Source organism: Ambystoma mexicanum, chromosome 10, assembly GCF_040938575.1.
Source record: "Ambystoma mexicanum isolate Mex_15411 chromosome 10, UKY_AmexF1_1, whole genome shotgun sequence".
Lineage (NCBI taxonomy): Eukaryota > Metazoa > Chordata > Amphibia > Caudata > Ambystomatidae > Ambystoma > Ambystoma mexicanum.
The window spans coordinates 1,429,055,714-1,429,199,892 of NC_090932.1; positions in this window are offsets into that span (position 1 = coordinate 1,429,055,714).

Genomic DNA, 144,179 nt, shown 5'->3' on the forward strand with positions numbered 1-144,179 from the left:
ACCTAATCTTCTATTTGCCAAAACCTCACACTTCCTCCATTTGATTTGAATCTAGGGGCTATTCCTGAAGGGCAGAGTCTGCGTGTCCTCAGCTTAACCAAGGTTAAACTGGTTGACTCTACTGTACAAACTGATCGCTGTAAAACACATAAAACACTCAGGTCCCTAGTACGCTGGCAAGAAGTCCACTACAAAAACCCTCGGCCACCCCAAAAATGGCTGGCCAGTGGCCTTACTACCCTCCTTATGTCTGAATCCATGTCCCACATCTGTCTTACACCAGGGATGCGGTACCGGCAAGTTTAGGACTTGGGAAGAAGTCCCAGTGCCATCCATTCTGCTCCAGGCTAAAAACCCGATAAATGGCCAAGGATTTATGGATGCAAGGACCGATCAACTTTCTTCCATCTGGGGGCCTATCCAATCACAGACCCCATGAATAAACATCCCAATCAGCCCTTGATCCCTGTACTCCTGTTGGATTTGGGAGAGGAGTGGGGGTTGCTCTAGGTGGACAACATCCCGGCAGTGTCTACACATCCATCAATCTCGGCAGGTATACGAGACTTGGTGGCAGGTTTTCATAAAGAAATTGCTAGGCCTCAGTACTCAGACGCTGTCAAAATGCAAGGCACTAACTCAAAAGGGCTTTTAACTTTACCCGAGGGCTCCCTATGCCGACAAGAAGGCATTAGTGCCCCTAAACCAAAACCGTTGCACTTGGTAAAAATTCAGAGTCTGCTAGACCTGGAAGTCCCAATTTGTTTGAACAGTTGTAATGTCTTGACAATTTTCTCATAAATTCCAGCACTCTCCTTAATATCCTCTAAGGACATTGCTAGAGTGGCTTTCCCGGACAGAAACTTGCAAGATACCAGCTTGATTCTCCTTTCCTCTCCATTGGTAAAGGAACTGATCCTCACTCAAACAGATTCTCTGCGGGAACTGGGTTTCAAAGTTGAATCTGTTCTAGAGTGGGAAATGTTGCCTCGAGGGCCCTCCACTATCCAGCCACCAATTAAACCATTGGTGGCTAATTTAGGTGGCCCTGAAGCTATGGTTAACTGAATAATTCCACCTAAACAGCAGAATAAGGACGTTGATTGGGCCACCATCATCTCCACCTTGTGGCAAAAACTTGTGCCTCAGGTCAACAACCTTAAGGACAGATCTAAGTCCCTTTTCGGACCTATGTCTCAAATCCTGGAACTCAAAAGGCAACCAGCACCTATTTACAAACTTGGAATGTTTACAGCTGCTGAGAGATGCCAACATTATCTGTATCCAGGAGACTCCTTTTTTAGATGGGTACCAAATCTTTGACCAGCCTGCCCGACATAATTTGGGAGGTTGACCATCAGCGGGTCTATTTGTCGCAGTGGACACTTGCCCTGGTATACATGGCAGCTCTTTTGGCCCTGCCATGTGGGGCACTGGGTGTCGATCTTACTTCTAACAATGGTCAACTGAAATGATTAATTATCAATATCCATTGGCAGAACAGGGTGGGAGAGGTCGAATCGTTTGTGTCTACTACCACTCAGTTTATACTTGATTGGATGCTTGCTAACGATTCAGGGCATGTCTTATTAGCAGGGAATTTAAACTGTGATTGCACATTTGACCATTCACCCTGGGAAATTTGTGTGATGAATACGTCGAATTTGTGTCACACAAGGAAAAAACAGGACGGCTATACTTGGTATACTGGGCTGGGTAACATTGACCTACAACCCCTGGTAGGCCTCTCTCAATCGCTACTTGAAACTCCCACTTGGCATACCTGGCAGCGTGGCCACTCCTCCTCTCTGCTTGGTCACATCTTTGTGGATGAATACTTATGTATACGCTGCTCACTGTTTGAAATTCATATGAACACCTGGAGTGATCATGGCATTCTAATGGCAATATTAAAGATTTGTCATCTCCAGGGGTCCTATCAGTCCCAATTTATGGTTACACCCTATTCATCTGGTTCTGCGGTTCAGTGGTCACCTAAAAACATTGACACCCTGAACCTTAACCTGAGGGCTAGGCTCATCAAGACTACAAATGATTGGAAAATAGCAACCTTTAACACTGCAACGGTTACTTCTCTTGTACGAGTAGCGATAGGCTATCTGGGTAATCGCACTGGATGTCCAACTCCAGCTAGTAGGCATACCCACTGCTATAATACTGACTTGGCATTAGCAAAATACACCAAGAACAAAAACCTTAGGAGACTTCAATTAGCAAATCTTGATATGACTGTACGCCTAGGTCTCATTAGAAAGGTCAAACAAGACTATAAAAATGCTTGCAAAACAATCAAACATCAGTTACTGCAACAGGATTCTGAACTAATGATTCAGGTTATTATGAAGGCGAATGTGGGAGCCTACTGGTCTATTGTCAACAGACAAGATAGTAATCTAGCTACTGCCCTATTAAATCCAATTGCGGAACAAGACTGGTTGGATTTCTACTCTATAGATTTGCTCGTAACCCATTGCAGGAACTTAACTCTGCGGTCTGCGATACTTTAGGCCCTTTTCCTGAATGGGAACCCCGCATTGAGATTGAAACGGTGCATGATTTAATCCTGAAGGGCAAAAGATCTAGAGCCCCTGGCCCAAACGGGCTAACTAACAACACCTTCAAAGCTGACCCCAACCTTTGGCCCAGTCTCTTGTGTCTAGAGTTCCGAGACTTACTCCAATCTGGGGTATGCCCAATCTCCTGGTCCTCAGCACATGTGATTCCAATTTTCAAATGTGGAGGTAGGTCTGATCCAAAAAATGATCAGCCTTTTTCGTTGATTGACGCAGACTGCAAAATCTTTTCTGCCTTACTCCTTTTGCACTTAAAGGACTCGGAAAATATCAGCCACCCCTTGAGCCCTTTCAAAAAGCCCTTTCCAAAAGGGCTTTCGCAAATTCCACCTCACAAATATCAATGGCATTGTGGTCAAGTGCATTCATGAGGCTGCTTAGACTTCTGCTAGAGGCCCTACTTTTATGACCTCTATGGATCTCTCAGCAGCCTTTGACTGCGTTGACCGAAACAGGTTGTGGTGTAAACTCGCATCCTGGGGCTTACCAAGGGGACTATTGTCCCTTCTGGAGGGGGTCTATAACAATTCGGGTGTAATAATACGCCTAAATCAAAAGGGGGACATGTCAGCTGAGGTCCGCTCATTTCGTGGGGTTAGACAGGGGTGCGTTTTAGCCCCATGGGTATTTAATCAATATGTCTCTGACGCAGCAGAACACCTATTTAAGGAGGGCCTCCTAGCACCAAGACTTGGCTCTGTGAAGATTATTTGGTTGGCCTACACGGATGATTTTTTATTATTCGATCTATCTAAGTTGGGGCTACAGCATCTGCTAGATGTCTTCGCCAACTATGCTAAGTTAAATGGCTTGAACATCAACCCCGCTAAAGCTAAAATCTTAGTCCTATCAAAAGGTTCTTGCAGGAAGAAAACCAACTCTTGGAATTTGAAGGGAGTAAGAGTAACTAACTCCACCTGCTTTTCCTATCTTGGCTATTACGTCGGGGCTAGTAGAGGCTCGAAAGGGCAGTTTATTCTACTCCAGAATAAAGCCAAGGTACTTGCCATGCAGATTCTTAAAATCGATCGTAAATATGGCTTCTTCTCTATTAGACCTGCTCTTCTCTTTTTCAAAGGCAAAATAGCCCCGAAATTGACATATGGTTTGGAGCTATGTACGGGACTAACTATCTCTAAACTCGATGCAATTGAAGGTGATATCTGGAGACGGGTACCACTTCTCCCTAACGCGGTCCCTTTGGCTGCGATTCGTTATGAGCTAGGCTATATTTCTTTAAAATCTCGAGTCCATTGGAGGATGCTTATGCTTTACGCTAAACTCAAGGTACCCATACCCAACACCTTATATGAACTTGTTGGGAGTAATATCTGTCGATCTGGCTTCTTATCCAAATTCTCTAAACTTTGTGAAACTATACTTTGTAACATCGGCTCAGATTTAGAACAGCTAACAACTACTCCTACAAAAACTGAAAAGAAACTGTGGGATTTTGATTGGTGCCTTAAAATGGACTCTTTCCACCCATACAGATCTATGTTTCATTTAGCACATGAACAAAAGAGGAGAGGTATCCCTTCTCCTGTCCTTACAATTTTTCCTAATCGGAATCATTGACATGTTCTACTTAGATTGCGCTGGAATATCCTTCCAACGCTGGACACTAAACTGAGGTGGAAACAAATTCTGGTGACTGACTGTCTCTGCAGATTTTGCCATTTATTGCCCGAAACGTCTAAACACCTTATCCTGTTTTGCACGCAACTGAAGGCCCTCAGAGATTCTTGTCTGAGTGTATTAAAATCTCTATACTTGGGTTTCCCAACTGAACTGGTATAGCAACGCTGTCTGTGCATTCAAACTGTGCGTGAAGGTTGCTAATTATTAATTGCTAATTACTCTTAACTCCAGTCTTTGATTGTCCCATGGCTGTGATTTTTTTTAAATGCTTATACTGTTTGCCAATACATTAATTGCACATGAATTATTCCTATGTATTGTAAATGTTTCTCTTTTTGTTCTTATCGTCTTTTGTAAAGGTTTAATAAAACCATATACAATTGGTAGTCATCTGTGCCTTTAGGAAATGGGTTGAAGCTTTTCCTCTAAGAGATGCCACAGCAATGTCATTGGCAAAAGTCATGCTTGAGGAATATTTTTCTAGGTTTGGCTTGCCCAAAGTCATTTGGTCGGATAATGGTCCACATTTTATCGCTGCTGTCATCCTGCAAGTATACGCAGGATTACAGATCGATAAACGGTTCCATTCAGCCAGGCATGCTCAGAGTGCTGGACTTGTAGAACGCCATAATGGCATCTTCAAGAATAAGATAGCCAAGGTCTGTGCAAATAGTAATTTGAAATGGCCGGATGCCTTACCAGTAGCTTTATTATCAATGCGAATGACCGCACAAACAGGGCTCTCTCCTTATGAGATTGTCATGGGGAGACCAGCCAACATCTGGAACTTACCAAAACCCAAGTTGTTAGAACATTTTGAGAATTTGCTTCTTTCCGACTACTGTGGCCAGTTAACTCAAAACCTGTGTTTGATTCATCAATAGGTGCGGGAATCCCTGCCAGTAAAATACGAGGGTCCAGGTCATCGACTTCTACCTGGTGACTGGGTTCTATTAAAAGCCTTTGAAAGAGCTCCTGTCTCGCACCTCACTGGAGAGGACCACATCAAGTCCTCTTGGCCACACAGACTGCTGTTCGAGTCACTGACAAGAAGAACTGGAACGTGAAGAGGATTCCTTTTCCTCTGGCCTACGAAAAAGGCCAGGAGAAGGGAATTGGTGATCCTGATGCTCACAATGATCCTGCTCTGATCGACACCGAAGGTGTCCAAGGAATCCTTCCTGAGCCCGTGGGGCCTTGGGAGACCGCTGCTTTGTCTACGGAAAACCTCCCTAGGCCCGTGGGGCCTGGGGAGATTGGTGCTTCTTCTTTGAATTTTTCTTCACCATCAAGCAAACTTACTTCTCCTTCCTCATTGTCTTCATTGCCTCCAGGAAAAGCTGACACTCTGGTTGCAGATCACACCGTATCTGGAGTCTTAAGGTACGATCTGCGACCATGAAATCGAACTTACAGTACAGCATCGGCTGTGCCTACAAGAGGCCATCTTTGAGCCAGTCCCTCATCACTGTTCTGCTGGATCAAATAAGAGGCAGGGATCAGCAAAGTTTTCTTCAATCAACATAGGCCACATGGAATAACAGCGTCATGCTTCCTCAATATCTGGTCATGGTTGTATTCACTGTTACTAACATCACGTAACCAAACAATGCATATGAATTAGATCTGCATTTGGCAGAGAAACAGCTATAAGTGTGGACTGTATCCCGCTTTTTTGTCCTCTGTGTTACTTTTGGAATCACTATTGCATCTATTGTTTGTTTTATATAGTTTTTATATTTGATAAAATATGTGTATGATATGTAAATTAAAATATGCTTTGTTAATACTATGGACTGGCTGCACATGTAATTGGATGATATAAACGACCTCCTTCTTTTGCATAATATCGCCTAATAATGAACATTGGCCTAAGCACATTTTGCATTTATACTGAAAATCACGTTTATACAGACCTGAATAGAGTGGACTTCGCCGTAATCTTAGAACCATCCGCCATTTTAATTCTAACTCCTGTTTACTGTCCTAAAATGGTAAACTGTGTTTTTGGCTGCAGCAGAGCAAAGTGAAATATGAGATATGTCAACATTGAAGCTGCTGAGAGCAGAATGTTTGTCTTGTGCTAAGAAACCTTGGAGCTAAAATTAACTGCAATTTAGGTGTTGTCTGCACCAATAGCTTCATCCTTATTCAAACATTGGCACTGAATGCTGAACAACTAAAACCGTGTGCCTTTGCAGAAACCCATTGTGTTCGTTTCTTGAAACTGGACTCACTCTAAGCTTGAAAACAAGGAAAAATCAACATGACCAGAAGAACAAAGTTTGTCACCATTGTATTTGATGGATAGGAAAACATGTTAAATGTTTAGAAACAATATTGCTGTATTTGCCATGTGAACTGGGCATGAACCCTTTTGTAACTTGTTAGTTTGGAGAAGGGCTGGACTAAGGGACCGGGACTGTATAAATAATGCATGCTTTGTGATGTCCATCACTCTCTTCCCTCCCGGTGTCTGCTGGTACACTCTGCGAGGCGCTTGAGAGCCAGATAGCTATCTGTACTTTGATTAAAAAGTATACTTGTAACTCTGAACTCGTGATTGGCGTATTTCATTTTGGTGGTACTAAGCCTCGATATTTTCCTTTGATCTTTCAAGTTCATACAATTCAGGGACTAACAACAATGAAATAGAGTACAAATGATCCAGAAAAGACCAATTCTGCTTGTATAAACTTGACACATTTCGCTCTGGACTGAACCTACAAGAAGAATGGCAGCCTCCTGGCATATACATTGGCAACAAACACCCATGCCTGGGGAAGTGGGGTCTTTTTTGTATCCATGGGGTCTTGTGTGGTAGAACCAGTCCACCCTTACAGCAGGTTCAGTGGTAGCCCACCAGCTTGATCCCTGACTTAGGCTTCCACCTGTGCAACACACTGGGTGTAGGCAATTCGGCCATTGGCCATTACCCCCCTCTTGTGACCCTCTGTAATTTGGGTTTGCCACGAGCATTCATATGTGGGTGTGGCCACATCCTGTGTGGGCATTTCAGTACGGGTACACATAGGTACCTGTGGGGTCCCTCCCATATAGGGACTTCCAGGGCCCGCTCTCTGGCGCATTGGATTTTATCCTTTCAAACTTCCTACTTCGTTCACCACAGCATTAACTTCACCCCCCTAATTACATCATCAATTCTGGAATCTCTACGAAACTTTATGATTGCATGATATTCCTCTTTACTACTGCTTTCCCTACATAACGGGTTGGCAATTCCAGGGCAGCTTCTGTTTTCTTCTCTGGTTGGTCTTTTCCTTTTGAGAGTTATCTGATGCCATTGGGCCATCGCATTAGCGATGGTCTGACGGCGTCGACCTTGTGTTCCTATTACGTGGTTGCCACAGTGCCACCTCGGTGAGCACCACAACACATGACCCTGGTGGCCTCTCTTTTTTTAAACTTTTAGAACTCATGACCATGGGGGACAGACAGAATGTGATGAACTTCATGCTTCAGCGGAGTTCGGTGCCGCATTTCCAGGCATCCATTTAAGGTACTAACATGTGCCTTCCTGCACTGTGCTTGCACGCTTACGATGTGCCTTTAATTCCAGGTGCCACATGCACCACCTAATTATTCTGCAATACTAAAGATTGCACTAACAGCTTTAGTTGAACATTGAGCGCTACTATCCTTTCTTATGCACTTGTGTTTTCTTTTTCTTTTTAATGTTCCCTTTATTGTCACGCAGCATTGGCAACAGTAGGTGGTTTCAGCTTTAAACAGGACCTCTGTGTCCTCTCAGCTTGTGAGTAGTGTTTTAACCATTTTTTATACATACAGCTAGGCTAAGAAATTAAAATAATGCCTGATTTCTAACCCGCAGGGGTGTTTCTCTGGTATATTTTTTGTATAGGTTGCTGCTGGTGATCCGCCTTGGACGCCAACAGCACACTGTGCACACCCGCTATTTAGTTGAAGTAAGTGCACCTTCTGGTGAATGTGTTATTTATGTTGACACTACTGTTATTTAGCTTATGATTTCTTATACATGTTTGTCACCCATGTAACACATCCTGCATGTCTAACCACATGTATGTGCAAATATAACTTAGCCGATTCCTTGGAACAGCGTCACGATGCCTCTGGGCTGTTTGCATGCTTTATAAAGGCAAATAAATAAATAAACACATTTGTTTCAATTTGTTGTAGAAACGGGAAACCAGTCCTGATGCAAACTAGCCCATATTGGGGTTATAGTTGAAACTAGGAATAAAGGGAAGTGCTCCACCTCTTTACTTAGAGCTCAAGACAATAATTGATGGAAAACAATCATCTGGATTAAGATTGTCTTGCCTAGTAGACTGGACAATAGTTGTATTTCTGTTAGTCCACCTCTTCCTTTCCATTATATCTTCCAATGTGATACCATGGTTGACAGTAATGTGATATGGTCTTTTTTTATGTGGAATCCGTTACATCAAATTAGATTGTGATTCAAGAGGGTTATCTTCTTCGGACCCCGATTGAACAGGAAAGGAATCTGCTGTTAGAGTTTTGTATTTTTGATTTTTTCTCCCTGTCCTTCACACATATCTAAATTTTTGTCCTGTAGTTTTGTGATATATTGGTTCATGTATTTAATTTGGTTTATTAACCTCTGTGTCAAAGCCAGCATCATGCGGCTACATTGAATTATTATAAATTATATAAATTGATCATTTTGTTGGACTTTATTTGACCCTCATTTGCCCTTTCCTGTTGTATTGATAGGTATTTGGCCCAGGAAATTAGGGTTTATGTGCTTGCCTACCTTGTGTGTTTGTGTTTATTCCATGTGAGGCCATTGCTTAGAATTACAGCATTGTCTAGCACTTTGTCCACTCTCAATGTCCTCTCTCCCTTGAGTACACCTGCAGGTCGTCGAACCCAGACCTGGTCTCCATGTTCTACTCCTGTGACCCTAACAATAAATTATTTTGTCATACATTTTCTTTATGATGTCACTTTTTTCCCTTCACTCTTTCTCTCAATTCATTTTCGTCCCATCCTATGAACCTCCTCCTCCCCAACCATTGATGACAAACACGTGTGGCTGCTTCCCTTCTTCTTAGTGCTTGGAATCAGCTTTTCTGTGTCCTCTTCCCAGCTTCTCCCAGCATGAATGTCCACACCCACATTTCCCATGACATTCTTCATTAATCTGGAGGGGAATGGGACCCCATTATCCATCAGTATCAGTATTTTTCTTGGGATGTCTTCTCTCTGGAAAATATCATCAGAAAATTGTACTACCACCTGGGATTATGCCTCCCGGACCAACTTTACCTCTACCCATTTGGAATATAAGTCCACTCGAACTAAGCCATATTTCGTCTGTGCCTCGTTGGATGTTAATGGACCACACATATTTAGGGCAATGTATTCCCAAGAGAAATTCTATGGTTTTGAGAAGTTTGACATGTTTCCTAAGTATTTTGTCAATGAAGAACATACGGTACACCTTTTAATCACGTCCTCTACCTCAGAATCCAACCCTGGCAACCAGTAAACTTTTGTTTTAGAGATACCCTGGTGACTCTTGTGAGCTAACTCTTGTAGTTTTTCTCTTACCCCCTTGTGGGGAATGATTCAAAAAGCTCTAACCATATGAGAGCCTTTTATCCCCAGTTCTTCTCTTTGCAAAAGGATCCTAAGCCCATGTTGGAAACCTTCCTGACCAATTATTAAGTATCACATCTCTGATTTGACTGAGTTCATGATCATTCCTCAAAGTGGTATCCCCTGCTTCCTGTGAAATAGATTCTCTCCACACCAAGAATACATCCAGAAGTGGCTCTTCTATGTCTTCATCACATGTGTTTACTGCATTTCTGTAAAGGTACTCAGCTATGACATTATCTTTTCCAGCAATATGCCTGACCACAAAGTCATGTCCTTGTATAGATGTCACCCAATTGATTATGCGTCTGGAAAAACCGGCTGACCCTTTAGATGCTAAATCTGCCACTAAGGGCTTATGATCAAACACAATGGAAAACATTCTGCCCATAAGAACGTTTTAAACTACTTTACTGCCCATGTTGTGGTTAATGCTTCTTTTTCAACAACTGAATACCTACATTCAGCCTCCTTTTTTGACCTTGAAGCTAAAGCAACCACCTAGTCACCATATTTGTCTGATTGCATTAGATCTGCACACTGACATTTGTCATTATACAGGTACCTTTCGACGAATCACACAATTCTGTGTCACATTCACTGGTATATACAAAGGGTTGTCCCTTTTTGCAAAAAATCCTAATGTTTATGAATTTATCTGAACAGTTACTCAAACATTTAGAGTAGTATGCAAACACCTCTAGAAATGACATCACCTCATGCTTATCTTTGGGTGGTAAAGTCTAGTATGGCAGTAACTAATCCTTCCCTGGGAGACATTCCTTCACCTGACAAGCGATGTCCTAGATAGTCCATTTGTGATGTTGTGAAACAGCAGTACTTTTGTAAAGTTAAACCAGCTTCACTAGCTTTGTCATCACTATCTTCAATTTAGCATCATCATGGTCTTTGGTAGAGGAACCCATTACTGAGATGTCATCCTGATAATAGAACACTCCAGCAATGTCACCAACAACACCCTCCATGACTCTTTGGAAGAAAGTGGCAGCCGATACAAGTTCAAAAGGCATCTCTGTAAATCTGAATGTGCCACCCTGAGTGATGAACATGGTGAGAGCTGGGGATTCAGGATGTAGTTTGATCTAGTGATATGCTGATGTTAGGTCAAGGGTGGAGAAAACCCTAGCACTAGCATTCAGGGTGACCATCTCCCCAATATTTGGAAAGGGAACGCAATCTACAACCACACATGTATTTAATGGCCTTATGTCAACACCGAGGCGGGCACTTCCATTAGGGTCTTCTAACAACTACCAATTGGGAGCACCATTCTAAAACCTCAACCGGTATACATAATGTTTTCTTCAATCAACCTGTTGATCTCCTTGGACATCTTGTCTCTAAGGGCAAGGGGAACACACCTCAATTTGGTCGTCACAGGGATAGAGCCTGTCTTTAATCTAATGTTGTGGCACCTCCCTTTTAAGCAACCTACCTTAACACTGAACACATCAGATACATTGTTTTCAGGGGATGATGTGATAGTGGCAACATACCCAGGAATTTTGGGGTTGATTGTCAAGTCAATGTCCCAATGCTGGTACCACCCTATAAGGCATCACCCTTTGTCAGAAACACTGACCTTGTCTTTAGTGATTTTGTTCTTGCACTCCAAAGTTGCCAGAAAACACCCCAGCATGGTGATATTTGAGCCACCGGAGGCACTAGCCCTGACATGAGAGGGTTGTAGGCTAATATTAGAGAGTTTTGATTGCCATGTGTCCCTATTAATGAGGGTTTAGTCTGACCCTAATCAATAAGCATTTTTACTGCTATCCCATCAATTAGAACTATGGAGTGGGGCTTCTCATCCACATTTTTATAGGGCCCCCCTTCAAATACAGACAAGCTGATGCCAGAACCTTCGTCATCAGAAAGAGGTTCCTTTGGAGATTCATTCTCAACATTCTGATAGATTTCTTTCACAACCTTACAGGGCGCGTTTTGACAGCATTTAGTGAAATTAACGCGTTTTCTGCATTAACCAGACTGAAACTTGTGTGCTGTGCATGCCCGGGTAATAGCTAGATGAGAGTAACTCCCACATCTGAAACATTTTCTGGGAACCAGAGAAGGCAACGTTTTCTTGCTGCAACCTCTTTCATCGATCTTCGCCTCCTGCTCATTCCTTTTCAATTGGAGTTTCTTTTTTACAGGTTTCCTAGGCTTGTTTGATGTTAAAACGCTAAAATTCTCATTAGCCTACTTAGACTCTAGTTTTGTGACACATGCTAACATATGCTCTGCTCTTTTTGCAATTTCTAAGACATCATCAAGACTTGGGTGAACCCCTGGCCCAGATCGCCTCTCTTATGTTAACCTCTTTCACCTTTAACATAAACTGGTCATGATGACACTCATTATAAGACAAATCAAAGTTACATTTGTTAGCAATCGCTCAAAGAGCTGTAATGAAAGCTTCAACAAACTCATCTTTGGAATGGTCCCTGGTATTGAAGTGGTACCTCTTTGAGGTAATACATACTTTTCTTTCATAATGGTTGTATAATGGTTTTAAGATCACATCATATGCAGATCAGAGGTCTACACCCACACCAGCTGCTTGAGGGTTTGTAGCCAAATCAGGGAGACTTTTTAAAAAGCTGCCTGTCCTCATAGCCCAAACAGTGCTTCAAGATAGCTATGGATCTCCATATTGAAATTTGGGCCCTGGATTGGCAGGCGCATAGTCAATAAAATCATCTCTCCATGTCTCCCATGGAACTATGGGATCACCAGGTGTTTGGAGAAAGTGCTGAGGTGCATTCGACATGCTAGAGTTGTGGAGATTGGATTCTAATAGCTTAATGGGCACAGATCAACAAGATGCCAGGCATAGGAATAACATATATGCACTAAAGGTTGGCAAACATGGTAATGTGATAACACATTGGTAATGAAGTACAATAATGTGTTAGGCAACCAAGAAGAAGAAATCACATGAAGTAGTTAACTAGAAAGACTGTCCACGTGAAATGCGGACAACTCGCACAGTATGCAGTGCAGACCTATGACAAATAGTGTGGATACTTGACAACCACAATAAGGGAAGATTCAATGGGAGTGATGCTCATGGAGCGGACAAAGACACATGTAAATAAATGAAGCAGATCTAAATTAAAAAATACAAAGTCACAACTGACAATAATAAGAATTGCGAAGGAAAAGCACAAGCAGTGCAGGCAGAGTCACTGTGAGGAAGTCCAGATCCCCATGCGTATTCTTGAGCTGCAGTGGGCATGGGACCACCTTACCTGCAGTGAGGAACTGTTAGAGATACTCGCCATCCCGTGTAGCTCCCAGTCGTCCAGAGTAGAGCGCAGAGTCAGCAGGTGGCAGAGGCATCCGGAAGGCAGCGCCGGCCACCAAAACAAAATGAAGGAAATCAGGGCTACGGTGCTCCACAGTATGTGAATAGTGTCGTTGCCGGGACAACGAGTAGAGGAGGACATTGTCCCAAAGCTGCGCCAGCAATGTTGGAAAGTGCAACAATGGAGCTGAGGCACTTACAAAGGGAGTGCATGTTGTCACAATGCTGTGCAGGTGCCATTGAAGGATGTAGCGGCTTGCGCAAGTTGCACAATGGAGACTCAGGAGACCGGTAACAAGCACAATGATGCCAGTAGAGTCGCGCAGCTGCCGTAAGAGCCTGTTACTAGTTGAGGAAGGAGCGTATGATTCTGGTAAAGTAACAGGTCACGTGACAAAGGTAGTACGTTGACTCCAGCAAACCAGGTGACCAGCTTGGCAACGGTAGAGGGAACTGCTTATCTCTGCAGATCCAAGCAGCCAAGGAGAGGTAAAGGGCTGGAGGTAGCAGGAAAATGAAGAAACTGGAGCTGCAGGAAAGAAATGATCAGGAGGGCCTCCAGGATTTCAGCTCATCACCATCCTGAAGTGAAGACTATCCATAGACTCAGGTACGTTTTCTGTAAGTAATTACTCTCATGAAAGAAGGCCTCCTGTCCAAGATGAATCTGCTGGTCTGTAACAGGTTGTGCTCGTGTATACATGCCGCTTGAGAACCTCTGTAAGTTCTAGGATAACCAGGTAACCCAATAACATGTTGTTCTTACTTGGGCACCTGTGTGGCAACAATGTAAACATGTACAAGCTTGAATATGGCAATTTACCAAAACATGTTTACTAATGCTGTTAACTGCCCCTTAACATGTTTGTTTATTACAGTTGTCTTCTATATTCTCTGAAGATGAACATCCTATAACCGATATACATACCCTTATAAGGTAAACACAACTATAACCTATGATATATGAATGATGATCAATTAATGCAGAAATGAGCAGCATCTATGTAATGATTCTAACTTAAGGCTGTAACATTATCTCTCCAACAGACAAGTGTTTGTCCTGCTCATCACAATCAGTGAACGATGTTTACATGGAAAATTCTAAACAGAACCCCGTTCTGCAGCAGAATTCTTACACGGCCTGCCGGGTCCAGTGGCACTACTGGCAGACTCTTTGTAAGTACATGTGACAGGGAACTAGAGGGACAGGAGAAGGTGTCGAGCACATCTTTGCACAGAATGATATGCCATATTCCCTCGCAGAGCCTCAAGTGTTTGCAAATATTCGAGATTCAGCTAAAACCAGGCTGCCTTTATATGCAGGGGTCAGCCCTTCAAACAACTAGCAAGCGATTTGCAAGCCACTGATTGCCCGGATGCGGCCAATCATGTCAAGAGTTAACTTGAAATGGAAAGACTGTAATCCCAAAGTGATGAAGTGATGGCTTTCAAGATGCTGCGCCCCGTCTAAAGCTCGCCCGGGCAAGTGCACTGGGATGGAAATGAAGACATCGCATCGCCATAGCAGCTTCACTTTGCTGCTTAATAATTAAAGGACAAGTGAAGACAGAGAAACCCGTCGAGGATTCAGCGACGATGTGTATGGCACGCAGCGTCTTCCAATCTCGCAGCATTTCTGATTGCCTCCAGTCGTGCGTTCAAAATACCTTAAAAATAAAAAAAATTAAAAGTGGTTTGTTTTTGGGTCAGGTCCATACACCTTTTAGATTCAGCGTACTACGATCAGGATTTAAAGACATGCGAAGTACACACAGCTATTTAAAATCAAACATTATTCAAAAATGTAAACATTATGCACAATAAGCAAATATGTTCTCTTTGAAATGGACATCACCACAGCGACCTCATCTATCAAGGCAGTTGTCCAATACACGTGACACTGGGTTGTATCTTTTCAAGTGCCCACTACCCTTAGTAGGTTCTGCCTGGCATCACCATCACTACCTGCATTTCTCTCAATGTGTTTGGTTCACGGGCATCCCAGTGTACAGTCCAAGCCCCCAACCACTTCACCTGTCAGTCACTGCCATTACTAGCACAGCAGGATATGTGTGGTCTACAAAAATGCCCTTGCATACATCGGCTGTAGTTTAGTAAACTGAGCACGTGCTGCAGTGATACCTATCACCTGCAGTGGAGTACAGTCCCAAATAGCTTTATCAGCAGGTTAATGTACCTGTTGCAGAGATACTTTTTTGCAGTAGGACATATGTATCTATGCAGGGACGTCATTTCACAGAAATGCCAGGGGTAGCGGAAGTGACATCGCACGACCCTTGCCCCCTTATGACATCACAGGAAGTGATGTAATTTGACCCCACCCCAAAGTGATATCGTGGGAAGCGATGGAACACGACCTTTCACCCGTTGACAAAACGGGAAGTGGCATCACATAGTATTGCACACTACGAAAAATATGGTTACAATATCACTATAATGTGATGTACATTTCATACCTGCATGGATCGCCATATGTATGTTAAGATCATTGTGTATAGGGCCATATTACCAAAATACTGTGATTGCAAGCAGACGTCCATGACCAAATGATAATGATGTGTTATTATGTAGCACTTAAGCTTAAGCGCTTTACATGGAAGAAATATACACCCAATATCACCCAACCTGTGTTGGTACCCATTTATCGACCTCAGAAGGATGAAAGGCTGAGTTGAGGCGTTTGAGAGCAGACTAAATCACTGACTCACCCCCTGAAGTGTGCCTGAAATAAACCTTTAATGAGTCTAGCAATTATTGTATAGAATTCCAGAAAGACACATTTTTTGGCATTCCTATTCTTTCTTATTTAGGTTCAGTGCTGAATGTGATAGACTTGTGGCCCACACGTTCTAAGGGGCCTAAACAAGAAAGCGCTAGCCACTCCATAATGAAAGCGCCACATGGTGCTGGCCACAGCCCAGGAGCTTGCATTGCAAAAAATAAAAAATAAATATAATTTTATTCTGTTTAAAAATATTTTTAGAGGTCGCAAGGGAGACCACAGAGGTCGCAAGGGAGACCTCAGAGGTCGCACTTCCGACCTCTGGCGATCCCCAAATGACGTCCCTGTATCTACGCCACTGACCTGCATAGATGGTATGGACGCCAGCTGAGGAGATGTGTGTTTTCACCTGCTGTTTTCAGGATCCAGTACCTGTGTGATGGTCAAGGGGTTGATTCACTCAGTACTGTGTTTATGACTGGAAGGTCAAAGATTCCAATCCTGAACATATAACACATGGGTTTAGTTTAGTTTAGTTTAATATTTGTAGTGCGCACCGGACCCAGGGGCATCAGGGCACAAAAGGCAAAAAAGAATATTCTCAGCTTGGTTACATTGCTGTACGTTCATATAAAATAAAGAAAATAAAGTAAATAAAATGCATATAAAATAAAGAAAATACAGTAAATAAAATACAGTAGTTAAAATAGGTGAGCTTAATATACAGTAAGTAATATACATACAGGTAAGGAAGGAGATATAAACAGTAGATAGTAAATGTGTGTAATATGTACAATAGTATCGGTCATATGTGCAGGATGTATACAATGTGCAGAGATTAGCTGGGAGAGGTAGGGAGGTTAAGGAGAGTTAGATGTCATTTTCCTTGATCCATTGGATCCATTGGATGTATTTGCGCCTGAAGAGTGGGTAGGATTGGGGAGCTCTTACGGATGAGGGGAGTGAGTTCCAATGTTGTGCAGCTTGTACTTGGAAGCTGGTGCCTCCGGTTTTAGAGCGTTTGTATCTGGGCACTGCGAGGGTATTGGAATTGGATGATCTAGTGTGTCTGGTAAGTCTGTCTATGAGGTAACGCGGCATTATTAAGGCATTTGTGGGTATGAGATGCAACTTTTAAAGCAATTTTGTCTTTGGTTGATAGCCAGTTGTGAGCTCTTCTTAAATTGGATGTATGCTCTTTTTTAGGGAGACTCAGTGCTGCTCTGAGCGCGTTATTTTGTAAGATCTGGATTTTGTCTATGATGTATTTGTTGGCTCCTAGATATAAATCGTTACAATAATCAAGCTTAGATAGAATAAGGGCTCTGGCAAGTGTGGTGCAGCTTTTGGGGGAGAGGAAAGGTTTCGCTGCTCTGATTAATTTGCATGTGTAAGAAGTGGAAGAGGCCAAGAAGTTCACCTGTTTTTTAAAGGAGAGGGTGACATCTAAGTAGAAGCCTAGCGTTTTTACTTCCTTCGCTACCTCGATGGTGTTTCCGTCAATCAAGAAGCTGGAATAGAAGTGGCCTAGCTTGTTAATGTTGTGGGTAGTACCAAGGATGATGAGCTCTGTCTTGTCATCATTCAGGCATAGCCCATGTGAGGCCATCCATGCCTGAATGACGAGGTACACCCTGTTCACCAAGGCCAAATCCTTGTCGTAATCTCCTGGTTGGATGCATCTGGGGAAGACATCCATCATAATCCTGTGGAAAGCTGGTTTGAATCCTAGCAAGTGATGCAAGTGATCTCAGGAGTCATGTGTCTGCTGCAGAGATGTGCATATTAAAGAGCACAGTTTACAATCCTGCAGGACCAACTCAAACGCTCAGTCCTTAACGATAATAACATGTGTGTGTTTTATATGGTATAATAGCAGCATCTGTTAGTATAAGAGTTGGACGCACAAGCGATTGAGAAGTTTATGTATATTTTTGTACTGAAAAATATCTTTGTAACTTTATGGAATTGTGAAGCAGCTGTGTGTCTTTAGCGGCCGAAAATAATGCTGTTGAAAGGATATTCATTTTGGAGTAATACCAAGGTGACATTTCCAATTCAGAAGTATAAGGCACTGATCATAATATGAAAAGGGATAAAGAAATAACATGCTCACATTATTAATCCGAAAATCAGAACTGTCCATGAAACAGAGAGATAGGTGGGTATCATGAAGGTCGTAATTACTATCCCTGCCTCTTTCTCAATTCGCTTCATCTTCAAGTCCTACATTGCATTTCAAAATATTTGAGGGCACACTTTTTCTCTTGGAGATTTGATTGCACAGTGTTCAGTGACCCTGTAACTTTTCAGAAGCTCAGAATGGGCCCGCAAGCCATGTCCTCAACATGATACCGAACCCCATGTGTTGTGCCCATGTCATGTCAGTCTTCTGGGATACTTGGGGTTCTTTCTCTGCCTGGTGTACCCTTCTCTGAAACACCCAGGAAGAGCTGCACCTCTCTCTACATCAGAATATTGAACCCGCACTATTTACAACACTCTCTTCTTAAATACTCTCCTTCTAGAGCCCTCCACTCGTCCTCCTGCAACTCCCTCTGGGTGAGCAATTTTTCCAAGCAGAGATTTGGAGGTAGATCTTTATCCTCTGCATGTGCCTCCCTCTGGAACAGCCTCACCACCTCTCTCCACCTTGAGCCAGAGTTCCTTGAGTTCCAGAAACTCCTCAAGACCTTCCTCTTCCTCTCTCCCTCTCCCCTGCAAACCTCCTCTATCCTCCTCTCCTGCCTTACTCCTCCATCCCTCCCCTAACTATGTTCAGCTTTTGCTAACTGGTTGTCTGGCTCACCTCCAGAGCCTCACAGGTCCCAGGCTCCCCTGCCAGTCTTTGCACTAGCTTCAGAGCCTCTGCACTATGCTCAACACTACTACACTTTCAGCATATGTTTCATGAGAGGGGTAACCTCTCTGCACTTAACCCCGGACCCGCTCGACTGGGCGCACTTGTTCCCCATCCCTTGCACTCCATCTGTACACTTGCTTGACCTGAATTTACTAGGCCTAGTAAGTTCTGTCTGTCCCCCTTTGGTCTCCCCTTATAATCTGGATGCACCTGAAACACTTCATGCACTTGCAGAGATGCGGTCAATAAATAAACCCAGTCTCAGTCGGATAAAGCAAGCAATATTGTGTTAACACATGGAGATCTGAACACAAAGCAGTGGCACGTGGACATCTCTGGCATTTCCCAAAAAGATTTAGGTTACATCTCTTGTGTGGATTGCTGGGATGCATCATTCCTCATCTCATTCTGAAGCTGTCTCATTCAGTCCACAGTCCCTCCATGGATGACCGGTCATTATATAGCTCTCAAGTTCCCTATTTAATGGGCACAGCATGGGTATGGCTCTGCCAGCATTTTCTGCAATGAAATAAGGGGGGTATATCTTTATGTCCCATAAATATTATACTTTTATAATCTCAAAATCTACAAACTGTATCTCTACAAAGTTCACACTGCTGCCCTTTTGCTGTCTTACATCTAGAAAAGTCAGGGATTTTTTGGTGCTCTCAGTCAGTGGCCTTGCTTAGGACACCTGTCTGGAATTGTTCCAGCGACCTTTTGGTTATTGTGTTTGCTCAGCAAACACTCTTGCATTAAGGGCCCTTTTCATAGAATTGTGCGCATAATAAGCGCAAGCACCGTGCGCCGAGAAGGATCCGTGGCGCAGAGAAATGATTGCGCGGTAAGTGTATTCATGGATTTCCCAAGGCATCAGTAGCCGTGACACAAGGAACATCGAGCTGTGCCAGTAACGCCCGCAACACGCCTCCACGAGCAGTAAAAAGCAAGTGAAATGCCTAACACAGCACAAGCCCCTGCATCATCCCCATACCAGCATACAGCCCACCTAGCACAATCACTTGACAACTCTGTCCGATCCCCACCCGCAACCCAGCGTAATCGCGTGCAAACACCATGTGATCCCTGGCCGCACCCAGCCTAATCACGTGAAAACACCCTGCGATCCCCATCTGCACCTCATAGAAAACACATGCCCTCCCACGCAAGTCGTGCCCCTCCACCAGCCTAATTGGGCGAAAACACCGTGTGATCCCCACCGGCACCCCATAGAAAATGCGTGCCCTCCCACGCAAGTCCTGCCCCTCCACCAGCCTAATCGCGCAAAAACACCCTCCGATCCCCGCCCGCACCTCATAGAAAAGGCATGCCCTCCCACGCAGGATTCAAATTCAACAACGTATCCATACCTGAGGTACAAAAAATTATAGCATCATTAAAACCCTCTAACTGTAAAGGTGACAGTTGCCCAGCCCAGATCATAAAAGATGCAACCAGAGATTTATCTCCTTTTATTACCAAATTAATAAATGCTTCATTCGCCAGCAACTCAGTCCCAAGTAATCTGAAACAATCTTGGGTTCTCCCATTACTCAAGAAACAAACACTTGATCCATCTATACCGACTAATTATAGACCGATTACCACAGTCCCTTTTTTACTGAAAATCTTAGATAGAGTTGCATACTTGCAAATTCAAGTCTTTCTAGAGAATAATTAATTACTAGGAACCCGTCAATCTGGCTTTAGACCCCGACATGGAACAGAAACTGCCCTTTTGACCTCAAAAGCCAGATCGATGAAATAAAAGACAAAGGTAGAGTTGCCATCCTACTTCTCTTAGACTTATTGGCAGCCTTTGATCTGGTTGACCATAAAATCTTATGCGACCACCTGTCATTGGCAGCACACTTCTCCAAATCGGCTGTCACGTGGATTCAATCTTTCCTCGCGAACAGAACCATGTGGGTCTTTTCACCCACAGCTGCAGCCAATCCGGTCCCGATCACCTGTGGTGTCCCACAAGGCTCCTGCGTATCGCCCACTTTGTACAATATCTTTACAAAGCCCCTAGTCGACAAATTGGACCATCTGGGTGTCGCCTACACTAACTATGCAGATGACACCCAGATACTCCTAACATTATCAGGCACCTACAACATAGATGTCTGCCGGATTAACAAAGTCTAGTCCATCATTCAGGCATGGATGGCCACACACGGCCTCTGCCTGAATGATGATAAGACTGAGTTGCTCCTAGTCGGCTCACCCAATAACCTTCAGAAACTCAGTCCTAATTACAATAGCATCCTCATCGATGGGAACAACATTTTCATCGCCAAAGATGTAAAAAATCTGGGTTTCTACCTCGATGCCAACACCAATCTAACCAAACGGGTTAATATGACTGCCTCAAGCCACCGCCTACAGGGACAAGCTGATCAGGGCTTGTAGACCCCTACTGTCTCCTAACAGCTGCCTCATACTGGCCAGAGCACTTATACAGTCCAAACTGGACTACTGCAATGGCCTATACTTGGGCGCTAACAAATCCATAATTAACAAGTTACAGGTTCTGCAAAATAATGCGCTAAGAGCTGCACTAAACATACCTAGAAAAGAGCACATATCAGCAAAAAGAAAAAAATTGACTTAAAAACCATCTGCCTTACCCACAAAGCCTTGAACCACCAAGCCCTACCATATCTCAGAGACAAATTCACTAAGAAAATATCAACCAGAATCACAAGATCTACTAACACATCTTGCCTGGTTGTGCCCAGGTACAACCTAAAAAGAGCCGGCGGAACCTGTTTCCCGGTTTTAGCCGCCCGAATATGGAACACTCTTCCACAGGACATCAAAACTATTCAAACCTTTGAAAAATTCAGAAGTCACGTCATCACATGGTTACTGAATAATAACTAACACTACTTACCTTACACCTGGAAATACTCTTTACTCCTCTTACCTCATGTATACATCCTTCCCTATTTCGTATCACATACCTTCCTAGGCTCCCTACTTACCCTCAGTTTCTAACTTGTTATTTGAACTCATTGGGCCTCATTCCGAGTATGGCGGTAAGGGATAGCGGCCACCGGTAACGAGACCGGTGGCGGTAATCCCTTACCGCCATACTCCGAGTTCCCTTTGCGCCCTCGCCCTTAACGCCTGCTTTGAGCAGGTGTTAAAGTCGAGGGCGCAAAGGGGCCTCCAAGCCAATAACGGTGACCGTAATGAACGGTCACCGTTATTTGCATCTTCCCCATTCCCATTGAGCCCTATGGGGGCTCATTTGGGAATGGGGAAGAGCCTTGGTGAATGGGGAATTACCGCCCCGCCAACCTTGGAATGGGGCGGTAATTCCGCCATCCACCAAGGTGCTGCCGGTCCGGGTATGGCGTCAACCAAGGCGTTAATAGCGCCATTGCTTAGCGCCGTACTCGGAATGAGGCCCATTATCTGTAATCTGTCTTTATAACTGTATCATACAACCACTGTATAATTGTATCATGTAACCACTTCCTTTACCTAAAGCGCCCAGATACCTCTGGTACAGGCACGCTATATAAATAAAATAAACAAACAAATAAACAAACAAGTACTGCCCCTTCACCAGCCTATTCACGTGAAAACACCCCATGATCCCAGGCAGCACCCCATCAAAAACGAGGGCCCTCCAATGCAAGTCCTGCCCCTCCACCAGCCTAATCATGCAGAAAGGACCCAGCAATCCAGCCATCATCCCATAGAAAACGTGTGACCTCCCATGCAAGGCCTGGGCCACCACCAGCCAAATGGCCCTCCAGGCGGGACACCCCCATCACCCGTGACCCCTCCCTGCAGGCAGCCCCCTCCACATGGTACAATCCAGCCCCCATCACCTGTCACTCCACCCTGCAGGCAGCCCCCTCCACATGGGACACCCCATCACCCGTCACCCCACCCTGCAGGCAGCCACCTCCACATGGGACAACCCAGCCCCTTATCACCTGTCACCCCACCCTGCAGGTGGCCCCCCTCCACATGGGACACCCCAGCCCCCATCACCCCACCTTGCAGGTGGCCCCCCTCCACATGTGACACCCCAGCCCCCATCACCCCACCCTGCAGGCAGCCCCCTCCACATGGGACACCCTAGGCAAAATCACTTGTGACCCCACCCTGCAGGCAGCCCCTCCACATGGGACACCCCAGGACCAATCACCCATGACCCCACCCTGCAGGCAGCCCCCTCCACATGGGACAACCCAGCCCCCATCATCCACGACCCCACCCTGCATGCAGCCCCTCCACATGCGACAATCCAGCCCCCATCACCATCACCCCACCCTGCAGGCAGCCCCTCCACATGGGAAAACCCAGCCCCCATCACCCATGACTCCACTCTGCAGGTAGCCCCCTCCACATGGGACACCCCAGCTCCCATTGCCCGTGACCCCACCCTGCAGGCAGCCCCCTCCACATAGGACAACCCAGCCCCCATCACCCGTGACCCCACCCTACAGGCAGCCCCCTCCGCATGGGACACCCCATCAACCCACCCTGTAAACAGCCCCCTCGACATGGCACAACCCAGTCCCCATCCCCTGTGACCCCAGGCTGCAGGCAGCCCCCTCCACATGGGACAACCTAGCCCCCATCACCCCACCCTGCAGACAGCCCCCTCCACATGGGACACCCCAGCCCCTATCACCCATGACCCCACCCTGCAGGCAGCCCCCTCCACATGGAAACCCCAGCCCCCATCACCCATGAGCCCACCCTGAAGGCAGCCCCCTCCCCATGGGACAACCCAGCCCCCATCACCCGTGACCCCACCATGCAGGCAGCGCCCTCTACATGGGACAACCCAGCCCCCATCACCCGTGACACCCCCTGCAGGCAGCCACCTCCACATGGGACAACCCATCCCCCATCACCTGTTACCCCACCCTGCAGGCAGCCCCCTCCACATGGGACATCACCTTCATGATGAAGCCTGACATAGTGACAAATCAGGACTCCATCAAATGTGTGTCGTCCACCTTCACTGCCGTGTATTGACACCAGCCAGAATATCTACAGGAACATGTATCCTGAAAGCATAAATCAGTGCATTCACCCGGACCACATTGTAAGAGGATTCAAATCAACACTACAGCTAAGTCAATGCCTAGTCTGGGATACTGAATGGAAACCCTTATTGATATATCTTTATGTCCAGTTCATGCGTTCTGGATGACTACCCCTATATAAAACCCCTCTCTTGGAATCGCCCTGACCCCACTGAGCCAAGAAGTAGTTCTGTTTTGCAAGTTTAAAAGGTTTATTTGAGAATTTAAACAATATATATATATATATCACACTTTATAATAAATTAATAATTGAATATCACACTTAATCTGAGCAGTAATCAATAATGGATAGTCTGGCACTAGCACACTTGTGAATAGGAACAGAAGAATAAGGTGGTAGAGAATACTTTATATAAGTTCAGATGGATGCAATGTTGAATGAAAATGCAATACAGAAAATACTCAATATGATTTCAACAAAACAATGTAATCACTTTTCTCTGGCAATCCCCTCCCCCCTTTATGCAATGCAAGGAAATGGAAGAAAAGCACACAGTTCTCAGAAATGCAATCAAATGTAATTCAGTTCACCCCAGCAAGCTTAGACTACAGAAGTTGGAAACACAGGCCCAAAATGCTTTTATATGTGCTGGCAATGAAGTGAAAAATATGCTAAAATGCTTTTAATTCCCTCTAGAGGTTCAGGGTGAGTGAAATATACTTGGGATGAGTTCAGGCTCACTTTAGCAAGGATCTAGGAGTAACTAGCAGGTTAAACGAATTTTTGGCAAATGAAAGCAAGAAAACTGCTGTTTCCACACGTGGAGAAATTTGCAAATCGCGGTAAAATTCGCGAGTGCGTTTTTCGCTATTGCAGCAAAAGTATAGAGAATCAGAATGCGGTTCTAGGTTCGTTGAAAAGCCAAGATTCCCGGCTTTCAGAGGAAAGTTACTGCAAGTCTCTAAGACAAACGGTCACGGAGATAAGAGCGATATGGTAAAGGTCGTTTTTCAGATTTGAAATTTTAAAAGTTCAAAGTGACAAGTGACAGCTAGCAGCTAGAAAATGACAGGTGACAGCTTTTAGGCAGTTCTACTTAGTTAAAATAATATAATTCAATCTATTTTAATCTAAGAGATTGGTTCTGCACAGTTCTGCTAGGTACTCACAATATATTTTTGAATTAGGCCTCGCCACGGATCTGGTCAGGTTTTGGACTGGACTCCGGTCTGGTCTGGGTCTCTTCACAGTGATCTGGGTCAGCTCTCTGGTTCTGCTAACAGCGGTCTGGCTCAGCTCTGCTCTGCTGGTCTAGCCTCTCTGGATTCTGGAGATTGATGGATTTGAAGTCTGGATCTCTGGATGTTGTATGGTCCGGCAGCATGCTCCGCAGCAAATGGAATTGAATGTCCCTATCTGTCCTGACTGTCTGCTTTTATGTGTTTTGAAAATGGGTGGAAAGGCTAGCTTCCTAGGCCCTACCCCTCTCCACTTGTCATTGGCCACTTCCTCCTCTTCCCCTTGATTGGGGGAATGAAATGAAGTGTCATCATGATGAGGTCTGTTTTTGGTGCAGAGAACCCACCCCTGTCAAATTACACACAATCTATATTTTGACCCAAAAGACATATTTGCACAGGTACACATTTGTTTAAAATTACATGCACCCATCACATATCACAGGAGGTATACCCTGTCCAAATCTGCTCTTCCTGGGAGCTTGCATTGAGAAATGGCAACATATTTCACTTTTTGGTCAAGTTACCAATATCAGATTCTTACTCAGATTTACCCAAATGTGTGCAAGGAATGCAGGCATTGATTGATGAAGTATCAGACTTTTCACATGCAGACATTTTAAGTAATACCCTCTTAACTGCTAGTTTGCCCCCAGAACATCACACAAATTGGAGTTTGGGCTTGAATTGAAGGTACATTTTTTAAATTAAGGCTCTCAAAGTTATACATTTCTGTCATTTGATTACAAAGAGTTATCAGTGTTTCTGTAAAATATATATTTTGCTTTCAATTCAGTTCTCAGAGTGTTGGAGTCCGCCTCCAAGACTTGGGTGGGTCAGTCACATGTGTCTTCTGGCAGGCAGGCCTTTGTTGACAGGAAACAGTCAAAATCAACATATCCTATTCAATTGCAAGAGCCTATTGTGTGGTCTCCAGGAGGCTCCCAGCCAGTCTGCCTTCTATCAATCAAGAGGTCATGTGAGATTCTAACTCCTGGTGTGAATCTCCGGAGGTGAGAGGGTTTCCCAGGCTTCAGGCCTCTGGGAACAGCATGTGGCTAATTTCTAATTAAAATGCAGCCTTTGAAGTCAGCTGAGTCAAATCCCTTTGTCAGCAACTGCACTCAGTTCTCCTGTCAGAGTTTAGACCGCTAGCGCCGCCTTGAGGATTTTGTTGGTACTGCATGCAATTTTGGGATCTTTCTTGGATTAATGCATTCTAAACAGGAATGGTTCTTCCATGGTAGTAAATCCTTGCTTAACATTGTTTTGATGGGGCTCCTTACAGTAAGATGGTTATGTGGAACCCCACAAAAGGGTTGAATCTTTAAAGTGGTCCAATGAGTCACGATTTCAGCAACTTTTTGACATCAGTAACAGTGGATTTTGTTAACAAAGATCTTTCTTTACACTAGTGGGTGGCAAGTTAGGTAACCATTTTGGGTGTGCGCACAAACTGCGTGGTTCTCCTGGATTCTGGTGCACTTGTGGGCTTTTTGGCCATCTTGGATTTTCTAAGCCCACAGCACCAAATGTTGCAGCATGATAGCTCAAACGTGGGTCAGGACACCCAACAGATCCCCCCACGTGACTGCCCTTTGAATTTGAGTCGATGGGGAGTCGGGTGCACAAGGGTTTTGACCCACGCACTGGTCTGTCCGCATAATCTTCTTCCAATTCTGCAAATGGCACAGTTCAGCATCTTTTCCTCCACCCGGTACTGATCGATCGGTTCTCCTCGCCGGTCCTGATGGGAATATTGGGCGGTACCCTGAGCCCCTTGCGTCTCTGCTCCCGGTCTCCGGATCGTCCTCCTTGGCCCGTCTCCAGGTTTTCTTTCTCCTAGGACGACAAAGGAAGAGCGGCAATACCTATTCATAGACATTTTTCCCCCACCATTGATATAGTGGGGTGGCATATAAATGTATAGTCAAAACATATGGACATGCACATTTCTTTTTGCATTCAAAAACGAAAACACCCACATTGAGAAACTCAGAATTTGATAGGCGATATGTAGGATATTTTAAGTTAGAACTGAATTAATCTGAGACAGTACCCCCTAGGATTCCAGAGGATTCCTCCGGTTGTTGCAGAGTGTGCCTGGGATGGCAACACTTCAACTGGTTAATGTGCACCCACTTGTCTTCCCCCTCTGCCAAACCGCCTTTGGGGATGCGGATCTTGTAGGCCACAGGGGAGATTTTGTCTATAATCTCAAAGGGTCCCTTCCATGTAGGCAACAATTTTCGCTGTTTGGCCTGGTTCCTTTGGAAATTGTATAGATAGACCCGGTCCCCCACCTGATATTCCTTCCTGGAAGTCTTCAGGTCATAGTGGGTCTTAATGCTATCAGCTGATCTTTCTAGATTCCGTTGAGCATAAGCAAAAGCATGTTGAAGGTGTTTCCTTAAATTCTCCACATACTCATGAGTTGTGGAGGCATTTATCAGTGTCTGCTCTTGGGTCCTGTAGAGCAAATGCTGAGGAAGCACCATCTTGCGTCCAGTCATCAACTCAAATGGTGACATTTTGGTTGCAGATGAAGGGGTAGATCTGATGGCCATTAGGACCAGAGGTAATCGGATATCCCAACTTGGCCTAGAATCTGCCACAAACTTCTTTAATATGCTCACAATGGTTAGGTTATATCTCTCTACTGCCCCAGAAGAAGCTGGCCGGTAAGCAATATGCAACTTCCTTTTGACCCCCAGTATCTCCCACATCTTTGTCATTACTTCACTGGTGAAGTGGCTACCTCTGTCTGACTCAATCCTTTGAGGTAGACCAAAACGGGAAAAGATGTGGTTAATCATCATGGCAGCTGCAGTTTCTGCCTTGCAATTTGGGGCTGGGAGACATTCCACCCACTTGGTAAACAAGCATGTCACAGTCAACATGTACTTATTCCCCCTAGCAGAGCGAATCACGGGGCCTACAAAGTCGATTTGTAAATCTGACCATGGCAGTGTCATCCCCCTCTTATGGAGAGGCGCACGGTGCGTGAGGGATGATGGCTGAAATTGTGCACACACAAGACAACCCTTACATTACTCACATTTCCGGCCCGGATTCTATCACTTTGGAGATATTGCAGAGGCTGGTGTGGAGTCTCCACTATGATGTGTTCCCCCTGGATAAACGGGCGGTAATTCTTCAATGCCCACACCGTCGCCAGGAGTGCCTTCTCACAATCGTTGAATTTTTCCTCCACAGAGGATAAAGTTTTGCTCGCATAGGAGATTACTTTATTGACCTTGTCATGCTTTTGGTATAATACTGCTGTCAAGCACGTATTAGAGAACCCCGTCTCCAGGAAGAACTCCTTGTTTCTGACAGGGTAAGCTAGGCAAGGCGCTTGTGAGAGGCTTCTTTTGAGTTGTTTTACTGCCTCGGCTTGTTCTGGACCCCATTCCCACTTGACCCCCCCCTTCAGGAGATGAATCAGGGGTCTGGTGATCTCTGCGTAGCCCTCAATGAACTTTCTGCTGTAATTAGTCAGTCCAAGGAGGCTCCTTAGTTCCCGCAGAGTTGTGGGGTCTTTCAGTTTCTGAAGTGCTTCCACTTTCTTTTCCTGGGGACAGAGACCCTGAGGAGTAATCTCATGCCCCAAGAAATTAACACGGGTTCTACACCACTGTGCTTTCTGAAAGGAAAGTTTTGCTCCGGCGGCCCTCAACTGGGTCAGAACATAACGGATCTCCGCTATGTGTTCCTCCACAGATGAACCTTTGATGAGGACATCATCTACATAAGCCAGGTTACCCCTCGCACCCAGGTCGGGCATGGCCTTATGTAGGAAAATGTTGAACTCATTACCGGAGTTAAGGTATCCGAAGGGAGTCCGGGTCCATGTGTACTGCTGGCCCCCAAAGGTAAAAGCCAGCTTGTATTGGTCCTCCCTACTGACAGGCACAGTCCAGTATCCATTGGTCAGGTCTATTGCAGTGAATACCTGTGACCCCTGGATCTGGGCCAGCCCTTGGTCAATGTAGGGCAGAGGCCATCGGGAAGTGTGGACCCATTTGTTGAGCTCCCTGAGGTCGGCGCAGAGTCTCCACTGGCCGTTTGGCTTTAATATTCCCAGCACCGGATTATTGAAGGTGCTGTGGACTGGACGGATTATTCCCCGGGACTCAAGGTTCTTAATTATTTCAGTAAGGGACTCCATTGATGCGAGAGGCAAGCGATATTGCTTCACAAACACAGGAGTCATGCCAGGGTCCGTGGGGATTGTTGTTGTGTGGATGTCAGTGCGACCACAGTCATATGAGTCTACCGCAAAGAGATCTTGGAAATCCAAGAAGACTTGTTTCAACTTTTGCTTTTGTTCCAGAGTCACACAGGCATCAGCTAGGTTGACTCTCTCTTCCACCATCTGCCTGAAGCCTGGAAAGACTTCTGGTTTGACTATTTCAGCGGCCTCCTCCAGCTGGGTGGAGAAGTCCCTGGTCAGAGTGCTGATTTGGACTGGAGGCTTCAGGTGGGAAAGGCAGCCCTCATGGAACTGGAAAATCACCTCATCCCTCCTGAAGTCACAAGTCACATCTTCCTTACCATAAGGGCAAGAAGTGTACACCAGGAAGTTCCCCCCATGCCGGGTAAAAATCCTGTCTGGTGTTGTATTGTCATCACTGTCACTGTCAAAGCAGTCCTTGGGGATTGGCCCTAACAGTTCACTACCTAAATCTATGGAAAAATGTCGGTCATCAACCGCCATTCCAATAATGGTGCCTGCGGCTAGAGTAATGCTCTTTAAGTCGCTGTTATCCACCTCTATTAGAATGGTGTCATGTTCTATGTTGACTAATGGAGTTGGGTTTACCCCCAACCCTTGCTGTTGGAGAGAAGCGTTTAGATGTATGTAAGCATCAGGGTTTTGCAAATATTGTCCTCTTTTAACTTTCACTTCCAGGGAGAATTGTCGGGTCCTTTCCGGGATGGTGACTTCCTCTTTGATCTGAATTTCAACTGCATAAGGTAGCAATTGAGCTGACCTAAATGCTTTTTCTGGATCATCAAAGCCCATGGGATTATCCGCTAATCGGGACCAAGCTTTGAAGTTTATTAGGTCCAAACTAATGGCAAAGCGATTGAGAATGTCACTGCCTAAGTAAAAGGCGGCATGGACGTCTCGCACGACCCAACAATTGTGGACTATGCTCTTGTTGCCAATGGAGATTTTGAGCATACACCTGCTTGGCAGGAGATGTTTGGAATTAGGTGCTTCCAGGTCCATTCCCCATTTGTCTATCAGTTTGAAGGTGGGAATGGCTGGATCTTTTGGGAGTTGGCGAAACATGGCTTCGCTGATGAAGCTCTTACCATTGTTCACGCACACTCGAGCGAGAACAGAGTCCTTCCCATCATTTAACTGAACGGGGATGAACAACTGCTCTCCAATTTGCTGAATATCAGCCAGGCTCTGAGCTGATTTCACATCTTTCTGCACTATAGGAGTGGGAGTTTCTGATTGTGGATTGGTAAAGAATTTCAGGGTGTTTCCTTCCAGTGTGGAATACCACCTTAAACTGGAAGGAAGGTTGATTTTCAGAAATAGAGAGGACCCTCCATCACTAGTCTGTTGTCCTACTGCTATTACTGTCACGTCTGGAATTTGGCTATTCTGGAAGTGAAATTCTACTTGGTCAGATTTTTGTTCAACCATGTGGCAGGTGCCGTTTAAACTAACATGGTTGACACTCTGTTTTAATTTTATTGGTCGGCTAGTCTGGGTCCAGAGGACCTTTTTACGCAATCTATTAAGGGTGACAACCTCCTCAGGAGGTCATTCCCCAGTAAACAAGGGGTGCCCTCTGGAGTCACTACTATGACCGGGTGTTTCACCTTGTGTCGCCCGATCTTAATGTCCAAGTCTGCAGTCCCCTCAACGGGAATTTCCTTCCCGTCAAAGTTCTGCAGTTGTCCAGGAAGAGAGGTGAGAGGAATTTGGTAATTCTCTCCCCTTCCTGCATTCAGTTCGTCAAAGGCCCTTCTGGACAGAAGGGTAGCTTGAGATCCAGTGTCCACCAGTGCCAAAATTGTACCCTGCCCCTTTACTTGTACCGGGGCATAGTATCTTCCCTCCTTCTCCTCAAGGGGGCACAGATAATGCACATTTTTGGACAACTGGTGGGCTAACTTTCTAGTTTTGGACATCGCTAGCGAAGAGATTTGGGCAGAATTCTGTGGAGAGCCTTGGGAATCTGAAAGAAAAAGTTGGCAACTGGAGATCAGAGCCATTGTGGGTTCCCCTGGCTCCGGTTCTGGGCCGCCCCCCCCTTTTTGGAGGCAGTCATCAGGATGGGTTTAAACCAGGGGATTTTCTTGCTGTTGGTTCTGGGATGAGATGGTGGGCGGCGGTAGCTCAGTCTCCCCATCTCCCCAGTCTGGATTTGCATCCCTAGGACCCATTTTTCTTTGGGAGGAGTTCCCCCCTCTCTGAAGGAGAAGATCCTTTTCCCAGGATCCTCTGAGGATCCCTCTCACTCAAATTGGAAGATCTGTACCTCCTCCTCAAACTGAGTCTGTTTGGGTCTTTTGTTTCTCCTACCCCCCCTCTGCTCCTTAGGAGGCAGACTTTCAGGGGCAGGATATTTTGTTTCCGGTTCCTGGTTTTCCAGGGGCTGTTTACAAGTTGGGAAGGAAGCTTCCTCCAAGGCTTTACACCCCCCTTCCCTTTGTGCCTCCTCCCTGGGAACCGGTGAGTTATCGGGGTGCTGCCCCCGTCATTGTTCTGGAGCACCAGGTCCAGAGTTGGGTGCGTTCTGCGCCGGCATGCCGATCTGAGGGTTCTGTTGAGCCCTCAGTATGTGACCCAGATCCCGCGCCATGTTTTGAACCTGGCGCTCTAACTGGAAAACCCGCTCAGGCTGATACGGGGCCCTGTTTTCTCCCCTGGGCTGATCCCGGGAAGGGTAGCTATCCCTTCTTTGGTAGTACCCCTGGTTGGGAAGATTTGGATACCCCTCCACCCTTGGCCTCCCCTCTCCCGGATTCGGTTGTCTGGGCTCAGGGAATTGGGGAAAGAAGGGTGGAGGATTTTGGGGCTGGAAATTGGGTGGATACCTGGGGAAAAAGTTCTGCCCAGGATTTGGAGAATTTCTGCCCTCCTGTGGGAAGTTGGGAGGGAAGTTCCCTGGGTTAGGTGCTTGGCTGGATCCCCCCCCTTGGGCTGGAGGAGTCTACACATAACCCAGGATGGGTCGACTTCCCTTGTAACGGGGACTTACATAGTCAGGAGAGTGAGGGACCCCATTTGTGGGACTACCTCCTTGACTCCCTGTTTGTGACTGGCCCGAGGACCTTCTGGGTCTAGCATTATTAGGTGCAGGTAGGTTTTTAGGCCCCCCCATCTCCAACTCTAAAACGGGGGTGACCTTTACCTCTGCCACCTTGGCAGCAGCAGGGGTGTTGTTGGCTTTGGGGTTTTTGGGCGCATTATTTTTATTTTCTATTGGCTTCTGCACCTCATAGATCCGGGTCGCCTGTTCAATGACCCAGTCTAAAGATCTTTTCTCGTGAAAATCCCTCACAAGCTGGGTCATTATGTATTTGGGCAAGGCATGGAAAAACGTATTAATAAATTCTCTGCTATCCGTGCGCACCCTTCTTGTGGTCTGTGCAAAAGCACGCTTTAACTCCTGCACAAATTCTTGTGGGGCCTGATCCTCCCCACATTGTAAATTGTAGGCTGCCTTGCGAGCCTCTTGAGGATTTGTATGAGTAGAAAAATGTTTCAAGATGGCCGCCTTATAGGCGGACCATCTTAAATGATTTTGGTCCTCCAGCCCCGCAAAGAAACTGGAGTATTCCGGGGAGAAGGTCCACTTTACATATTGAATACAGCTTTGGCTGTCCTTCAAATGGAAAGTCTCCATCATTTGCTCAAACAACTCTAAGTGCTCTCAAACAGAATACTTGGCGTTCTTATGATAAGGCGTGATGACGCTCCTGATTGCCTTAATCTGCTTTAAGGGGTCCTTAAGCAAGGCCCTTTTTGTCTTATTGGCCCTTTTGGTCCGGGTAACCCTGGTCCATTCATCTTCTGACTCAGAGGCACTGCTCCCAGAGGTTCCCGTCTGTTCTTCCAGGTTTTCCCGGCTCTGCAGTAGGGAGTCCAAACCTTCTTGGTACTCCTTCTGCAAGGCCAGAAATCTGGTATCCTGGTCAGCCTTTTCCTGTTGCAGGATGTCCATATCCCTCTTTATTTTAATGATGTGCTGTCTACTCTCATTTTCTGACTCCTGGCTCCCCTGCAGCCTCTGCTCAGAAGAGACCAGGTCAGATTGGACCTTCTCTAACGCCATCTGTCGCTTATTCACCAGATCTTGGCTTTCAGTACATTTATCCTGCATGTCTCCCATATATAGGTACAGGTATGCCGCTATCCTAACCATCTTGTCTTGTTCATCCTTAGCTTTAGGAGCCATGTATAGTTCACTTAGGGCCACATGTAAGGGACCCTGATCTCTCCATGTATCTGACCCTGTTTCAGTGATCTGGGGTGCTATTGCCTGCAACCAGACCGTCTGGTCCTGATGAGTCCACTCACCTCTCACAAATAACTTATGTAAGAAGTGCTCTCTGGCTATTTTCATGTCTACTAAGGTCGTCATTCTGGAATTTGAGTTCCTTCCTGACTTACAGAAGTTTGTGCTTTATTTTTGCAAAACAGACCTTTTCCTTAGAGCGTTCCTTTGAGGAGTGCTTTACAGCGTAACACAGCGTGGTGATCCGACCGGATATGTGTATCTGGTCAGCTGGCACACTGTATTAATCTGCACAAGTGATAGATCTAACCCAAACATCCCGGACGAGCCCCCAATTTGTAAGAGGATTCAATTCAACACTACAGCTAAGTCAATGCCTAGTCTGGGATACTGAATGGAAACCCTTATTGATATATCTTTATGTCCAGTTCATGCGTTCTGGATGACTACCCCTATATAACACCCCTCTCTTGGAATCCCCCTGACCCCAATGAGCCAAGAAGTAGTTCTGTTTTGCAAGTTTAAAAGGTTTATTTGAGAATTTAAACAATATATATATATATATCACACTTTATAATAAATTAATAATTGAATATCACACTTAATCTGAGCAGTGATCAATAATGGATAGTCTGGCACTAGCACACTTGTGAATAGGAACAGAAGAATAAGGTGGTAGAGAATACTTTATATAAGTTCAGATGGATGCAATGTTGAATGAAAATGCAATACAGAAAATACTCAATATGATTTCAACAAAACAATGTAATCACTTTTCTCTGGCAATCCCCTCCCCCCTTATGCAATGCAAGGAAATGGAAGGAAAGCACACAGTTCTCAGAAATGCAATCAAATGTAATTCAGTTCACCCCAGCAAGCTTAGACTACAGAAGTTGGAAACACAGGCCCAAAATGCTTTTATATGTGCTGGCAATGAAGTGAAAAATATGCTAAAATGCTTTTAATTCCCTCTAGAGGTTCAGGGTGAGTGAAATATACTTGGGATGAGTTCAGGCTCACTTTAGCAAGGATCTAGGAGTAACTAGCAGGTTAAACGAATTTTTGGCAAATGAAAGCAAGAAAACTGCTGTTTTCACACGTGGAGAAATTTGCAAATCGCAGTAAAATTCGCGAGTGCGTTTTTCGCGATTGCAGCAAAAGTATAGAGAATCGGAATGCGGTTCTAGGTTCGTTGAAAAGCCAAGATTCCCAGCTTTCAGAGGAAAGTTACTGCAAGTCTCTAAGACAAACGGTCACGGAGATATGAGCGATATGGTAAAGGTCGTTTTTCAGATTTGAAATTTTAAAAGTTCAAAGTGACAAGTGACAGCTAGCAGCTAGAAAATGACAGGTGACAGCTTTTAGGCAGTTCTACTTAGATTAAAATAGATTGAATTATATTATTTTAACTAAGAGATTGGTTCTGCACAGTTCTGCTAGGTACTCACAATATATTTTTGAATTAGGCCTCGCCACGGATCTGGTCAGGTTTTGGACTGGACTCCGGTCTGGTCTGGGTCTCTTCACAGTGATCTGGGTCAGCTCTCTGGTTCTGCTAACAGCGGTCTGGGTCAGCTCTGCTCTGCTGGTCTAGCCTCTCTGGATTCTGGAGATTGATGGATTTGAAGTCTGGATCTCTGGATGTTGTATGGTCCGGCAGCATGCTCCGCAGCAAATGGAATTGAATGTCCCTATCTGTCCTGACTGTTTGCTTTTATGTGTTTTGAAAATGGGTGGAAAGGCTAGCTTCCTAGGCCCTACCCCTCTTCCCCTTGATTGGAGGAATGAAATGAAGTGTCATCATGATGAGGTCTGTTTATGGTGCAGAGAACCCACCCCTGTCAAATTACACACAATCTATATTTTGACCCAAAAGACATATTTGCACAGGTACACATTTGTTTAAAATTACATGCACCCATCACATATCACAGGAGGTATACCCTGTCCAAATCTGCTCTTCCTGGGAGCTTGCATTGAGAAATGGCAACATATTTCACTTTTTGGTCAAGTTACCAATATCAGATTCTTACTCAAATTTACCCAAATGTGTGCAAGGCATGCAGGCATTGATTGATGAAGTATCAGACTTTTCACATGCAGACATTTTAAGTAATACCCTCTTAACTGCTAGTTTGCCCCCAGAACATCACACAAATTGGAGTTTGGGCTTGAATTGAAGGTACATTTTTTAAATTAAGGCTCTCAAAGTTATACATTTCTGTCATTTGATTACAAAGAGTTATCAGTGTTTCTGTAAAATATATATTTTGCTTTCAATTCAGTTCTCAGAGTGTTGGAGTCCGCCTCCAAGACTTGGGTGGGTCAGTCACATGTGTCTTCTGGCAGGCAGGCCTTTGTTGACAGGAAACAGTCAAAATCAACATATCCTATTCAATTGCAAGAGCCTATTGTGTGGTCTCCAGGAGGCTCCCAGCCAGTCTGCCTTCTATCAATCAAGAGGTCATGTGAGATTCTAACTCCTGGTGTGAATCTCCGGAGGTGAGAGGGTTTCCCAGGCTTCAGGCCTCTGGGAACAGCATGTGGCTAATTTTTAATTAAAATGCAGCCTTTGAAGTCAGCTGAGTCAAATCCCTTTGTAAGCAACTGCACTCAGTTCTCCTGTCAGAGTTTAGACCGCTAGCGCCGCCTTGAGGATTTTGTTGGTACTGCATGCAATTTTGGGATCTTTCTTGGATTAATGCATTCTAAACAGGAATGGTTCTTCCATGGTAGTAAATCCTTGCTTAACATTGTTTTGATGGGGCTCCTTACAGTAAGATGGTTATGTGGAACCCCACAAAAGGGTTGAATCTTTAAAGTGGTCCAATGAGTCACGATTTCAGCAACTTTTTGACATCAGTAACAGTGGATTTTGTTAACAAAGATCTTTCTTTACACTAGTGGGTGGCAAGTTAGGTAACCATTTTGGGTGTGCGCACAAACTGCGTGGTTCTCCTGGATTCTGGCGCTCTTGTGGGCTTTTTGGCCATCTTGGATTTTCTAAGCCCACAGCACCAAATGTTGCAGCATGACAGCTCAAACGTGGGTCAGGACACCCAACAACATCCATGAGTGTGTCAGGAGGGCAAACAGTTTATCCGTCCGCAACCATCTCCCAACACACATGAAACAAGTGAATGTAAAAGTGAGTGTCTGCTGGCCATGTGACAATGTGATGGCATCAATACCCAATGACAAATTGTTCACAATGACAGAATCACAGACACCCTCCAAGTGTTCCACATGAACAAACACAGGCCGAGTTCCCCACAGCCTGAGCCTCAATGAGCTACCATTCCTAGGAGAGATTCCCTAATAAACACTTCAGCGGTGTGGCCATGTGTGAAGCACATGGCAATCTGACAGAGCATCACGCACAGTGTCAGCTGAAATGGCCAGCCAAGGTGTAAATACCATGAAATGGCAATAGTGTATCCCAGTGCAAGAGGCTGACCAACAGCATACATGAAGCTAACTGTACAAACACATGTAGGTGCAATTCAAAAGCACGACCTGTGTGTTCCAGAGCATGAAGCAAATAATGTGCAAATGTCCCGAACATGCAACACTCCCACAGTCACCCACCCCACCCACCTCACTCACAAACACAGGGCCTAAATCATAAAAGCATTTCATAACGTTAAAACCCTATTGGAAGTCGCTCTGTGAATCATGGCCACAGTCTGGCCAAATACACAGTGATGCTGTACATGTGAAAAGAAATGCCATTTGCCTATGCACACATAAAATCACGCTTTACACACAACGACCGGTCAGCCCCATGTGTATACTCATCCCGCAAATAAAGTCTAAACATAACACATGCAAGTAAGCAACCCCACACATGACTAGCAATGGGCAGGATCAGTGCTACTAAATGGACTACCAAACATGCACACTGTAAAAATAAGTGTGACAGACACTGACTGTGTGAGTTTCTAAAAATGATGATAAACAGTTGTATTTTCACCATACATACTCTAAAAGTAATATGAAAAGTAGTCCACGTACAATAAAACATAGAAATGTCCATGTGTATTTAAAAACATACACACCGAAAATACAAAAAAAAACATGTCCATGTGAAGCACAACGAAAAACTATTTACAAGAAAACATGGAGGATTGTCCTGAGTGCACTCCAAATTAAATAATAAATAAAAGGAAACTTATGCCTAAAAAACTATTTAAAAAGGCAGCGGGCTAGTCCTTCTCCTCACTAATCTCCCTCAATGTCTCGGCCAGGGCATCATCGAACACTGCGTCCAATTCCCCTAGGGGGGCCTCCGCTCTCTCCTCGAGGGCTTGCAGGGACTCCAGCATGGTCCTCTCCATCCCCTCCCACTCCCTGCAATTATCTTCAAGGACCTCAGCCCGCCTCTCTGCTTGACGCAGTGCAATTTCTGCCCTGGCTATGGTGAGTCTCGCCTCCCGTGCCCGCTGCCTCTATGTCCGCATTTGCTACCCGTACCACACAAACACGGAAGACATCCTTGTCCAAAGGTCCACATTAGCATCCTGTCTGACGCCGGATACCTGCCTTCCCGGGATGGGATGCCCTGAGTATAGTAGCCTCCTACTTTGAGCCTGCTGCTGCCAAATAGCCCAGTGCCTGCTTCGTAAGGACAGCCTCAGGCCTGATGACATCACCCGGGGGTGTCAGCCTGTGCCCTGCTCGTAGGTGCCTGCTCTCCCTCCATTGCCACTGCTCCTGTCATAGGCTGGATCGGCATGGTGACCACCTCAGCTGTTACACTGCTGACTGCCAACTCAGGCAGGGATGTTATCTCCACCAGACAGGCCGCCATGGGTGAGACAGTTGCACAGGGGGCCCTGGTGGTAAATTACAGCCGGAAGGCGCCCCGGAGGACAACTGGCACACAGAGGGGGAAGACGAGGAGGGGGTCACATTAGGGTCCAGGCCATGCTGCACAAACGAGACAATGACTCCGGCCGGCCAGTTGAGGAGATGCCCGATGTCACTGTGATGATGTGCAAGCATGTGAGTGCAGGTATGCACCTCATCATGGATGGCGCTGGTACGCCTCGCAAAACCAGCCAGCATGGGTTTCACCCTGTCTCGAATGGCAACAGCTGCAGGTATTGGAGTGTCGGTCTGGGTGGAACCATCCGACACCTGCGGCTTGGTCCGGCCTGAGGCATGCCGGCAGGTGCATACTGGTGCAGGCACCTCCACGGCAACCTGCACTGCCTCCTGCCCCTCAGGACTGCACCACTCACACCCACCATACCACCCACGCCGGGCCCAATGGACTGGGTTTCTACGGCCCCGTCCTCCGCCTCCTCCTCTGCCAACCTGGATGACTCCGGAGCATCTTCCATAGTGGTTGTCCCCTGTGCCCGCTCACCTGTCCCCCCACTGCTGAGGAGTCCTCATCACCTTTGCCCTCTTGGACCTCCCCTCAGCCGCTGTGGCCAATGTTACAGACGCGGCACCAGTCTCCTCGCTCCCCAATGATGATATTAACAGAGGGCATGACTGGGCTTTGCGTCTCTGCCTGGTGGAGGCATCCCTGCTGCCTTGCTCCACAGCACTTTCTCCAACATCTTCTTCCAACGCAACTGCAGAAAAGGAGACAGAGAACACAAACATCAGGGTACTGCACCAAATTGTGTATTGCAAAACACATATGCACATGATTTACCCTGCTAAAGGGTAACTCCAGCATCAACTTCCACAACACACAGGTACATGCAATGTATATACATACACATGCATGTGTGTCCATCACCCCAGACAATCACACCCATGGACATGGCGCTGTCACAACCTATCGATTGCCCATGCACACACATCACCTGACAGTCCTCAAGCAGTGCACTGAGATATCACATCTGAGTCCCCAATACACAAATCACCAAACAAGACTAAGTCACACAATGCAAAACACCTGTTACATACATCCAGGAGTGATGGCTAGTCAGACAGTCACATCCCAGATACATACACATGCACACCATGCATGAACATGAGGTTGACAACACCACCCATATGTCACATTTCTCACATGAGCACATCTCAGACTCATGTAAGAAACCACGTGCACATCAGGAAATGCTGATGTACAACACACAATGCAAAAGTAAGACCATTGAAAGGAAACATGGTTAATTGAGCACATTTAGAATGCTGTCTGGGACATGCACACATACATCCATACAAGAGGCATACTTGTTGAAAGGCCAAGGTGCACACTCCCACTATACAGCAACATGCACATGCATCATGGAGGCCAGCAAAACATGTACACTCAACTGACGACTCCAGACGGGCCTTCAAATTGCAGACCTGGGTGTGCAGCGCTGCGTAGACATTTTCCAGGACCTGCATATCAGTGGAGTTGACATGGCCCCTGCACCCCTGGCCTTTGCCACTAGCCTGGAGGAAGTGCAGGGCCTTGCTGTGGGTCCTGTATTTGAGGTCCTCCCAGCGCTTGTGCACATGGTGGTAGTCCCGGGCTGCCACCCCCTCAGCATTGATGGCACCCACGATCTTGTCACAGACCTGCTTCCGTCCTTCCTTGCTGACTTGCGTTGGTCCGTGGTAGAGGGCTTCCTAATGCCCCAGTACATGCTCCACCAGGATGTCAACTTCTTTAGCAGTGAAGTTGACAGCCCTCTGCCTTGCTGCCGCAGGGTTGCCAGTGACCTCTGAAGATGGTGTTCGAGACATGGCAACCCCAGAGACAGGTGTTGGTGGGCAAGGTGGTCCTGGGCCTGGGCTGTGGAGCGGTGGTCTGTCACGTTGGGAGTCTTCCGGATCAGCAGCGGTGGTCACAGGGCCGATGACAGGAGCACTGGCAATGGCTTTACAGCAGGCGTTCAAATTGCAGGGCACGGGGGCAGCAGGCACACACAGTAGGCAGGCAGCAGCAGATGGCTCGTAGGAGGCAGCTCAGGGCAGAAGTAGGCAGGTAAATTGGCTGGTAGGCAGTAATGTGGGTCTTCCGTTTTACTCGCGTGGGCAGCCGGAAACAGAGTGAAGGGTGATCCGCACGTGTGCAATGAGCGCATTAGCGTGAAATCAGAGGAAAGGGCCTAATCGCGTAAGTTACATGGCACGCATTGGGCGTTGGCATTGACATTCGCGATAAAGGTGTGCGTATGATACCATCACTCGCTTGTGCGAGTTGGAGCGGGCAGACGTATGGACTTCGCAGAGATTTGGGGTGCCACGTGACCTGTTCACTACTGTGACAGTGCAAGCTTTTTATTTTGTTGGGGGATTTGCCTCTGCTCACACGCGCCTGTACTTTACCCTATTTTCAGAGGCCAACGGTGAGTTGCGTTCGCGTTATCCATTCTCTGGATGCCCCTTTGCATAGCATACCCACATTCTCAACATCAGAGTAGTTTAGCTGGGTTTCGCGTATGCGTTTTTATTGTTGCTGGGTCATAACGCTTTCTTTTTTCATGTGAGTTACCGAGGGGTCGCACACATGTATTTCTGATATGTTGGGTGCCTGTGCATTATGCGTCCCATTTCATTTTCCCCAGGGGTTAAATTGAGCCTTGCTGGACCACACTAGTATGTATTACTTCACGTACCATTCCCCCTCACTCAAATTGCCCAGGACTATTGATTGCTGCACCTCCCATTGTACAAACACATCTGTGCCATGAGTGGTAAGGCAACAAGTGGAAAGGGTGGCAGAGGTGGATGAGGTGGCCGGGGTCAGGGGCATGCAGGGAGAGCTTTGCTCTCCACCCAACAGGGTCAGGGAGATGCAGGTGATGCTAATGTCACCAGCAGCCATGGTCTGGGAGCTGCAGGGGCAGCTGCAGTCCCCACCACTCAGGCTCAGGGTCTTCCAGTCAGGCCTGTAGTGGTCATGGCCCAGGTCCACAGAGACACTGGGCAGATGTCGTCTGTGCATCCAAGGGGAAGGGACTTGCAGTGAAAGGGCCTGGCACCAGCACCCAGGGTCTGGGAACTGCAGGGTCATCTGCTGTCCCCACCAGCCAGGGTCATGAAGTGCAGGGGCAGCTGCAGTCCCCACCACCCAGGCTCAGGTTCCCCCAGCCAGGCCTGTAGTGGTCAAGGCCTAGGTCCACAGAGACGCTGGGGCAGATGTTGTCTGTACATCAAGGGGGAAGGGTCGTGCAGTGAAAGGACCTAGCACCAGCACCCAGGTACGGCTACCTGCAGGTGCACCTACTGTCCCAGCATCAGTGGGTGATGCCATAGCCCAGGCCACCAGTGCTCCAGCCCCTAATGACCCAAGCGGTCCAACCACACAGGGTCTGCACGACCTTCCCAGAAGGTAATGCGTGCACTAGTGGAACAGTCTCAATCTCAAGGCACAGCACAGGAGAGCTCCCCATCGAGCAGCAGGAGCTTCAATGATGAAGACATTCAGATCCTCATGGACTACATGCTTGAACACTACCGTGACATGCTCGTGCAGGCAGGGAGCAAACATATGCCTGCTCAGCATATGGTCCACTGGCAGCAAGTCATGGATAGAATCAACACCTTAGGCAATGAGAGGCGCACCGCTCGTGAAGTGATGAAGTGGTGGAATGACTGTCATTATGCCTGCCCCCGGAGCACCAGGCCAGGCCCAGCACCCCCGGAAGCAGGCATCATGCCCTCGGGTAAAAGCCCAGCGGCCCCTTATAGGCCTTTGGCACCAGGCTCATGTTGGGCATAGGTGCCAGGCTCATAAAGGGAGGTGTTTTGTGCACTTACCTGATGCAGACCATGCTGCACGCTTCAGGCCTCCCTGAGACCTGAAAGGGACTATTTTTTCATAGGGACTATTTTTTCACTCGGGCGTGGCCAGGGAAGGATACATACCTAGTTGGGGAAGGATACATACCTGGGACTTCTTTGGAGGCTATTTAAGCCACGCCCAGACAGCAGCTCATGCTTCGCGTTGTTCCTGCAGCTTAACGCTCACCGTGTCTGCTCCTGCTCCTGGACTCCAGCCACACCCGCCTCGAACCTGGAAGACCTGCAAGGAAGGAAGAGAAGAGAAAGGTGAAAACCAAGGACTATTTCAAACTTCTTACCTGCATCCGGAATCTTCTCGCCAGCATCCCTGAGGAAAGACTTCCATTTAAAAGCATCGTGTTGCTCGCTGCAGCGCCACGCTTCACTCATCTGTCCTCGAGACATCTCCCGGCTCCATCGCGGCTGTCAGCATCGGACGCCACATCTCTGCACCTAGGGGAGAGAGGAAGAAACAAAAGGTGAGCAGAAGGAACACAGAAGGAAAGCCTGATTAACAGCCATAATACTTACCGGCTTTTCTTCCACATTTCGGGTCGGCGCCGCCCCATTGGCAGGTACCGTACCCAGGCCCCTATGGGGAAAGGACAAGAGACATTTCTGGGGAATGATAAGGACATTTAGAGGGATCGCCCTCATCACTACTCACCTCGGCAGTTTAACCCCTCGACGCATCGCCTTCATTCTGCACCTGAAATAAAGGACAGATCACAGGTTAGAAAGACAACATAAAGGGGGCCTCACTTGAACTTTGAACTTTCATACTTACGGCGCATCGCTCAGGAAAGTCAAGTGGATTTTGCCAGCGCCATTCTGAAAACCAGTGAAGTAACTGGACGAACGCGCGCCCCTGCACCAGAAGCAGGATGGAGAGTTCATCCTTCCAAACCATAAGGTGAGCTTAAACCGGGGTTTGGAGGAAGTTAGAGAGGAACAAAGGGGGAAAGGGGGGAGCTAGCACACTATTCTGCAGACTGTTAATCCCCTTTCTCATCTGCAGAAGGATATTCCTACGGGCCAGGCAAGCACGATTTGGAGGTCCTGTCCAATCGGTGTTCCGGGTCCTGCGCATCACGCTAGAAGAGGCCACAGCAATCCAGACTAGACCAGCGCCCCCTGTGGGAACCAGGTGAGCGTTACAGAACGCGAAGCCTTCCTACATTTTCCCACCCAGGTGCTATGGAAACTTCCGAAACTGACCAGTTGGCCCAATTACTGGGGGAATTACGGGCCGAAGTACACGCCGCTCGTCAAGAGACTAGTGCCCTCAGGAGGGAAGTGATTGTAATAAAGGATAGAGCTGATGACCTGGCTAGACAGCTTTTGCAAGGTCAAGCTGGACAAACTCCTTTACCCGGTTCCGGGGGGAACCCCGCTCCTGTGGTTTCCAGTAACCCGGTGCAGATTAATCTACCTGGAAACATGCCGCTGGCCCCACCTGAACGCTTTGCTGGGGACCCCAAACAATTCGCCGTATTCATGAATCAGTGTTGTTTGCACTTCCTATGCAGACCTGGGGCCTTCCCTAATGATCAGACCAAGGTAGCCTTTGTGTTGTCATATCTCAGCAGCTGTGCTGCCGATTGGTCAGTCCCACTGGTAACTCAAGATGACCCGATTATTCGTGATTTTCAAGGATTTCAAACAAGCATGGAAAGGTTATTTGCTCGACACTCCCAGGGACAGGCTCTGGATGACGAAATTCTATCTCTGCGACAGGGCAATCAAGACCTTCTATCCTACATTGCAACCTTCAATAGACTAATTGTGGAAACTGGTTGGCCAGAAGATAAAAGAATCACATTATTCTATCGAGGTCTACGCGGAGAACTTAAAGATGTCCTGGCACAAGTTGTAAATCCGCCCCAAGAATGCACTGAATATATAGACTTAGTGGTCCAATTGGATCACAGGCAGCAAAACAGAAAAGCAGATCGGTCCAAGTTTGAAACCCGGTTGTTGGCCAAGACCCACGCTAACCCCAAGAGGGCTGATGGCTCGGAGCCTATGCAAATCGGAGGGGTTAAAGGACCCCTAACTCAAAAAGAACAGGAAAGAAGATGACAGATGCAATTAAGCCTTTATTGTGGGTCCTCTGGACACTTTTTACGAGATTGCCCGGTTAAGCCGCCCAAGAAGGTGGTAGGAGCCGCTGATAAAATCCATGGAAACTCTGTATCGGGAAACGACCACGCCCGGCAAGCGTAGGGGTCCGCTTGCCGAGCTTGAAAACTAACTCTCAGACCTCGCATTTCATTGTGCCAATGGTCCTCGTAGATGTGGAACAGCCTAAACGGTTGCATGCTATAAAGGCATACATCGATAGCAGGGCTACAGGAAACTATGTGGATCGAGAATTGGTCTCTAGGATAAACCTCCCTCTGCGTCCTAAAACCAACAAAGATGTCATCACCACAGTAGATGGAACTGAAATTGCCTCTGGACCGGTAACACATTCCACAGCTGAGGTGACACTTGTAGGTCCGGATGGCCATCGGGAGGCAGTTGTGTTTGATGTAATCAAGGCTCCACAGTTTCAGCTTATTCTCGGAATCCCTTGGTTAGAGACACATAATCCTCGAATTGATTGGCGAGCGAAGAGAATAACCTTCCCGGATTGTGCACAAACCTGCTACCCAGAAAATCCAAAGATTAATCTAGCATCAGTAACCTCTGTCCCCGTGCAACTACCTCCAGAGTACCAAGACTTTCAGGACGTCTTCCAAAAGGAACAGGCCAACACGTTACCTCCCCACAGATCGTACGATTGCCAAATCGATCTGGTGCCCGGTGCACAACCCCCTTGTAGCAGGATTTACGCCCTTACTGAACCAGAGAATCTGCATTTGAGACAATATTTAGATCAATACCTCGCCAATGGTTTCATTCACCCGTCAAAGTCCCCGGCATCCTCAGCTTTGTTCTTCGTGCCTAAAAAAGAAGGCGACCTTAGAACTTGTATAGATTACCGCGCATTGAACCAGATAACTGTTAAAAATCGTTACCCTCTGCCTCTGATCCCTGAACTCCTTGACCAGGTGAAGGACGCTTGCGTATACACCAAGTTAGATCTCCGGGGGGCTTATCATCTGGTACGAATAAAAGAAGGCGACGAATGGAAAACGGCCTTCCGTACAAAATATGGACTATTCGAATACCAGGTGATGCCTTTCGGGTTGTGCAACGCGCCTGCAGCCTTCCAATTCTTCATGAACGATGTCCTTCGGGAACTCATCAATGTCTGTGTTGTCGTGTATATCGATGACATTCTTGTGTACTCCTCTTCGGAATCTGATCACAGAAAGCATGTCAGGGCCGTCCTAGAGAAACTGCGCCAGCACAAACTGTTTGCCAAGCTGGAAAAATGTGTTTTCCATACCACCGAGGTTGAGTTTCTCGGATTCATCCTGACACCTAAAGGGGTCCGAATGGATTCACGGAAAGTGGTTGCCATCCTCAAATGGCCATCACCTAGTTCGGTGAAAGGTGTCTAAAGCATGCTTGGTTTTGCCAACTTTTATCGCAGGTTTATCCCGGAGTTTTCACGTGTGGTGTAACCCATCACTGCACTCTTGCGAAAAAATAAACGTTTTGAATGGACCGAGGAAGCTGAACAGGCCTTTCAGGAGTTGAAAGCTAAGTTCACGTCCGCACCTATTTTGAAGCACCCGCGTCCCGATCTCCCATATATAGTCGAAACCGACGCGTCCAGCTTAGCCATGAGAGCTGTCCTGTTTCAGAGAGACCCTGAAACCAACCAACTGCACCCCGTAGCATTTTGGTCCAGAAAGTTCTCGCCGCCGGAGATAAATTATGCGATCACTGATAAGGAACTATTAGCCATTAAGTCCGCCTTTGAGGCTTGGCGGCATTATCTTCTCGGCGCCCGGCATACCATCACCGTGATCACTGATCACCGAAATTTACAATATTTAAAAACTGCCAAGGCTCAATCGTCTCAACAGCTCCAATGAGCTTTGTTCTTTGCTGAGTTCGATTTTGTAATCACCTACCGCCCCGGCTATAAGAATGGTAAGGCGGACGCTCTATCCCGAATTGGAATGGAAGAAATGGACACAAACTCAGAACCTGTGCCAATAATTCCCGAACAAAGAATTTTGCGGATAACCACTTTACAAACCCTTGAAGACATTCAAGCACGAGTGAAACAATTCCTGGACTCTTCAGCCTTGCAGGATTGGATCAAAAGGGGGTCTATCTTTTCAGTCAAGGATGGCTTACCTTACTTCCAAGGACGCTTATTTTTGCCAGAAAAGGAATTGCAAGAACTGGTTATTTCCCGTCATCATGATACCCTGATGGAAGGACATCCTGGCATTGCCAAAACAGAGGAAAAGGTTAAACGACAATTCTGGTGGCCTTCCTGGCGAAAGGATATTAAATCTTTCGTGATGTCCTGTGGAGTTTGTGCCCAAAACAAAGGTCAAAAGACAAGACCCGCCGGTCTTCTTCAGCCCTTAGACATTTCACCAGCACCTTGGCACACCCTGTCACTAGATTTTATCACGGACCTGCCCTCTTGTAATGGTTACAAAACGATTCTGGTTGTGGTGGATTTATTTTCCAAAATGGCCCACTTTATTCCGTTGAAAGGATTACCTTCAGCCTTTGTTCTTGCCAAGGAATTCCTCGAAAATATCATCCGTTTGCATGGATTCCCGTCCATACTAGTCTCCGATCGGGGAAGCCAGTTTATTTCTCATTTTTGGAAAAAGTGTTGTCAACTGGCACAAATTGACGTAAGACTCTCGACCAGCCACCACCCACAGACCGATGGTCAGACGGAGAGAACGAACCAGACCCTTGAACAATATCTACGATTTATGTTGCACCAATCGGAGGGTAATTGGAAGGACATTTTATGGGTGGCTGAATATGCATACAATAACTCGATACACTCTGGAACTGGTCAGAGCCCCTTTTATACCCTATATGGACATCACCCTCGTACTTCAGACTTGGACTCACCTCTGAGCCTTGAAATGCCCGCAGTGGACCACTTGCATTCTACGATTACTCAAGCCTTCAAGGATGCAACTGCACATTTGCAACATGCGAAAGGGAAATACAAAAAGAATGCGGATCTGCATCGAAGAGAGGAGCCTCCATACCAAATAGGGGATCAAGTATGGTTGGCTACCAAACACCTATCACTCAAGGGGCCTCAAACTTTTAATCCAAGGTATTTAGGCCCTTACTCGATCAAAGCTATAATCAACCCAGTAGCAGTCAAGCTCGATCTACCAGCAAACATGCGGATTCACCCCGTTTTTCATGTGTCACTTTTGAAACCAGTGCACCCAGGAACCAGATTAACAAAGCCACCAGAACCGATTCAGATAGATGGGGAGCCAGAATTTGAGGTGAAGAACATTTTGGATTCTAAGATCTCAAAATCAAAACTTTTCTATCTAATTGATTGGAAAGGGTACGGGCCTCAGGAAAGGTCTTGGGAACCCAGTGATCACGTACATGCACCTCGGCTGGTAAAAAGGTTCCATCGGAATTTCCCAAACAAACCGAAACCTCCAGAAGGAACGACCTTGGGAGGGTCCTTGGGGGGGGGGGAGTGCTGTCATGATGCCTGCCCCCGGAGCACCAGGCCAGGCCCAGCACCCCCGGAAGCAGGCATCATGCCCTCGGGTAAAAGCCCAGTGGCCCCTTATAGGGGCTCTTTGGACTCAGTCCTGGCGCCTTTGGCGCCAGGCTCATGTTGGACATCAGTCCTGGCACCATAGGCGCCAGGCTCATAAAGGGAGGTGTTTTGTGCACTTACCTGATGCAGACCATGCTGCATGCTTCAGGCCTCCCTGAGACCTGAAAGGGACTATTTTTTCATAGGGACTATTTTTTCACTCGGGCGTGGCCAGGGAAGGATACATACCTAGTTGGGGAAGGATACATACCTGGGACTTCTTTGGAGGCTATTTAAGCCACGCCCAGACAGCAGCTCATGCTTCGCGTTGTTCTGCTTCCTGCAGCTTAACGCTCACCGTGTCTGCTCCTGGACTCCAGCCACGCCCGCCTCGAACCTGGAAGACCTGCAAGGAAGGAAGAGAAGAGAAAGGTGAAAACCAAGGACTATTTCAAACTTCTTACCTGCATCCGGAATCTTCTCGCCAGCATCCCTGAAGAAAGACTTCCATTTAAAAGCATCGCGTTGCTCGCTGCAGCGCCACGCTTCACTCACCTGTCCTCGAGACATCTCCCGGGTCCATCGCGGCTGTCAGCATCGGACGCCACATCTCTGCACCTAGGGGAGAGAGGAAGAAACAAAAGGTGAGCAGAAGGAAAGCCTGATTAACAGCCATAATACTTACCGGCTTTTCTTCCACATTTCGGGTCGGCACCGCCCCGTTGGCAGGTACCGTACCCCGGCCCCTATGGGGAAAGGACAAGAGACATTTCTGGGGAATGATTAGGACATTTAGAGGGATCGCCCTTATCACTACTCACCTCGGCAGTTTAACCCCTCGACGCATCGCCTTCATTCTGCACCTGAAATAAAGGACAGATCACAGGTTAGAAAGACAACATAAAGGGGGCCTCACTTGAACTTTGAACTTTCATACTTACGGCGCATCGCTCAGGAAAGTCAAGTGGATTTTGCCAGTGCCATTCTGAAAACCAGTGAAGTAACTGGACGAACGCGCGCCCCTGCACCAGAAGCAGGATGGAGAGTTCATCCTTCCAAACCATAAGGTGAGCTTAAACCGGGGTTTGGAGGAAGTTAGAGAGGAACGAAGGGGGAAGGGGGGAGCTAGCACACTATTCTGCAGACTGTTAATCCCCTTTCTCATCTGCAGAAGGATATTCCTACGGCCAGGCAAGCACGATTTGGAGGTCCTGTCCAATCGGTGTTCCGGGTCCTGCGCATCACGCTAGAAGAGGCCACAGCATTCCAGACTAGACCAGCGCCCCCGTGGGAACCAGGTGAGCGTTACAATGACCTCCACCGTCGAACCAAAGGCAAGCTGGGTGCCAACTTCGCCTCTACTCTGGTGACTGTAGGTGGGTCACCAAAAGAGGACGAGAATCTCACACCACATGAAGAGGCCAGATTACGAGGAAATGTCCGGTGAGTGATGGTGTGTGTGCATCCTGAATATGGGTATGTGGATTGAATGAGGTGTTATGAATGGGTAGCAATTCTGCCTGCATTTCTATGAATGCCATGGGTGAACCATGTCATGGTACTGACCTGTGCTTGGTGTCCTGCAGACTGCATACAACCGATGTGCTGCACACAGTGATTCTCCACATCACCACACCTGCTGCCTCCTTTCCTGTCACTCTCTGGTCAGCCTCTCTAAGCCATCTTCCTGCTCCCACATGTGATGCTAGACAGCTTGGGATAATCTTTGACTCCACACTCTCCTTCTCTCCTCACATCTCTGAAGTCTCTAAGAGGTCCCACTACCAGCTGCACCTCCTCAGAGCTATTCTTACTTTCCTTGCCTTCCCCCAGCAGCTCACTGTCTCCAGAGCACTGGTTCTCTCTAGGTTGGGGTACTGCAACAGCCTCTTACTTAAATTGACTGCTTTGACTCTCTGCCCTCTGCAACTCATCCAGAACAGGACTGTAAAATTGTCCCTGGTCTCAGGCCCAGGTATCGTATCTCTCCAGGACTGTAATCTTGGCACTGGCTCACAGTGTCTATTGTTATTTAGTTGAAAACCCTCTGCATTGTCCACAAGGCCTTCTGGGTCCTGGGCCCACAATTCCTTCAACTGTATCTTCATAGATGTCTACGTTCTCAAGCTCTTCAATGATCCCTCTCCTACAGGGTCAGTCACTTCGCTTAGCAAAGAGTTGGGGGTGCATGTCTTTCTTTTCCTGGGGCCTCCCTCTGAAATCGCCTTCCTGCCTCCCTGAAACTTGAGGTGAACATTCTCGGGTTCTGGAAGCACATCTGATACTCCCTACTTGGATTGTGCTTTCTCTCCTCCTGTCCCCTGCTGAACTCCTGGCTGAATCTGAGACTGCACTGGTCACCTGGCCACCCTTTGATCTCTGTCCCGGCCTTCTATCCCACCAGTTGCAGCCATGCACTGCCTCCCTGGCATCAGCCACACTTTGGGGACTGTTTATTGTATCCCTACAGCCCCCTACCAGCACTTGAGACCTGATGTCTGCACTTACCCTTCCACTGCCACAAGCCGCCCGCATTTAACTTGGTGCTTATGTTATTTTTCTTTTCATGACATTCACATGTACTGCATTGCCCCCTCCCACCACCCCCCAAGTTTCTCCTTCCCCCTTCCCCTTCACTAGCGCAATCTCAATGTCACCGGACCTCATGGGATCGGTGTGTCTGGTTTCACTCTATTCCCCCACCCTTGCCTCGTTGCACCTTGTAACACTTGTGTATATGCACTTCATTAATTCCATGTCATGTCACATCCATTTTACATGGCTCAGGGACAGAAGTTATCAAGAACCATCTCATGCTAATAGTTCTGGCATGCCTATGCTACATGCCATCTGCGTTTTTACATCAGTGATGTTAGTGACTCAACTATGCCAGTCAAGTGCGTGTGTGTGAAGCAGGTGCTATACACCATGTGGTGCACATGGTATTGAGTCCATCCACATATGTCCATGGGTGGTTTCATGGTACCCATACCTTCCTTTGACACTGGCAACGTGTGGGTCATTGTGCCATGAGTGACATGGCATGTTTATGTGTTGCAGGACACCATTGTGATACCTATGTGTGGGCTATGCTATTTACATGGCTCTTCATGTGTTTTTTCTGTCCATGTGCAGGTGATGAGGGACTGGAAGCAGAGGAGGAGGTTGAGGAGCACCAGGATACTGAGTCGCCACAGAACTTCGGTGGATGACGTGTAGTGGCAGCCCATGATAATCTACTGGTGTTACATTCCATCCAGGGGCTGACTTAGTATGAGGACACCTCTGAGGTAACCTGCAGCTCTGGTGGTGAACCGGATGTGGATTTGTCAATGCTTTTGCAGGTGATTGCATTAAGTGTTGGTGCTGTTGTAGGCCATGTTTCTACAGGGGGTCACGTACCCTCCCAGGGCCACATGTATCTGTGGTGGTTACGGCTGCAGGGTCACGCTCCACAGTATTGGTTCCTGGCCCTGAGACAGCTGAGCAAGGGAGGGATGCTGACCTACAGCCACAGACAGCTGCATCACATCAAGGGCCAGGCTCCCTTGGGTCAGGCAGGCATGGGCCACACACACGGGGTGAGCGTGTTGAGGCTGGCAATACAGTGTGGGAGCAGTCCATGTATACTGTTTCACAACAACAGGGTGCTTCCTATGAGATGTTGGCTCAGGGCATGGATAGGGTGGCCAATTCCATGATCCCCCCAGCAGCACAGGTAGAGCACCAGCTGCAAGCATTGCAGTCCACATTCCGCACAGACAGGCTGCACATGGAGGCCAGCAACAGGAGCCGACGGGCGGAACCGAGGTCTCTGCAGATATCCCTCCTTCCAGAGGGTCGGGCCCACAGGTACGCCCTGAGGCAAGAGTTTCTGTCCCTCAGAGCAACACTGGAAGTGCTGGAGGCAGCCCGCAGTAAACAGTATGAACAGCAGATTCAACTGTTGACTCGTACCATCTCGGAGATGTTGCATGTGGACCTCTGAGCCATCATGTTGCAGATGCATTCATCTCAGTCCTGCATGGCAGCTGCCATGGAGGACCAGGCCAGGGATATACTTGATGAACCTCGCTTACCACTACCACCTTCAGATGCTACACAGGAAGGTGGCGACAGCAGCGACAGCCCTCCCACTCCATGATAGCTGTGTGGCCCATGAACCCATGGAGGGCTTTTAGTTTTCTCAACATCCACAAATGTTGGTGTTGACGTGCACCCTGCTCCTCCACCCTCCTGGGTGGGCCCCTCCACCTCCCACCCCCGGTCCAAATGGACATTTTTTTTTTCATTTTAATTTTTTTTTTCTTCAGAATCTTGGTGACTTTATTGCCTATTTTGCCAACATTATATTAGTTGTCGTTCTTGTGTCCTCACTTATGCATCTGTTTTTCCTTGGTTCAGTTAGACTACTGAGGTTCCCAGCAGGCAATCTGTGCTCCTTCCCTTCACTTGTCTTACCTGTGGTCTATTGTGAATGTATGTGACAGTGTGTTGCATTGTGTTCCATCCAAGGCTTGTCTCGTGTTAGTACACTCCTTGTTTGTGCCTTAGGGTCCAGACACAGAAGCCACTCCTGCTTCCCCTTTCCATGGGCTTGCAAGGAGTGGTGCATGTAAAAGTAACTTTCACAGAGGGATTGGGCTTCCCTTATATCTGTGGGCAGTCTCAAGCCCAACCTGTGTATACACCCCTAGTGGGATTCATCATTGTTTGTCCAGTGGATGGTTACCATCCCTTCTTGGTTGGATACATCCTTTGTTCCTGTTCCGTCTTTGTGACTTACCTCGCCTATCTCCAGTATTGTTTGACTTCCTGCTGTATGCACTTGCCTGCCCCCTTAAATTATCAGAGCCACACAAAAACTACCAATGTGCCCTGTGCAAGTTACAACACATTGAGGCAATTGTGCTAATATGATGAGTCAATGTCAGACAGATTAACTGTTGGGTCCAGTGTTTCTGGTATGTTGTAGTAGGTAATTGCTGTTACTGTCAACATTATTATTTTGATGCATGAGCATGTCTTATTTCTCAACTTGCTCCATACATCGTTGAGTGCTTTGTGACAGTAGTGTTATGTTTTGGCCTTTTCTGTCTGTCATTTGACATTGTATGGCATTGCATGGTGTGGCGATAACTTTACATGACGTGTGGGATGGTTTATGTGAAAGACTGGCATTTAGATGTGTACTGTAATATGGTGTTAGTGGCATACTCCCTCTTCTATGTGTTCCTTTTGTACACACCAGATTGAATTGGTTTAAGTTCTAAGGGATGCACACAATGTAGCACTTCCAAGGACACATTCTCAGGGTGTTTTGGTGGACACATATGATTGTCCCTTTGTCATCATTGAATGGCACCTGGAATGTGCCAGGGCTGTGTGCACTCCGCAGGGGTTGGATTTTAGGTGAAAAATGGAGCCACAAGCTGGGTACGGGCAGCCTCGCCACGTGCCCTTTCCCCTGCCATGCGCAGCCACCGTGCATGTGGTTGGGGATATGGGGGCACGGTCCACCGGTACGCCACGCCATTGTGCAACATTGTTCAGGACACATGCTGCCACAATGATCCTGCACACTACTGGTGTTGCATACAGAAGCGTGCCATCAGAGTGTTAAAGGAAGCGGAAGCGTGAATGTACGCTCCACTATGGCCCGAGTTGCAATATGGGCTGCGTTGTGTCTTACCTGGGGTGGTGTGGCAGGGTGTCGTATTGGCATCATCATGTAGGTGCTCAAAGGGTAGGCACTGTCCCCTGTAGAGGGGAAAATGTTTGTCATTGATGTGCATTTGTCTGTGTGTGGCATGCATGCATGTGCAGGGGAATTTCTACTCACCAATGAGCCATGTGTTGCCATGCCTCTTAGCTGGTGTAGGCAGCGCGACGGCGTGGGCTGTGAAATGCCCCCAACTATGTCAGTTGTCCGCTGAAATTACCCAGTGGCCAAACAATGCAGTACATTGAGCATCTTTTGCAAGGGGCTCAGTGCTTGGGAGCACATGGTGGTTGATGTAAGGGAATCTTCCCACTCTGTGACCAGGTCTAACATGATGTGAGGTGGAAACATATACCTGGCATAGTCCTGGTCATCAGGCATCCCAGAAAGGCTGTCCTGAGCAGAAAAATGCAGGCCCTGGCCAACCTCCTCCTCCTGTGGTGTCCCACAATCACTGAAGCGATAAATGGTACATTCATAATAGCTGTATACGCAAGTTAGTTGTTTGTGCTGCTTTTTTATGTATTTGTTTTGGTGCATGGTGATGCTTATGCCAGCTTTCGCGTGGTGGACGTGTTTCTGTATTTGCACGTCTTTTTCCGCGTGCCAGAGGGCCCCGTTTGATTCCATGAATACGGGTTGTTGGGCGTTGGAAAGATTTCACAGTAGTTATCTCTTTACGCTCACAATTTTGCTTGTTGTTCCCCATTCCGCATGTTCCGTCCCCTTTTTTAGGTGACTGCACAAGATGATACACCCCTTCACTGGGAGTCTCGCGCAAGGCGTTCGTTGTGTCATAGTGACATGTTGGGCCCACGCGGAATCCTCGCAAGTCTCTGGTAAGCCCTGCGCATTGTGTTCCATGAATCAACATACGGGCGATTGTGCACTTTCTCGTGGGTAAGTCCCCTATTGTCAGCGCAATTAATTCCATGAATCGTGCCCTAAGTGTGTTACTGCTAGCCGTTATGGAAAACTGCCTATCTGGACCTCGAGGGTGGGTTGGCTATAATTTTTCGAGCTGGTCTTAAAATCACTGCACAAAAGGCTATTCATTTTGAGTGATCAGAACTGTTAACTTAAAACAAAGCCTCCTCCTTTGTCAATTTTTTAATACTATATCATCCCCCGGAGGCCACCAACCAGTTTCATGGGTTGCTGGAGGATACTGTGGCACAAGTTATTCATTTCTGCTTGCAATTGTTTGTGTTGGGTGATTTTGACTATTGGACAGAAGGTGTCAATAATCTCTGAGCCCAATTTCTTTTGGAATCCCTTTCTATGTTAGGCCTTACACAGTCGGTGGTGGGGCCAAATCACAAAGCGAGCCACACACTGGGCTGCATTTTTTTTTCCAAATATATTTTTATTGATTTTATACACATAACATATAACTTGTGGCGTATGAGTTGAGAGCGCTGTGAACAGCGTTACAGTGCTTATAAATACGTTTAATAAACAGAAAGAAAATAAACAACAACAACAGGTCAGAGAAATGTTTGTGGGGAAGGCCAGGTGGGGGTAGGTGCGAAGATAGTAGCTCTCAGTTGGGTGAAGGTGAGCAGGGGGATTGTTTATGCTTCGGACTCGTGGAGGGGGCGGAAGAAGGGTTCCACAGAGGCCTGGACTTTCATTGTTTTGTCTCTGGGTTCTCGAGCAGGGGAGAAACTCCCCCGGTCAACACCTCTGTTGTGCCCCTCCACCCTTCTTTTTCAGTTGACTTTATCCATCCATCGTAGAGGGGGTAGTTGTCGGGCCAGGCCTGGGTATTTCTGAGTATAGTCCAGGAAAGGGGCCCACGTCTGGAAGAATTTGTCTCTATTCCCAAACCGGAGGGCAGTTATTTTTTCCGCTGCAATTATGTCCCAGCATTTCGTCCACCACATTTGTACTGCCGGGCCTTCTGGGTTTTTCCAAAGCCTAGCCACAGAAATCTTTGCAGCCGTCAGCAGGTGGGCGCATAGTTCAGCTCTGTGTCCTGATAGAGGAAATTGGCCCTCGCCGCTTGATCCTAGTAGGACAATCCCCGGGTCCCATGGGATTGTCAGGCCTGTGATCTTGTTGATTTGGTCTAACACGGATTTCCAAAATTGGGTGGCCTTGGGGCATGTCCAGAACACGTGGTATAGTGTGCCTTTGTCTGGGCATCCTCTCCAGCACGTCGATGGGATTGACGGATTGCATTTATTGAGCGTTTCTGCGGTCCAGTACCACCTGTAACATACCTTGAATGCCTCCTCCTTGTTGGATACACATTTCGAGCTTCTTTGTGCTCTCGTCCAGATGTGCTCCCACTCCTCCGGTTCAATGGGCCTCCCAATGTCTTTCTCCCATTTGAGCATCTACGGCTCCTTCCGGGTCGGGTCCGTTCTGTCGAGGATCTTGTAGAGGGTTGATATTCTGCCCTTTGGTGGGGATGCTGTGAGGGTGAGTTCCAGGGCTGTGAGGTCTCTGCTTCCGAGGTGCTTTATGACCCTGCTCGAGAGCAAGTGACGAAGCTGGGTGTATCTGAACCTCTCATTTTCCAGAACGTTAAATTTCATCTTGCAGGCCTCGAAATCCAGAGGGTTTCCCTCCTCATAGAAGTCTTGCACCCTCTCCAGTCCTCCTTCTCTCCACCTCATGAAGTTCTTGGGGTTGTAGCCCGGTGTGAATTCCGGGTTCCTCCAGACCGGGGTGAGTGGGCCAGTTGCGCTGCGGAGTTTCCACAGCCGCGCCGCCTTCCTCCAGCTTGCCACCGTGTTTTCGGTTGCCGACAGCGGCCCCCTGCCCTCACATTCGCTTGGGCGTTTCATGTGTGGTAGAGAGGTTATCGGGGCTGGGCTCCAGGCCTCTTCCAGCTCCAGCCAGCGGGGTTTTGGGGTGGAGGACAGCCAGGAGAATGCATAGGAGAGCTGTGCAGCCAGGATATATCTGGCAACATCAGGCGCTCCCAATCCTCCCATCACCGGTCCTCGGAGCATGAGTTTCCTTGGGATTCGTGGCTGTTTACCTTCCCAAATATACCTCATAATGTTATTTTGCAACTTCTGGACAGCTTGTTTCGGGATAGTGGTGGGTAAGGCTGAGCACTGGTAAATAAGTCTAGGAATAAGGTTCATTTTCAGGGCCGTGATTCTCCCAAACCAGGAGATCTCTTGTTTCTGCCATCGTATCAGGTCGCTCTTGAATTCTTTGAGAAGCGCCGGGAAGTTGGCTTTGTATAGACTGCTGGGTGCGCATGGGAGCTGGACCCCTAGATATGAGTTGCTTTTTCGCCCAGGGTATCAGATATTCTTTTTCCAAGTCTGTAGAGTTCGAGGCAGATTAATGGTCAGTGCTGTCGATTTGGATAGATTGACCTTGAATCCCGATGCTTCCCCAAATTCCATCAGTTCCCTCCATAGGGCCTTCATAGATTCCCTTGGCTTAGTCAGTGTGAGGAGAACGTCATCGGCGTACAGGGCGGATTTATATGTTTGGGCCTTGATTGTCAGGCCTTGGATCTCTGCATTCTGTCGTACCCTGTTCGCGAATGGCTCCATGGAGAGGGCGAAGATTAGGGGTGACAGGGGACATCCTTGCCTTGTGCCTCTTGAGATGTTGATTGTGTCGGACCTGGGCACATTGATTCTTAGTCTGGTGGAGGGATGCTGATAGTTCACTAGTGTCCATTTAATGAAGTTCGGCCCAAAGCCGAAATGTCATAATGTTTTTCAGATGTAACCCCAATCAAGCAGATCAAACGCTTTGTGAGCGTCGAGGGATAGTACCATCAGTTCCAGCCCCTTCCTGCTGGCTGATTCAGTGACTTTTATGGTTCTCCTTATATTATCATGGGTGCTACGACCGGGAATGAATCCGGTGTGGTCCGGGTGGATAATGGCTGGAAGCAGGGGAGCCAGCCTGGTAGCAAGGGTTTTTGTGAAAATGTTTGCGTCATATTTCAGGAGGGTGATGGGTCTGTAGGAGGCACAGTGACTCCGGTCCCTTCCAGGTTTCAGTAGCAACACGGTTAATGACTCTTCCATTGAGGGGGTGGTCGTTCCTGATAATAGGAATGAGTTGAAGAGGGCCGCCAGTTGGGGTGCGAGTATGTATGAACATTTCTTGTAAAATTTTGCCGTGAGCCCATCAGGAACTGGAGTTGAGTTCTTCAGGCCGGCTATGACCTCACTCACTTCTTCTGCCGAGATAGGGGCTTCTAGAGTCTTGAGTTGCGGGTGTGGGCCGTCCGGGTGTGCCCTGCTAGGTATTTAGCTTGTGCAGGTTCGGCCATGGGGTAACCCGACATGATACCCTTGTGATGTGCTCTCATGATTTCTATTTTCTCCGTGTTGGAGTAGCGAGGAGTCCCTTGTGCATCCTGGAGACATTGGATAGTGTTTCTCGATTGCAGCTTTTTCAATTTGTGGACCAGGAGCCGATTTGCTTTTTTGCTGTGCACATAGTAGAACTGTTTGGTATATGTTAGTGCTCTGGCCGACTTGTCTGCTAAGTGCATTTCTAGGGAGTGTTTTGCTTTTTGGAGCACAGGGCTCGCTTTCCTATTCTGGCCTTGTTTGAGGATACATTCCGATTCTGTCACTTCCGCCTCAAGTGCGTCTTGTTGCAGCTTGCGTAGCCGTCTGAGCCTGGCGGTACAGTCGTTTGCCGTGCCCCTTATGACGGGTTTCATGGCGTCCCAGATCGTGGCAATGGATGTGTCTTCGGTGGTATTCTCCCTAAAATAGTTCTTCAGGGCTTCTGCCATTTCCGTTCTGATCGCAATGTCTGTCAGGATCTGGTCCTGTAGTTTCCATTGCCCCTGAGGCGGCTCGGGGAAGCACTCTACCCTCAGATTCATTGTGACTGGTGCGTGGTCCGACAGGGCTCTGTGTCCAATTTGGATGGATTCGATGCAGGGGATGAGAGCGCTGGAGAGTAGCAGTAGGTCGATTCTAGAATGCCCCAGGTGGGCATGGGAGAAGAAAGTATAGTCCCTTGCCCCCATGTTAGCCCATCTCCATACATCTATAGTGTCAGTTTCCTTCAGGAATTCTGCCATGGCGAGAGCCTTACCAAAGTCCTCCATGGATGGAGGGAGCGTTTTGTCCAGGTTTTGGTCTGGAGTCAAATTGAAATCACCCCCTATGAGCAGCCGACCTTCAGTGAAGGAGAGGAGTATGGGGAGGAGGTTGCGAAGGAATTGGCTTTGCGCTGTGTTTGGGCAGTATATGGCTGCTATAGCGATGGGAAGCTCAACTAATAGACCTTTCAACAGAAGATACCGACCCTCTGGATCCCTCTTGATGGTAATGTTTGTTAAGGGTAAGTCTCGGCTCAGCAGGATGGCGACCTCTCTCTTCTTGAGACCAGCAGAGGCAAAGTACCGTTTTGTGTAGCGTTGAAAGGCTATGCGGTGCTCATCCATACTGAGGAGGTGAGTCTCCTGCAAGCATACAATGTCGGGTGCCAGTTGGGCGATCCTGTGCTCCACTGATTTCCTTTTCCGAGGGGCATTGAGACCCTGGACGTTCCAGGTCAGGATCGAGAGCTCCCTATTCGGCTGGGCCATTTGCGGTTAGGTTGGATAGCTGAATTACCCCGAATTGTACTATTTGCAGGGCTGGGGACCCCCCACTCTGGTGGAACAAATTGCCATTGTTATGGTGGTTCCGTGCAAAGGGATGAGCCCCTTTTCATCTTGTGTCTTGCTGCCCGATTCCCCCCTGCTTCCGGCTCTCTCCTCAACTCCAGCTTCCCCTCTCCCTCTGACCAAGATGAACCAACAAAAGAAACTAGAACAGAACTTGAAACAGGAAACAAATATCGGTATCCAGACCAGCCTTCTACCAACGGGGCTGTCGGCTGGGCCGTGGCTACCAGCTGGATAGGAGACCAAGGGGTCTTGTGCTGTATAGGTGAAAACAATGCAGTGCGAGAGAGAGCACAGTGGATTACTTATGGTTAAGGAGATTGCTAACTTGGGTTCCATCCGGCAGGGTCCTGAGAGACCAGCTTGTTTGTTTGGTTTTATGTTCCAAGTCAGAGCCCCTGGGGGGCGGTTGGACGACTGTCTGGGGGCTGTAAATCAGGAAGTCCCAGGCTGATGAATTTGATGAATTCGGTGAGAGTAATTCTCCCAAGTGGAGACACCAGGGTATGGACGGCTGGGGCCCTCAGCGATTGTTGGTGTTCTTCCCCCTGGAAGACGGGCCGCGCACCCTACGACGGCCCGCTCCCCGGGACCTGGAGTGGAGAGACTCCCCGTTGGCCCCCTTGGGGGACCGGTTCGAACCCCCTTGGACCTCTTCCTCCGTGTCCGGGTTCATAAATAGTTCCGCTTCTCGCAGGGAAGGGATTTGCTGCATTTTCCCTTCCCAGGTGAAGGTGAGGCCCGAGGGAAAGCTCCAGCGGAAGGGTATCTTGCGACCGCGCAACCAGTCCGCCATGGGTTTGAGAGCTCTTCGTTTAGCCAGGGTAGATGCTGCCAGATCCTGAAAGAGGGCTATCTCTGAATCCCGGAAGTGGATTTGTTCCATGGCCCTGGCCTCTTGCATTATCTCCTCCTTGAGCTTATAGAAATGGACCCTTACTAGAGCGTCAGCTGCCCCATTAGGACTCTGCCTGGGTCTTGCCCTGTGCACTCTATTGAGCCCCATTGGGGGGTTATCTGGAAGGGTGATGATATGACGGAGGAGATCGGATACGTATGCTGGGAGGTGTTTCTCCGGAATTGCCGTTGGAATTCCCCGGATTCTAATATTGTTCCGCCTCGAGAGGTTTTCAGCATCTTCTTGTTTGGCTTAGAGAGCCTTGCACCTGCGCTCCAAGGCCCTAATAATTTCAGCTCCTTCTCCAATCTCAAAATTCTGTTCGCATAGTGTGGTTTCGATTTCCTCGGTCCTCAATTCGATTTCCCCAACTCTTTTGTCCAGGTGAGCAATTTGGCTCTTTACTTCTTCCGTGCCCTTCTGAAATTCCCTGCTGAGGGCTGATAGGAGGTCATGCAAGTAAGCTTTTGTAACCCCTTGGGATACCCTGGTTGCCTGGTCCTCAAGGGGAGCATCTCCCATCCCTCCTTCGTTGCGCTCACCCTTTTTGTTTTTTCCCCCCCAGCAGGCATGTTTAGTAGCGCTGAGATGTCCGTTTGCTTGGTGGTTTTATTGGATTTGGTCATGGCGCTTCAGTGCGGCCCCGTGCAAGTAGGGTAGGGAGAGGGTGGGTAAGCCCGTGCCAGTCGGTTCTTGCAATTTCTAGCAGATCCTTCTAAGGCGCTTATTCTTCGATTAAGATCCTCGACGAGGGGGAGGGCTCGATAGCACCAAATCCCTGCTATCAGGGGATTACTTGGAGTCTGTTTCGGGCACCCGGTCCAGGCAAGTCCCAGGAGGCCGCAGAGCATCCAGGGGAGCCGGAGCCCAGGCAGCCGCCTCTTGCAGGCCGATCGTGGGAGGATGCAGGTTATCCAGAAATGAGTGTCCTGAGTGCGCTGCCGCTTTCAGCAATGTGAGAGGGAGAAGCACACAGAGGGATCACTTTGCTGTAGGAGCAGTGCCCCGCTCCGATGGGCCCCTGCTGGAGGACCGCCGCCACCCGGCGGGATGGCACAGACAAGCGGCGAGGCCAACAGGGCCTTCAATCGGCCCACCGCGGAAGATGGCCGCCCCCCTGAAAGTTGCGCCTGAAGGGGAGAGCGCCGGGGCTTGTGCAGCAGTCGGGCCTGGTCCGGGATGCAGGCCGGGCTGTTTCGTCGAGGGCGATTCTGGTCGCTGAGCCCCCAGCTGTAGGTGCATCTCGGGAGGGAGGAGGATGATGGCAGGGGCCAGGCTCTGGCCAGACTCCCCCCCCACCGGTGGACCCGCGGGTCTGTAGTGTCTGGTTGCTCCCGTAGGGCAGCGGAGGCCCCCCTCACTGAGGTTCCAGGCTATGTCCGGAGCCGTTTGTTGCAGAGGCGTGCTGGTGTCGCAGCAACGGAGGGTGATTCCCGCTGTTAGACCTGGCAGTGGATGTCCACCCGGCGGCCCTCAGAGAGTTTGTGTAGCGGGAGGGAGCGGTGGGGGAGCCGGGGGCAGGAAGAGATCAGAAAGCTGGGCTCTTCGTGGGTCTGCCTCAGGTGGAACAGCCGTTAGGCATAACGGAATAGAGTCGGAAGACTCTCAGGGCATGCTCCTTCGTCTAAGCCGCACTCCAACGCTTTTTATCAGCTCCAAACTCAAAATTCACCAGGCATTGTGGCTGGTAACGTGGCGCCAGCCGGGAGCTCTCACAGAGCCGAACCGACCGCCATGACTCGAAGCCACGCCCCCACTGGGCTGCATTTTTAATAATGCAAATTCAGTGATAGTGGCCCCACCAACCCCTTTTCCATGGACCGATCATGCAGGAATATTGACATTGAAATTGGATTGCAATTCATTAGCAGTTCATGGGATGGGGGGATATGAGTTTCAAAATTGCGATAATATCAACATTGTGAGTATAGGACCTTTTTTCAAGGAGCCCAATGCTGTAACCAGCTCTCTCCATCCAGTTCAGTTACTGGATAACTTCTATGACAATAGAAAAGGCCACAAAGATACAAGTACCACAGTCTTTGAAGAAACAGAAGGAGACGGGGGGGGGGAAGGATGGGATGGTGTTCCAGTACACTGAGAAGTGAACAATGTAAAGTAAGAACAGCAGAGAGAACTTGGAGGAAAAAACACAAGGAGAAGACCAAAGTGGAGTATACATGTTCTCTGTATAGTTTCAAAAAAATGATTATTAGGGCAAAGAGGAGCTATTATTCTGCCTCAATTTTTTTAAGTTTGAACACCGCTCAAAGATGTTCTGGGAGACTGACAGGAGCCTGTGGCTGTTAAGAAGAACATGATACCTTCACAAATGTTTTGTGAGGAAATGGGTGATTTCTTTATGAAAACAATTGTTAAAATTCAAGAGGAATTTATTTTGTGTGGGCGACATACAGCTTTTATTCAGATGGAGCCGCACTTTGATGCACCCTTGGCAGGTGATCTGTTTAGATCTTTTGAACATGAGTGCACCTTCTGGACACAATGGTGAAATGGTTTCTCTCAGCCTCGGTCCATGATCCATTACCTGGGAAAACATTAAAATCCATCAGGGGATGATTGTGCATGAGCTGTGTCAGATTATTAATAGATCTTTTGCATCTGGCATAGTTCCACCCCCTTTAAAGAGGGCAGCAGTGATCCCTCTTTTGAAGAAACCTACGCTCGACCTGCTTCCTGTTCGAACTATTGGCCTAGTTAAGTACTCCTTTATGTAGGTAAATTAATGGAATCACTAGCGACAGAGCAATTTCAGACCCATGCTGAATCTCATAAATGACTTGATGCCTCTCAGGCAGGCTTTAGACCCAGCTGTAGCACAGAGTCCGTGATTATGACCGCAGTGGATGATTTGAGATGGGCAGTCGATCGCTGAGCGGTGCGGATCCTAATCGTATTGGATCTCTCTGCTGCCTTGGATACTGTCGACCATGCCATGCTCTTAATCCGGCTCAATGTTTACAGGGGGCATGACAGAGCTTTGTATTGTTTTTCTTCTTTTCTATCAAATAGATCCCAGTCAGTGGTGCACCCCCCTTCTGAATCAGGTCTGAAACCAGTGTCCTGTGGTGTCCCTCAGGGAACTTCCCTTTGTCCCCTTTTGTTCACCTCTATATGAGATCCTTAGCACAGCTCATTAGATCTGCAGGAAAGAGGTTTTACATTTACGCAGATGACACTCAGATCATCTTCCAAGTAGGTGAGGATGTTGGCCTTCTGAGGGGCAAGGTAAAAACATGTCTGGAGCAGATCAGCACTTGGATGTTGCAAAACAATCTTAAATGCAATGTCTGGGAAACACAGATGATGATTTGTCCTGCTCCCGTGGTTGGTTTTGATCATAGCACTCAACAGGATCAGGAGGGTGTGGGATGGATAACAGATTTCTGGCCCCCTGCTCTTGGCAGCTGCCCCATACCAATCCCAATGTTCAAAAACGAAGGGTTCGGATTGAAGGCAACCTGTCTCTAGAGAACCAAATCTACAAAGTGTCTAGTTCCTGATTCTTCCATTTGCGGACCCTAAAATGTATGTTGAAATTCTTTGCTTTTGCTCATGAAATTCAGATAGTCACGGCCTACATTTCAACCAAACTGGATTTTTGCAATGCACTATATCTAGGCCTATCAAAACTGGCTTTAGGCAGATTGCAAAGAATCCAGAACGGTGCAGCGAGCGTACCGCTGAAAGCAGGACAGAGAGAGCACAACACCCTAGCACTGCTAGCATTACACTGCCTTCCAGTAGATATGCAGATTCATTTAAGGCACTCTGTATTGAAGCATTGAGCTCTGTACTGCCAGAAACACGACTTTATAAGTGCTAAATTCTGCCATTATGTTCCTGGCAGATATCTGCGCTCGACCTCAGCTATTCTTTTGTCAGTGCCCAAGTCAGTACCCGAGTTTATCTGGGTGAAGTGGGGGGAGGTGGTCCTTTTCGGTTCAAGCTGCACAGTTGTGGAACTCGCCCTTGGGGAAATGAAAATCATTTAAATGTCAGTATTAAACTTAAGTCTTTCTGTTTCCTCCTTGAATGGGTACTTCGTGTTGGGATGGGGTGGCGGTGGGTGTGGGGACCTGCTGCATTTAACCTGGTTTGGTTTGGGTCACTTGTATCCACTGTTTCAATGCCTTGATACATTCCTGAGAGGAGAATATCACCACTCTACATCATCCCATTGTTCGTCACCCACTCTTCTCACTCGACTCTATCTCTTCCCAGGCTGCCTCCCAGTGTATTTCACCCCACTCTATCTCACCCCATTTTTCCTTGCCACTCACTCTGTCTACCGCACCCCACTCTACCTCAACCCACTATACCTCAAGCATTCCACTTCACTCCACTCTACCTCATACCACTGTATCTCATCCACTGTACTGTTAAGGATTCCAATCGGGCATCACACATTGGACCAGGACACTTGGTCTTAGCCTGGGATGTGGTGCTCAATAGGAATGCTTTTTCTTTAATTTCAACTAATTCAAATTGCGCCGGTACCCGACCCGTCTCATACCCCCTTTTCCAAATACCCCGGGTCACAATAGACCATGAACCGGGCCGGTTGGTGAAAATACAATATTTATTTATTTTTAAAGTTCACAAAAATCACACACATTTTAATATTGGGCAGCAATAACCAATGGGGTGATAATGACAATGGAAATGGAATGAATGGACATGGTTAACCTTCTAGTAGAACATATCCAAAGCACATGTGAATAGGAGCAGTTTTTGAATTAGGATCGATAGCACTGTTAGGCGGAAACCTGTGCAGTTCCCTCTGGGACCACTGCAAAAGATTTAGAACTACAGGTGTTTGGCAGTAAACCCACTTGGTAGCAGTCCGTACCACACAGATTCACTTGGTAGCTGTGGCTGAGCAGTCATACTTCCCTCAAGAAGAGTTAAGCAGTATGTGGAGTATACAAAATAGGGCAATTCTCCACAGTAAGACAAGCAAACACGGAACAAGGCTTCAGTGTAAAGATTTAAAGGTATTTATTTATAACGGCACATCTATAGAAAACACTTTGGCACTATTACGGCAAACACTTCAATTACAATTACTCTACGAAGAAAACAGATCAATCCCCCTAACAATAGTTCGACACATCTAGGTTCTACCAGCATCACTTTTTTTCAGACAGAGGTGTATGCCTCAACCTAGATGACACACTAGTATTTGTTAGGACGGGAGGGAAAATAAGCAGGTTACGAAATCAACACGGTCCCAATACTGAACGGACAAATGCAAGGCAGGAAGACAAGAACCACGATAGATTATAAAGTTCAGAGGCCAGGCCCACTCGGAGAGAGGCGAGGCGATATGTCCCAAAAGATTCTTAGTGGAACTGCGTTCGAGTCTTTGAACAAATTATCGGCAGCTTGGACCAGTTCAGAACAACACGCTAGAGAAAGCTTGGAGGCGACCCTATGGAGAGGCGAGGATTAAGACACCTCACTCTATCCGGCAACAAGGGAAGCCAGGCAGACACAGTACCTTGATTGTGGAGAGACAGCTCCGGCGGGGGCAGTTGTTCCTGGTGGTGGATGCACGTCCGGTCTTTGCCAAGAGAAGAGAGGATCTCGTTGTCGAAGGAAAGTTGAAGACCGTTGCACCACCAGGGAAGAGACCAGCCGCGGAGTGCTCCGTCACAAGGCACCACCTTTTGGTCGCGGTACAGGGGTAGTGGCTATCCGGTTGACGAGGTGCTCTGCATGGGCAATTCGACCACTGCGTCCTGAGGTGAAGAAAAAGCAAAAGGGACTGTTTGTTCCCACCAGTCAGGGGAAGAGACTCTCCGGCAGGGAGATCTCCTCTGTCGTCGGGAAGTGGTGAGTCGGTTCCGCAGGGCTCCACCGGAGGTGTCGTCGTTGCAGGTCAGCTCAACTTTACCCTCGTCGGATTCTTAGGTCCTGTGGCGACTTCTCAAGATCCAGTCCCAAAAGCCCTGCTTTTATGCAGAAAACCCCCATTCATTCAGCCTAGCTGTCAATCAACACATGCTAAGTGGTGAGCGGGGAGGCTCACCACTTGGGCCAATCACACCAGAGTGCGACCGGAGTTGGCAAGGCAACTCGGTCCAGGGTGCCTAAACCCCCCTCCCACACCCCTGTGGTAACCCAGACAGAATGGCACCACTTTGGAGGGTCTCTGTACAGAAGCCCGCCAAAAGTGGAACAAAGGGCTCAACCTTTGGTTTAGGAGTTACAGAGACGAACACAGACGCCATTTTAAAAACCAAGTTCTGGCAGAAAATACCATCCGATAAACTCATTTAAGATAAGTAAACTGATGGTATGTTAGAGATTAACGAGAAAAAGTATCAATCTCCAACAATGGGAAGAATCCCATAGGGTTATGTTCGGGGTCGAACATAACAAGTAGTTTTCACTGCCACCAGCCAAAACTCGACGAGGGGGGACGGGACAATGCCCCCTCGAATAACAGATCTAAGAGTAATCGAATTACCCCTACTAGCACGTCCACAATAAGATGGTGTGTACTAGTTCTGTTAGTAAATTTAGGTCTAGTAAAGCCAATGGTGACTTTACATGCCCGGGGAGACAGTAGTCAGTCCCCGGGTATGGAGTCTATGATGGAGGTCCGCTAGGACGCCCCAGTGTTACGGCACGTAGGGTGCGGTGTAACACACATAGAAAAACATATGAGACCCTATGGAGTAAAAGACCCCATAGGCCATAGAACACATGGACACTCAAACGAATTACGCACATTCATGTCCAAGAGTGGGAGAAAAAGAGTCTCACTCTTGGCAGGATGGAAAAAACAAACTCCAGAAATCCAGCAAAGCTGCTGGGGGACTCACTAAGTTAGGAAATTCAGCCTAAACAGAGAATTCTCCCTAACAAGCACCCAAGGTAAGGTTTCCCCCTGCAATGTTCCCTCAACCCACACATAATCGAATTCTGAGTGGTAGATTTTAAACCCCTTTCAAAAAGTCTAAAATGATACTAGGATTTTGATAAATAATTAATGATATGTGTGTTTAAATAATGATATGCATATGTTTTATCACAGTATTAGGGATGCTATATCACTATCAACCATAAGGTAGGGTATCTCAAAAGCATACAGTTCACCAAACAGATTGAAATTGAAAACCCAGTGCAGCCGAATTCACACTTGGAAAAGTTGCATTTTTTCAAGTTTGCAGTTTTAAATGCCAACACGTTTTTTTTTCAAAAACAGTTGAAAAACACTGAATCTGAATGCAGTATTTGGGCAGAGTGAGAGATGCACAGCACAGGGACAATATAGAAGTGAAAGGTGGTCTATAGCTGGTGAATTGAGAGAGATTTGGAAGGTAGAATAAGGTTAGTTTTTAGGAAAATAGAGCAGTTCAAAAGAGAAAATCTGTTTTAAAAATGAAATGCAAATTTTGCTTAAACTAAATTATCTCGACTATATTGTTAAAGAAAGTCAAGGTACATTTAAAGATTGATTCGTGACGTCAACCTTTTCCCGCCGTGTTCAGATCTATGTGGGAATTAATTTAAATTATTCCAAATACGACTAAGGATTTACAAGATAAGATGAATGAAAGAATTGCGCTAACACTAGAAAATACAAGAACAAAGTGCACAGAAAATTAGAACAGTCTATACAAGTTATCAGAGTATGGATTGGGTTGCTTAGAGAGTGGCTCAAAGACAAAAGTCAAGATGGGGTAGACTAGTGTTATGGGGTGGGGAATACTCACAGTCCGCTTTTAGATTTGGGATTAGACACAGTCAAGCGGGTTCTGGACTCCAGTGCTCGGGTCATCAGGTATTAGCTGACTCTCCTAGCAGAACAACAGCTGGGCCTGTCTGGTCACAGGATAATCAGGACAGCTGTACGGCAGGGTTGCAGCGGGCATGCAGTTAGTGGGCAAAAAGTCAGGCTGGTCTCAGGATGCTTCCCAAAAGAATACCAAAGCTCTTCCCTTTGGTTATTGGGATTTTTTGTGGGATTTCTGGATTGAGGCCTTGCTGGGATTGTCAGCACTGCTTTGGGCCTTGCAGTGGAATCTGGAATCAGCTATGCTTTGGCCTTGCAGTGGAATCTGGAATCAGCTATGCTTTGGCTTTGCAGTGGGATCTGGAATCTGGCAAAATGAATGCAGAAGATCAGGAACACAGGCACAGGAAATTCAGGAAAGAGTCTGTCCACAGTTCTGTTAGCCACCCTTTTTATAGAGCATGGTGACATCATAGAATTATATGGTAGGGCAGGCTTAGCTAAGCACGCCTCTAAATAACTGGATTGGTCACGGCCGATAGTTACCGCCTTCTTCTTAGCTGGTTGGGTTTCAAGGGTATGATGTCAGATTCATGATGTGAATTTTACAATGTCCAGAACCTCCGACAGTTCCTTTAGCTAAAATCCAGTTTTGCCATAAATGGCACATTTGTACAGTTGGGGCATCTTAACAAATTACATTAATAAATTACATATTTTCTGCAGAGCATGCCAGTCCAACTCTACAGTTTGTAAGACATTGTTTTGGCCTTCTAATAATTTTTAGTCATTTTTAGTGTGAAATATTCGGCCTACAATTCTATAACTTTACACGTGTGTATGGATCATCATCAGGCATGTCAGTATTGAATTTTACATTGGCATCATGTACACTTTCCTCGGAATACCCAATTCTCTGCCATTTCTGTTCCCAAGGTGGCAGTGAAGGCTACGTCTTAAATTAAAACCCACAAAATTACATTAAAACTCTTAACTTTTTACATTCCTGCGAATTCCTGTTGCAAAAATAAATGTCTCCAAAGTTTCTTAATAAAATAGTCTTTTGAAACAAATGGGCATCCTTTGTCCTTCATTGGGACCATTTTTTTCGCTTCAGCTTCCACCAACGGTCAATTCAGCCCAGTGTGGAGAGGGGGTTTCCCAGTTTGATTGAAGGTTTATGGCCCCTTCCACTTCACAGGTTGGTGTCCCAAAAGTTCCATTGTAAGAGGCCTTAGCCGAGAGAAAAGTCTGACAAGGTAGCAATTATCACTGCTGTGTGTTCTAGCATCTACTGTGAGGGGCCTTCTGTTGCTGACAACCCCCAAGCAGAAACCTGTTTGGGGCTGATTTCCCCCATGTAGCCAATGCAATTTAATTCATTATTTTATTTATTTTTGTTATAAATCAGAATACAGCCTTTTGAATAAGATCTCTGATACATGTTTCACAGCACAAGTTTATCCAACATACCCTTTTAAACAAGTATTTTCCATTATTTGCAAAAGTACATTTAAACATGTGGTGACTGCTGACTTTATCCTTGCAAATTCGGTTTTTCTCTTCCCTCTGAGTTCCCACATTGTTTTGTAGCCAGAGTTAGTTTCTTGTATGCAGCAATTTGTTTAAACACAGATACACTGAAATTGAAATAGGTCCAGAGAGCCATGGCCTCTTTGACGCATTGATCTTTGATATTTTGTAGCCCCAAAAGTAAAGCGTTTTCTGTGTAGCTGAAGTAAAGCTTCTTTTGATTTCCTCAGAGCTGAACAACAGCCTGTCATTCAGGCATACTGCTCTTGTCTGCTGGAACACAATGTGAATGTGGTTACCCATGGCAAGGTCTCATTAATAAAAGTATTGTGATGAGGAACAGAGGAAAAAGAGCATCCGAGTAGCATAATTTTTAAATGTAAATATTTCCCTTTTTCAAATGGGTACTTTTGGCTTGCAGCAAAGCAGCGCTGCTCGTTCACTCCCCTTCTTTTGTAAATGTAAGAACACACTGGCACACTTTCTCAGTGTGCCCCCTTGTTCCATCCTGCCCAATATGTGATTGGCAAAATGGTGCAGCCATCTTTTTGTCATTGCAAAACGCAGTTTTGGTGTGAGGCATTGGTCCATTTTGATGCTTCTGCTGAAGTGCAGCTTGATTATGGAAGGGAGTACAGCTGAGTGGGTAAATATATCCCACAGTATTCCACTCACATCTTCACCTGATTTTACCTCACCATTATACCTCAACAGATTTATCCCATTCACTCCCACTCACTATATCTAACCCACCCTATAACACACAACTCCTTTACACAACAGTATAGCTTACCTCACTCTACTTCACCTCTCCCTACATAGCCCACACTTTCTGAGCCCTCTCTAACACAACCCACTATATCTCAAACATTCTACATCACCACACTTTACCTCAACCTACCCATCTATTTAACCTTAACCACACTCTACCACTCCCACCCTACCCCATCCCAATCTACCTCACCCCTGTCCACCTCATCCCATTCACCCACTCTACCATGCCACACTCAACCTCACCACACTGTACCTTACCCATTCTACCTCATCCCACTGTATCTCATCCCACGCTACCCCACCCACTTTACCCCAATCTACCTAACCCCACTCTATCTAGGCACACTCATCTTCTCTATCTTTCATCACTCTACCTCACCCTATTTAACCTCCCCCATAATCCCCCAATGAACCAGACCACACTCAACCACTCCAACTCTCCCCACCCTAAATCATTCTACTTTACCAAGCCCTATTCTTACGTTCTATGTTACACTGCTTAACCTCACACCAATCTACCTCACCCCATTCTACCTCCCCACTCTATTTCACCCTACCTAGCCACTGTACCTCACCAACCCAAACTCACCCCATGTTATATCACCCACTACACCAAACACATTCTACCTCACCCACCTCCACACTTCCCACTCTACCACACCCCACTCTATCTCAGCACATTCTCCTACCTCTTACGCTGCCTTACCATTATCTATCTGGCATACACTACAACACCCAGTCATCAACTCTACTTCACCCCACTCTACCTCAGACCATTCTACCTCACCCACTCTACATCACCCACTCAGGTCACTCTATCTTACTTGGGTCACCTACTATACCTCATCTACTCTACCTCACCAACACTATCAACCCCCACTTTATCACACCAGACTATACTTCATCACAGTATACTTTATCTTACGATACTGCACCTCACCACATATAGCCTACTTTACCTGACCCCACTCTAACTCAACCCACTGCACATTACACACACTACTTACCCACACTCCATCTCAATCCCACATATTCGTTGTACCATATCTCACTCTAACTTACCACACTCAATCTCACTCCATTTACCCACACTACTTGACCTTCTGTACCTCAACTCACACTACCTACCACATGTCTACTTCATCCCACTCACTCACTGTACCACAACCCACTCGTCATCTCCCACAGTACTTTATCCACTGTACCTAACCCCCTCTACCTCACCCCTGACTACATGGCCCCACTCACCCCTTCTACCTCTCCACACTATATCTCAACACACTCTACCTCACCCCTCTACGTAACCACACTCTTCTTCATCCCACTGTATCTCTCTGTCAGGATAGCGCACTCCACTGGATCTAAGTCACGCCTCCCTTCTGTGAACAGCACAGGGTCTTTACACATTCTGAGAACACACACTAAGTCCCATTATCGCCCACACTTGCAGTTTATACATAGAAACATACATTTTTGTTCTCCAATTATGTCTCCTTACTATGATTTCCGGAGAACATTACGTTCCCACAATATGGGACGCTATGGCCGAAACTGGAAGTTGCCATGGAGATTGTGGCGGCCTGGTTTAGAATTGCTTCCAGTCCCTGGATCACAACGCAAGTACAAGTCACGTGATGAGTACCGATCACGTGATGTAACCCATGACATTTAAGCACCTCCTCCCATATCTGCAGTGCTTCTGATTTTTGCATAAGTGCGTTTGGTATTTTTCTTGTTGTCTTGCTGCCTTGGATTGCCTGGTTTTTGGAGTTCTACTTGCCTGTTCTTGGATTTATTTGTCTGCTCCTTACCTGCTACGTTTGCCCTGGTTTTCGTCTGACCTTGAATCTACTCATCCTGGAACTCTCAATTGGATTGCCTTTGTCTCGCCCATGGTCACCGTTCCTTGTCCAGCATCGTTGTCGACCCGGAACTGCTGCCTCGCTTTTACCCACTACGCATGGACTTGAGAATTCCTGCGTGTTTGAACAGCTCTCCGCTAGGCGTCCGCGTTCCGTCGGGTTAGGCGTCTGGGACTAGAGACTTCTACCTGCTTAGACGTCCTCATACCGTCGGGAATAGACCATCTGGGGTGGCTCCATTTCCACTGGTGATTCTTCTACTTCTAATTACCTTGAAGACTTCTTCTTCAGTGAACCTTCCTGGAACCTACGGTAAGACATTTACCCACAGTGTCACATTACCCAATCATTGATTATTCTCATCCACACCCTTTTAAAACTAGGGTACATGTATTTCAGAATTTGAAGGTACACCTTTGAAGGACACATGACAGTAGAAGCTTACTACTTCTTCAAGCAGTTTGGTGGCATGCTCAGCAGTCTGATTCTCTTACTACAGAGGTTAGTCTGGGTTTCTTTAAGACTGTTAGCATTATTATCATAAGAGAGGAGACTAAAACTGATTCTTTCTTTTGTCACGGGTAGCCAGTGATATTGTTGGTTCCATTCCTTCAAGGAATAAATCCTACTGTCTCATTTTTGATTATGTACTGTGGGTTATATTGTTAGGAAGAATACATCGGCTACGCTACGGGTGCAAGTAGAAGATGGATTCTGACACTCTCTTTAAGTTACCGCTCCCAATATACCTCACCCCACTGCCCCTACCCCAAGTCACCCACTCTACCTTTCATCACTCAACGTCATTCCCTTCAACCTCACACAATCTCCCATTCAACCTCACCCCACTCACCAACTCAACCTCTTCCCAAATGTACTCATTCTAATTTACTCTTCCCTATTCACTCACTCTGCCTGACAATTCTCTACCTCACCAATCTGCCTCACCTTTTCTAGCTCACACCACTGTACCTTGCTCCACGCTACCTCCCTCAGTTTACCTCACCTAACTCATCCACTCCACATCCCAAAACTCAACCTCACCCTATTATATCTTACCCACTCAACCTCAAACACTCTAGATCACCCCACACTACTGCACTCATCCACTCTAACTCACCACACTCTATCCCACCTCATTCTATCTCATGATGCAGTACCTGGCTCACACTACCACATCCCGCACACCCATTCTACTGCTCCCCACTCTACATTATACCACTCTACATCACCCACAATGCATCACTACTCTCAACTTACTCTACCTCAATTTGAGCACCATTCCTCACACACACTATCTCAAACTCTCAACCATACCCCACTCTATCACCACTCTATCACACCACCCTCTACCTCATAAATGCATCTCACCTCATTAAGCTGTTTGTCACCCATTCTACCACACCACAAACTTGACTTTTCCCACACTCTTACAAAGTCCAACTCACCCACTCTCCATTTTATCACTCTTCCTTGCCACATTCAGCCTCCCACAATCACCCAATCTACCTCACGAAATTCAACCTAACCCACTTTATCTCACTCACTACACACCAACCACTCTACCTCACCCCACTCTTCTACAGTATCCCACTCAACCTCATCCACTCTTCCCCACCCCATTCTATCATTCTATCTCACCACACTCTAATTCACCTCACTGTACCACACCATGCTTTACCTAGCCCACCCTAACTCACACACCCACCCACTCTACTTTGCGTCACTCATCTCAATCCACTCTACCGTATCCTCTCCATCACACCTGACTCTATCATACCACACTATATCTCACCACACTATGCCTCACCTTACTCCACCTCACCCCAACCTACATAGTCCACACACAATTATTTGTATTTTTATTTTATAATGTTTTATATAGTGCTTTTATCCAAAGCACTGTACAATTTAAAAAAACAAAGTACGGTACATAAATAATGGTAGGTAAACAACAAAACATCAATGCTGGTAGCCGACAATCAAGGACTATGTAAGAGATGGGTCTTCCGAGAAAAACGGAATAGAGAGAGAACAGTGAGAACAAACAGACAGTGGCAGGGCATTCCAATGTAGGGGAGCAAGAAGCTGAAAGGACTGGAACAAGGTGGATGTGGAACATTCAATCTGAAGACAGGAGGAGGGGCGAGATCGGGGTGGGCTGTTGAAGGATACAAGTGCTGTAAGATAATCAGATGCAAGCTGGTAAAGTGATTTAAAGACTAAGCAGAGAAAGTGAGTTTCGAGTTGAAAGTGAAAAGGTAACTAGCCAAGTGAGGCAAGTGAGGAGGAAACAGAATCACTGTAAGAAAGAAGACAGAGTAAACGAACAGAGGAATTATGAATAGATTTCAAAGGAGCAAGACGAGAACACAGGAGACCAAAGAGAGCATTAGCAAATAGAAAAGTTGTTAAAAAATTAAGGAAGAGATAAGTTTAATAGCTTGATGAGCAAGAAACTGACGAAATTTACCGATATTGTAAATATGGAAATGACAAGAACAAGAGGAGCTGAGTGAGTGGAAGAAAGGTGAAGATTAAAATCCCCTAGTAATACAAGTGGAGTTGGGCCAGGCAGAATATGGGAAAGAAGAAGATCAATATCATTAGAAAAAGAGCCAAGTGGGCCAGGAGGACGATAGACAATAAGAAAAGAGACATCATGTTTTAAAGTGTGATACTAGAACTTACCTAGAAGCATTGTTTTTATTATTGAATTGTAATGATGAGAATATTAATTGTTATATGTTTAAGTAGTAAGGGGAGCATTGGCTCGTCAGGAAGAACTAGCTGGAAGCCATCGATTCTAATTGTATCTGCTTGCTGTTAGGGCTTTTTGTGTAAGCAATCCTATTCTGTTATTTCACGTGGTATATCTCCGTATAGGATGATTATGAACGATTCTATTGTATATTTATATGAAGTGTTTTATATGCTGTTAATGGAGAAATCCGATTTAATAAAACATAAGTACTATCTCACTCCACTCTACTTTTGCACACTCACACACTCTACCTCACCTCATTTGAAGTCACCCTACTTTGCCTCACACACTCTGCCTTACAACAGCACTGCACTACCTCAATATAGTTCACCTAATCACTCTACTTCCCCCCACTTTAAGTCACTCCACTATACCTCACTCTCTCTAACCCATCCCACTCATCTCCACCCCACCCAACTTTGCCACACTCTCCCTTTCTATAATATCCAATGCTACCTCACCACAATCTACATTTTCTGACTGAAACTGAACCACTCTAATGCACCCCATTCTACTTCATCTCCTATGACCTTACCCACTAGCACCCACTCCACCTCACCCAACTCCGTTTTACCATTCTCCATGACTGCAACTCCACATTATCCCACTCTACCTCACCCCACTGTTCCCTACCCACTCTAGCATACAACACCCTATCTCAACCCTCTCTACTTTTCCCGACCCATTACATCTCACCCCACTCACCGATTCCACATTCCTCACTGTGCCTCTCCTAACTGTTCACAACCTCACTTTACATTGCCCTATTCAACCACTCTACCTGATCCCACTCTACCTCACTCACTCTACATCACCATACTCTACAACACACCACTCTACATTGCCCCACTACCCACTTTACCCCATCCCTCTATATCTCCACACTTCACTAAACCAACCTTTACCACACCCACTGTACCACACACTACTCTGCCGGCCCTCACTCTACTTCACTCCACTCTATCTCACCCACTCATTCTCACCCCACTCTACCTAAACCAATTCTTGCTCACCCCACTTACCCACTCTAACTCACCCATTACCACACTCTAACATAGCTCCCCCACTCACAAATTCCACCACTCTATGCAATCTCTCCTCAATTCACCTGAACCCATTCTATCGTACCCCACTCACCCACTATGCTTCATCCTATTTACCTTCAACTGATCCACTCTACCTCACCCCACTCTATCTCACCATCTCCACCTGCTTAACTCTACCTCACAAACTATGCCTCACCCTTTTCGACCTTACCTCACTCACCCACTCTACCCCACCCCACATGACCCCATCACACTGACCTATTCTGCTTCACCCCACTCTATCTCATCCTCTCACACCCCACTATACCTCACCACACAGTGTTCACTTTGTCTATTACATCCATGTCTCAGTCCTGCTTCACAGGCCTGCCCTTTGATCGGTGACATCAATAAGACAAAGTGGGTGGTAAATAGAGACAGGGAACTCATTTGAGGATTTCCCATTCAAGGACGGTAATCTCGTTGCATCCAAAACATGCAACAGGATGGCTGTCAATAAGAAATGCCCATTTTCAAGCACACCTGCATCCATACATTCGATCAAACATCAAAAATCCCCTGATTTATTTTGAGGGAGTAATGGACAGTGGCTTTTTTTTTAAAAAGATCATAATTGTGAAGGAGATGCTGCCGTATGCATTGGAGTAGAACCCAGAGGGCACCTGCACATTACAAATCATGCAGGACAATGACCCCACACACCCCACTGCTGCTGGCTTTATGCTGGGCCTTATTTGTGTTCCAACTCCCCCAGAATCCCTTCACCTACTCCAATTAAGTCGATCTTGGCATATCTTATGGGATACATCAAGTATTTGTACAAGCCATCCAACAAGGGTGTCAGACTTGGAGGGCATCGCCACATTCTGTTGACAGATTCATACCCCAGACACATATACAAGGAACAAATATCTTGTAAGAAGGTGGTGGAACACAATGGGACTGCAACCAATATGTAAAGGTCCTGTTTGTCCCTCTCAAATTCTCATACCAAATGTTATAGTACTGAGTGGTAAACACCACTCGTTGGTGTTTCATTTTACCATACATTCCACCTACCCAACAGTGTTTCCCACTGACAAGCTGAACTGGCAACAGACTCCTGATCCGATTGGTGATGTCATTGGTGAGGATATTTCATTGTTTGTTTTTATTTTACACATCTACAAACTACACACCTTTTCAAAACATGATTAACATAGCGCCGAACAACATTAAAATCATGATAACCAGTTCAACAATAAATACGAATCAATTAAATAACATTAAGATAATGACTGAATTGCAAAGTAATACATTTCTCTTTATTATGCGCTATTAAATCAGAGATAAGTCTCTAAGCATCTGAAGTCTCTCACAGCATAAGAGTTAATATAGTTCATCCATTCATAGAAACGAATTACACTAAACCTGAATTGGCAAACAAATGGAGTTACAAATCTTTTATAAAAGTTATTAAAGATGGAGAGTTTCATTATTCGAAGAGAAGACTATGCCAAAAGACAGGGGCCGCAACACCAGCAGCGCGTATCTGTGTATGATATTTGTGCACTTTCGGAATTACTAGGATATATTTTTCTGGATAACGAGAATTATTCGTTTTGTCTAAATGAGGACGTTTTGACGAAAAATAAGAGAGATGACCTAAATGTAACGTTTGGTATATTATACAGCCTAAATAAAACAAAACAAATTGCCTCCAATGGTAAAACATGCAATGCTTTCAAGACTGGAGAAACATAATGAACATGTCTGGCTACAACTATGAGTGTTGCTGTTGAAAGCAATGCCACTTGTAAAGGTCTCAATGTGGCGAGCAGTACTCCAATCAGTAGACCACCTCTACCTAAACCAACCATGTAAGAAAGAAGCTGGAGTACACATTGTGTATTCTGTGTATAGCACATAACTGATAATAAACTAATTGTACTTTCTTTGAGATAAAAGAGGTGTCATAGATAATTTGAACCCCAATGCAAAGCCCAATGACTTTGCAACAAGATTTTATTGTGTAGTACTGTTGCCAAGGGTCAGGGAAGATAGCCATCATTGAACTTGATTCGCAAATATCTCTGAACCAAATTAGAGTTATGCTGTCTTTGCATCAATACGTATTCGTTGAGCCATACCAATGCCATTTTTTATATGGCAGCAACCAATTCCCCAGCTGGTGGAAGCTCCTAGCCCACCTGAAATGTTTGCAAGAAAAGTCTGCCCCTAATGTTGAACCTCTGCATAGGCAGGCAATGCTGCAATGGCCCCAGTATCCTCCTAAGCTATGTGCTGCTGGACCATCTTTGGCAGCATTGCATGGCGATTTTCAGACTACTGCTCTGCCAACTTCATGTGTTCCTCTCCCCTCTCCCTCCCTTTAACTGTCTGGCAACCTCCTCTGCAACTAAATTGTTTTATGACTGCTGCATATTCTGCAAGAACGTGTGTGCGTGTGTACGTGTGTGTGTTTGTGTGTATTAGATCTTATCCGTGCAATGGAGGGTTCACTCTGCAATCCGTGCTCAAGGCCGGAGCTTGTATAAGAAATCTGAGGGATATGACAGATTTTCAAGACACAAGGGCGTGTAAGATTTGCATATGCCGAGGTCAGTGACTGTATGTGAAGCATGAGAGATTGCTTTGATCCTTTGTTATTTGAACGATAGATATGATGGGTGTGGCCTTAGCTTATGAGATCTGTTTACATCTTGGGCTTGCCCTCCTGTTTGTAATGACATCCGTTCAATGGTTAAGTGTTGAAGAGATCTGCTGTCTCTGTTGGCTATTGTCAGCCGATGATGCAAATCTTCCTGCCTTGATTGCAAATAATGGTCTTTTGTAAAGAATGGCTTCTGTACAGTTGGGAGTTGAATGATGGCTCTGCTGTCTGGTCTGGCTGGTATGGGAAGGAGAGGGGAAGATCTCCTATCCATAAGGGCTTCCATTGCATGTGTAGGTCAGAGATAGCTCTGCTTTCTGTGATGTTTCCCATTCAAAGGGTGTGTGAGGTGTAGCACTGCTATCAGTCGGTGGGGCAGATCTCACTGTCTGGAATAGGTATTAGGGCTGCTATTGCCTTCTATGCAATTGGCAGGTGGGCTGCTTTACACAAATTTGTTTATTGATGCGTCTTCGGAGGATGCTTGAAAAGTCACCAAGTGTAACTAACCTCATGTCTTCCAGGAAGTCAACACCGACGTGTTTGTTTGGGTCTTTCCTCTATCCCTTCTCCCATCTCCAGCACTCATGTTCTGCATCTTTCGCAGAGGTATCTCATGCTCATGACATCCTCGCCTACCGATCTGTCGATCTGTCGGAAGCCATTTTGTCTGATTTCTCCCTGCAATGGGATTGGGAGTTTGCAGTCGCCTCTTCTCTGCGCAACTCAGAAGGTTGGTGTATGAATTGGAACCAGGAGACTGCAACACATTAATATAAGTTGTCCTGGCATTTACCAAACAATATGATTCTGGGCAGAATAATTCATTTCGCCGGATGGCGACCTCATTTATGTTCTATTATATCAGCAGTTGTTTTGTTTTTTGTATGGAATGTGATATTTTCTGGTCTGGCTCCTTTTAATCTTAAGGCGGGTGTGTGTAACTAGCGTGGGGGTTTGTCATTCAGGATGAGAAATGTCAGTGTGGTTGTTGTTTCATTTGATCATAATAAGGTGTCATGTGTGGGCGAGTGCTGGGTTTTGTGACACTATTGGAGACCGTGTTATGTGAGAATTCAGGAACCATTGAAGAGGAGCCTGGGTTGAATGTTTTCTGACCAAGTTTAAGTATTATTTGGCAGTACAAACAACAGGTCTTAACATAACTAGTGGAGAGGCAGTTGTTCAACAATGTCCTGAAGACTACGTGGTCTGAGATTTAGTGGATGTGGTCAGCCTCTACAGCGGAAGCGGTGGCAGAGCATAGTGGTCGAACGGGAAAGGTTGCAATTGACCTTGTGCTTGAGGAATTCCACTTAAGAGTGCATGGAACTCCCTCTTGTGGTTGCACCCTTTTCACCTTTGGGAGTCAATAAAGAGAGTGTGGAGCAGCAGGAGAGTCGTGGCAGCAGACGTAGAGAGAGAGAAAGATGGGGTGCAGCGTGACTCTGGTCAATCAGCTAATGCAATTCTTCACTTTCCTCTTCATAGCCTCTGAAGCCTTCAGGTCACCATGATTGTCAACCTTGGCCAGCTGCTGGAGCATCTGCTCTGCTCTGTCATCCACTGCACTGATGCGCATGCTCGCTCATCTCAATGCACTCACTCTTCATCTTTACTCCGATTGTCCTGAAGCAGTAAATGCCCTTCTGCACATGGTCTGATTTCATGAATGTTGGATTCTACTTTGGAGTAAAACTTCCCATGGTAGGACCTTGAAAGTGTTTATGGAGCTGGTTAATGGTGGCTTGAAGGTGCGTTTTAACCGCATTGAGGATGCCATGGGTAGTATTGTATGGGCATTGGACGCAGGTTGTGTAGGCTGCAGGCTTTGTGCCTCATATTCCAAAGTAAACCCTGAGTATATACTCAGCAAGCACAAGCTTGAAGCTCCAGTGAAAATATTGCATTTTCTTTGAGACAGCCCCTTGTTTATAGGTCAACAAAAGTGAATGCATCGGAAAGTTAAAATGCAATGAAAACTGAACAAGGAAAAGCAATTGGCTTTGCATATGCTTGCTCTTCACTTTGGCTAGTCGAAGTGAATACGTCATTTTGTGCATTGCCTACATTGGTCTTAATGGCACTGCAGACAGTTTGCATTTTGAGTATTAGCACCCAATGTAGAATGTGAAATTTGTCTGGGCCTATCTGGAATGAGAGCTTCCGGGCAATAATCACCAGAATTCAGACAGTCCAGTTGGCCCAGACAAATCCATCAGCCTGTGTAACCCCTCACCACACGCCTCTACCTCACCCAATAACATGCAGCATGCCCATTTTCTCTCGTGCTCCCCAGCGGCTCTATATGTCATCAGAAATGGAGAAAGGGCTGTATTTGCACAGATGCAGAGAGTTCCATGGTTTTGTGCAGGGGCGTTGCTAGGGGGGGCTAAGTGGGCTATAGCCCCTGATCTTTTGGTTGTAGCCCCGGATAGAATCTCAGGAGCTACAGCCAAAAGGCTAGCTAGCCCCCAGTCCCAACAGTTCCGACATCAGTTTAGCCCCGGGTCTTTTCCAGACCTAGGAACTCCCCTGGTTTTGTGTCCATTACTCAGGGGCTGATTCATGAAATTTTTTAGTGCGGTGCAAAGTGACTTTGCACTTCCCACAAACACCCTCATTCACAAAGCGGTGCAAAGTCACTTTGCTCTGCAAACATACACTTTGCACTGCTCTGTGAATTTTTTGGCAGTGCAAAGTCAGTTTTCACCTTGCGAAAATGCCATGAATCATGCCCTAAGTGTCTTTATTCTTCTGCTTTCTGGGCTGACTACCCTTACCACATCCTACAACTGGCCATCACCTGGGTGTTTATAGCACTATTGCCCAGAGCTGTAGGCAAGAACCATATTACTAGCCCTTGCTTCACTTGGACTCATGCAGTGGATTTTAGGCTCATAAGATCTCTTTCTTCGGCTGGGGCCTCCCTCTGGAACAGTCTCCTTGCCTCTCTGAAACTTGAGGAGAACCATTTCCGGTCCCAGAAGCACCTCAAGACCTTCCTCTTTGCTTCTGCTTTCTCTCCCCCCTCTCCCATACTGATCTCCTGGCTGAAACTGAAACATGCACTGGTTACCTGGCTATCCTCTGATCGCGGGCACAGGTCCCCTCACCACCTGCACTGCCCCCCCCCCGCAACCCTTGCACTCAGGGACTGTTCTGTATCCCTACAGCCCCTCACCAGCACTTGACACCTTGATGTCTGCCCTTGCACTTGCCACCAGCTGGCCGCACTTTTATTCATGGTCTTATTTATTTTACTGTTATCCTATTTACTGCACTGCCCCCCTCCCTGCACTTGCGCGATCTCAATGTCACTTGGCCTAGTGAGATCGTTGGCTCTGTCTTCCCTCTGTTCCCCCTCCCTTGCCTCGTTGCGCCTTGCAACACTTGTGTATAGGCACGTTATCATATAATAATATCTGTATTCCCCACGGCTCTGGACAGTAATGTTTACATGGCTAATGGGGAAGAGCTTATAGAAGTGTGTGCTGTCTCTAATGCCTCTCTGGACTGTGAAGTAAATTAGATGTATCCAGAAGGAGACAACAAAACACCAATCACATCCAGGCAACCTTCGCAAACGAATAGAAATAATTCTCCAATTAGAGAAAGGTCCACTTTAAAGCTATAATCTCACCGTGCGTTTGTGACGCAGGGCATCATGGGCAACGTGCAGTACACAATGCAAGAACAAAGTAAACCGCTGTCCTCATAATCACGGCTGTGCAGCCTCCGTGACACAGTGATGCTGGTAACTTCACTGATGGCCTGCTTTCCGTCGCCTCTGCGCACTGTGATTGCAGCACACAGAGGTGTTTGCGCCCGCTTTAACGATCCATTCGTACGGTAATGGACCATACGGGTCACGGGAAGGGCCAGTTCAATTGTTTGTGGAACACCATAAAAGCAATTAGAGTGACAGGTTGCTACCTCCCTAGCAACCTGGTATGGGGCGCAGGGCAGCGTGAACATATAAGCTCCGCCATCTTTCCCTGTTGCGCCGCATGACACATTTCTCTGCTTTTCTTCCAAACAGGTCGTGTCGTGTACTTGTTTGTGACAGAAATTCTTAGTAACACAAATAGGGGCTCCTAAACCACACGCGTATTATTCATCTGAAAAATATATTACATATACGTATATGATACACGTTGTGCATGTGAAATTATGTACTGTTTAACAGATACGTGTAATTTTATCGGCACTTTTTTTCTATACCGCTTCATGCAGATGTATGGGTCAAATTTACTATGGTTTTTTTTTGGTGTAAGTTAAGCGAAAAGTCATGTAGGTGTACGTGCAGTGTAAGCCAAGATTGGGATATTTACCAAGCCAGAAACAGCAAACTGCAGAATTAACACTTCCGAAATTCAGAAGTATGTCGTACCTGTTTCACTGAGAAAAAGGATGCACAACACAAAATAGCTGCTACAACTCCTGTCAGCGGAACACACAGGACAAACAGTTTCCCTTCGCACACCCAAACATTGTTGCCGTACACTCATACACTTTTGTCGTGCATCCCTGTCTTGACGGCGCAAATCCACAAACTTACATGTATCAAGCACAACACTTACACCATCAACTTTGCTTAGTAAATACATTCAAACTTACATTCTGTGGGTGTCACACTGGCCGAGACACACAACACCCCTGCAGTGGCGTAACACAAAATGTGGGGGCCCCCCTGCGAGCCATGCTGAGGGGGCCCCCCAACTCGGCAATAAATCACGGGTTGCGCCACACTCTGGGCCGGCCTGAACTGTCACGCTTGCACAATACGCATGAACGTGCTGCTGAAGGGGTATGCCGCACACTGCACTAGGAAAAAGATATAAATATGTGTTTTAATGCAATATACAGCACACTTTCTGAGATAAATTGGCTATAAAGCCAGAGTGTTTGCAATTGTTTTGTAGGGTAACACAATCCAATACATGCAAGTCACCAACAGTGCACAGGAACATTAATGCTTCCAACTGGCTGCACAATGTAGACCAGTGTAAAAACGTAATAACATTATAGTACAGAATGCCAGGCCACATTTAGACATACCTAGACTGTTTTCAGCAAAATGCCAGTCAAAGCAATAACACTCATCAAGAAGAGAGCACACAATAAAGCATGTGTCTCCATGGCCTCGAACAACACGGCCAAACTCTTTAAAATCTGCAAGGAACTGGTCAATCCTGTTGTGGTCTATACCTCTTCTGTTCCCTCCCATGGCCTCTGTACAGCTCTGGCCTCTCATTTCTCTGCTAAATCTCAGGACATCCTGTCCTCTATGTCCTCTTCCTCTCTCGGCCCATTTTGGCCATCTCTTCTCTCCTCCTCCTTTTTCCTCTTTCTCTCTGACAACACCTGACGAGGTTTCTAGACAAGTCCGATCTATGAAAGTGTCGTCCAAACAGGTGCTCCGCTGCTCCTCCAGAACCATCAAAGCCCATATTGACACCCTCACTCCAGCCTTGGCCGATTTCTGTAATCACTCTTTCGCCACTGCAATGTTCCCCTCTCCCTTTGAGCACTCCCTTGTGCACCCACTCCTCAAGAAGCAGTCTGCTGATCCTACCTGCTGGAAAACTATCGCTCAATCTCCACCTTTCCTGAGCAAACTCTTGGAAAAGCTTGCCATCTCCCAGCTTACTCTCCACACTGAATATGTTGGGTGTCTCCATGACCATCAGTCTGGCTTCAGAGCTGCCAGAGGCATGGAAACTGCTCTCCTTAACACCTGTGCTGCTCTCTAACCTTGATTCCAGCATTCCTTCTATTCTCATCCTTCATCTTTCCTCTGCTTTCGACAGGGTCAACATCGCCATCCTGATCAATCGACTCTGTGAGAACCTGGGCATCACAGATCAGACCCTAGAGTGACTGACCTACTTCCACTTGGACCGCCACTCCGCTCCCAGGTCGATCGTGGTCCCATTCTCTCCGCCACCTCTCTCTACCTGTGGCATTCCCCAGGGCTCTATCCTCTCACGCTGGTTTTTCAACCTCTACTTGGCCACTTTGGCCTCCCTGATCTTTACCTTATCCTCTAACTTTCAGTGTTGTGCGGATGACTCAGCTTTCCTTCAGGCTCCCCTCATCCTCCTCTCCTCTCTTGCTCATTCCTGACTGTCTATCCACGATTCAGGATTGGTGCGCCTCCAACAATCTCTGCCTTAATGCCAGTAAGACAGAGATCCTTCTCATTGGGACCCTTGCCACTGTGTTTCCTCTCTCACTATAGCAGACCACCTTGGGCCCTCTTCCTTTGCCTTCCTGCGAGGCAAAAAACCTTGGTGTCATCTTCAACGCCACACTCTCTTTCTCTCCTAACATCTCGGACATCACCAAGAAGTCCCACTACCAGCTGCTCCTCCTCAAAGGGACTCTTCCCTTTCTCACTCTCCACCAGAAGCTCACTGTCTCTAAGCTGGACTACTGCAACAGCCACTTTCTCAATCTGTCTTCCTCTAGTCTCCTTCATATGCAAATAATCCAGAACAGGACTGCAAGACTTAGCCTTGGCCTCAAGCCCTGGGATTGTATTTCTACAGCCCTGAAATCTCTCCACTGGCTGCAAGGATCAAGTTCAAGAACCTTTGCATTGCCCACAAGGCTTTCTGGGGCCAGTGCCAACACTAAATCCAATGCCCTCTTCCAAAAAACCTTCTTTCTCTAACCCTTCACTCAGCTACCTCCAACTCTCTAAGGCTTAGACATTTCTCCAGGCAGAGAGTGGGGGTAGACCTCTCTCCTCTGCTGGTGCCTCCAACTGGAATGGCCTCCCTGCCCCTCTCAAACTTGAGGCGGACAACCTGAAGTTTCGGAAGCAGCTAAAAGCTTTCCTCTTCTCTGCTGCTTTCGCTCTCTCTCCCCCCCTGCTGACCTACCTGACCTACATGTCTGCTGTACTGACTGGCTGCTTGGCTACCCTCAGAGTCTCTCTGAGTCCAGGCTCTTTCTTGATTGGTCACCCTTGCACTGCCTCCGGGCCTACCATGCACTTAGGGGCTGTAACTGTAACCCTGCAGTCCATTGTTCTCCTTGCACAACCAATAGCTTCTCTGCCCTGGCTGCACTTACTGAGAGCATTGCTGCCCTGTTTTCCCCTCCCCTCTCACTTGCACTTCCCTGCTCCCTTTTCCCTTGCACTTCTCGTTCTCACAATGACACAAGGCCTAGTGAGATTGTTTGTCTTGTCCTCTCTCTATCATCCCTCCCTTGTGTACACTTGTGTACAGGCGCATTATAAATGACTTCAATCACATCATATCATTTTATCACAGATGCCCAGAAAAATATACAATGCCGCAGTAAGAAATGGCTAGACTGGCAGCACCCAAATGCCAATCTAGCCAGGTAATTAAAGTTAGCAGGACTACTTTATCAGAAATGTCCAGTTAAAAGAAAGTCATACCAAACTGAGGAATGACTAGACTGGCTAAATCAAAATGCCTCTCTAGCCACTAATACCACATATCATGCCTGCTTAGCCTGGACATGGACAACCATTATGATTTATCACACAATCCTGCCCCCCCACACATCCACTCTCCCTCCCACCCACCACCCCAACCTCCACAATCAGCTCCTTGGCCCAGAATTACCTCTGCGTCCCTCTTCCTTGTCCCAGAGCTTTCGTATGAGGCTCCTTGCCTCATAGGTAAATACTGGGATGAGGAACAGTGGGACTAGGAGTGATGAAGATTACAGGTAGCTAAATCAGGCATTACCTCCATGTACCTCTACCTCTTCCCAGTACTTTTGTATGAGGCAGAGTGCCTCGAACACACGTACTGCCTCGTATATAAGTACTGGGACGAGGAAGAATAGGGCTAGGAGTAAGCAAGGCATTAAACACAAGTAGTAGCGCAACACCATTGAGTTGACTGGGCTTCAGCACTACCCCCCCCTGACATTTTGGGCTATATTGACTCAACTTGGCTAACCTTTAGAGCTGTTGCCAGACCGAACAGGACACAGATTTTAAACGGCACCTGGTTTTTGCTGTTAACAAGAACCCAGCAATTACCAACGTAAAGCATTTCACTGTTAGTACCTGCATTCAAATTCCACATTGTTTAGGCGATTGAAATCGTGATGTGGGTTTAGTACTTGCATGCCAGGGGAGTGATTGGAAGGGTAGAGAGGGAACAGGAGACTTATAGGAGAGAGCTAACTGCTTGTAACATTGAATCTGCACTAGAATAGTCTCATTAAAATGCGTAAATAATTTGGATGCGCCCACACAAATAAGTTTCCCCCTCCCCACCGCATGTGAAGTTAGTGCCTCTCCCAACATTTGAAGGGTTAGCCCCCCCGAAATGAAGGTTTTCTTGTGCCCCTGTACACAAGCACACACACCATTCACCTTATACACACCCAGTCATCCACACATTTAAGTGTGCACCCTTTCACCATACACTCACACAGGTAGCCACCTATACATTTATGTGTGCACCCTTTCACCATGCAGGCACACCCCCACAGCCACCCATACATTTAAGTGTGCACCCTTTCACCATACACACCCAGGCAGCCGGCTATACATTTGAGTGTGCACCCTTTCACCATAGACTCATACACGCACACCTCATGGAGTTGAGGGGGGGCCCTATTACTTAAAAAAGAAATTGGGGCTCATTACGGGTCCAGCGGTTGCCGCCAGACCCATAAAAAATTACTATGGCCTGACTTCCCGGTGCCACCGTGCTATTTCAAGTCCGGCGGCTGGGAAATCCGGTGCCGGTAATTTCGTTAAACCCCAGACTCCACGGGAATGGGGACACAGAAGCACCTGCACCATTGTTAACAGTGCCGGTGCTTCCGTGACAGGTCTGCCTACCGTGGCTGCTGTGTCTGGCAGGGTCAGACCTGTCGGGCACGGCAGCCCCACCAGGCAGACCTGTAATATGCCGGTCCGGAAAAAACAGTGCCTGTAAGCTTACCAGCACCGTTATTTCCGTACCGGCATGGTCAGAATGAGCCCCATCGTTTCTTTTTTAAGTCACTATAACTTCATTAAGAAATTATTTCAGTTAAGGACCGAACCCATAATCAAAATAATTTCTTTATGATGGCTGAGTGGCTTCAAAAACAAACAATTTCTTTTTGAAGGCATAGGGTTCCCCACCCCCCCCCCCACCCCATGACATGGAGGCCTCCAGCCTAGGGTCTTCCATGTCATGGCGTACGGGGGCCCTCAGAATTCAAAAATAAAGTTTCTTTTTGTAGTCACTCTGCCTTCATAAAGAAATTATTTCTGTTACAGAAATGTTCTTTATGAATGCAGAGTGAAGTTCAAAAGAAACTTTTTTTTTTTAGAATTTTTTTTTTTTTTTTTTTTTTTTTACTGGGGCCCCCTCCCAGCCATGTGCTGGTGGGGCCCCCCACACCGTGGGCCCCCCCGCACTGCGGGGGCCCCTGTTACGCCAATGCACCCCTGACAGGCCCATCAAAACCCCCAAAAATATGGACACCCTCACCAACACACCCACCAAAATTAGTTAAACACCTAGAAATCACAGGACACACCTGCAGAAACACCCATGCCATGTAGCCCAGTGAGGCGGAGACGCCACAGAAAGCAACCCACCAACATGTGCACCTTGCATGTCGGACCTTCCAACTCAGAGATTACACCATGTAATAGCAGAGCATCCGCTAAATGTCACATCAATGGCAGGACATCTTCAATCATGTCAACAGGGCCAACAAACGCCAAGGTAGGCACAACACTGACACAACATACACATCACACAGCAACACATACATACAGAAAGATATACTTTGACACAAATACGCAAAATGCATGACCTGACTACAGATGCAACCACATCAACAGACCATGTATCCCCAATCAGCAAACAAGGCACACACTAAGAAAAATGATTGCCCTGACCACCTGGTGGTTCCAACACCTGCACACTCACTCAACCAACACAGTACAAGTAGTTGGCACTACCAAACAATTACCATCAAATGCCTCCACCTGCACCTCCGAATATCAATATAAATCATCACGCCAATGGCCACATTTGCTGCAGCGGTCATGGTGTCCAACAAGATAGGGTTATTCAAAGTAGGTCAGGTGCAAGATGAACTTCACCGAAGGAGAGGTGGACCTAATGGTGGAGTTAGTCCACAGCAAGCTGTTGGGTGCATTTAAAGGCCCCAAACAGAAGTCCCTTTCATGTGAATAGCTGGTTTTTAAACAATGAAACGTTTTTGTTTTTCAAGTAAAATTAAAGAGCCATGTGGAAAGGGGCCTACTGTCATTACCAATGGATAAGAAGCATTTTTCATTTACAAAAGAAGGAGGAATCAAAGATCCCTGTCACATGCAAAACAGTATTGTTAAACATTGAAAACAAAAACGGCCTGCACAGGTGTGTGCAAATAAAAATGGTTTCAAAAAGTAAAAGTGAAAATAATATCACTGCTCACAGAAAAGTGTCAGGAAAACAAAACATGATGTGCAGGTTGACCAAAAGCAATGTATATTATGTTTCACCTACAAAACTCCTGTGACATCTGAAAAGGAACTTTGTCTTCATGGAAAATGTCAGCCCAAGGCAGACCCTTTTGCTGGCTGTGGGCAAAACTTCACAAGGACATCTCCCACTTCCAGCCTGGATGTCACATCTCCCATCTAATGACCAACTGGAATAAAATGTCCTGCTAAAGGTGTCAATATTCAGTGTTCTCCAGACCTGTTGGCTCTGAAAAGATTGACTTCAAGAAAAGCTACCCTTGGCTGGATCATGATTACTATGTGTGAAAATGGGGGCACACCCTTCAAAGAGCAAGCTTCCAGCACAAAGGCAACTAATAAAAAAAACTCTGGGCATAGGCTGACCAAATGAAAACATATGGCCCAGAAGGCAGTAGTCAGGACCATTTGTCCCACAAGAAGATTCACAATTAATTTAAAAGGACTATTATCATTTAAGCCCTTTTCTCAGCAACCATAAGGCAAATTGATTTCATTTTCAGACCTTTTTTTAGGTAGTTTCAGGTGATTTTGAGGATGTAAAATCCATCTACCTGTGACCCTGGGAACTGTAAGGGCCAGTTAAACTAGATTTCTGGCTGATCTGAACATGTTCCTAATGTGAGAGTTGGTTAGCGGGTGGAACACCAAATTAGGGATATGCTTAATAACTTACATATGCTTAATAACTTACATATTCATAACTGTTGTGCTTTATATGGACACGGCAGAAAGGTGCCACATGGCTTTGCTGAATGGTACGGATATGGTGTTTGCCTTATCTAATTCTCCATGATTAATTGAATCAGAACATATGTTTAGTATGGCAGTTGCTAGTAAAATTGTGAAGTTGTGATACATAAATAGGTTTTGCCAAAAAGTTGAAAGGAGAACAAAGGGCGATTACAAATGGGAATTGCCATATGTTGCTCTAGACCCTTAAACCAATCCTGACTTGGAGGATGTGTTTGAGAGGAGGGAGAAGGGCAATTGTCCAATCCTAGTGGCAGAGAATATTGCAGGGTACTTCCCCACGATTGTAAAATTGGCGGTGTCATTGCTGCTATATAAGGGGGAATGCACTGGGACAGAAAAAGAGAGAAACACAGAAAGACAGACAGAGAAGAGACAGACCACCAGGAAGGCTGCTGAGACTTACCATCTGACACCTGTAAGGAGACCCTAGAGGAGATTGCTGAGAGTGAATCTGGGTGGAGCTGTCTATCTCTAGGAAGGCCTCAAGCTGACTGGGTCCTATGGTAGAGAACGGGAGGCCATATTTGAGAGTGGAGTGACCAGACACTTGCCCTATATTTCCAGAGTGTCCTGATATGCAGCTTGCTTACTGGGAAACCCAAAGGTGGGGGAGTCTGCTTGCCTTGAATCCTTTCCCTTTATAGTGGGTGGGGAGGGGGGACCGTGTAGATCCTTAGCCTATTTAACCAAAAATAATAATTTAATTCCCAATTTAGCAGAACACTACGGGGTGAATTTTGTTAAAATTCGAAATTAACAAAGTTCACTTCCCACTATGTGCTTAGAACGATAGCCTATAAATGAATTGGGTAATACTTTTTGTCCAGCCGATCCCGACCTCTTTAAGGAAGAGGGATGGCTTTGTTCTAAAATCAGTCCAACCTTTTTATCCAGCTTCCCCAACACAGGTCTTTCAGTAAGGGGTACCTGTAATCCAAAATTCCCCAAATCATTCCAATTGTTCTGAATGACTTCCCAACATGGACCAAAGCCAGGGGGTTCTGAAAAACTAACCGCTAAATCACCCCGTGTTTATTTCAAACCAAAAATGTGGGCAAAATCATCCATATGTATTTGAACCAATCTTGAAACCCTAATGCTAGCCTTTGAAGCCAGCAGGTGAATCAAAATCGCACAACATCACATGATAACTGCCTTCGTTATTGATCAGTGTAATTATTTTGTTTTTGAAATTTGCAGAAAGTGAAGAATTGTGATTGTGTTCTTTTTAACTCACTTTTGTGATTTGTTGGTGCTGAGAGAAGTTGATTGTGTTGTGCCACAGATAAAGTGGTGCTTGACATATTTGTGCTAATTTCTATTATGTTTAATTTAAATAAATACCAATACATTTCCTGTAACCCGGCCTGGTTCTTGGCTCATTGTTAGCTCATGGGAGAGGGATCATGAAATGTGTCTGAGATAGGGCTAAAAAAGAATCTTTTAAATAGTTTGTTGCATAACCACTTAAGTTGGGAGGGAAGGAACTCCCTGTGTTGAGGGTGGCTTCTCAATAAATCATTACAAAGTGGACTGCATGATCTGGATGCCTAGACACCGCACCATGAAGAGCCAGTGGCACGCTCAGTGGGTCTGACTCACACAGGAGATCAATGCCCTGGGAATCGAGCAACCTACCCTGGAGCAATTGAAGTAGAACTGTTTGGATGAGAAGTGGCAGATGAACCTGAAATACATCAAGTTCTCTGTCGCCCAAGTGCTCGGAGGAAAACCACCAGGCCTGGATTGTGACTGACACCCTGAGAAGAAAAGACCAATAGGCTGATCCCGAAGGAGGTGTGCACTGGCTTATTGTTCATTTGTAATTTTATTTATTTTTCATTTGTAATGCGCCTATACACAAGTGATTCGAGGTGCAGCAGGGCATGAAGGGGGAAGTAGCAATCCTAGTACGCCTTGCGACATTCAGATTGTGCAAGTGCGGTAACCAGAAGTGCGTCGTGGAAGGTAGGTGGAGAAGTGCAGGAACTGGGGGGAAGGGTCCATACGAAGGAGAGTGCCAGGGAGGCCAGGTGAGTGGGCAAGGGGGAGGAAGAGAGTGAGGGGTGTCTACAACTAAGTGCAATTAATGGGCTGGGAGGCTACAAGAAGTTCAAGCCCACCAGCTAAGTGTAGGAGGGGATGCTCATGAAGGCAAGTGCAGGATGAGGGGTGAGTACAGGAAGAATAAGTGCAAAGATAGACTCTGAAGGGGATGGCCTGGCCCCGTGTAGGACTCTGAAGGAACCAGGTCACCAGTCACAGGAAGATGGGACATTAGCAAGGGAGGCGAAGGGGGAAGGAAAAAGAGAAAAGGAAGGTCTTGAGGAGCTTCCGGAACTTAAGGAGATCCGGATCAAGTCTGAGTGGGGAAGGGAGGCCATTACAGAGGGAGGTACATGTGGAGGAGAGATCAACTCCACATTCTTGGAAAAATGTCTGATTTGTAGAGAGTTGAAGCCAGCTGAGCAAAGAGCTCTAGTGAGGAGGTATTTAGGGAGAGAAAGTTGGATATTGCGTGGTCCGAGGCCCCAGAAAACCTTGTGAATGATGCAGAGTGTCTTGAATTTGAGTCACCGGGAGCCAGTGGAGAGATTTAGGTGCTGGAGAGATACAGTCCCTGGGATTGGGGCCAAGGATAAGTCTCAAAGCCCTATTCTGGATTAGTTGAAGTGGGCGAGGGGAAGAGTTATGCAGCTTGAGGAAGAGGCTGTTGCTGAAGTCAAGCCTGGAGAGAACCAGCACTCCAGAGAGAGTTTCTGGGGGAAGGTGAGGAAGGGGAGAATGCCTCTGAGGAGGTGAAGCTGGAAGTTGGCCTTCTCGGCCAGGTCCATGATGTGAGGAGAGAATGAGAGGGAGGAGTCGAAGATGACTCCAAGGTGTTTTGCTTCACACGAGGGTCAGGAGAAGGGGCCCAAAGCGGATGGCCAGAGTGTGTGGGAAGGACGGGGCAAGGGTCCCATTTAGAAGGATCTCTGTCTTATTGGCATTAAGGCAGAAATTGTTAGTAGTGCACTATGCCTGAATAGCAGACAGACAGTCAGGAATAAGAGAGGAAGAAGAGGAGGCAGAGGAGGATAGCTTGAAGGAAAGCTGCATGTCATCAGCATAACACTGAAAATTAGGAGAGAAGGAGGAGATCAGATGGCTAGGGGGCCAGATAGATATTCAAAATAGCCAGTGCAAGAGGATAGAGCCCTGAGGCACTCTACAGGTGGAGAGTGAGATGGTGGAAAGGAAAGAGCCCAATTGAACCTGGGAGGGTTGGTCAGAGACAAAGGAAGTCAACCAATCCAGAGTCAGGTCTGTGATGCCAAGGGTGTCCCAGAGCCACTTTATAAGGGTTGCATTGTTGACCATATTAAAGGCAGAGGAGAGGTCAAGAAGTATGAGAACAGACGGAGAGCTGTAATCAAGATTAGTGAGCAAGTCTTCACAGGTGTTCAGGAGAGCAGTTTCCGTGCCCCTTGCAGCCCTAAAGCTAGACTGGTAGTCCAGGAGGCAACCAACAGATTCGGTGTGCTGGACAAGCTGGGAGATGGCCAGTTTATCCAAGAGTTTGCTCAAGAAGAGGGTGGTGGAGATAGGGGGCGGTAGTTTGCCAGACAGGAAGGATCAGCAGAAGGTTTTTACAGGAGAGGGTACACAAGGGAGTGTTTGAGAAGTGAAGGGAAGGCACCACTGGCAAAGGAGTGATTGCAGAAATCGGACAAGGCTGTAGCAAGGGAGACAATGTTGTCCTTTATAGTTCTGGAGGAGTAGAGGGGCACCTGTTCGAAGGAGACTATCATAGAGCGGACTTGTCTAGAAACTCAAAGGTGCTATGGGAGAAAAAGAGGGGAATAGAAGGGGAGCAGTGAGATTGCCAAGGGATGCCTGGAAGAAGGGGAGGGGAAGGATGTAGAGTAGAGGTGAGTGAGGAGAGGATGTCCTGAGATTTGGAGAGACCAGAGAAGTGCAGAGTGCCAGTGAGGGCAGAGGGGAGGTTATGAATGTGGTAGGATTTGCGAGTTCCTTGCAGATTTTGAAAAGTTCAGCCGTGTTGTTAGTGGCCGCAGAGATGCAGGCTTGGATATAGGCCCTCTTCTTAGAGCAGATAGTAAGTCTGTATTGCCTTTGGAGCAGGCATCAGGCCAGTTTGTTAGAGGATGTGCTTGAAACCTGCCATTTCCACTCCGTAACTCTGCAGTTGCATTTCAGAATGGCCAGATCAGAGTTGTACCAAGAATTGCACTTGGAAGCAGGCTTCAAGCGGATCCTCATTGCAGGGGAAGTATATCCAGATTATAAGAAATGGAGAGTTGAAAGTTAGAGAGGGCTGGGTCAGAGTGAGAGTCAGTGGAAGGAGTAGGGGGGGAGTGAAGGTGGTGGCAAAAGCGGCAGCTGACACTCGTAAGCAACAGCTGAAGGCTTACAAAGCACAGCGATAGCCAAGGACCTCCATGGCAAGTACTTCACCTTTGCACAACCAATCACATCTGCTTCTCTGCCACCCATGCAGAACTTAAACAATGATGGCAACTGTCTCCAAGGGAACACAACACAAATTCACACAAGCCATGAACCATACCCATATCAAGTATGCTACAATGTCTTATGGTGCAAAGGACATGCCACAGCCCAAACGCCACATACAGACCTGAAAGCAGATGCCCACAGAATACGCATTACATTCCAAACACAGCTCGCCATTCCGCATGGAAAATAACACTGACACATGAATTACCGACTCCACCAAACCACAAACAACTCGGTCACATGGATGTGTCAGATACACTGAAAGCCAGCATTCCACTATGCCACAAGTGCCATCTGTGCACAGCCAACAATGGCCAAATTACATCACCAATCACTCCAACCATCTGACATCAAGCCACATGGACATGGCAACCCCATGCAATCCACCTTCCCCCACACACATAGCAATGCAATGGGTAATGGGGCATCCAAGACAACACACAAAAATTCCGGACACACACCAACTTTGCCTTTACATGCACCACTCTTCGCCAATGGTAGCATCAATGTGTCCAGAGGGGTCAATCATACCTGGACGACAAAACTGGGTTGACATTGCAATGGTAAGATGTGTTAGGGCCAAATGCATGCCAATATATAGCAATATTTCTCAACAGAAATGGTACTGATTTGCATGCATCTGTAGCATGTGACATACTGACATGTCTACTTTTCTTTCTAATTCCCAGCTATGACTATGGAGGAAGGGGTCCCTGTGGAACATTCCGACAGCAGTGAGGAGGTAGAACAAAACCTGGCTCTCTGGAGCCTACACGCTGAGGAGGCCCAGGAAAAGAATGAGGACTTGGGGGACCACATCTTCCCCTCACAGGAGGACCACTGTGCCGAATTGCCTCTGAATCGGCCCGCCTGCAGAGGAGGCAAGGTCAGAAGTGCTGGCTGAGAGCAGCATGCCTCTTGCACAGGCAGAAGAATATTATGAAGACACCAACAACAGCAATTCCATGCAACTCACGACCCCGTGCCAGAACTCACAAGGCACTGCCTCAACCGTTTATCACCCGAGTGCCTCGGCCTGAGATACTGCCACTGCCTGCCCCCACCATCAGGCTGCAAAACCACTGCCACAGCCTGCAGGGCCATCAGGGATGGAGCTGCCGAAGTGGCTCTGCAATTTCTTAGAGCAGCAGCGGCTGATGATCGAGACAGTGGCCGAGGTAGGGCACAACAAAATGCAGGGACCTTCAGGCATGTCCAGCCAGCTTGATTCCATTAACAACACTGCCAAGGACATTCGCTGAGAAAAATGTGTTTTGGGCACCACCATGGAGACGGCGACTGAGGCACACCTGGGAGCGTCAGGGAGATTTGATGAGCTTCTGGAGAGGCACAGCGCGCTGATGAGAAGAGCTGAAATGGTGGCCACGGTCATGCAGGAGACTGGCACCCTGTCTCGTGTTTCACAGTCTGCTCACAGGCCAACCACTCGCCAGAGCGCCACTCAGCATTGAGGCAGCCAAGCTAATTTGGGAGGAGGGCATCTTGGCCTCCCCGGCACCCAGGCTGAGCCACAGGCCAAATGGCAACATCGGAGGCCCAGGAAGCAGCCCCCGATACCCACCTTGGGCCAACCTCATTCTTCTCCTCCTATAAACCCTCCACCAACACGAGCCACTGCCCCACACATCACCAAATCGTGATACCCACACACCCCAGAGTATTGTACCATCACACATAAAAAACCTGAACATCCCCCAATGCCACATGTACAGCCCCACACACACTTGCACAAGTAATTAATCAGCATCACAAATACTTGTCTGTCATGACTTGAAATATGCAAAGCCATATAATGCCTGTGAGGGGAGGGAAGTTCGAACTGTGGGTGTCAGGTCCTGGGGCCAGACACATTGTGAACATGTGAATAAGTTGCAACATCCACCCTCGTACATTTCTCATTACAGATCTACCTACACCAACGCTATGGTCCATATACCTATTTTTTATTATTGGAGTAGCCATGCGTCCATCAAATACATCCATGCATCAGTCTTGTGACATTGAATTCTATGCAGTATTGCATCCCGTCCCTGTGTCTATCCACACCACTGTACTGGACACCCACATACACACATGGCTCATGCAAATGGGCTGAATAAACAGGAGTGAATAAACAGAGTTGAATGTTCACCTCAGGCGATGATGCCACATTGAAGGTACCACTGCATTCAGTTTACACTCACATTCAAAATGTCTATGACCCATGTCATACATGGAGATCATGCCATGGCATATCAAAAACGCACACATGTAACACAGAACGTATCGAAGCACACACAGCAAGGACCACAAGGTGTGCAGACCAAACTCACAGACATACAGCAGTCAAGGAGTCAGCAAACCCTTCAACAGTTGATGTCACAAAATGGAAATGTCATGACTCCGAATAACCATTGCCTTGCCTGTGTCTCAAGAGAAACATTTACATGACGTTCTCACAGTCAGAGCTAACACACCCAACCATGCCAAACCAGATTATGTCTGCCCACACCACGAATCATGCAATGATGATGCTGCATGTAACGACTCGTTGGTGCATTGGGCATATTCAGATCCATGCTGGTGGCCCACAACCATATGCAAGTTACGGCCCATCATACAACACGTGACCACTTGCATGAACCTGGCTGACGGGGTCTTCCCATCATGTGCACAGGTCACATCCAACATGGTACTGCCCTGTCGGTTCAATGTGTGCTAGTTAAACCATTGATTCAAAGTAGAAGCAGCATAAACAGGTGACACAAGCACATGACAACTCTGCATTGTGTGCACATGTGCACCTGCATGTGTGTATGTGTAAAGGTCACTGTCTGTGCGTGGCATGGGCCAAACTACCTCGAAGGCACCACTTGCAGTAAATGTTGGAAGCCGTGAACACAAACAGCCTGCTGTGGATCTCCCGCCACCCCATGGTGTAACGTCTGGCTCAGTCAAGTGCCATTACGGCAGTGTGCATGCCTAGCAACCATAGGTCTCCTTTGCCACATGGACCGTGCCAGTAAAGTAGGCTGACAGCTAACATAGAAGGGAGCATGAAACGCAGTGGAGGCAGGGACAATACAAATGTATAGAAGGGACTCTGCGATTTGTGGAGAACAATCACAAGGAGCAGGGCCAAGCAGCCCACCTCTGAGGAGTCTGGTGCTTCAACCACCAGAGGTGTCCACGAGGAGTTAGCAGCGCACGCTAGGTTAATACCACCAGGCCCACCACCACCAGTGCACCCTGCCGAGTGCAATGTCCCCACAGCCACTGCGGAGGACTTCGAGGGCACTCCTGCACACAACCGCCCTGAATCGGGATGAGGAAGAGAGGGAGGAGGACCTCCACCAACGAGGGAACTGTGGAGCCCCCCCCCAGCAGGGAGGGTGCTCCTGTCTCACTGAGAGCAATGACTGCTCCCACATGCAGTCAGCACCTATAATCCAAATCCCCACCACACCGCAGGATGACCCCTCACCTTTTGGGTTGACTCCTCCTATCTAGGTCTTGGGGCAAAGCTGCTCATGAGCACCTCACCAGTCACAGCTCACTACACATGGAGGTGGCTACATGGCCACATCCTTGGCCAAGACTGCACACCACATAAGCATGTGAAAACAAAATCAAAATATCGAGGCTGAGTACCCCAAAAGGAAATCACTGAACACGGGTTACAAAGGAACATACAAAGTACTTTATTTTATACTGAATCCAGTTACGAAGAACAGAGCAAAATCAGATAGCTATCGGCCCTCAGTGCAACACAACGAACTCCAGCATGGTTCAGTGTGTTCAGTGAGAGACGCTGTACATTAGAATGCATTGGTCCTTTATACTCTTTGTGAGCACGATGTCCAGCCCTACTTCGGGTTAATATTACGCTAATACATCACCGATCTAGGGTTCATGCCAAGTCTTGCATTCGAAGTCAACAGAAATGGACAGTGGTCCGTAAAGGGACCCAAAGAAATGGGTACCGGCGAAGAAACCGGACAAATCACTGGTGTGCCAGAAAACCCTACAGAAACATTGGTTTTCCCTGACAGTGGAATGTCTGGAACCCGCAAATGAACAATGGAACACTTCTGTGCTCCAGTGTCTATCAAAAACTGATGTTTCCTATTTCCCACCACCATTTCAACGTAGGGACCTTTCTGATTGACGGGAATAGGTGTAGGTTCCAAACCCTGCTTCGGGCTATCCTAACGAAACAGAATGTCATCAAAAGGAAGCTCTTCAGATAAATATGCAGTGGAAGGATGATCATCTATGTTCCTGGTGTCCACACTCGAAGTCTGATTATCCTGTGAAAAAGGTTGATGAGCATCCTGTGCAAACTGACCTCTGCCAGGGCCCCCTACACCCGGTCGCACTCTGGATCATCTACCCATGTTCCCAAATGTGTTATTCGACCTTTGTCGAAAGACGGGGCATTGTGCACGCAAATGATCCTCTTGACGACAATAGGCGCACTGGTTAATGTTCACAGTACCCAAGGGGACATTCCGTTGCGGGACATACTGACCTGTATTCTGAGAACTACCCCGTCTGGGGGCTCTAACAATTTGCTGTAACAGCACTTTAGTCTTCAAATCACCTTTTCGTTTTTCAACTCTATCTTTTTCATTATTGACAGGGTTCTCGTAGTACTGAGCCATGTGCAGTACTTCTGATTGGGACTTCGCCTGCCAAGCGCTCTCAGAAGACATCATTTGTGACTGGATGTCAGGCAGCAATCCACGGACAAATTTGTCCACAAACAACGTTTTCCCAGACTCTGTGCCTAGGTCTTGTCTGCTGAAATCCGAGAATACCTGTTCGAACCGATTAAAAAAATACGTAGCACCCTTGGTCATGAGCCATAAGTTTGTCCCAAATAATTCTTTTCTCTGGAATTATTGTTTTCAATTTTGCAATGATTCTATCATGCAAAGTTAGTATCACCTGAGGCAGTCTTTCACCAGCTCGCCTTTCTCCATCGAGTCTAGTTATATTCACCCATGTATCTCCCAATACTGGCACGTCGTCTATAGTTCTAACTTGTTTCCACAAATCTACGGGCAGGAGTACAGGGAATAACAAATCGATATCGCCTAAGGTGAACACTGAGGATTGCAAGACGGACTCCATTTCTTTATAGAATCCAGTTGGCTTTTTCCTAATATCAGGAATAGTTTGTCTAACAGTATTCACTTCCTGTCTTGAGAACGGGACATGGACAAACTGCGATACATAATGTGCAGGAATGTTCACAGTGACTATACCCTGTGCAGCATCGGCCGCAACCTCAACCTTTGGGACAAATGTCGGAGGAACCTCTCTCATAGGCAACTGAGAAGTAGGTGACTCCGAACGCTTACTAAGCAACAGAGCTAAGTCGAGCGCTAAAGCAGTCGAAGGAGTATCAGGTGAAAAAGCTCTCTTATAAATACTCAATAACTCTGTGGGACAACTAATCTTCCTTTTTACACAATCATCCTGTAGGTACTCTATCATTACCTGTATCACTTTCCTCTGCATTTCTGGCGTATACTGACTATATGTGTCATATACTTCAACTGGAGTTATCGACATATCTGAAATCCATCTAAGCGCGTCCTTCATACAAATTCGTGCTTACTCAGATATCGATTTACGACAAGGAAGGAACCGTTTCTGCACATACATACTTTCCCCCTCGTCATCCTCATTCTGCAACTTTTCTAACTCCTTTCTATACCCAAATAACCTCTCAACATGCTCATTTACTTTCTCCACAGTGTCTCTAGAAAACGCTAAAGTGTTTAGATCCCTTAATCCTTGCGGGAGATCTGCATTATTTAATTTACCCCACATTACACATAAATGAATCCCTAAACCTTTGATAAAAACATTTTTCTCAGGAAAATTATCCATATTATAGAATGTGGAAAAAACATTAGTTTGATCATCCTTTTCCATGCAATGCTTAGCCCATGCAATCAAATCACGTTTCTTCTCTGGTGGCACAGTATTGCGAGTGACAACCTTCGACCCCACACCCTGATCGGCTACAAGCGGCACAGACCCACTTGGAAAAGAGGGAGCAGGCGAATTCAGTGGAGGTACTGTCAATGGTGCAATAAGAAAAGGTGGAGGAGCTGGAGGAAGGGGAACATTAAGAGGAGCAGGACAACAGCAGGTGGAACAGGAATAGCAGCAGGAAGAGAAACATACAGAGGTGGCACAGAGGCACCAGGCCTTCGTTCGTTTAACAATTGGTCTATAAACTTGTCGGAAACATGGAGGTCTTTGGAAGGATAGATTTTCTGAATTCCAAGTGAGAAAGCCCTATCCATATTCCTAGTCGATTCAGAATGTTTATCTTGGTCATACAATAATGCATTTTCGGCGTTCGTCTTATGATGGCGCGTATGTTTTTCTCTACTTTTAAGTTGCTGCAACGCTTCTTTTTTCCAATTCTGCAAAACATCAAATGCTGCAGGTCTAGCCTTTTTCTTCAATAGAATTGACTCTAAATACTCAATACGAGCGATTTCAAAACTACCATTGATTGGCCACTGAAGTTCGGAGGCATGTCTGGTTTATCTGTGCCAAATGTCAATAAATACTATACTATCAATGCCATGCTTACAGTACATAGTACATGCCGGCGACCCCTCCTGTGGTGCGGGACGGCTAAATTCCAAAGATTGTCTATCGCTGCGGAACAACGCCCTGAAGCAGGTTGACAATTTCCCAGGCATATCAAATTATTGGTGTTACCTGGTCAATAATTGTGTCTGCAGATACAATGTGCCAAATTCAAATTATCAGGGTTGAATTAAGAGTCGGTCATGACTCACCTGAACAAACCTAAGGAGGTCCAATCGGATTTCAAAGAATCTTACCTAACTAATCTTAACTCGTGTATGGTGATTTCGGCAAATCTGCCCGCCTCGATAAGTGGACCCTCGTCAAGATGCCGTCTCGGACCACAAGCTAATCGTCCAGGGATCGGGTCATGCAGCGCTGCTGAGGTGTCGCGTCTCATTCAGTGGGGCCCCATTTTGTCACACCGTCCGATCCCGGTCCGATAGCCTGCGTCAACCTTCAACAATCCCGCATCAATCTTGAGGGTCCCCATTCGGGCGCCAACTGTGAAAACAAAATCAAAATATCGAGGCTGAGTACCCCAAAAGGAAATACACCGAACACGGGTTACAAAGGAACATACAAAGTACTTTACTTTATACTGAATCCAGTTACGAAGAACAGAGCAAAATCAGATAGCTATCGGCCCTCAGTGCAACACAACGAACTCCAGCGTGGTTCAGTGTGTTCAGTGAGAGACGCTGTACATTAGAATGCATTGGTCTTTTTTACTCTTTGTGAGCACGATGTCCAGCCCTACTTTGGGTTAATATTCCGCTAATACATCACCGATCTAGGGTTCATGCCAAGTCTCACACATCCGCATATAACTGGTTTGCTTTTAATGCATATATCAACAAGCCTATACGGCAACTGTGTATTCCGGGATTTTCCATGCAGGTCTTCTCAAACATTAATACAATGTAGTTAGACAAGTGTTCTACGTTCAGTATTTAAATACATTGTTCTTAATATATGCTTGTGGATTAGTTTCGTTGCACGGGTAATCCATTACACACAGGTCAGCGAAGGACAAGGTCTCAGTTCACGACCTCCACAGGTGGCCTGCAGGCAAGTTATATATTAGCTACATACAGAGGCCAAGACGGCTATGTTGTATTCCAGAATGACACCGTCCACTATTTTAACTCACAGGGTGACTTTACAAAGCGAACCTAAAATAGCGGATCAACCTAAAATGGCGGCTTACATTGATTTTAAGGTCAGGACCTTGTAACACAGATTTCTTCACAATCGACATAGAAGCAGCTTGGCGTAGGCCAATATACCTATATTTATTGTGATTGGAGGCACTATATAATTTCTCATTTGACAAGCACGCTTAGGGTTTAATAGCACAATGCAAAGGAGGTGAAGAAGTGCTGGGACGAACTGAGGCGGGTCACTGGCATGAAGGCACATGAGTTTTCTAGAGGCAGGTCCAGAAGATCCATAATTGCCCATGCTGCAGGCCAGCATCGGCCCCCTGGAACTCCTGGATTTGCCCAGAGAAATACCAGAGGGTTATGTGCATCATTAGGCTCCTACATATGTCTGGTGTTCTCAGAGTTATCAGCCTTTATGGAACGTCAGTGATGCTCATGTCATGCCTATTATTCCCCGAATTTGTGTGCCACATGCATTTACACTGCACCTCCTATAAAGATAGCATTGGCTTGGTATACGCAAGTGGAAATGTATCTCATGTCTGTTGCCCATGTCAATGTAATGTGTCTGCCACATGTTGTGCTGTACATCCCTTGCTGTGTTCATTGCCTCATGTGCCCCTTTTTCCTCTCTTGCAGCCTCCATTACTAGTGAACACATGCCCCAGGATGACGCTCGTGTGACACCTAATGTCATGTCAGAGCTGCGACCAGCCCACAGGATGCACACAAGGAGGTTAATGGCAGAGGTGGAGGGCCAGATGAGACACAAGGAGGCCCGTGAGCATCAGCAGACTGGGTATGCAGGGCCATTTAGCCCCCAAGGGGCTATTGTAGCTCTATCTGCTGTGGCTCATGTGCCTCCTCTTGCACCACATGTCACCTCACTGCTCATCCGTGTACCCTGCAGCCCATAACATGAGGCCAGCTACCCTTCCTGTACTGTCTCCCACACTCATTCCCCTGTGAGTCCTGCCCACATTCTGGACCTGGGCCAGCACTAGTGCACAGGGAGTGTACTCCTCCTGCCACCCTGCATGGGACATGACTGTGTCCTGCGACAACTGCAGGGGAGGGGAACACACCCTATGGACTGTCTGAGCTGGCCGCCTATGGAGGCAATTGTGCCCTGCCCAGTGACCGTCACCACTGCAGCTTCATGGCTCTGGGCCCCACACCTGCAGATGGCAGTGTGGATTTCAATGCACAGTTGATGGGTATCCTGCATGAGGTGACAAGGGAGATGTGGGAAGCAGGGGTGAGACAGTTACAGGAACAGAGGCTCTCAGGGCTGAGAATGAAGGGCTGAGGGCCAAAGTGAGGGGGCCAGTGGTCGATTGAGGGTGGTCAGGGATGCAGTCAGCCACAGGCAGCCCCTTCGTCTCGTGCACTGCCTGTGGTCTCACCCACTTTCACTCCTCCTAAGCCCAGGGGTGACCAGCAGAGATGCACAGCGGCACATCCTTCTACTTCTCCTCCATCTCGCCAAGCTAGTGGCCCCTGCATGGTGACTTGAAGGAAGAGGAGACAGAGGCGTGCATGCTGGGGGACAGCCATGATGAGGGGTCAGAGGGCAACATATAATTTTCTCTAGTGTGTCCATCCCATTTCACTCTTGCTGCCATGTATGCACTGTATCTATGTTTGTTTTTCACATTTCAATTTCTACATTTGGCCCTTTGACCCCCTTTGTGGATAGCACCTATATTCACAAACTTTCAGTGGCCTACACTCCCAATATATGTCATGAATTCCCTGGCCATATTCCTGTGCACCTTTGCCCTAATTTGTTTTACACAGTGTTGGAATTGGGTGGGATGAAGAGGGAACAGTGAGTGGGGAAACAGATCAGAGGAAACAGATAATTCTTCAATTGAACAGTCTGGTTTTGAGTTGTTTCCTGAAAGGCTGGGAGGATAGCCCAGGGACGACATGTTTGTCTTGTAAGCAAGACAACTCTTAGCAACACAGGTTTTAATCGCAAGTGGCAAAGCGTTCCAGAGATGGGGTGCAGTGGTTGGGAAGTTAGAGCCTCCAGCCTTCCTGTGCATAAAACATGGTGTGGTCAGACGGTGACTGTAGATTGCTCTGGTGGGTCTGGAGGATGTGTTTGGTGATTTTCTGAAAGAGGTAAGGCGGGGCAGAGTTTGAGAAGGAGCAGTGGGTGATAGAGAGAATTTTTAAATTAATTAATTCCCTCACAGGTATCCAGTGGGCTGCTTTTCTGTAGGCTGACACATGGTCACACTTAGAGAGGTTGAAGGGAGCTTGGAAAGAGTTATTTTGGATAGTCTGGAGCTTGTTGAAATTGTGCTCCAAAGTGCCCACCAGAAAAGAGTTGCAGTTATCCAGTCAGGAGCCGATTACTACTTGAGCATTGGTTAGGTAGTCTTGTGTGGCAAGCAAACGTTTTGCTGCTTTCAAGAGTTTGGTGGTGTCGGCTACTAATAAGGTGATTGACATGACCGGTCATGCTGAGTCGACAGTCCAGGTAGACTCCCAGACTCTTGACAGAGGAAGAGACTGGGATGGTAATGTTGTCAATGGTGAAGGACCGAAAGGCAGGGTCCAATTTAGCTAGCCATGAGGGGGGACCTACTAAGAAGATTTCTGTTGTGTCATTGTTATGGCAAAGTTGGTTCAGGACCATCTAGGCTTGTATGGTTTCATAGATTTTGTTGATAGTGATTGTGTCTTGTTCATGGTTTTACCGGCAAGGCTACTGCCAAACTTTTAATGAGGCCCTATAATCGCTAGGAGTGACAAGGGAATTCCCCAAGTTTTAAGTTTGTTCCACAGGTGCTCTCTGTTGATGGTATTGAATGCCTGTGAGAGGTCAACCCAAGCTCTTTACAAGATAGGACCCGACTTTTTCCAAGAGTTCTTCCATACCATACTCATCAGGAGCCCATTTATTGGTGTACCACTTCCCGTTCGGAAGCCCAATTGATTCTTGGATAGGATTCCATTGCTTTGAACCCATGCTTCCAATTCCATGAGTATAAGACCTGGGAAGATCTTTCTGTCTGCTCATCTTGCGCGGGAGAGGGCAGGAGCCACCACCAGTTGCCCTGCTGCACAGTGTTAATCGGCCACATCTACTGCCACGATCTACGTGGCATCCTGAAGCCATGCTGCTCCATCAGTGAGGATCAGCCCCCAACCCTGCCTGGGCAGCAGATTGCACCCTATATTTGCATTTAATCCACCCCATGAAGCTCCAATCATGTTCAGGACCGCACATGCTGGCTTTGCCATCATCCAAAATGTCGGGTGCGATGCAGCCTGAAAGTGAGGTTTGGCTTTGTTGCCGTTGGTAGGCAATGCAGGTTTCTTTTAAACAGAAACATCCGCCGGCAGGCGGAAGAGCCGGCGGCCACATCCAAGGCCACTATAAGGCCATGTTTGTCCCTTTTCGCACCAGGGCCCATATAGTCTTACCCCTGCCAACACTTTACTTGGCCTGGACTTCTTCACAAGGCATGCCGATCATCTCTAAACCTCCGAAACGTAAACACTTCTCCGCAAGAATCGTGTGTGAGTACGCACAACAGCCATTACTAAGACAACATTTGAATGCATGTTTATCTAATAGACTTATGCGCAACACCCGCTGAGATCAGCAACCACCTTCAACACTGTATGTGCAACTAATCACATTTCGTACCTGTCCTGTATCTATAAAACCTCCATGGTGGACTAGCTTATTATTAACCATACTTAGCACTGTAATATCACTGCAAGGCCAGCCCACTTAGCCCAAGTGATTATACGCCTGACTAGCTCACTCTTTGCCCTTCTAGCCTAAGTGTACCTATGTCAGAATAGCCTACCCATGCCCAATAACCAGGGAACATATCTTGGCCTAGCCCAGTTCTGTCTGTTCTAAATTAAATGAATCCACTTTTGAATTAGCAAGCTATGAATGTATGTAGGTTCAGACTACTCTGCACTAGCATTAGCTATGATATGAAATGATATGATATGGCATGTATAACGCGCCTATGCACAAGTGCTTCAAGGCGCAACGAGGCAAGGGAGGGGAAAAAAGGGAGGACAGACAACAATCCTACTAGGCCAGGTGTCAATCAGATTGCGCAAGTGCGTGGGAAGGGGCAGCAACAGTGCAGTACAAGATGATAACAATAAGTGAGTAGCGGCCACCACGTGGCAAGTCCAAGGGAAAGTGCAGACACCACGTGTCAGGGGCTGGTAGGGGGACTGTAGGGATACAGAAACAGTCCCCGAGTGTGGGCTTTGCCAGGTGGGCAGTGTAGGTGTGAGACAAAGGCAGGGGAGGGACTTGGGCTTGAGATCAGATGGTGTCCAGGTAGCCAGTGTAGTTCAGGTTTCAGCCAGGAGGTCAGCAAAGGTGAGGAGGAGAGAAAGGTTTTGAGTTGCTTCCGGTACTGCAGATGGTTCTCCTCAAGTTTAAGGGAGGTAGGGAGGCTGTTCCAGAGGGAGTCACCAGCCGGAGAAAGAGATCTACCACCAACTAGTTGCTTGGAGAAGCGACCGACTCTGAGGGAGTTGGAGGCGGATGAGCGGAGAGCTCGAGAAGGAAAGTATTTAGGAAGGGAGGATTGAAGATATTGAGGACCCAGGCCCCACAAGGTCTGGTGGATGATGCAGAGGGTTTTGAACTTAATCCTCACAGCCACTGGGAGCCAGTGCAGAGATTTCAGTCCTGGAGAGATACGATCCCTGGGCTTGAGGCCAAGGACAAGCCTCGCAGTCCTGTTTGGATAAGTTGCAGAGGGCGGAGAGTAGAAGCAGGTAGATTTAGAAAGAGGCTATTGCAATAGTCCAGCCTAGAGAGAAGCAGAGCTCTGGAGACAGTGAGCTTCTGGGGGAAGGAGAGGAAAGGAAAAATCCCTCGGAGGAGGTTCAGCTGGTAGTGTGACTTCTTAGAGACGTCAGAGATGTGAGGAGAGAAGGAGAGTGTGGAGTTGAAGATGACCGCAAGGTTTTTAGCCTTGCAGGTGGGAGCTGGAAGAGGGCAAAGAGAGGCAGGCCAGAGAGCTACAGGGAAGGAGGGAGCGGGTGTGCCGATGAGGAGAATCTCAGTTTTACTGGCATTAAGGCAGAAGTCATTGGTGGTACACCACTCCTGGATAGCAGATAGACAGTCAGATATGAAGGAAGGAGAGGAGGAGGCCGAGGGTAGCCTGCAAATGAGCTGGGTGTTATCCGCATAGCCATGAAAGTTGGGGCAGAGAGTGGCGATGCAGTGGGCAAGGAGTGCCAGGTATTGGTTTAACAGCCAGGGAGAGAGGCTAGAACCCTGTGGGACACCACAGATAGAGGAAAAGATAGCAGAGAGGAAGGTCCCAAGTTGGACCTGGGAGGGTCGGTCAGAGAGGAAAGAAGTCAGCCACGTCAGAGCCTGACTAGTGATACCCAGATTATCACGGAGACAGTTGAGCAGGATGGAATGGTTGACAGTGTCAAAGGCAGAAGAGAGATCAAGCAGGATGAGGAGGCAGGGGGTGTTAGAGTCAAGGTTGGAGAGCAGGTCTTCACGGATGTTCATTAGAGCAGTTACCGTGCTTCTGGCAGCTCTGAAGCCAGACTGATGGTCATGAAGACAACCATCATATTCAGTGTGGAGATTAAGCTGGGAGATGGCCAGTTTCTCCAGGAGCTTGCCGAGGAAGGGAGTGATGGAGATTGGGCGATAGTTAGCCGGGCAGAAGCGGTCGGCAGAGGGTTTCCTAAGAAGAGGGTGCACAAGGGAGTGCTTCAGAGCCAAAGGGAAGCCTCCAGTGGCGAAGGAGTGATTGCAGAAATCAGCCAGGGCAGGAGCCACGGAGTCAATGTGGTCCTTGACGGTTTTGGAGGAACAGGGGTAAACCTGTTTTGACGAGACTTTCATAGATCGGACTTGTCTAGAAACCTTGTCAGTGGAGAACAGGGGAAAGGCAGAGAAGGAGGGAGGAGAGGTGGCTGAAGAAGGCCAGAGGAAGAGAAGGGAGTAGAGGGAGGAAGGAGAGAGGCGGAGAGAGAGGACAGGATGTCCTGAGTTTTAGAGATGAAGTGAGAAGCCAGTGCCATGCAGAGGGCTTGGGAAGGGGTAGGAGAGGTAGAGACTGCAGCAGGATTGGCCAGTTCCTTCCAGATTTTAAAGAGTTCAGCCGAGTTGTTAGATGCCGCAGAGACGCAGGCTTGGATATGAGCTATCTTCTTGGTTCGGACAGAGAGTCCGTATTGCCTTTGCAACAGGCGGCAGGCCAGTTTGTCAGAGGATTCACATGAAGCACGCCATTTCCTCTCGGCCACCCTGCACTTATGTTTTAGGGTGATGAGGTCTGAGTCGTACCAGGAGTTGCACTTGGCTTTGGATTTCAGGCCAATTCTTATGACAGGGGCAAGGATATCAAGAGTATCAGATATAGCAGAGTGGAGCATGGAGAGGGCTGTGTCAGGGTGAGAGTCAGCCAAGGGGAGAGGGGGTGTAGAGAAGGTGGCGGAGAAAGCCTCAGCTGACACACGCTTCATGGGTCGGATGACCGAGAAGGTCAGTGGCAGCGATGGAAGTGGCTTGGCCTGAGGGGTAGGGAGGGTAACGTGGGAGGAGAGGAGAAAGTGATCACTCCAGGAGAGAGGAGTGGTGAGAGGGACTGAGAGGGGAAGGTCTGAGGAGATCAGAATATCCAGAGTGTGCCCTGCAGAGTGAGTCGGGCCAGAGGGGAGAATAGTGAGTGAGAGAGAGTCGCAGAGGTTGCAGAAGAGTCCAGAGGGAGGATAGGAGGCATCCCGGTGGATGCTGAAGTCTCCAAGGAGGAGGAGTGAGTGGTAGAGGCCAGGAGTGAGGAGGAGAGGTCTGCCCACTCTGAGAGGAAGGAGGAAATCTGACCAGGTGGTTTACCTCTGGATTAGCCTACTTTGTTCTCAATTGACTAAGTGAATTTATGTTAGACTGGCATACTATTGAATTAGAAGGACGTTTATGCATGTAGATTCTAATTACTCTGCATTAGCATTAGCTTTGCCTTAGCTTTGCATTTAACTCCGGACTAGCCTATTTTTTCTACAATTGACCAAATGATTTTTTTGTCTGCCTAGCCCATGTTCTAACTGTTTTAGACCAAGTGAATTCTTTCCAGATTAGCCTATTTCCTGAACTACTTTAAGTGAATATATGTCAGACTTGCCTACCCTTTACCAGATTCAGCTTCATATAGCCCCGATACAATTTGTGCTCATCACCACAGTTGAGCCCCTCCCATAGTGCTGATTTCGGGCAACTGGGCCCACTATTACTATTACCTGATTTCGGGCAACTGGGCCCACTATTACTATTACCTGCTTTCATACTAATTGCTCAGTGGCTCACATCGTTCAAACCACAGTTGAGCATCCCCCCCAATCACATCATTGACAGGAGCACCATAAACTCTACCATCAACCTGCCATCCACTCACCCTAGCACCAAACTCAGAAATCTCAGACATTGCACCAGGTTACTCTCACACTTTCAGCCTGTCCTTAACGGTATCCACACTAGTCATGCACTCCCTAATACTATAGTGAACCATCCTAAGGGGAGCCGGGCCACAAACCCTGCCCACTGCAGCAAGCATGTATCCATAAAACAAGCCAAAACTGACACTACTGTGCTAATTAATCTAGAAACTCTGAGACAAGCTAAATCCAACAACACTGAGTCAGTCAACCCCACACAGCCTGTCAAAGGAGCATTCATTAACACAAGGTCTTTAGTTGCTCACACTACCGATATAGCTGACACCATACTATCCAACAACTTAGACCACCTAGCAGTAACGGAATCCTGGCTGCATGCGGCAGCAGGCCCCTCATTACTACTAGCTGTCCCAGACAACAATTCCATCATTAGAGTTGACAGACCCACAACCAGAGGAGGAGGCATTGCCCTCATCTTCAGGAACACACTTGATATGAGATTAGTCCCCTCACCATCAGTATCCTTGTGTGAAATCCTCTCAGCCAAACTACAAACCTCGCACAAAGTACCACCTCCATCCACCTTATCTACAGATCTCCTGGACCCTCAGACACCTTCGAAGAGGACATAATGACCCTACTGTCTGATGATATCAAAACTACCTCGCAAACCCTAATCCTAGAAGATTTCAATTTAGGCTACAATGACCCTAATGACATCCCTGCAACCTCTCTAGCTAACACCTTGGTCGAACATGGATTTAGTAAAAAAATCACCCAACTCACCCATGACAAAGGAAGGACCCTCGCCTGAGTAGCAGATTTAAATTGTAACATCTCAGTATATGGTATTACACCTCAAACCTGGACAGACCATTACCTTATCGCGTTTGAGCTCAATATGGCCTCAGCTCATAACTAAAAATGTCCCATAGCACGTTCGTGCCCCACCAGAAACAAACAGAACATTACAGTTGAGGCAACCATGCCCCTTGTAATCCCGACTCTCAACGCACTACCAAACACAAGTGACCCTAACGTCCTTGTAGACGCCTATAACTCCTCCATGCTTAAAGCCATTGATTCAGTAGCACCTCTTAAAATGTGCAAAGGAAAACCAAGAGCCCAGGTGAATTCATGGTTTACCCCTGAGCTGAAAATGCTCCGCACTGAAAAAAGAAAACTAGAAACTCTCTGGAAACTCACACCCTCAACTGAGAACAAAACCAACTTAGTATCCATTTCCACTAAATATAAAAATTAGATCATCTGCACCAAACGTGAGACTTACAACAATAGAATAAATCAAGCAGGCTCCAGAACCAAAGAACACTTCACTATTCTGCGAGAAATGGAGACGCCCAATCCACCCGCAGACACATGCCTAAAAGACAAACTCTGGTGCACGAACATTCAAAGTGAGCTTCCCAACAAAATTGCCAGTCTACAGACCAAAATAGCAGACAAACATAGTCTACTTACCAACAAGCAGCTACTAAATCCCTCATGGAAGTACAGAACCACTCTTCTCCTTCCCCTCAGCCTCACGGCTTCAGATTTTCAAAGGTACCAGTACCGGATATACAAAATATTATTGCCTCCCTGAAACCATCTAATTGCCAGGGTGACAGATGTCCAGCACAGATTACCAAGGATGCAGCCGGAGACCCATTTATTACCATCCTCATTACCTCTTCTTTCTCTAGTGCGGTATTACCTAGTAATCTGAAGGAATCCTGGGTACTCCCACTACTCAAAAAATGAACTCTAGACCCCACCATTCCCACGAACTACAGACCTGGACAGGGTTGCATATCTTCAAATACAGGACTACCCTGAAGCCAACAAACATTTGGGATCTCTGCAATCTGGCTTTAGACCACAACATGGGGCAGAAACCTCCCTTGTTGACCTAAAAAAACAGATTGACAACCTGAAAGATAAAGGCAGATGCGCTATCTTGCTCCTCCTAGACTTGTAAGACTTGTAAGCAGCATTTGACCTGGTTGACCATAAGGTACTATGCGATCACCTGCAGACAGCAACCTATTTCTCTAAATCAGCCATATACATGGATTCAATTGTTCCTAAACAAAAAGACCATGCAAGTCTTTTCACCCACTGCAGCAGCTGAACCCATACCGATCACCTGCGGTGTGCCCCAAGGGTCCTGCATCTCGCCTACTTTGTATAACATCTTTACAAAGCTGTTGTTTGATAAACTGGATCGTCTGGGTGTCACATAAAGTAACTATGCAGATGACACCCAGATACTCCTATCCCTTTCAGGCACATATCACACAGATGTACTTCGGGTAAACAAAATCTATACCATCATTCAGGCATGGATGGCCATCCATGGCCTGTGCCTGAATGATGAAAAAACGGAACTACTGCTAGTAGGCTCCAAAGCCAACCTAAACAAACCTGAGCCCAACTATAACTTATTTAATATAAATGGGAACAACATTCCAATTGCCAAAGCAGTAAAATCGCTTGGCTTCTACTTTGACGCCACTTCTAACCTCAGTAAACAAGTAAATATGACCGCCACAGACACTGCCTACACAGGCAAATTGATAAGAGCCTGCAGACCTATGCTATCTTCTGAAAGTTGCCTCACTCTAGCCAGAGCTCTTTTAGGTTACAAATTGGACTATTGTAACAGGCTATCCCTAGGCGCCAACGAAAGAGTAATTTATAAACTTCAGACTCTGCAGAACAATGCTCTCAGAGCTGCCCTTAATATACCCAGAAATGAACACATTTCAGCAACTAGGATTCAACATTAGTGACTTTCCATAAATGAAAAGATTAAACTCAAATCCTTATTCCTCACCTTCAAATCACTGAACCATACAGCCCCCCCTTACCTCACCGAAAAATTCACCTGGAGATGCTCTACACATATTACTAGATCCACAGATACCTCCTGCCTGACAGTCCCTAGGTTTACCCTAAAAAGATCCGGAGGATCTAGTTTTCCGGTTCTGGCCTCCGAACTATGGAACTCACTCCCATCTGACATCAGGGCCATACAAGTACTCGACAACTTCAGGAGAAGCGTTATATCTTGGTTACTTAGCAAGAACTAAATAACAACTGTGTATTAGATATGTGCAGACAAATACCTATCTGCACTTGGCTTGTATTGATGTATGCACTTTACCCTTGTCATCGAGTTTTACCTATTTTTATTTTTTTTTTTATTTTACTTGATTTAATTGTATAAAACAATTTTTACAAGGTTTTGGATCCTTAAAGTCAGAAGGAGAAAAGAAAGGAAAAGAAAAAAAAAATCCTTGATGATAAGGGGATAGCACAGTCAAAAGAGGAAACAGAGAGCAGCAGAAGAAGAAGAGGAGGATAAAGGCGAGGAGGACAACAAAAATCCTGCTTGTTCCCTATTACCTCCCATAAGGGTAGTAGAGAGATAATTTCAAGCCGTGATTTCTATTTACTTTCCCCTCCTTATTGAGTTATTAGACCAATAGCACGAAAAAAGCCCACCACTGCTATAACCCAAGACGTCTTTTCCCCGTTGATTAAGCGACACCACCATTCCTCTTCATCATAGAACTGCAAATTTCTGAATAGAGGACCGAGATGAAGTGTACGTGCAGCCAGCACAGCCGGGCAATTCATTAACAGATGTTTAATAGTTTCCACCTCGTCCCCAATTTTGCAGAATCTGCACCCTTTTTCTTCTGACTTATTCCTTCTTGACAAAACTTCCTTAGTATGAATGATATTCAGTCGAATTCTCAGGAAGGACTCTCGTACTTTCTTGTCAGGACATTTCAACAGGTACTGTTTTGTAGAGTTGACTTTCTGCCAGCTCAAAGGTAGATCGGATATCAATTTCGAAGTCGAGGCCTTCTCCAATGTGTCAATCCAGTCTTGTTCCATAATGCGCACTTTCACCTTTACCGGATTGTTAATAAGTTCGTCACTAGAACTACTCGCCCAATCTAGGAGAGTTGTCATTCTTAGTGACCAATCCGACAGCATTTTACACGACCCTGATGTTATTTCCTGATGAATTTCCTTTAGTATCAGCTGCGGAGAGGGTAGTAACATTTTTCGGTAAAGCATAATTTCGTTTCAAGCCACAATGGAGCTCAGCGATTGAAGCGACAGCTCTCTCCTTATTAATACAATTGGAAGCGACTGTGGCAAGTTGAGCAGTTTTTTCCAGAAGAGTCCCTCCACTTTTTCCCAGAAGTTCGATGGTAATTTGGGTAAGGCGTCAACTCCATAAGTCAGGGTAGGGACTGCCTTTGCTCTGTAGAAGGTCAGGACTGGCGCTAATGTGAAACGGCCAAATTTGGTCGCTACTGCTCTTGCCTGGGTTGTGAGTAGGCGAGTTTTAGTCATTATGTTGTCTTGCATTGGGACTTCTTTTAAGCTTTTATTTAAGATAATCCCAAGATACTTGAAGTTGGTCACTTTTTCCAGCTGTTTGTTGTCTACTGCCCAGACGAATTTCTCCGCATCACGGGACGACTTTCCAAACGTCATTATTTTGGATTTATCGAAGTTCATCTGGAGATGGTTTTCTTTAAGATAGGCGTTAAGATTATTAATCTGTCTCTGCAGGCCTATAGGTGTGAGGTCCATGAGAATAATGTCATCTGCATATAGCAGGCGTGATATTTTGCTTGTTCCCAATGTCGAGGGGAAGCTACGTACTCTCTCCTCGTATTCCTTGTAATCCGCTATATAGGCGTTGTACAAGGCCGGGGCCAGTGGGCAGCCTTGCTTGACGCCTCTCTCTGTCTTAATCTCGGAAGAGAGGCGACCCAGATTGTTTAACCGTACACACATTGAGGTTTCTGAGTACAGGGCCTTTATTGGATCCAGGATCTGTAAGGGGCAAGCATGATGATGAAGTTTCTCCCATAGTAGTCCTCGATCAACACGGTCGAAGGCCTGGACCAAATCAATAAAAGCCATGTATATTTTGGGCCGTCCCTCTGATACCTTCGCTTTCAGTGTACTCAAAGCCAATATATTTGCCGTCGTGCCAATATTTTTCACAAAGCCTCCCTGCAGAGGATCAAAGAGGGCTGATGTTAGTATCCAAGATTGAAAATTATCCAACAGTAGAGCTCCAAAAACTTTACCTATGGAGTCTAGCAGCGCTATTGGGCGATAATTCGAGGGAGTGTCTTTAGAGCCCTTTTTGAAAATAGGTACCACTGACGCCTTTTTCCATGATAGTGGAATCTCTGAGAGCTTAACACACGTCATGAAAACCTCTTTGATGAAAATTGACCACGCTTTCAGATTTTTTTTCAGATCATGGTTCGTAATGCCATCAGGGCCGGCTGCTCTAGAGCCATTAAGTTTTTTAATTTTCCATTCGATCGTCTCGATATCAATTGGAACAGCCCAAACGATCTTTTTTGTCTGCTGATCTGGTGTTGGTAGATTTTTAGATGATGATGGGACTCCATAGAGGTCCGAGAAGTGAGATACCCAACTTGCATCGCTTATTGAGTTTTGAAGGGCTTGATTCAGAACTTTCGAATCCCCCTTAATTAGGGACCAGAAGTCTTGCGCGTTCTTACCACAAATGGTTCGTAACATGAGCTCGGTGTCATCTTGAGCACGCAGGTATTTCGATGACCTTAACCATGATTTGTAATTAAACGCCGCCACAATTGCTTCTTCTTTTTTCTCTGGGGACTCCGAAGTAGCTGCTGCTCACTTCAGTTTTCTCACCCATTTTCTGCTTCTTCTTTTTTCTCTGGGGACTCCGAAGTAGCTGCTGCTCACTTCAGTTTTCTCACCCATTTTCTGCGTTCTACTAGTTGTGGGTTAAATACATGATTAAATGGCGTTGCTGTTGGCTGCTTCTTTCCTTTATTAGAGGCGAATATCGAGAGAACTGAGGCGTAGTCTGTCGATACCTTAGCCCCAATAAGGTTCCTGTTTTTCTCCTCCTTATACAGCTGTGTCAACTGGGCGATTGCGGATACGGACATCTTCAGCTGTGTGCCACTTTGACTGACTTCCAAATTTGCGTTTGTGTAGCGGGATTCTGCTCTTGGTGAGTCCCAAGAAAAACTCACGATATTATGATCGCTATATTTAGTCCTGGTCACTTCAAAGGATTCTTTTATTATTAAAAAGCTCCTTGATACCTGGATGTAGTCGATGATGGCTGTTTGGTTATTTCTCTCCCAAGTTGGGATAACCTCTGCATTAGGGGCTACTCTTTGTAGCAGATTATGTATATCTCTTACCTTTATTAGGTTTGTCCATCTGCGGGCTCTTCCCGTCGGAGAGTTTAGTCCTTTAGTTAAGTCAACATTCAAATCCCGTACCAGGATGGTATAATTGGCGGTGCTCGAAGTTAGATGATCATCGATGATCGTCTCCATTTGATTGATGTAATTATCACAGGTCACCCGTTTTGGATTCCAATAGGTATTCACCAATAATATCTCAAACTGCGGGGCCTTATCACCAACATTACGGGAAGTGTTCCAAGTGATGATTACCGCTAATATAAACTCTGTTGTTTTGAGTACCTTTTTCAGGTAAAGGCCACTTCCCGATCTGATGGCGATGATAAGCCCTGATCTGGGTCTGCCCTTGTTTTCTTTAAGAGCCGGCGAGTGAATCAGGTGGTAACCGTCCAAAATAGGTTTCTCCCTTAACCAAGTTTCTTGTAAGCACAACACATCGAAACTTGTGAGGTCGACATCTGACTCCACAGTCAGGTGTTTGAAGCCCCTGGTGTTCCAAGACCCTAGCTTTAAAGAGGGGGGGTCCCATGTTGAGGGTGCCTTGACATCCTCAAAGAAGTCAGTGATTAATCCTTGTGGTGGCTACTTGCTTCTTTGGGGACCTCTGCTGGATTCCGGCTTGTCTCCATTTTGATCGTTGAAATTCGAGGGCTTTAGATCACGGGGAGGCGCCCTACAAGCCCCTCTGTCACTCAATTTTTGTTCAACTAGTTGGAAAATTCTACGAGTAGAAGGTATCGGCTTCTCATCGGGTTCCCATTCCCTCTCATTTCTGCCTCTTCCGGAGGAGTGTTGCTGGTTTCTCCTTCTTGCTGGAGGGGCGACCTCCATCTTGCCAGTGTTAGTGAAACCCCCCTCTTCACTTCGCAGTTCGTGTCTTCGTCTGTTTTGCAGGATCGGCCTTTGGCGTCCGTAGTTTTGTTTGTTTGCCTTATGATTTGTCGCATTTCGTGACGCCCCCTCTTGGGGTGGTTTAGGCCCCAGGATACCGTCTGCGACGTAGCACAACTCGAAACCCAATTTGAAAAGGTTTGACCTTTCCCCCCAGATCTGTTGCTGTATGTAGTTTGAGTCAATGTGGAGATACGAGCTGTCTTTTCTTCCATTGGGATTTGGCTCGAGGATGTTGATCTCCTTTGTGATATTAATTTGCGAGAGATGAGACTCGCTAAATAGTTTTGCCAGGGCTCTACGGTTCAGGATCCAACTGTCCTGTTTTTCATGGACCCTTTAGAGTTTGAAAATCCTGGTAGTCTTTTCTTTTTTTCCTGGAAATTCTTGATCCACAGCTGCCCTTCGTGGGAGCCCCTCCAACACGGCTCCCCTTTCATTCCACCTCTGCTCGTGGACTCGTGATTTATAATGCGGGTCTAGGACTGCTGGGGAGACTCTTCCAGCCTTTGATCTCTCCTTACGGTCTCTTTCTTCCTTCAGCGACCTGACTCTTAGATCTACGGAAGCTCTTTTGTTATCGCTATAACACTTCTTCCTGGTGATCAGCCGGGGGGAACGCCTATCTTCCCTGGGTTTGTGTGAGAATTTATCCTTCTTGGATCTCGCTTCCTCAGGACCTGCCCTGGAGGTCTGGCTCGAGTTCCTCTTGTTCTTGGCCCGAGGAGTGCTTGTTGGCGAGTCCATGAGAAGGGCTTTTGTTTTTGGTTCTTCCGCGGCTCTGTTTTCGCGAGTCTCTGGGGTTTTTCGTTTTTGCTGGATTGGGGGCAGCGGGTCAATCTCGTCCTCTTCCACCGAGTATGTACTGAGGTCGATTAGATCAATTGAGTCTAAGTCGCTACAGGATTCCATGTCAGGGTGGTCCTCCTGATTTTGATCAGCTGGCTTTAGTTTAAACACTTTTCTGTTTTGCACAGGTGACGAGTCGTTTGCCGTCTTTGACACTCTTATGTTATTCGGTTTCAGCGTTGCTGTTTTTCTCGAGACAATTGACGCTGGTTTGGCCGCTCTCTGGGCTTTTTTTCTTCCTTGAGCCAGGTAAGGAGCTCCTACATGCTTAAAGATTTCAAAAGTTGACGGGACCCTAATTGCTGCAAAATTGGTTCCCGTCGCTGCAGGTTGAATCAAACCGTCTTCCGGGAGATTAAGAACTACCACACCATTTTTCTTGCCTGCTAAGCACTTTGTTTGCGGGTCAGTTAAGCCCACCTCAGTCCTAGGAGGCTGGTGGAGGATGGAATTTCCACTTGTGGCCCTCAGATCAGCTGAGCTGCAGACATCCTCCGTTGTTTGGGATTCCTGGTTACTTAAGGAAACCTGTTTGGGCGCCCTCGAGTTGTCAGTCAGACCCCCATCCGCATGCTGAGGTCTCTTATTACCTAAAACATTTTGAGAGTCATGCACGCAAGTCCTGTGAGCCAGCACAAAACCTTCTAGATAGGTGAGTTTGGAGTGCATAAATGCTATTAGAGTGTTTTGATCTTTAAGTGTCTCATGGATCGATTCGTACAGCTTCCCAAACGGAGCCAATGCTATCGTGACGGTGGACAGGATCGTCATTGGATCTAGCTTTTTGACAGGTGTTTCTGGCATCGGTTTGGCAGTAAGTTCGCTCATCCGTCTAGGAAGCACAGGGGAGTTCACGTGCTGATCCTTCCCGATGCATTTGTCTAGGCCGCTTCTTAACCCTATCTCCTTGACTCCCTTAGGAGAAGGGGGGGAGATCGAGTCAAGAGGAGCCGAATGGAGGAAAGGTTTGGACGAGGAGGCTGCCCCCTCTTCAGAGTCAGATGGAAGAGAGGTCTGCCCCTTCCTCTCCCGCAAGCCCCTCTTGTCCTTATCCTGATCTTCCTGGGGCTGCCGACAGGGGTCCTGAACTTTGGCAGCGAGAGGGCACTCTTTTTCTCTGCGTGCCACTTCAAGAGCGTCGCTTATCTCTGAAGGATTACTCCTTGCATCCGGACTAGCATGAGTGTCTCCTTCATCACCAAGCCCAACCTCCAACCCTGGCAGCATATTACTGGGTGGGTCGTTTACAGGTCCGGTGGGTAACTTCACTGGCACCGTCTTGTTGATAACCTCTTCCACATGAGGTTTAGGTTTTGAAGGTAGAATTAGATTTGAGAGATGTAGGGCCGTGTCCTCCATTATGGCCAGCAGCTCCGCATCAGAGAAGTCCTGCTGTCCACCACCTTCTCGGCGCGATTTTTTACCAAAAAAGTCTTTGAGGGTGGTCATTGCATTTGAAGGGTTCTGATGCTGAGTTTTTTTCCCTCCTACTCCCCCTCTCTTATACAGAGCTTTTAAACGCGCTGGTCTTTTGGGGAGCATTTTCTGTAAGTTCCCCTGTGTCTTTGAGTGAACAGAGGGTTCCGTCCTCCTTTTGTCAGATTGAGGACTCGATGGTGGGGTGATCACTGGAGGAGCGTTGGGCAAAGGACTTGCATTCGGCTGAGACAGCGCTACCGGGCTAAGGGACGCTGTGGTAGCCGAGGCAATGTAGTCCTGGGAACTTGGAGAGTCCGTTAACCTGACCTCTCCTTGAGGCGACAATGATCTCGCCCTGGCAACTGGCACCAGTCTCTTCGGGGAGGTAGAAGGACTAGATTCTAGTGCTACGGGGCTAACCTCTGGGTCAGTTGGTGGTGTAGACGGGGAGATCATCCATTTCCCCCATCGTATGTATCATGATGTTCACTTGTCCCCCCCGTAGAAGGCGTATAGGGTAGGCCCGCCCCCAAGCCCCTCTTCCTCGGGTTGGCATCCACTGGCTCTCTCTCCGAAGCGAGCGGGCATAAATAGTTCTCAGGTCTGATGGGGGGGGGTTCTATCCATGGGACTGGACTTGTCTTAGAGGACGCTTGGGGTTCCCTGCTTCTCCCTTTTGTCGCATGGGGTAAAATTTTGGGTGTGGGCGTTTCGCTAGTCATGGAGAAGTCTGTAGCGCCCTTCCCCAAGGTGATTAGTTCCTCCCCCCGGTATTCACTCCTCTCGATCGTAGGGAAATTGAAATCACACTCTGAATGTTGTAATTGGTTCTTTACATTGTTGGGAAATGTTGTTAGGGGGAGGTTATGATGCGTATCCAACGAGGGGCCATGTTCCATTACCTGTTCAGCTGCATCGGTGGAGCTGCAATTTAGAAACTCTGGGCACCGCGGTTTCTTGCTCCGTAGGTTTCTCGGCTCAAGTTCGTTCGCCGAGGGTTTCCTTTTGGCTCTCTGCGCCAACTCAGTCATGGTGGAGAGGGCCCCTCCCTTGAGACGCGCTGATTAAAGAGCACTCCTTCCTCCTCCCGCCGACCGCAGACTGCTGACTGCCCTTGTCAGTCCCTTCGCGGTCCGCTTCACGGAGGGAAATGGTTATGTACCAGAGGCTCACCAGAGCACACGCCTCTCAGCACACGCCTCCAAAGGAAAGTGAGGAAATACTGCGCTCTCGAACAGCGCTCACTGCTCACACTGCTGACTGCCCTTGTCAGTCCCTTCGCGGTCCGCTTTGCGGAAGGAAATGGTTATGTACCAGAGGCTCACCAGAGCACATGCCTCTCAAACAGCTCTCGAACAGCGCTCACTGCTCACACTGCTGACTGCCCTTGTCAGTCCCTTCGCGGTCCGCTTCGCGGAGGGAAATGGTTATGTACCAGAGGCTCACCAGAGCACACGCCTCTCAGCACACGCCTCCAAAGGAAAGTGAGGAAATACTGCGCTCTCGAACAGCGCTCACTGCTCACACTGCTGACTGCCCTTGTCAGTCCCTTCGCCTATTTTGAATGTATGTACTCTACCCTCGGACAAACTGTGTGTCATGTTCATGTAACTGTACTCTAAAGCACCCAGATACCTCTGGGTCAGGCGTGCTATATAAATAAAATAAACAAACAAACAAACAACAGGGCGATCAGGCGGTAGTTCTTAGGATTTGCTCAGGCACCCTTTTTGTAGATTGGGCTGACAACAGCTCGTTTCCATGATTCTGGAAAATGTTTCCGTCTGAGGATTTCCCCAAACAGTCGGCCATAATTGACACCCACAGGTCTATGTCAAGTTTCATGGTCTGATTGGAGAGACCATTAGGACCAACCGCACAGGAAGAAGACGATTTCTTAATTAAGTCTATTATGTCCTCTTTTGTTACATTGAATTGCCATGGAATGTCCCTTTCAATTTTAAAGAGTTCATCTGAAGGATTCTTGTAAAGATAGCCAAAGAAATCACATCATGTTGACTCAGAGACAACATTACCCTGGATCAGGCCTTGTGGGGCATACAAGTTTTTGACTACAGGCCACATTTTTCTTGAGTCATTTTGTTGAAGACACTCGTGCATGAGCTCACCATCATTCTGTGTGCGTAACTGTCTTTGATTTCTTGACAAGTTTCTCTAGGTGTTTTTTAAGGAGTTCAGTTTTGCTGCATAATCTGCATCGCTGTAGCTGGCCCACTTGAGGGAATGAATGGACTTCCTGAGACTTTTTTTCTTTTCTACAGTTTGACTATCATATGCATGGTTATGTTTGGGATATTTGTTTCTTTTCCCTGGTCTGGGTGGGTCTAGTTCAGACAGAAAGTCTGTGATGGACTTTGGTGAACTGAGTTTTTGTTTTTCTGAGTCAGATGCAGTTTCTCAATGATGTTTAATTTTTTTGATTCAGGACAAGTCAATTTTATCTGAAATGCCTAGTCTGTGTTTTGCGCCCTTTGATGGCTATTTCCAATGCTTAGATGTTTATTGTTGTGTTGCACGTAAATGCACATTTTTCTTCCAACATATTATGGTCTCTGGATGTCTGTTGCAGAATTTGAAAATTGGTACATTTGAAAAAGAGAATATTAGATTAAAACATGTCATCAATAATTGAGCCCCTTGTTCCTTGCTTCCATGTTAATTTCGGTTGCAAGTCACCCTCTATGTTTCCATTTGCCAATATGAGCGCCCATTCATTCATGGACAGGGACCATTGTTTTCCTTTGTTGATGTCTTGGCTTATTTTGAGTTTCACGCTTTGCGTGTTGCTACGAATGCATTGTGAGTTCAAGACGCCAGCGATGAGCAATGTAAATTCTCTATACATATTTGCAACAGTTAGAATGACTGACATCCCAGATTGCAGGAAAGATGTCCGAGTTGCCGCCGCAAGATTCCAATATTGGCAAATAACCGCTATCTTCACAGTGGCAAAGCTGTTTTTAGTTATCATGCCAAAAGTTGAAATACCAGGAAAGTCATTGCTGGTATAGAAGGATTTTGTTATAGTTGAATTATGAACAGCAATTAGTAGACCATTGAAAGGGCAGCCACCCTTCTCATTTCGGGCTAATTGGTTAAATGTTGAGAAGGCATCGACTCCTGTGTCTCTCATTAGCCATGTTTCCTGAAAAAGCACCAGATCGAAGTTGCCAAAAACATATTTCCATGTATTGGGGTTTTTAAATGAGCTGGAGCCACATGTGTTCCATCATAACATGCTTAGCAATTCTTTGGCTAGAGAGAGTCCTTTCTTTTCTAGTGCCAGTTTCACTAAGACCTGAGTGATTATTTCTGGTAATAGGGGATAGATGTCCATCTTTAGTTCCGAGTGTCCCTCTGTTATCTCCTCGTTTTCAACCTGGCTGGGCCCATCTTTCTATTGATACTTGGTCTTGTTCCATTCTGACTCTTTTAAATCTCTCATGTCTGTCTCTTGTTTATCACCAAGATCTGATTCAGTGAGAAGTTCCATCACCTTGATGCCGACCTTGCTGAGGTCATGGCATCCATCAGAGCTCTTGCACCCACCCAAGATTTCAATCCTAGTTCCACAATGTGCACATGTTTTATATGAGGGAACCACACATATTCTAGATCCTGAGAAGAGAAAAAGTACAGCGTCAGTATTTAAAATAAAAAATGATATAAGAGTGCTTTTTTGAGGGCTTGGCAAGCTCTTCCATTCAATGGGCCTTCATCCATACTCTTGGTATGGCAAGGGGATTATCTTTGGTTGCATTTGTAATGTGTTTGCCTTTGCACTCTTCATTCTCTGTCCGACCATCACTTGCTTGCTGTGAGGAAGTGGCTCCTTTAATTTCATCTTCAGACCGATGTCCGGCACTTTTAGGGTAGCTTGTTTGGTTGTTTGGGTCTCTATCAATTGATTGCTGTTTTGGTGAGGTTGCATTGTCTACAACCTTACCAATAATTTCACACTGTGACACTCTTTCTTTTTTAAGAAATATGGGTGCTAGTTTTTGCGCTGGATTTTCTCCCAATTTGTCGTTTCTGCCTGTGATAAGGTTCCATACAGGTGGCTGATTCATTGGCTGCTTGTCGTTTTTAGGAGATCGCATGAAGGTGGTCTGTTTGTGCAGCTTGGTCCACTAAATCACAGAAATGTTGTCCGGTGGTGCCTTTTTTCAGGTTTATTTTCCTGGATCAGTTTTCTGTATGCCAGTAACCATCTCTACTTTTTGAGGTAGAAATATTTTGCTGAAGAAGCAGGTATTTCTGGCTCTTGTATTTTTCTTATTCCTTAACTGTTTTGCTTTGTCCATCTTGCCCAAAGGGGTAGATGATGAGGCAGATATTTCAGGGGAATAATTTGCTACTGGGGGCATGTTATCAGTAGATCCCTTGGACTTTCTCTTCTATTTCCCTGAGATGTTGTCAGCTCCTGTTTAGAGGTAGATGATGTTTTTGCAGGACAGGCTCCTTCCATAAAGTCAGGAGGTGTAGAGGTAGGTTTGATCTGGTTTTTTATAGCAACGCCCAAACCATTTCCTATTTGGGCAACTCTCATGATCTCTTCCAGCACTGATTCTGACAGTTGTGTGTTATCCAAATTGCAGTATATGACTGCTTCCATAACGGGATCGGGAATGAAAGTGCAGTTAGTTTTTTTTGTTGAAATTGCAGTTAGTTTTTCTTCTAGGGAGGATATTTTCCCTTCTAAGAGTTCCATGTGTTGTGTCATGGATTTCATGGTTACATGCATTTGACCAATGCTCCGGGTTTCTTTGATTGTCTCCTTTAGGCATCTATTATTTTTGTTCTCTGGGGTTGTCTGAATATCGACCATAGCTCGTTTGCATTTTTCTGTTTCTGTGGTCATCTCTATCAGGGCCCTATAATGGCTCTGAACTTTGTCTTTCACCAGCTCGAACACGTTCACCAGCAAGTTCAGGACAAAACTCAGGGCAGATAGTGTATTGCTGTTAACTTTCCCTGCATCGGAGTATTCCATTTCTTGGGACTGTAGTTGATCTTGATGCATTGGAATATTCCTAGGCCTCCTTTTATGCAGAGTTTCAATCTTGTTTGTCTTCTCTGTAACTGCCTGTTCACTTTGATTTGCTGTGATCTGTGTTTTTGTGGGGGGAGGGAATGAGCCAGAGCAAATCTCACTGTAACCTATTACCCCCCTTCTGATGGTCTTGTGATTGTTTTCGTCTCTCACATAACTTGACATTGGTTCTTTGTCCAGATCCGTATGATTCATGTCTCCCAAATTCAGGCTTTTCCTGATGGGGAAATAGTAGTTGATTTTGGCTTTTAAAGTGGCCGCTGTGAAGGTAGATTCCAGGAGCAGTGCTGATATGAGTGCCATTTCTGTTGTAGCATGTTCTGCTAAAGTAGTCCCCTTTGGTGTGTTAATAATATGATCTTTCACACTGTTGTTTTCAGGGCTCTTCATTTTGTTTGTTCGCCAAAATGTGCCCATGAATGGTTTGCTGCATATCTCTTTTGTTTCCTTGTTTCTTTGCTGTTTGGATTTTGAATCTAGGGTTGGCTCAAAGGCACGTGTGGCCCACAGTCACCAACCCACAAGAGGTTGAGGATGAAGAGGAGAGCACCACGTGAGCTAATACAAAGTAAGGATAACAGGGAAGCAGTTTGTGGCCCCGAAACTCTGAAGACTCACGGTTTGGGTAGAGGGTGCAAGTGAGATTGTTCACTGAAGCGACCCAACAATGGTAAGCTCCCCAATTGGGATATTCTGTATTTGGGGAGAGACTATGGGGAAAGCGTTTTGCCACTGCTCCAGTTCTGACCAAGCTTAAAGGCATGCAGCCCACAGTCGCTGTGCCTGAGGGGAGCAGGAGGTGTTTGCCTTTCTCACACTAATAAGTATGCAAGGTGGTGAGAGTGGCTCACCTCAGTGTGGACTTGACACAGCTAAATTAAGGGTGGGAAAGCCTGCCTCCTATGTCTGAGTACTTATGTGGCTTGGCAGTGAGAGTCCTGTTAGCGTGTGGGTTGAAAGTTCAAGGCATAACCGAGGGAAAGTCACAACATAAATAATTGCAGACAAAGAAAGCATGCACAATTGTTACTTGCCTCTTTCCTGGATCTGGTGAGTGCCTTGTTTGAAGAGTGGGACGTCAGAGGATTTGCTGACTTGCTGATTTGTTGCAGATCCTGCAGTCCCGGCAGACATGGACTGCACAGACTGCCTAACTCAGTCCTGTGAATATGAGTGGCATGTTCCGTCCTGCCATTATTGGAGGATAAAGTGTGTTGAAGGTGTGTCTTCTGGACATTCGGCTGGTCCTCTTCAGGATACTATTAGACTACAAGTGGGAACATTGCAAGCATGCATGTAGCCTTGTGTCCAACAATGAGCAAGTGTGTGAGGAGCTGCTTTCACTGTGAGCTTGGGCCTGATCGTTTGCTTGTATGTCTTGCAGGCACTGCATTGAACACGTGATCTGGGAAGGAATGTTGAACAAGAGTGTATCCCTTGGGACATCTGCATCTGAGGTAAGGACACTTTTTATCTCTCTGGAGGGATGGGGTCTCATGTCCCATATTGTCCTCTGACTATGCCCTCCCTCTCTTTGTCCCGAGACACATTGTTGCTGTTTGCAGAAGGTGTGGAATATTTGTCCACAAAAATGAATTTGTCCTTGAGGTCATGACTATTCACCATTTGGGACCTCCCTTTCGATCATGCACAGTGGCATGTATGGACTGATTTGCCCAAAAGCTATCAGCGTCTTTTGCAATTAGTGGTGTACCAAAATTCAGCTTCGAGTAAGTATTCGGCTGAAAATGAGATATTCGCTTCGGCCGAATACTTTGTTAATCATCACTCAAAGCCGAATAGTTTCCCCACTTAATACATTAAGTGTTGCTTTTACTGCCTGCCTGGAATCTCATTCCGTGCATGTCATGTTTATTCTTTAAAACGATCACTAAACAAATGTGCTGTCACTTTTTTGATTGAGCACAGTCAGACAGAGGTGTGAAAGTGCAAAGGAAGTCATTGTCCTTCATGTGTTGGACAGACTTTCATCTGGTAGATTGCAGGGGAGGGGTGAGTTGAAGCGAAGCTCTAAGTATTATTAATATATCTCTGGTCTCCCCTGTATTTTGCAGTTAAAAACCACTGAAATCTGTTAGCGTTACTTCAGTGGCAAGGGGGGGTGTCACACAGAGGTTCAAATAGATATTTAAGTCTCAGAATGTGAAAACAAAAAGAAGATATCAAGGCTGAGTACCCCAAAAGGAAATACACCAAACGCGGGTTACAAAGGAACACACAAAGATCTTTATTTTATACTGAACAGTTTCAAAGGACAAAGCAACAGATAGCTATCGGCCCTCAGTACAACACAGCGAACTCCAGCTTGGTTCGGTGTGCTCAGTGAGTGGGACTGTACTTTAGAATAGTCGCACTTTTTATACTCTTGAAATCATGATGTTCAACCCACTTCCAAGTTAATACAAGTTAATACATCACAGATCTAGGGTTCATACCGAGTTCATGCATCTATACATTTAGGGTTTACCTTTAATACATTCACTAACAAGTAAAAATGGCAACAGTATATCTTAGGATTTCTAGTTAAGCCTTCTCAAATAGTTTTATACAATGCAGTCAAAAAAGTGTTCATATTTCGGTATTTAAATACATTTTGTTTAACATATGCTCGCGGATTAGCTCTGTTGGCGCAGATAATCCTCTACATACAGGTCAGCGAAGGACAAGGTCTCAGTTCATGACCCTAACATGTGGCCTACAGGCAATTTATACATCAGCTTGTACACAGAGGTCAAGACGGCCATGTTACATTCGGAATGACACTGTCCACCATTTTAGAACACAGGGTGACTTTAGAGGGAGAATCTAAAATGGCAGCTAGACCTAAAATGGCTGCTTACACTGATCTAAGGTCAAGACCTTGCAACGCGGATTTCCTCGCAAGTGGCTTATAAGCAGCTTGGAGTAGGCCAATATACACATATTCATACAATACTGGAGGCACGATATGATTTTCCGTTCGACAAACCCTCCTTTTGGCCTATGCCAAGCTCTAAACTACTTCTGGTCACTTCATGAACAACTCCACGTCTCAACGTCCATACACCCTGAATCACTGTTGGAAATATCTATTGCCATTAGATTGTCTATCAGGATTTCTTTCAACACATTCTTTGGAATTCATATCCGTGGCGTATACCTTGTGTCCTACTGTACCTATCGCCTGTGCGCAACATCCCCTAGCATCGAACATAAACTAGGTAGACACTGTATACAGCAACAAAGGAACAACAGAATTCCCAAAATGATCAGTAAGACAGAAAGCACCTTCCAACCCCAAGATCGCAAGAAATCCCATAACCAAGCGCTAAGATCCCAGTTTCCCTCGGGAACATGCACTTCTGAACTAAGGACATCCAGATTCTGTATTGCCTTTAAAATAGTTGGGGAGGAATCTGGCACGAAAACACAGCAAGCAGATCCCACTAATTTACACACTCCACCATGCACAGCCAGGATGACATATAATGCCATTGGTTCTGAAGTGCTACTAATCTTATTGCTTTCTGTTCTAATGTCATATTATAGAGTATGTCAGTGGTCCGGTTGATGGTTCTCTCCAGTACTCTCGCTAGTCTCCTGATGTCTTCAGAGTTCGCTATTTATCCCCAAAATGGCACAAAGGATTTTGCTAGGTCTCCCAGAACCTGTGCTGGAGTGTCACCATTCTCGTCCCGTCATGGACGAGCTTTTCAAACCTCTACAGTACTGGCTATGAATACCCCAGGTAACAGGATCCCTAAATAACAAGTTCCCTGCCAGTCCCTGGGTAACCATGGAAATGCTATATTACCGCAAGCAAAGTAGACCGGTTCGCCTACATACAAAGGTCTGTCTTCCCCAGTCAAATCCGCAACGTTGGCGCAACCTTTAAAATCTCCCATTGGTCGAGTGCCATTCCTCTGTATGCAGAAAGAAACTGAATCGGGGCTATGGTTATCAGTGTAAGAAGGAGGCATGGTATCCTTATTGCCTATAGGAGCCATCTTGAAAGAGATCAAAGATTGAAAAGGACGAGACAGTCTATCAGAAGGCCTAATAGAAGCAACATAGAGGTTGCTCCTATTTGCGAAAAGCGAGCATCCCAGGGGCGTAAGAACACGTTTCTCAAAACTATTGAAATTAGTACCGTCAAAGTTCCCCAAGATGCTATTGTTCCATCGACCAAAGAATAGTGCTCTAAGAGAAGCATAACAAGCAGTTGTCAAAGGTAAAGGATGAATATACCAATCTAGCCCCTTATCCCCGTGTTGCCGTAAATGCGAACAGACCCAACAGTTGGACTTATTAAAAATGGCATGTGTAGCATTCATGATAAGTAACAATGTATTATTGTAGTATCTCTGTCTACGCTGAGAGTCTCTAGGAGATAGAGTTACTAGCATTACTAGCAACACAATCGGTAAGGCGTCCGGCCATTTTATTTTGGTGCCAGCACACGTCTTAGCGAGCTTGTTCTTGATGATGTCGTTGTGTCTTTCTACTAATCTGGCACTCTGAGCGTGTCTGGCCGAATGGAACCGGTTGTCGATTTGTAATGCCGCACATATCTGCAGGATTACAGCAGCGACAAAATGTGGACCATTGTCCGACCAGATGACTCTTGGTAGCCAAAACCTAGGAAAATACTCTTTTAATATAGTTTTTACAGTAATAATGTCTGTAGTGTCTTTAACAGGAAAAGCCTCTACCCATTTGCTGAAAGCACAGATGACAACTAACACATATTTCAGGTTATTACTCCATTCCATTTTGATAAAATCAAAGTGAATGACCTCAAAGGGGACAGAATGTGGACCAAAACGTCCCCTGGGAGTTGATGTTCCCTTTCCCACATTGTGCTGTAAACAGATCATACAGTCCTGAACATATCTCTCCGCTATTTTAGAAATTTTGTCATTTGCCCAAAATTTCTCCAACATTTTTGTAAGCTTCCGGGCATATATGGGTAGGGCCATGAGCCATGACGACCATCATCATTATGTATGCGTCAGGAAGTAGCCATATCCCTTCAACTACATCCACCCAACACCCATCATCATCGAGCTTCCCCAAGCCCTCAGCCCATTTCTTGGACTCTTCTAATGTGGCATCGGCTTGGATATCTCTTACAGAGTCAACACCCTCATCCATTGCATAGGCGTTTATGGTCTCCCTTGAAATGTGCATATCTTCAGAGAGATTGGTGGCAGTCTGTTTAGCTATCTGATCAGCGAAAGCATTCCCTTTTCCTACATTGTCTACAATCTTTTGATGTGCTGCACATTTTACGACAGCTAACTGAGTGGGAAGTACAAGAGCTGAGAGCAGTTGTACTATTAGGGAGCCATGCTGGATCTTTGTACCGTGTGAAGTTAAGAACCCTCTTTCTGACCGAAGTCTACCAAAGTTTTGAACCACCCCAAAGGCATACTGAATGTCAGTATATATGATTACTGTAAGCCCTTTGGAAAGTTCACAAGCTCGAGTCAATGCTATAATCTCTGCGGCCTGCGCGGAGTTATGCGTGATTCTCATGGTTTCCACGACCATGCTTAATGTGGTGATTGCATAAGCAGCTGTGGATGTACCATCTGGAAGTTTGAAGCAGGAGCCATCGCAAACAGCTCCCCTTGTGGATTATTCAAAGGAGTGTCTTTTAGATCAATTCTACCCTTTGTCTCTTGTTTGGTAGCATACAGACAGTCATGTGACTCTTCATCACTGCAAGCAGTACCTTGCGGGAAAGGTAAGAGTTCAGCCGGATTAAGAACACAACATCTCTTGATTTGTATGTGTGGAGCAAACAAGATCAATTCATATCTCGTCAACCGTGCGGAAGTGAGGTTTTGCGTTTGAGTTCTGTTCAATAGTACATCTACAGAGTGAGGCACCATCAGGGTTAGAGGATGGCCTAGGACCTTTCCCTCACACTGTTTTTCAGACGCAGTAGCAGCAGCGACAGCTCGCAAACATCTTGGCAAAGCACATGCTACAGGATCAAGGGCGGAAGAAAAGTAACCGCATGGCCTATTCTTCCCTCCATGTTCCTGCGTTAATACAGCCAAAGCACATCCATCACATTCATGCACAAACAACACAAAGGACTTTTCATAGTTTGGTGTGCCCAAAACCGGTACCGAGTACAATGCAGTCTTGAGCAGATCAAATGCCTGCTGGTGCTCCATGTTCCACGGAAATGGCGAAGAAATGCCCTTCTTTGTCAAAGCCAACATCGGCTTAATCACTAGTGAGAACCCGGGAATCCACTGCCTACAGTAAGAAGCCATTCCTATCAAGGCTCTAACTTCCTTCTGTGTATTTGGCACAGACATGCCAGAAATGAGTTTTATCCATTCAGGTGTCAATATTCTTCCCTCTTTTGACAGGAGTTAGCCTAAATAGGTGACCTCCTGACAACAATATTGAAACCTTTTAAGCAAAGCTTTGTGTCCGTGTTTAGCCAGATGTATAAGTAATAACACAGTGCCCTCCTTACAAGCGCTCTCAGAGTCGGCAGCCAAAAGCAAGTCATCAACATACTTAAGCAGTGTACAAGTAGAGGGCAATTCAAGAGTATCAAGCTGTTCTTTCAAAGCCCTACTATAGATGCTATGACTTTCCGTGTAATCTTGAGGTGCACGGGTAAAGGTAAACGAGCATCCCCCTAAGGCGAACGCAAAAAAATATCTACTGTCTTTATGTATTGGAATACTAAAGAAAGCATTCTTCAGATCCACAACACTAAAGTAAGTAGCTGAAGCCGGAATCATAGTTAATATCGTTGTCACTTCAGGCACAATTGGAAATTGTGAAGCAACAATCTTATTGATGGCATGTAGATCAATTATGAAACGAAATGGAATTGCATTATCGCCTTTTTTGTACACGGGCAAAATTGGACTATTGCACAAACTACCTGCAATTATCACCCCTCGATGCACAAAATCGGAAACAATGCATTTCAAAGCTTGTTCGCCCTCAACTTAAATCTTATATTGTGGAATACGTGGGAGCTTTACTCCATGTTTTAAGACTATTTTAACAGGCTCGCTCTGCAAAACACAGACATCATTGTCGTTAATTGCCCATAAACTCTCTGGTACATCACAGAATTCTGGCGGCAAAGGTCTGGTTAAGAATTGTGAGACAGAAAGTTGCTGTGGTGAAATCGTCAAACGCACTGCATCAGAAGAACAATGAATTACCGCATTTAATTCCTTCAACAGATTCAACCCCAGCAAATTCTTGCCACAATTCGAAGTCAAAAGGAATGAACAGTGGTCCATAAAGAGACCCAAAGAAATAGGTACCGGCGAAGAAACTGGACAAACAGCTGGTGTGCCAGAAAACCCTACAGAAACATTGGTTTGCCCTGACAGTGGAATGTTTGGAACCCGAGAATGATCAATGGAACACTTCTGTGCTCCTGTATCTATTAAGAATAGATGCTTCCTATTTCCCACTTCCATTTCAGCATAGGGACCTTTCTGATTAATGGGAATAGGCGTTGGTTCCAAACCCTGTTTTGGGCAATCCTAACGAAACAGAATATCATCAAAAGGAAGTTCTTCAGAGAGGTAAGCGGCAGAAGGATGATCAAATCTGTTTCTCGTATCCACATTTGGTACCTGATTATCCTGTGAAAAAGGTTGCTGTGGATCCTGTGCAAACTGGCTTCTACCAGGGCCCCCTACACCCGGGCGACCTCTGGATAGTCTACCCATAGTTCCAAATGAGTTATTTGACCTTTGTCGAAGGACCGGGCATTGTGCACGCCAATGACCCTCTTGCCTACAATAGGCACTCTGGTTAATGTTCACAGGACCCAAGGGCACATTTCCTTGTGGAACTTACTCACCTCTAATTTGCGAACTACCCCCTCCAGGGCCTCTAACAATTTGCTGCAATAATACTTTTGTCTTCAAATCACCTATCCTCTTTTCGACTCTTTCTTTTTCATTATTGACACGATTCTCATAGTACTGTGCCATGTGCAGTACTTCTGATTGAAACTTCGCTTGCCATGCACTCTCAGAAGACATAATTTGTGAATGGATGTCAGGCAACAATCCACGCACAAATTTGTCTACGAATAATCTTTTCCCAGACTCTGTGCCTAAGTCTTGTCCACTGAAATCCGAGAATACCTGTTCGAATAGATTAAAGAACTTGGTAGCACCCTCAGGCTTCCCTTGGACACAGGTCATAAGCTTGTCCCAAATAATTCTCTTTTCGGGAATTATGGTTTTCAATTTCGCAATGATTCTGTCAGGTAAGGTTAATATTACCTGAGGCGGTCTCTCGCAAGCTGGCCTTTCTCCATCGAGTCTAATTATGTTAGCCCATGTATCTCCTAACCCTGCTACGTCGTCTATAGTCCTAACTTGTTTCCACAAATCTATGGGCAGGAGTACAGGAAACAACATATGAATATCACCTAAGGTGAACATTGAGGATTGCAAAACAGACTCTATTTCTTTATAGAATCCTGTTGGATTTTTCCTAATGTCGGCAATAGATTGTCTAATGATGTTCACTTCCTGTCTTGAGAACGGGACGTGAACGAACTGCGACACATAATGTGCAGGAAAATCTCGAGCAGGTGTACCTGCTACAGCATCAGCCGCAATCTCAACTATCGGAAAAAATGACAGTGGAACCTCTCTCATAGGCAACTGAGAAGTAGGCAACTCCGAACGCTTACTAAGCAACAGAGCCAAATCGAGCGCTAAAGCAGTCAAAGAAGTGTCAAGTGAAAAAGCTATCTTATAAATACTCAATAACTCTGTGGGACAACAAATCTTTCTTTTCAGACATTCATCCTGCAGGTACTCTACCATTACCTGTATCACTTTCCTCTGCATTTCTGGTGTATACTGACTATAAGTGTTATATACTTCAACTGAAGTTATCGACATGTCTGAGATCCATCTAATCGTATCTTTCATGAAAATTCATGTTTCCTCAGATATCGATTTACAACAAGGAAGGAACCGTTTCTGTACATACATACTATCCTCATCGTTATCCTCATTCTGTAACCTTTCCAACTCCTTCCTATACTCACATATCCCCTCAACAACAGTGTCTCTAGAAAGCACTAAGGTGTTCAGATCCCTCAACCCTTGTGGGAGATCTGTATTGTTTAGTCTGTCCCACATTACACATAAGTGAATCCCTAATCCCTCAATACAAAAATGTTTCTCAGGAAAATTGTCCATATTAGAAAGTGTGGCAAAAACATTAGCACTATCATCTCTCTTCATACAATGCTTAGCCCATGCATTCAAGTCACGTTTCTTCTCTGGAGGTAAAGTATTGCGAGTGACAACCTTTGATCCCGCTCCCTGATTGACTACAAGCGGTGCAGGACCACTTGGAAGAGGGAGAGCAGGCAAGTTCAACGGAGGTACTATTTCTGGTGGAATAGGAAGAGGTGGAGGAACAGGTGGAGGAGCAGCAACAAAAGGAGGAACACCGACTGGAGGAAGAGGAACAACAGGAGGAGCAGGAACAACAGGCGGAGCTGGAAGAGCAGGAATAACAGCAGGAAGAGGCAAAGCAGCAGGAAGAGGAACATATGGAGGTGGCGCAGTGGCACCAGGCCTTCGTTCATTTAACAATTTATCAATAAATTCGTCGTAAACATGAAAGTCTTTAGGAGGATAGATTTTCTGAATGCCAAGTGAGAAAGCCCTATCCATATGACCAGCCAAATCAGACTGTTTATCTTGGTCATATATCAACGCTTTTTTGGCATATCCCAAAAGGAAATACACCAAACGGGGTTTACAAAGGAGCATACAAAGATTTTTATTTTATACTGAACAGTTTCAAAGGATAAAGCAACAGATAGCTATCGGCCCTCAGTACAACACAGAGAACTCCAGCTTGGTTCGGTGTGCTCAGTGAGTGGGACTGGACATTAGAATAGTCGCACTTTTTATACTCTCGAAATCATGATGTTCAACCCACTTCCAAGTTAATACAAGTTAATACATCACAGATCTAGGGTTCATGCCGAGCTCATGCATCTATACATTTAGGGTTTACCTTTAATACATTCACTAACAAGTCGAAATGGCAACAGTATATCTTAGGATTTCTCGTTAAGCCTTCTCAAATAGTTTTATACAATGCAGTCAAACAAGTGTTCATATTTCGATATTTAAATACATTGTGTTTAACATATGCTCGCGGATTAGCTTTGTTGGCGCAGATAATCCTCTACATACAGGTCAGCAAAGGACAAGGTCTCAGTTCATGACCCTAACATGTGGCCTGCAGGCAAGTTAGACATTAGCTTGTACACAGAGGTCAAGACGGCCATGTTACATTCAGAATGACACTGTCCACCATCTAAGAACAGAAGGTGACTTTAGAGGGAGAATCTAAAATGGCGGATAGATCTAAAATGGCGACTTACACTGATCTAAGGGCAAGACCTTGCGACGCGGATTTCCTCGCAAGTGGCTTATAAGCAGCTTGGCGTAGGCCAATATACATATATTCATACAATACTGGAGGCACAATATGATTTTCCGTTCGACAAGAAGGCTCACAGATCATCCAGTAATGGCTCTGACTGTAGCCTAAATGATAAAAGCAGTATCACAATGAGTATCACTCCTTCATTTTCACCCTAATGCCCGTTCTATCTCCCTCCTTCTTTCCTTTCCTCGTCCCCCCCCTTCCCTTACTTACCTTCACAGGTTAATTGCTCTACTTACTGTTTTATTGGTTTTATTTGTGTCTTGTAAATTGTTTCTAATGTTATACATTTCTATGGATCTTGTTATAATGTAAAGCGCTTTGGATTAAAGTGCTATATAAGCACAATAGATACAAATACAAATGATATATGGTATACGGTATGCAGTGAGGCTGCTAGCGAGCACTCTAATGGTGAACCGGAAGCCCACATGCTTGCAGCTTAGATTTGTCAGCGGAGAACACGGCTGTTCTGACATTTGTAAATAAACTAAATGGTGGGGTGTGTAGAGGACGGAGTATGTGCCATTTTTGTTCGCAAGGAAGGTAAAAATGAGCTATGAACACTCGCGGTGTACTTAATTGTTCGTAAATACACAAACTGGGGGTGTCCTCAGGACGCTGTCCGTATTGTAATCTGTCTAGTTGAATGTGTTCTAAGTACACTCGCGGTGTCCCGAAATGGTTGCAATTACACAAAATGGGGGTGTTCTGAGAACGTTGTTTGTATTGTTCGTTGTCAGCGTGAAAGTGTTGTAAGACCACTCCTTTTGTCCGCTAATAGTACAATTTCCTATGGGCGTCAACCGACTTTTTGTCCACTAAAGAAACGATAAATCCGGCTGGTGTGCGCCGACATTATGTGATAATCCTATGACTGGCGCTTTTGACCTGGCTGACTTGCTTTTGCGACACTAAATCATATCTCCCGCCCCTAAGCCTGATATTATCAAAGCATTCATATTCCCCGCCTCTCTCCGTGACGTTACAGGGTGCGTCATCAAACGCACCCAGTCCTCTCCAGTCCTAAGTGACTTTACACATAACCCGGAAGACAACACATATTATGTCACAACACAGCGCGCCACAATTCGGAATATGAAACAGTGATTTAAAAGCAAACAGCAAGATTGTACATTTTGTAAAGTACATTTATTTGACATTAAATGTTTAGAGAATATTCAGCAATTTGCATTTGTCTTTGTTGTTGATCCGCAAAAGTTCATGTTGAGGCACGCAATGTTCCTTTGCAGTACAGAGGGTGTTAGATCAGCTTACAACTCAATGCGCCACAATTCGTAATATGAAACTGTGGTTTAAAAGTAAACAGCAGGATTGTACATTTGGTAAAGTAGATTTATTTCACATGAAATGTTATTGAATATTCAGTGATTTGCTATTGTCTCTGCTGTCGATCAGCAAAAGTTCATTTTGAGCCACGCGTTGTTCCTTTGCGGTAGATAGGCTGTTGGTTTATGATAAAAGCAGTAAATGGTTGCTCTGATAATCGGAAGGTTGCTCCAACAACGAGCCATTAGACCACCCTATTGGTTGGTATGTTGTTTGTAGCCGCTAGTATTGCGTAAGGGCATATTGGTCCTTGGCGATTGTCCCATAAAATGGTGAGGGTCATGAAGTTGCATATTTGGACCTGCACCTGGCAGTTGAAGACCCCATCCGCTGGAGTCTGTAAATTGTGACATAGGCAAAATGGGGCCATGTACCTGTTTTAAAAAACATAAATTAGTCTCACCAGCCGATCTTCATTAAAAATCATCATTTTATTTATTAGGGCATGAAACTATTTGCTATCGAAGATAGTGCAACGGAGTATGTTAATAATAAAATAATAATATTTTCCCATTCATATAGCGCTAAGAACCGTGAGGTATCTAAGCGGTGCTTATTATTAACCACGGTGTGTGGTGCTCATTTATCAACCACGGAAGGATGAAAGGCTGAGTTTGGCCTTGCCAGGATTCGAACTTGAGTTAGCAAGGTGTGCACGGATGTCAAAGCGAGCGTTGTACTCGCTGTGCCACTTGACAGGCTACAGTGAAGTGGCACAGCGAGTAGAGCGCTTGACCGCCTATAGACCGGTTAAATTATTTCTATTAACCCACCCTGTGTCGTCTGACTTTTTCAGAGCCCTCTAAACGACAGGGGATCAATTCGGCGGTGATAGTGCGCAGTAGAAAACATTATGCCACTTTCAACGAACAAGTTCAACTTGAGCGGTCTTTAATGCTACGCTATTGTAATTATATTTGGTATAAAATAATCTAAAGGGTTACTTACAGTACAATTGCAATTTCCATTGTCTACGAGTAGTGCAGTCCCAAAATACGACTCCCCGTGTGCGAACGATCTTTTGCATAGTGATATAATATATAAAAGTGGTTTTGTTTCAGAAATTTCATCCTTATCTTCTCTTACGTTTTAGCAACACTCCTTCAAGAGAAGTCTTTCATCACAATCTCTGTCTGTCAAGGTCAAAACACAATACAACCTTATAGTCCGCTTTGTGAGCGTCTCCGGGGCCCGAGAAAAAAATGGAAGCAGCTGACCTTCACTGTGAACGAGCATAAATTCTTACTTTGCAACATTCTGTGTAAAGCCATCTGTGAGAAATTGTTTTTTGCACGCCATGTTTGTATATTGTTTGCGTGATATTAAAAAAAGTTTGTTTAAGAAATGTTACGGTTCAAAGTACAGCCGAAAGACCCCTGAAAATCGCAAGTTATGGTGAGCTATGAAAAATAACTCGCGCCACCACCGTGCACTGCTAAGACTAACACCCAGGACATCAAAGATCACATCGCAAATGTCATTGATGAAATCACTGATGACATCACATGTGTATGTACTTTTCATGGAATTTATGTACTAGGGATTTTTATTATAATGTTGCGAAAAATGTGTCAAGGATATTGCAATAAATATCATGCCGTTATTAGTGCTTTGAACGATGCATTGATATAAATAGCATTGTATTATGGGATTCTATCTAGTATACTGAGCTACTAATGGAGAAACATAGCATTGTGTGCAGAGTACAAGATGAAAGTATAATATTTGTAATGTTTATATGTTGAATAATGAAATGATAATTGTCCTGAAATGTTCGAAAATTCACAAAATGGGGGTGTTCTGAGGACGTTATTCGTATTGTGTGATTGCTTAGCTGTATGCAATGAGGGAATGGCACAGAGAGTAAAGTTAACGCCGTCCGCGGACACCGCGGCTGTTCGTGGACAGGGCGTGCTACATCCGGGTTTTTCCAGGAAATCCAACATGGAAAGAAAACTGTACGGATCAGCCAATCAGATGTCTAGGTTGTGGATTTGTGTTGAAAGAGACTGTGTGTAGTGAAGATGGCAGAAGTGGAGAAAGTCAGGGTGTTGGTGCTCGGAGATATGTTTGTGCATGGTTTACAGCAGTACGCTGAATGCAGGCATGCTGCAAAGAACTTTGATGTGAAAGGAGTGGAGGTGGTGTGGAGCACTGTGCCTGATTGCAATGTACAGGGAATTGTAAAAGTTTGTGAGGATATGGCCACGATGAACAGTCCGCATGTGGTAGTTTTGCACTATGGTGCTTTCCATTTGGGCAACGTCAGTGCCCCTACTTTGTTGGCTGATTTGGAACGCTTGGTTCAAGCCGTAATGAAGATCCTTCCAAATGCGAAAGTAATTTTTTCTGGATTACTACCTAGGGCAATATGGGACAATAGTTCAGTTTTTTGTCCTCAGCAAAACATTGCTAGGTGTGTCATCAACCAAGGCATGTGTGCCTTCATGCTTAGAGCTGGTATGTTCTTCTATAATAATGAGAATATTGATGCCAGTAATGCTGTTAATTTTAAAGACGATGGCATTTCTTTATCTTTTACGGGAAATGCCTTTCTATTTTGGAATGTAAGGGTTGCTTTGGAGAAGGTTATGTGAAGATTTTAGGAGTAAAGTAAGAAAAAAATACAAAATAACAGGTGGCTGTCAAGCATCTGTAAAAAAAAAAAAAACAGCTCTTTTCAGAGCCAACTTCAAAGGGGAAATGGGGCACACTATTTAAATTTACATTCACCACGCTCAGATTTTCGATATGTCAGCGGACATGGCGGTAGTCCACGGACATGAAAATCACTACGAGGGGGTTAGTATGTTCTATGTTACATGTATATGAAGTCAGGGATATTATGGTTAAGTTGTGCTACTAAAAACCTATGAAATTCAGTGAAAAAACTTTGTTAAAGGGACGTTATGGTTAAGTTGCGCTACTAAAAACCTATGAAATTCAGTAAAAAAAACTTTGTTAAAGGGACGTTACGGTTAAGTTGCGCTACTAAAAACCTATGAAATTCAGTGAAAAAACTTTGTTAAAGGGACGTTATGGTTCAAAGTAAAACCGAAAAACCCCTGAAATTCGGCAGTTATGGTAACATAAGCAACCATAACTCGTGCCACCCTGCACTGCTAACACTAACACCCAGGACATCAATATTGTGTAATTGTTTTTAATATATTTGTAAGTAATATTTAATTTTATTATTATATATCATGGGCCAAACTTAATAAGGATGATACGAGTCAAAACACAGAAAGGTTTGAATCAAGAAAAAGTGCGTACGTCAACATGGAACTTCTGTCAAAGTTGCAAGTTGCGTGAAGACTAAAAGATGCCAATAACCCCCAAAATCATGACCAGAAAATACACAACATCTGCAATCACCACAAAGCTGCCAAAGAGGAGACTGCACACACAAAACCCAACATACGCCCAGTAACATATCAAAGAAGACATCAAACACACCTTCTGCCACATCATACGTGCAATCAATACAACAATCCTAAAAAGGTGTAAAGGCAAAAGGAAATATCGAGGCTGAGTACCCCAAAAGGAAATACACCAAACACGGGCTTACAAAGATTCACAGATCTTTATTCAAAAACTGTACAGTTACAAAGAAAACAAAGTCAGATCTGATACAGATAGCTATCTGGCCCTCAGTACATCACAGCGAATACCAGCCCTTTCGGTGTGAGAAGTGTGAGGTACTGGACGTCTAAACAGTTGTACATTTTAAACATTTCCAATCGTAGTGTCCAGCCCCTCTGCAGGTAAATGATCTATGGTCTAGAGTTTGTGCCGAGTTCACTTCTGGCTTAACCAAAAATACGCACATGGATCATCCTCAATTTACATATAAACAAGTTACAATGGCAACAGTGTATTCTTGGATTTAGCAATAAGCCTTAACACACGTCCTTTACAATGCAGTTCAGCTAGTGTCCATGTTCTGCATTTGTTTAACATTGTAGTCGATGTATGTCCATGGATCACACTATTTGGTGCAGACAATCCTCTGTCTACAAGTCAGGCATGGGACAAGGTCTCTTTACTCAACCCAAACATTTGGCCAACGGACATTTTGAACATTGACTTCACTACAATGTTTAGGGCGGACCAGTTACAAGCGGGAAACACTGTCCACCATTTTAGAATACAGAATTACATTGGAATAGAAATCAAAAATGGCAGATGGACCTAAAATGGCAGCAAAGTCAATCTAAAATCAGAACTTCAATCTAAAATCAGAACTTTGTGACGCGGTTTTTCTTCGCAGAGACTGGGCTTAGGCCAATATATATATATATTTGTTTAACAAACCCTACTTTTGGCCTAAGCCAAGCGCTAAACTACTTCTAGTCACTTTACGAATAACTCCATGTCTCAATGTCCATACATCCTGAATCACTATCGGCGATACCGATCGCCATGAGGTCAGATTCTGAGATTTCCTTCAGCACAAATTAATTGGTCTCAGGGGCGAGTAGCTTGTGTCCTAATGTTCCCACAGCTTGTGCACAACATCCTCCTAACATCAAACACATGCCAGGAAGACATTATATACAACAACAGAAAAACAACAGAATACCCAAAATAATCAGCAAGACGAAAAGTAGCTTCCATCCCCAAGATCGCAAGAAGTCCCAGAACCAAGCACTAAGATCCCAGTTTCCCTCGGGAATGTGCACCTCTGAACTAAAGACATACAGATTTTGTATTGCCCTGAAGATAGTTGGCCAGGAATCTGGCATGAAAACGCAACAAGCGGACCCCACACATTTACATACCCCACCACGCTCAGCCAGGATGACATATAATGCCATCCGGTTCTGAAGTGCCACTAACCTTATTGCTTTTTGTTCTAAAGTCATGTTATAGAGTATGTCAGTGGTCCGGTTGATGGTCCTCTCCAGTACTCTCGCTAGTCTTCTGATATCTTCAGAGTTCAATATTTGCCCCCAAAATGGTACGAAGGATTTCGCTACATCTCCCAGAACTTGTGCTGAAGTATTGGCATTCTCGTCCCTTCTTAGACGAGCCTTTGAAATTTGTACAGTGCTAGCAATGAATACACCGGGTAACAGAATCCATAGATAACAGTTTCCCTGCCAATCCCTGGGTAACCATGGGAAAGCTACATTACCACAAACAAAGTAGACAGGTTCGTCTACATACAAAGGTCTGTCCTCACTAGTCAAATTCGCAACGTTGTTGCAATTCTTGAAATCTCCCATTGACTGAGAACCATTCCTCTGTATGCAGAAAGAAACTGAATCAGGGCTGTGGTTAACTGTATAAGAAGGTGGCGTGGCATCCCTATTGCCTATAGGAGCCATCTTGAAAGAGATCAGAGATTGAAAATGACGGGACAGTCTATCAGAAGGCCTAATAGAAGCAACATTAGGCTTGCTCCTATTCACAAAGAGTGAGCATCCCAGGGGCGTTAGAACACATTTCTCAAAATCATTCAAATTGGTTCCATCAAAGTACCCCGAGATGCTATCATTCCATCGGCCAAAGAATAGTGCCCTTAGAGAAGCATAGCATGCAGTAGTTGGAGGTAAAGGATGAATATACCAACCCAGCCCCTTATCCCCATGTTGCGGTAAATGCGAGCAGACCCAACAGTTGGACTTGTTAAAAATGGCATGTGTGGCATTCATGATGAGTGATAGAGTTTTGTTATGGTAATTCTGTCTGTGCTGAGTCTCTAGGAGACAGAGTGTGCAGTTGCACGAAAGGCGTAGAAACAGTAGGTACATTTTCAGTGGGTAACAGAATTTTAAGCGGATGTACTTCCTCCAAATACCAAAATCCTAAGGAATGACTATTGTGAAACCAGTTAACACAATCACAAGACAACAATACGTTTTCGGGGGCCCACGCATTTTATTGTTCATTTTTATGATTGGCCACACAGTCTCTTCTCTGTTCCGTACGAGTGGGAGCGGTTGCAGGCATTGATTCTTCAAATGAATACACCAAAGTTAATTTGCTGGTGACCTCCAGGTCGAGCGTTTTCTTAGTCTTTTCCCAAACCCTAGCCAACAGAATCCCCTTATGTACAAAATATCAGGCCAAAGAGACAAGCCCTTCGATGATTTTTCTTGATGGCACAGCCGAACCGTGCAGTAAGTTTATTTCCTCGGACGCAGATCGTACCTTGTGATTCCAGGTACTGAGTGATCTGTGAACAACGTGTCGCTACTTCCTGATGGAAGCAGTGAATTCAAAGCAGGATTTAACACAAGATTCAGAATGGATTTTGAAAAACGAACTGTTGGAGAGTGTGGAGATGAAGTGGCTGTTTCCCCAGGTCCCACGGGCTCAGGGAGAGTCTCTGACGCACTCTTGATGCTGTTTGATGATTCGTGATCGTTGATTTCGGTATTGGTGAGGGGTTCTGTGTCTTCTGTATCGTTTGGCACAGGGAAGGGAATCCTCTTGACGTGGGACGCATGGATCCAGTTCTTTCTGCCTTCCACTCGCACAGCAGTCTGTGTGACCAGGAGAACTTGATGTGGGGCCCGCCAACGGGGTGCGAAGCAGGAGGATCTTTCAAATGCCTTAACATGACCCAGCTGCCTGGCCGTATGCTGTGGCCTGGGCCCTCATGCCTAATGGGTAGAGCTTCTCGCACATGTTGGTAAATCAAATACAGATTTTTAGTTAACTGTCCACAGTAGTCAGAAAGAAGTACATGTTCAACATTGTTTAGTGAATGGGGTTTTGGCAAATTCCAGATGTTAACTGGCCTACCCATGACCACCTCAAATGGAGAGAGCCCAGTCTTAGTTTGAGGGGTCGTTCTCATAGACAATAACACAATCGGTAAGGTGTCCTTCCATTTTAGTTTGGTGCCGGCACACGTCTTAGCGAGCGTGTTCCTGATGATGCCATTGTGTCTTTCTTCTAATCCAGCATTCTGTGCGTGCCTAGCCGAATGGAACCATTTATTGATCTGTAATCCCGCGCAGAATTACAGCAGCGATAAAATGTGGACCATTGTTCAACCAGATGACTCTTGGCAGGCCAACCCTTGGAAAATATTCCTTCAGCATGGTCTTTGCCGTTGTCATGGCTGTGGCATCTTTGACGGGAAAAGCTTTAACCCATTTACTAAAAGCTTCAGATAACCACTAGTACGTATTTGTAGTTGTTACAACGCTCCATTTCAATAAAGTCGAAATGTATGACCTCAAAGTGGACAGAGGTGGACCAAAACCACCCCCTGGAGTCGGTGTGCCTTTCCCATATTATGCTGCAAACAAATCATGCACCTCTGGACGAAGTACTCAGCTACTTTGGAGATTTTGTCATTAACCCAAATATTTTGCAACATTTTGGTAACTTTTCGTGCACAGATATGGGTGGCACCATGAGCCATAGCGACCATCATCATAATGTATGCAGGTAGTAACCATTTCCCTTCCACCTTATCCACCCAACACCCGTCATCATCCAATTTTGTCAAACCCTCAGCCCATTTCTTAGATTCCTCTAATGTGGCATCAGCTTAAATGTTTTTCACAGATTCAATACCCTCATCCAAATTGCAAGCATTTGTGGCTTCCCTTGAAGTATACATTTCTGAAGAGAGATCAGTGGCAGTCTATTTGGCTATCTGATCAGCAAAAGAATTCCCTTTCCCTACATTATCTATGATCTTCTGATGCGCATTTCATAATTGCTAGCTGAGTAGGGAGTGCAAGTGCTGAGAGTAACCGTACTATCAAGGAGCCATACTGGATTTTAGTGCCATGTGAGGTCAAGAAACCTCGTTCTGCCGAAGTTGTGAACTATCAGTATTTATATTTACGTTAAGCCCTGCGGAAAGTTCACAAGCTCGGGTCAATGCTATAATCTCTGCGGCCTGCGCGGACTTATGCGTGATTCTTTTGGTCTCCACGACCCTGCTCAATGTGATGATTGCATAAGCAGCTGTGGATGTACCATCCGGGAGTTTGAAGCAGGAGCCATCGCAAAATAGCTCCCCTGGTGGATTATTCAAAGGAGTGTCTTTCAAATCGATTCTGCCTTTTGTCTCTTGGTCTGTAGCGTAGAGACAGTCGTGTGACTCTTCGTCACTGCAAGCAGTACCTTGCGGGAAAGGTAAAAGTTCAACCGGATTAAGGACACAACACCTCTGTATTTTGATGTGCGGAGCAAACAAGATCAATTCATATCTCGTTAATCGTGCAGAGGTGAGGTGTTTCGTTTGTGTTCTGTTTAATAGAACATCTACAGAGTGAGGTACCATCAGGGTTAAAA